The sequence below is a fragment of the Oncorhynchus keta genome, chromosome 25 (assembly GCF_023373465.1).
Source record: "Oncorhynchus keta strain PuntledgeMale-10-30-2019 chromosome 25, Oket_V2, whole genome shotgun sequence".
NCBI classification, from domain to species: Eukaryota; Metazoa; Chordata; class Actinopteri; order Salmoniformes; family Salmonidae; genus Oncorhynchus; species Oncorhynchus keta.
Window position 1 is genome coordinate 11157625 of NC_068445.1, and position 144179 is coordinate 11301803.

Genomic DNA, 144179 nt, shown 5'->3' on the forward strand with positions numbered 1-144179 from the left:
TACATTTATTAAACATAAGAATGAGTGTGAGTTTGTCACAACCCGGCTCGTGAGAAGTGACAAAGAGCTCTTATAAGACCAGGGCACAAATAATAATATAATAATAATCAATCATTTTGCTCTTTATTTAGCCATCTTACATAAAAAAAAATCTTAGTTGTTCATCGAAAATTGTGAATGACTCAGAGAAAGGTGTGCTTGAAAGGATGCGCATAACATAATGTTGGGTTGTATCGACAGAAAAGAGCTCCAATTTCTTAATCATAGCCTCAATTATGTTCCGCACATTGAATATAGTTGCGGAGAGTCCCTGTAATCCGAGATTCAGATCATTCAGGCGAGAAAAAACATCACCCAGTCGTGTGAGAAACTTATTATCATGCAAGCGGTCAGACAAGTGAACATGATGGTCAGCAAAGAAAACTTTAAGCTCGTCTCTCAATTAAAAACAACGTGTCAATACTTTGCCCCTTGATAACCAGTGCCCTTCTGTATGTTGTAAAAGCGTTACATGGTCGCTGCCCATACCATTGCATAATGCAGAAAATACACGAGTTCAGGGGCCTTGCTTTAGCAAAGTTAACCATTTTCACTGTAGTGTCCAAAACATTTTTCAAGCTGTCAGGCATTCCCTTGGCAGCAAGAGCCTCTCGGTGGATGCTGCAGTGTACCCAAGCGGGGTAGAGAGCAACTGCATTACCACTCCACTGTCATGGCTTTTGCGCCATCAGTACAGATACCAGCACATCTTGACCACCAAAGTCCATTTGATGTCACAAACCTGTCCAATACTTAAAAAATATCCTCTCCTGTTGTTCTGGTTTCTAATCGTTTGCAGAAGAGGTCTTCCTTAATAATTGACCCCCCATAAACGTAACGTCTGTTGACTCATCCAGCTGTAACGCATGTAATTCACTGGCTTGTATGCGAAGCAGTAATTGTTTCAAAACATCTCCTGCCATGTCACTGATGTGCCATGAAACAGTGTTGTTTGATGAAGGCATTGTCTGTATAGTTTTTTGGGCCTTTTCCCCCAGCATTGTCCCAGCCATATCCACGGCAGCAGGAAGAATGAAGTCCTCCACAATAGTATGGGACTTGCCTGTCCTAGCCATTCGGTAGCTCACCATATAAGACGCTTCTAGCCCCTTCTTATTAATAGTATCTGTTGCTTTTATACGTCTTACTACTCAAAAGTCGTATTTATTCTCGCTCAAAAATCTCCCGTGGCTTACTTTTCAAATTGTCATGTTTCGTTTCTACATTTCTGCGCAAGAGTGAAGCTTTCCCATGAGAGAGTAATGGTTAATGTGATTGGATGTTAATTCTTTGACTAGATTACCTGTATTTGACATTGTGTTGTTATTTCGCTGAACACTAGATGGTTTCATTTTATTTTTGGCAGTGAAACGAGGCTACTCTGGCGAGAAAAAAACCTCACCTAAATGCATAGCCTCATTTTTATTTTAGTTTATTTTTTAAAATGTGAATCACATTTTTATTTGGCGTACCCCCGATGGCATTGCGCTGCGCGTACCCCAGTTTGGCAATACCTGCTCTACACTATACTTGCTTGTTTTGTCACATAAACTGAAAATATGCACACTATTAGAATTTTTGCAACCAGGAAATGGCGGAGCGCTTTATGCATAGTGCATCCATCTTTAAATTTGTTACTATAGATGGGATGAAAATGTGACAGTTTGGATGTTCAATTCTTGTAGTTAAAATGTTGTCACATGAACATTGAAACAATACGAATGCTGTGCTGTGACCCTTTTGTTACATTCTGTCAGAGACCCCTCCGGAACTTTCATTACCCACACCTGTCCCTTATTCCCACTGATTAGTACTTGTATAAGTGTGCCCTTTTGTTTCCTGTGGGCTGTTGATTATTGTTCCAATGTCTGTTGGTGCGTGTGTGTCACGACTCCTACCGAAGGTGGCTCCCCTTCCCATTCGGGTGGCTTCGTCACCGGCCTACTAGCTGCCACTGATCTTTTCCTCCCCCTCATTGTCTGTTTATTAGTTACACCTGTTGTTAATTAGGTTTATTAGTTGGGCTTTATTAGCCAGCCGGCCCACCTGCTGGGTGTGCGGGATTGTTCTATGTGTACTCATTATACACGCCTGTAAGTCACGGTTGTTCGTGTACGTGAGTTGTTTTTGGGACTGTTTAGTTCCCCTGTGTTTTTGGGGCATTTGTTTTGTGTGGCATCTGTTTTCACCTGGTTGGTGAATAAAGAAGTAGCGCTACTCTGAATTCTCTGTCTCCTGCGTCTGACTCCTTCCTCCACTACACCCCGGGCATTACAGAATCCCGCACCAGTAAATATGGAGTCAGAAGGAGCAGCTGCCAAACCCCTCCCATCGATGGAGGAATGTGTCCTCCACCACACCACCATCCTCCATCGGATCGGGTCCACCATGGACCAAATGATGGAAAGAATGGACCGATGGGAGAGAAGTGGTCTCCTCTCTCCACCTTCGGCTTCCCCAGCTCAGGATTCCCCTTCTCCTCTCTCCCCATCCCCCGGCTCCAGCGCTCGCGCTCCCGAGGGATTATGATGGAGCGGTGGCGGGGTGTCAGGAGTTCTTACTCCAACTAGAACTGTACCTGGCGACCGTGAGACCCACTCCCTCGGGAGCGGAGAGGGTGAGTGTCCTCGTCTCCTGCCTGACGGGTCATGCTCTGGACTGGAATGGCCCAGACTCAGCGAAGGAGCACTACCCGGAATTCGGGTAGAGCGACTGTTCCACCTTAGGCAGCAGAAGAGGAGTGCCCAGGATTACGCGCTGGAGTTCCGGACCTTGGCCGCTGGGCCTGGGTGGAACGACAGGGCCCTTATAGACCACTACCGGTGTAGTCTCCGGGAGGACGTCCGCAGGGAGCTAGCGTGTCGGGACACCGCTCTCTCCCTAGATGAACTCATTGACATGTCTATCCGGCTGGACAATCTGCCTGTGGGCGTTCGGAGAGGGTCCCATGCGTTCCACCACCCAGCACCCCCGCTCCCATTCCAATGGAGTTGGGAGGGGCCGTGCCGAGGGGTACCGGAGGAGGAGGCTCCCCCTGCACCAGCTGTGGTCAGAGAGGACACACAGCCGATCGGTGCTGGGGGGGCCCGTCTGGGAGTCAAGATGGCATGGGAGTTTCTCGGTCACCCCAGGTGAGTCAGCACCAAACTCACCCAGAACCCCCTGTTGGTCACATGTTTGTCTTGATTTTTTTTCTTGATTTTTCCCCCTCTTCCCAGCATAAGGCGCTAGTCGATTCAGGTGCAGCTGGGAACTTTATGGATCGCGGACTCGCCATCAAGCTGGGGGTTCCGCTTGTGCCGATAGATTCTCCCTTCCCCGTGCACTCCCTAGATAGCCAGCCATTAGGGTCAGGGTTGGTCAGGGAGGCCACGTTCCACTGGACATGGTAACGCAGGGGAATCATAGGGAGCGTATAAGTCTCTTTATTATCGATTCGCCTGCTTTTCCAGTGGTGCTGGGGATTCCCTGGCTGGCTCGGCACAATCCTAAGATTTAGTGGAGAAGGGGATTCTCCAGGGGTGGTCAGAGAAGTGTTCTGGAATGTGTCTGGGAGTTTCCATCGGTGCCACGTCGGTGGAGAGTCCAAACCAAGGTTCCACGGTCAGCATCCCCCCAAATATGCCCATTTGGCAATCGCTTTCAGTAAAAAGAATGCGACTAAATTACCACCTCATTGACCGGGAGGGGATTGTGCGATAGATCTCCAGGTAAACGTGGCACTTCCCAAGAGTCACATGAACCCATTGTCCCAGGAGGAGACGTTGGCTTTGGAGACATATGTCACGGAGTCTCTGGGACAGGGGTACATTCGGCCCTCCATCTCACCCGTCTTCTCGAGTTTGTTTTTTTGTGAAAAAAAGGAGGGAGGTCTGCGTCCTTGCATTGATTATAGAGGTTTAAATGCCATCACAGTAGGGTTTAGTGACCCACTACCTCTCATCGCTACAGCGATGGAATCATTTCACGGAGCACAGTTCTTCACAAAACTGGATCTCAGGAGCGCGTATAGTCTGGTGCGTATTCGGGATGGAGATGAGTGGAAAACTGCATTTAGTAGCACATCGGGCCACTATAAGTACCTCGTCATGCCATATGGTTCAAAGAATGCTCCAGCCGTCTTTCAATCTTTTGTAGATGAGATTCTCAGGTACCTGCAAGGGCAGGGCGTGGTTGTTTATATCGATGACATTCTGATCTATTCCGCCACCCGCGCCACGCATGTGTCTCTGGTACGCAAGGTGCTTGGTAGACTGCTGATGGCACCGTGGCATCCGAGTCAGACCGAGGCTCCTGCGGTGGAGGAGTGGGTGCAGCGCTCCAAGGAGACCTGGAGGGCCGTCCAGGAATCCCTCCAACAAGCGAGTGGACGGCAGAAGAGGAGTGCTGACCACCACCGCAGTGAGGCTCCCGTGTTTTTACCAGGGGACAGGGTCTGGCTCACGATCCGAAACCTACTCCTCCGCTTGTCTTGCCAGAAACTGGGGCCGCAGTGTGTAGGGCCATTCAAAGTCCTGAGGAGAATAAGCAAGGTGTGTTATCGATTACAACTCCCTTCCTATTATCGTATTAACCCCTCGTTTCATGTGTCTCTCCTCAGGCCGGTGGTAGCTGGTCCCCTGCAGGACGATGAGGTGCCGGAGGTCCCTCCTCCCCCTCTGCACATCGAGGGGTCCCCGGTGTACACGATACGGGCCATTCTGGACTCGAGACGCCGGGTGAGGGGCCTGCAGTACCTCGTGGACTGGGAGGGGTACGGTCCGGAGGAGAGGTGCTGGGTACTGGGGGGGGGGCATTTTGGATCCGTCAACGTTGAGGGATTTCCATCGCCTCCACCCGGATCGCCCTGCGCCTCACCCTCCGGGTCGCCCTCAAGGCCGGTGTCGGCGCCCTGCGGGAGCCGCCCGTCAGGGTGGGGGTACTGTCACGACTCCTACCGAAGGTGGCTCCCCTTCCCATTCGGGTGGCGCTCGGCGGTCTTTTCCTCCCCATCCTTGTCTGTTTATTAGTTACACCTGTTGTTAATTAGGTTTATTAGTTGGGCTTTATTAGCCAGCCGGCCCTGCTGGGTGTGCGGGATTGTTTTATATTGTACTCATTATACACGCCTGTAAGTCACGGTTGTTCGTGTACGTGAGTTGTTTTTGGGACTGTTTAGTTCCCCTGTGTTTTTGGGGCATTTGTTTTGAGTGGTGTCTGTTTTCACCTGGTTGGTGAATAAAGAAGTAGCGCTACTATAAACTCTCTTGCTCCTGCATCTGGCTCCTTCCTCCACTACACCCCGGGCATTACAGTGTGAGTACCTGTGCTGTGTGTTTGGGCTTTCGTGCCCTTGTGGATTGCGCAGATGATTACGGGTCTCGTCCCGTGTGATAATCATTATTCTAGGTACTCCTCGCCCTTTTGTTTTGAGTTTCTAAGTTTAGTGTTTGTTTGGTCTTCGTCCCCATGCCTTTACACGGCACGCCGTAAGTTGGGCTGAATAAAAAAACTATTACGCATTCCTGTGCCTGTCTCCCAAATCATTCATACCAACATGACACATTCACCTTGTGCCCTGCAACCCCTTGCCCCTATGCTGATGTACTGTCCTAGTTGACCTGCTTGAGTCAGCCCTGATACAGTGCCTTCAGAAAGTATTCATACCCCTTGACTTATTTCACATTTTGTTGTGTTACAGCCTGAATTCAAAATGTTTTAAATATGATTATTTTTCACTCATCTACACACAATACCCCATAATGACAAAGTGAAAACATGGTTTTAGAATTTCTGCAAATCTATTGAAAATGAAATACAGAAATAGTATCTAATTTACAATACTTTGTAGAAGCACCCCTGGCATTGATTACAGTAGTGAGTCTTTCTGGGTAAGCCTCTAAGAGCTTTCCACACCTGGGTTGAACAATATTTGCCTATTATTCTTTTAAAAATTCTTCAAGCTCTGTCAAGTTGATCATTGCTAAACAGTCATTTTCCACTCTTGCCATAAATTTTCAAGTCGATTTAAGTCAAAACTGTAACTCGGCCACTCAGGAACATTCAATGTAGTCTTGGTAAGCATCCCCCGTGTGGATTTGGCCTTGTGTTTTAGGTTATTGTCCAGCTAAATTTAGCCTGTGCTTAGCTGTATTTCGTTTATTTTTATTCTAAAAAAACTCCCTAGTCCTTGCCAATGACAAGCATACCCATAACCTGATGCAGCCACCACCATGGCTGAAAATATGAAGAGTGGTACTCAGTGATGTGTTGTGTTAGATTAAGTGCCATGTTGCAAACAGGATGCATGTTTTGGAATATTTTTTATTCTGTGCAAGCTTCCTTCTTTTCACTCTGTCATTTAGGTTAGTATAGTGGAGTAATTGAATGTTGTTGATCCATCCTCAGTCTTCTCACATTACAACCACCCTCTACAGGATCGCCCTGTAGAGGGTGATTGGTGAAATCCCTGAGCATTTTCCTTCCTCTCCGGCAACTGAGTTAGGAAGGATGCCTGTATCTTTGTAGTGACTGGGTGTTTTTTGCTTCTGAATTTATTTAGGCTTGCCATAACAAAGGCAAATAATACGTACCTATATTCACTGAAGACATTTCCGCTTTTACATTTGTATTAATTTCTAAAATGTTCTTCAAACAAAATTCCACTTTGACATTATGGGGTATTGTATGTAAATCAGTGACACACAATCTCAATGTAATGCATGTTTTATTCAGGCTGTAAACATAACATAATGTGGAAAAAGGAGTTGTGTGAATATTTTCTGAAGGCAGTGTATGTGCTATTCTCTCCATTAGGGGGCAGTGGTGCTCTTAACGAGGATGCCTTTCCTACACTATTGACCAGGAGGCAGCACAATCAGAGGAGGCCAAACAGTGGTGGAAAGCTGCCCTTTGTCTCTCAGTCAGTGCCCTGTCCTCCAGCTATGCCTGGAGATCTCGCTTGCATGGCTTCGTGTGGGCGAGGGTGTGGTACCAAACCCAAACTAACAACAATGGTATCAGTTTGGTCGGTCTACTGGGAGATAACAGCTTGTTAATACTTTGACCTGTTGTGTTTTGTTTCAGAGTTATTTGTGTCCGTATTGTGTTATTATATTATGTGAATGGTGAGGGGGGTGGTTAGTTAGAGGAAGGATGTTCTCTCTCTCTCTCTCTCTCTCTCTCTCTCTCTCTCTCTCTCGTCAGGGATGTGTACTCCCCAAGGAGCCATAGGGATGGAAGTCCTGCTGTAGGGGGTAGGGTTTAATGTCTAGCCTCTAAATAGCAACAAAGAAAATACAGCTTTCTGGGAACACAATAGTTGAATTTTCAACACACACAGAGAATCCTCAGACTTTTGAAATGTCTCCTGACGAATTGGTTTTGTCTCAAGACACTTGTACAAATGATCTTGATGAGCTTACGAATTGGGTTATTTACAGCCAAGTGAGTGTATGTGCTACTGTAAGTGTCATAGTGTTAACAATGCAATCCACCTCCTCTCATGTGCTGTATCTGTCTATTTCACAGCTCATTGAGAAGACCAGTGGCGTGGAAAAAGAAAGACTTATCCAGCCTGATTGATCTACCTCATAGTTAGTCATTCATTCCCAATAGGTTTGTTGACCTCCCTCAGAGATACACATTAACCGAGATCCTAGTAGGCCGAACGAGGAGCAGTCTCCTCCAAGAAGAGGGGCCAATAGGTAAAACCTTACTCTTTCAATTTCAGGTGTCAAAACGTGATTCGGTGAATAAAGTTCAGAGTCAATTGGGCAAATGGTGAAGTTGTAATAATACACATTATATATCAATAGGCTGTGACCTGACCCTAAGGTCCGAAGTTTAGTCTGGTCAGATCACATGATCTGGAAAAACGCTGTCCCTTGTAGATATATATATCTAGATTTCTTCCCGATTACATTTAACCACGTGAAAAATATATTCTGAAGTGAGTTCAAGTGGATTCTCCAGACATTGGGAGATTCCTCACATCCTCTCTCCTCGCCTCCTAAAAACCCATTGGATGAGAAGGTCCAAGATCCCACCCTTCTGAACTTCTCATCCAATGGGTTTTAAGAAGAGGGTGAGGAGATGGGACGCGAGGAGTCAAGGAAATGCAGTTTAGATTCTCCCATTATTCTAGGCCTCTTAGGTAATTTCCTGTGCTGCTATTCCTGATCCTATTGTCATTGAATAATCCACGGTTGTTAATCATCCACAGGAAGTCCTTGCTTAAATTGTGTTGTTTTCCACACCTCCTTTTTTGTAATTCCCAAGGGAGAAACCAAGCGATCTACTTATCAGCGCTTTCAGATGTTTATTTACAAATCATCAGGGGCTTGAGAAGAAAGGATGCCTCAAAGACGGTCACCTGCGAATCTTCAAACCCTGTATGATTTCCCTGGCACAGCAGCCCGGCCCGGCTGCACCACTTGCCATATTTGATCGGTGTCGACAGCCACTCATGGGGCTTCAAAGGGAGATAATGAGGGCTGCAGATGTGTGACTGCTGGCAGTCCTAATCTATTTAAAGTAGGGATCCGCTCCGGATCTTCTTCATCCACCCTCACAGAGACAAGGCTTTTTCCAAGGACTCTATAATACAGTGCATTAGGAGATAAATGCCTCTCCTCACAGCTGTCTCATGCTGACAGCCTCCTGGAAAACTGGCTCTGTGAGGCTCTGGAAGGATCCTTCCTCCCCTGTATCTCTCTCTCCCTCTTTCCCTTCCATCCCTCAGCTCTGACTCCTGGCCTTTCCATTGAGCTCATTTTACTTCATAAGTTATCTTCATGGTGAGAGACTAGAGTTTTAAGCTACCTGAAATAGTATGATACATTAACAAACTGGATGACATCTTGACCTGGGATTTGTGGTGACCTCCTAGTAAAAAAAAAAAAACTCTCTGAGACAAGATGCCAAACTGTGATTGGACGAGCCCCGAGTGAGTGGTGTTCTATAAGATGCTGCTCTGGATATTCTGTTTATGTATTTATAGAGCAAGGTCTTCTGAGGGTGATGGATGACAGTCTCTTGTCATCCTCTGGTCTCAGCCCAGATTGCAGACTTCCATCCCCAGAGCAGGAGGCCTGAGCTGGACCCCAGACGACACATCTGCCATCACTACTCCCCTGGGGCCCCTGGGGCATGGGAACCTTGCTGCCTCCCCCACCCCCTTCCCTGTCCCCATCTCTCTCTCTCTCAATTCAATTCAATTCAAGGGCTTTATTGTGGGAAACATGTGTTAACATTGCCAAAGCAAGTGAGGTAGACAACATACAAAGTGAATATATAAAGTGAAAAACAACAAAAATTAACAGTAAACATTACACATAACAGTTTCAAAACAGTAAAGACATTACAAATGTCATATTATATATATATATATATATATATATATATACATATATACACAATGTACTCTCTCTCTCCTCTCTGTGGTCCATCTCACCCTCCTCTTGTCTTCTTACCCATTTCCCATCAACCTGATGACTTCTATGTAATCGCCATGTGAGGATATCATTGGAAAGTGATGTCGCGGAGGAGGACCCGACGCCTGATAGCGGCCTGTGAGAGGCTGAGAGGAGCATATGGGTCATTTCTCCTGATAGTCCCCAGTGGTCGTAGGTGATAATTGTCAAGTTATAGAGCCCTTTCATCTCCCATTGATCTCAGCAGAACACCTGGTGGGACAGATGGCTGTTTCCCACTGACTCATTCATTCCTCTAGGGATCAAGTACTGGGGGAGCTTTTAACACAGCCATGCTACCATTTACACTTGTCGGAATTGGCCTACGTGGATAGGGCTAAATGGAAATGTTTCTTACAGACGAAATTTGAAAAGCAGATGCATGATCATGGTAGCAATTGAAAGGGAACAGTTTGGATAGACCAAAGGTGAGGACACAACAGTTAGACTTTTATCAGTGACCAAATATGCAATTTTTAACCCATATACACTAGTTTATATTCTCCCCTTCTCTCTAGCTGTAAAATACACCATTCTGTCTGGATATGTTGCAGGAAAACATTCTTACATTTTACATTTACAAACAGTATTAGTCATTTAGCCGAGCACACAATCTTATCCAGAGCAACTTGCAAATTAATCTTAAGATATATATACCTTTTTTTAAAACCTTTATTTAACTAGGCAAGTCAGTTAAGAACAAATTCTTATTTACAAAGACGGCCTACACCGGCCAAACCCTGATGACGCTGGGCCAATTGTGCGCCGCCCTATGGTACTCCCAATCATGGCCAGTTGTGATACAGACTGGATTGAAACCAGGGTGCCTGTAGTGACACCTCAAGTACTGAGTTTGCAGTGCCTTAGACCGCTGTGCCACTCAGGAGCCCAAAGTAGCTGGGTGAGACAACCACATATCACAGTCATAGCAAGTATTCTTCATTGTACAATAATACTGCAAACATCACAACTATGAAATAACACATATGAAATCATGTAGTCACCAAAAAGGGTTAAACAAAAATATAAAAAATATAAAAATATATTTATTAAAAGTAGCAACCCTTTGCCTTGGCATTCTCTCAACCAGCTTCACGAGGTGGTCACCTGGAATGAATTTCAATCTACAGGTTTGGCTGGCTAAAACGCATTAAGAAGGAAAGAAATTCCACAAATGAACTTTTAACAAGGCACACCTGTTAATTGAAATGCATTCCAGGTGACTACCTCATGAAGATGGTTGAGAAAATGCCAAGAGTGTGCAAAGCTGTCATGAAGGCAAAGGGTGGCTACTTTGAATAATCTTTAACACTTTTTTTGTTTACTTTGTGATTCCATATGTGTTATTTCATAGTTTTGATGTCTTCACTATTATTCTACAATGTAGAAAATAGTACAAATAAATAAAAACCCTTGAATGTGTCCAAATGTTTGACTGGTACTGTACATGCACCACACACTGTTGGTTACTGTATCATTGACTGTCACACATTACTTCAATACATCACTTCAGCGTGTTGCAGCTGTTGGCAATGCTATTTACCACAAAAAGGCAGCAGAGATGTCAATGGCACAGATCTGTACGTGTGAGTTGCAGCTGTCTGCAGCATGTGTGTGTCTGCCAGCCACTGGGCTCCTAAAGTTCACAACTTGACAGCAGGCCTTCCTTCACACTCTCACAGTCAGGCAGCTACTCCATATTCCACTACTTCCAGTCCAGTTTCTGTCTTATTTACTGCGTTGCATTACATGCTGTTGGTTCCAGCACCTATGTGCGCCTGTCTTTTCAAAGAGGAATTATATGTATACAGCATGTTAGAAGAAAATGGTCAAATAAAGGCTATTCAAAAAAATACGACAGGAAAAAAAGTCATGTCTACGGGTCAAGATTTGGCTTTGTTTTTTTGTGAAAGGTCAGGATCATTTCAATGAAATAAATGTGTAGCCTAACTAAATCAGTTTGATTCTGGTCTGACTGAACTGCTGAAGTCCCAAACCCCATTGTGCTCATTGGGGTCAATTCTGAAAAGCAGGCTTTGTTTTTGAGGGGCATGAACAAGCGAAGGCCACTTTTGAAATTGATCCATATAATTTGTGTCTCTTAAACAAGTTATATGGTACAGTTGACACACTATAAGGGTATAAGATAACACAGTTGACACACTATAACAATATCAGAAAACATATCAGCCCAAATCCAATGAACAGACAGACACATGACGAAATACTCCACATAACTCAGATTTCACAAATACAGCATGCGCCCAAACAACAGAGAAGAGAATAATCAAGGAAATACCTGAGATACCTCAATATGGCCTGTCAGTGCTGTGAGGGAGGCACGTGGTCTCTGGACTGCACCAGTCAACCCCATGAACTGATTCTAAATCAGTGAAATGTATCCTCTGGAATGTACAGAGCAGTCACAGAGTGGAGAGGACAGTGGAGAGTGTAATCGGTGGAATGACATGACTGGTAACATGTGGCTACTTTTCTCCTGATTGGTTTACATGCCACTCGTTCATGTCATTCTGATGTGTTGGACAGATGGCGAGTGAGAGAGATTTGGGGTATGTATTTTGGACAGGTCTGGGTCTAAATATGTTGTTTGCACTGAATAATGACAACAGTGTGAAGTATAACAAGCACATCAAAGTTTACATAATGGGTTGAGCTGGACAAATACAATTTGATCATCTGAGATATCTAATACATTATAATGGACTAGGAAAGCGATCCATTTTTAATGGAACCTAGAATATCATTTCCTGCAAATAGCTATGATTGTAGTATTGGAGACGGCAATCTTGTTGACCTCGTACTGTATGTTTCCTTATTGTCCAACTACATGTAATGACATCAGCATGCGACTTCCACTTGGCAAGGCAAACTCAATCAGGGGAAAACATGAATATTTCCGTAGATTCTATCGTTCATGGCCAAGAGTCAATTGCACATTTACACTTGATCACACAGAGAACAATGTGTCCATTCAGATGCTACTCAAGGACAAGAATGCTCACGAGATCCACTGCTCAACTGATAGAGATTGATGGGAAAGTGTCCACGATGGGAATATAAAGATATAGTGAGATTCACTCCTGGAGGATGATACTTAGTATTTGGTATTTTGGTATTTTATTAGGATCCCCATTAGTTATTGCAAAAGCAGCAGCTACTCTTCCTGGGGTCCACACATGTAAACATGAAAACATGAAACATGACATAATAATAATAAATGCCATTTAGCAGACGCTTTTATCCAAAGCGACTTACAGTCATGTGTGCATACATTCTACGTATGGGTGGTCCCGGGAATCGAACCCACTACCCTGGCGTTACAAGCGCCATGCTCTACCAACTGAGCCAGAGAACATCAATAGACAAGAACAGCTCACGGACAGAACTACATACAGTATCAATGCATACACACAAACTATCTGGGTCAAATAGGGGAGAGGCGTTGTGCCGCGAGTTGTTGCTTTATCTGTTTTTTGAGACCAGGTTTGCTGTTTATTTGATCAATATGAGATGGAAGGAAGTTTCATGAAATAAGGGCTCTATATACTGTAATACTGTATGCTTTCTTGAATTTGTTCTGGATTTGGGGACTTTGAAAAGAACCCTGGTGGCATGTCTGTTGGGGTAAGTGTGCGTGTCAGAGCTGTGTGTAAATTGACTATGCAAACTATTTATTGGATGATTGACAAATTAAGTAAGAATGCTTTTGTCGCTTTCTCGTGGGGTCTTTTTTTTTCATATTGAGCTTTAATGTAGAATTTGATGAATCGTCAAGCATTATTGTACAGCTCAATTCTACACACATGGAAACCACAGGAAAGTACTAGAATTTAATAGCAGGCCATTCGATAAGCTCTGTGACAAATGAAGGGGTGTGTTACACAGAGTGTGGTGAGCTAAATTACACCACAGATCCCCAGAGCAGAAGCTTTGACAGACAGAGGGGGGCATTTGGGAGGGAGAAAGGCTGGGGAATCAGTAACCAGTTGTTACCCTCTCATGTATGAGGAGCAGGTGAACAAGGCTGATGGACTTGCTATTGTCACACACACACACTACCAGGGAGGCTAATTGACACAGATCTTAAACAGGGGGACTTACAGGAAGAGCACCAGAGGAAGGTGGGAGTCAGTATCTCTTTTGTAATCCTCCAGTTGAGCAAAGGCAGCTGGGAGATTGGCAGCCGTTCAGTCCCAAATGAGGGACCATCTCCCTGGCCTGTCTCTGCCTCTCTCTGCACCCCTGACCCTCCATCCATTCAAAGCACAAATCACAAATTAGGAGAGGAGCTGAATGTGGTGGCAATGAATGAAAGGACACAACCAAACAGGCCGGCAAAGGGTGGAGGTTGGCTTTGGAGGAGCATTGTGCTGGGGTAATGAGTAGTCCATGAGTCCAAAAGTACAAACGGGTCTTTGTTTCCCAGGGACTAGATAGGCAGACGCACGGGTGAGTTCTTCCCAGTGTTGCGGTCTCACTGTCGGGAGCGCTTGTCCAGCACATGTCCACATGGATGGCCGGTCAAACACTGGAGCACTGGTGCCTGTCTGGGGACACTGGGAGGGTGCCTGGGGGACAAACACATGGCGACCCTGACCTGCCCTGCCAGCCAGTACTGTATAACTCAGCGGCTCTGAATGGCCGGTTGGCAGGCCTAGCAGTATGGCTCCCTGAAACTGAAATTATTAGGAGCCGCAATGGAGGAGGTAAGGACGGTCTGATCATATGGTCAGCAAGTAAGTGTCTTCTAAAGGAAACACAGGTACACTACATGTATAGACCTATCTTTACTGTTAAACATAGTCAAGTAAGTGTCTTCTAAAGGAAAAGCAGGTACACTACATGTATAGGCCTATCTCTACTGTTAAACATAGTCATGTAACTGTTTTCTAAAGGAAAAGCAGGTACACTACATGTATAGGCCTATCTTTACTGTTAAACATAGTCAAGTAAGTGTCGAGGGAACTTTGAATTTGCAGACTTACTCCTCTCCCTGGGTGGACTTAATGAGTCAAAGAATAACTGACACTATTTTCTTGAATTTCTGTTATGCAAAATGTGCCCTAATTCGGTGTTTATAGTTTTCAGTATAGAAGATTCGAGGCAAAATGTTGAGACCTGAGGCAGTCTCACAGCGCAGGTTGACAAAACTAGCATGACTTATCTTTCTTCACCCAAACTAGAACATATGTTCACTCTCTTCTACCAATATACCAGCCAAATGAAAGTAACTCAAAACAGTGTGAAGGCTTCAATCTGGTCTACTGCAACATGGCACACCCAGCACTTAAACAAACAAACACACATTTTGGCAGAGCCTCATAAAAGAGAGTAAACCAAAAGTCTTTGTACGAGGTCACAGCGGACATTTGTGGGGAAATAAAACTGTAAATAGAAATGTAAATATTATTTTCTCCACTCTGGAACTGTTTCCCAGGCTTCTGACTGTATGTGGAATGTGGCGATGTTACAGAACCCGCAGAATTGTGCTGATCGAGAAAGAAGAAGAGATATCGGGTTAAATGGTAAACAAAGTCCTAATGCCCTCCAGCTCTTTCCCTTTGTGTTGGGGCTGTAAACTGTTTGCTGAGACGACACAGGATGGCAGATGTCAGGTAAGTGAAAATGGGAGTCCGGCTGAGATTTCTCAGAGATAGAAAGATCAAGGCAGCAGTTACCTGTCCTGGGTGAGAGGAGAACATCCAGATCTCAGGGACAGGTATATCTATCAACAAGGTCAGGTAACTGCCAAAATAATGGAAACACTTGAGTAAATGAGGGACACATACTGTAGTGTTTTGAAAGCAGGTGTGGTTCCCGAGTTAATTAAGCAATGAGCATTCCACCATGCTTAGGGTCATGTGTAAAAATGCTGGACAGGCCATAATTTTGGCTACCATGGCTATGCCCCCATAGGATGACAATGCACCGATCCACAGGGCACGAGTGGTTACAGAATGGTTTGATGAAAATGATGTAAACCATATGCCATGGATGTCTCACTCATCGGATCTCAACCCAATTGAACACATATGGGAGATTCTGTAATTCTCTTCACGAGTGAGAGTAGTGCACCTCTTTTCTGCTCAGCTTTAAGTACATACAGTATAGTCAGAGAGCGTGAGGTATAGTATTACGTTTTTATTGTAATTTAATTATGAACCAAATGAACACAGTGCTTTAGGAAAGACTAGTCATCCCTCTCCCCATTATAGCCCATTTCCACCCTCAGAACCAAAGCTTGCAAGTCTTACTGATATCCCTCTACTGAAAGGGGAAGGGGAAAGCCGCGACGAAAATACTATACAAGCCCATTTTCTCAGATATCACAGAAGTTGGAATGGCGTAGTGAAGTCAGCATGTTCATAACGCGGAGGATGACCTACCTGCAAAAAAAAAAACAGCCCAGTCCAGCCATGTTTCACAGTTGTTGTTTAATAAGGTTCCAAACATATGTAATTGTCTTATCCCATCTAGTGACTAAATGACAGCACAGGCTTCAAGTGTCATGCTAGCTCTGGGTTTTAGTCTGGGAGAAGTCACAGGAGAGACGGTTGGAGGGAAAGTAACACAAAGTAAACTGATGAGCTGGAATATAATGGAAATGAATGTTTCAGCACAGGCCGTTGTCTCCTCTAGTTCACATTGCTTTTATAATGCTAGCAAAATATCAACAAGTGACTGAATGTTTGAAAATTATATATGACATCATTCGAATTATGACTTAATCAATTCACTTGATGGATCAGCTTCTCACATGAACTTTCATCGGCAGTTAAGTGGTTAAAATACGTAATTATAAAATATCTTTATAATTCTTATTACCTTATGTCAAGCCATGGAAATGTGAGAGACATGATGAGTTTGTTGTTTGTGAAGTGAATAAAGATGTTTAATTCTATCAAAAAACCAAGAGTGCGCTTGACAAGGGCAGCTGAAGCGCACCTGATTGGTCGAATTAAGCATGAATAGTTAAAGAAAATGGTGAAAAACATCTCCTACTACATTCCCATTAAAGTGAGATGAGAAAATGATGGTTAATACAGCTATTATGTCATCCATTTTAGTCTGATTAATATTCATAAGGCTAAATATTGTGGTTGTGCAACATTGCGCTGTTGACTCATGGCTCATTTTCATACATTTATGTATGAACCAAAAGCATCAATTATTTAAGTCGATACAAACATGAAATGATGGCTGATAGTACATTTGTTGAAAGTAACGAGCATTACAAACCAGAAACAAGGAGATAAGACAGATATTGTGCGCTGCTCGCCAGCCGTTACTTCCGTCCCAAGGCTGTTACTCCTGTCCTGCTGACAAGTACAAAAGTAAGGTTGTGGTAGTTCTGTTCTCGGTCTATTTAATTTCAACTTATTTCCCCTGAAATGAAATCACAACTAATAAAATATGGTGTCTCTATCGCTATTGATCGCTGAGTAATTAGGGAAAAAACTAAAAGTGTTACGTTCATCCTGGTTCTCCCCTACTGTGTAACATCATCCTGTGGCAACGCTGATTCTCCGCCCCACGCCCGGCCTGGGAATAGGAGGGCATTTCCTGTTGCACAGAACGCTGGGAGAAGTGATTTCTACCTCTGACCTGATGGGACACTGGTATGAATGGAACACGACAGGAAGGAGACACTGTTTGTGTCTATGAACATGCCATGTTCTGACCAGAGGTATGTCAAGTTAGAATAAGTCAGTTAATTTGGGTCTAACAAACCAACACATTGTGAAACAATTCTAATTGTTTAAGTTCCATAAACAGTAGGGCTTTAAAATGGTCTATGTTGACAGAATAAAACAGCAGTTCTGTTGCCCAGAAATGACAGATACACAAAAGACTATAGAAGACACTGGACACAGATGCCATGATACAAAGCATCAATTGTGCATATGCAAAAGCTCTACTTTCCCAAAATAACATTTGTACAAATAGATATTTTCAATGTTATTCTAATAAACCTCTTGAGGACACATACACTACATTATTACTGTGACGATAATGTACAGTCAAAGATCATCTCCACCCCAGGGAGGCTGCTACATAGTGCACAAGTTAAATACTCACAGTACAGTACCATTGAACACACCAAAAGATCAGAAAGGGTGGAGCATCCTCAGAGCACTGCTGAAGTTGGCTAAAGAAAGCCATATATCCTTAGATTCTCACTGCCTTTTGGGTCGGGGTGCATCATGGAAGTTTTGGCCTTCCATGGTGACATCACGATGGGGTAAATTAGTTAAAGACCAATAAGAAAGAGAGTTCCAAACCTCTGCCAACAACAGCTAGTTTTCAGTTTCCCTCTCCCCAATCAGACCACTCCCAGACAGTTATAGCAAAATTCTTGCTTGAGAAATTGCTCTTTACTAAGAAGCTATTTTTGTTCATTTATCACAGTAAGGTACTTAATTGTTCCCCAGAAATGATTTGACATTGAGATAAAATAGCTGCATTGGACCTTTAAAATGGCAATGTGCCAGGTTTGAGTTTTGAGGAAGAGACGAAAGAACCCCCATACACCAGGGAGACATATTTGAGATCTTCGTCAGATATCGTTAAAAAAAAGTGTTCATCGCACATCAATCAAAATCCTTAGAATACTGCTTTTATTATGCATTCATAGGCAACATAAAGAACTAGTAAACTCATGCAAGGCTGTTGCGAATGCATGCAATAAATCCGAGATATTGTTGATCCCGGACGGTCTCTCTATGTGAGCTGCAGAATAGGACCTCATGATAACAGGGACTTTTTATCATCCCAAGTAAGTTGAAATAAAGTACTGAAGACCTGCACTGCACTTAAAGGGGAAATATATAGTAGCTACTATGTATATTTGGACTTTAAATTAATGACATGCACCCATTGATTCTGGAATACAATATAACATATAAATGCCCCGTGAGCTGAGTTCAACTGTCATAATAAACCCAAATATAAATATATAATATAAATATAAACATACCCTCAAAACATTACATAGCCTCAAAACATGGTTGAAACTGTAACTTTGATATCATGCATGGTCAGTCCTTAGCTCTGTCTATGATTTGAGAGTGGTTACATTTCTCCAGCCCCCATCCCTCAGCTTCTTTGCGTAACCAATGGCGGAGAGAAGCTTTGTTATCGTTTCAACTGCTGATGGCCTCTTTAGACTTCACTTGTCCGATGTGCACTTTATCAGGCCGTTGATTACATTTGACAATCGTCCCATTTGTGTGTGATCACGGTATAAAGCCCAAGGTGCAATCAACCTTTTGTTTCTCCTTCTTTCTCACAGATCGTCGTTGCGGACTTATTTCCTCCCTGTTACTCTGTGTGTTTCCCACTATGTAGAAGTAGTCATATCATGAATAGGACAATAGTTTGTGCCAGACACAAACAAAATAGGTCTGAAATGTGTTGACTCTTAAATGTGCCATTGTTTGGAGAGAGTAGGGGGTGGACATCTGAAAACCCTGTGAAAAGCATGAGGGGTTGAGCTGAAACTTTCCTTAAATAACTGTTTTTCACATGTTTCGGCATTCAGGACACATCGAAGAAATTCTGAAGTTAGTGAGAGGAGGAAGTTGGAGGTGATTTAGTGTTGATGGTACCATATTATATGGAACATTTTGCCTAACGGAAGTTTAGAGAGAGAGGACAGTAAGAAAAAACATTTGTAAGGTGAAATATGGATATTGTTGATCTGGGCGTGCTCTCTATGTGAGCTGCAGAATAAGGACCACATGATAACAGGGACTTTTAGCACAAGAAGTGAAGGAACCTGGCTATGGAAGAAAGGAAGATATGTACATGCTGTCTTCAATGTGTAGTAAAAACCCTCTGGTGGTCCATTGTCCAGCTAGCACAACACTGATCTACAAGTCTCTTTCTAAACCAGAGTGTCACAATCTACTACCATAGTACTCAGTGCTCACATACCGACATTACACAGCGCTCATAGGAGAGTACTAATCTTCCTCACCCTTCCTTCCCTCTCCCCAAACAAACATTAGATCACACACACACACACACACACACACACACACACACACACACACACACACACACACACACACACACACACACACACACACACACACACACACACACACACACACACACACACACACACACACACACACACACACACACACACACACACACACACACACACACACACACACACAAACACAAACACACACACACACACAATTGAGGCATACACGACTATTCAGTCTTGTAAAAAAAACACTTGATGTAACACTATATTTTGCTAAAACAACCAGAGTCCATCAGTCTTAAGTAGATTGTTTTGCTGCAAATATTGAGAGAGAAGGAAAAGGAAGAATGAAAGAAAGAGAGAAAGAAGGAAAGTCCCTCACTCACACACAGAGGCACAGTTGTGGCCTTGCTGTGTTGTTGCCAGTGCTACTGTCCCCACTCTGAGACTTGACATGTATTTCATTCCCATGACTGGTCCGCAGATATTTACCCAGAATTCCATGGGGCATGGAGCCAGTCTGTCCTGCTGATCAGTGATCCTTAGCCTCTCACAACACTCTTATCGTGACTACATCAGCATACCCTATGAAGGAATATCAAACTCAGGATCTCTCATCTTCTAGTATAAAAATTGCAGAAGTTGATGTTGAAAATATATGCCGGATTTTATCCTGAAGTAATGATAAGATAAATGTTTGATTGCGCTATGCACGGCCATATACCCATAAAGGGAGGATATTAGTAAGCCACTAAAGTGAAAAGAATGAAAAGAGGAGTGTTTCTAGGAAAAGGTGACTCTCCTAACTGGAATTCGGATTGGCCTGGAGGAGGTGATGCAATAAGTCAGAATATTGTCAATTTGGTGAATTACCTCATCATGAAACAGAATACTGAGCTGCATGGGCAGACAGATACTCCCATACCACTGGAAGCCTTTTGTTGAGCCGTTTCCTGGACCACCAGTTCTCTTGGCTCATTGGCTGGTAAACAACACCTCAGGGACCATAATGTGAAAATGGTGCACTCGTTTTCCAATTTGGGTAGCCTTATGGGAGATCTTTGGATAATCTTCAGGGAGATGAGTTATGTTTGAGAGAAAGTTCCTCTAGTGTCACCAGTGCAAAGTATCATTTAGTGTTGAGAAAGTACATATTTTGAGATGGATGTGAGCTCAATCTATTTTTACATTTTATGGGAAGTAAAAGTAGTAAAAAAAAAAAGATCTGTGAGGACCTCTTGACTCATGGCCCAAGAAATGGGTGTGGAACATAACATTTCTGCCTGATACTGTAGACCTACAGCAGAGGAGGACAGGCGATAATATACAGTGCCTTATGAAATTATTCAGACCCCTAGACTTTTTCCACATTCTGTTACGTTACAGCCTTATTCTAAAATGAATTAAATGCAAAAATGTCCTCAGCAATTTACACACAATACCCCATAATGACAAGGAGAAAACAGGTTTTTAGAAATATCTTATTTACATAAGTATTCAGACCCTTTGCTATGAGACTCAGGTGCATTCTGTTTCCATTTATCATCCTTGAGATGTTTCTACAACTGGATTGGAGTCCACCTGTGGTAAATTCAAATGATTGGACATGATTTAGAAAGGCACACACCTGTTTATATAAGGTCCCACAGTTGACAGTGCATGTCAGAGCAAAAACCAAGCCATGAGGTCGAAGGAATAATCCGTAGAGCTCCGAGAGAGGATCGTGTCGAGTCACAGATCGGGGAAGGGTACCAAAGCACTTCTGCAGCGTTGAAGGTCCCCAAGAACACAGTGGCCTCCATCCTTCTAAAATGGAAGAAGTTTGGAACCACCAAGACTCTTCCTATAGCTGGCTGCCCGGCCAAACTGAGCAATCGGGGGAGAAGGATATTGGTCAGGGAGGTGACCAAGAACCCAATGGTCACTCTGACAGAGCTCCAGAGTTCCTCTGTGGAGATGGGAGAACCTTTCAGAAGGACAACCATCTCTGCAGCACTCAACCAATCAAGCCTTTATGGTAGAGTGGACAGACGGAAGCCACTCCTCAGTAAAAGGGAGGACAGCACTTGGAGTTTGCCAAAAGGCACCTAAAGGACTCTCAGACCATGAAAAAACAAGATTCTCTTGTCTAATGAGACCAATATGGAACTCTTTGGCCTGAATGCCAAGGGTCGCGTCTAGAGGAAACCTGGCAGCATCCCTACGGTGAGGCATGGTGGTGGCAGCATCATGCCGTGGGGATGTTTTTCAGCGGCAGGGACTGGAAGGCTAGTCAGGATCGAGGGAAAGATGAATCAAGCCAAGTACCGCGAGATCCTTAATGAACACCTGCTTCAGAGCACTCAGGACCTCAGACTGGGGCGGAGGTTCCCCTTCCAACAGTAAAACGGCCCTAAGCAAACAGCCAAGACAACGCTTTTGGTGCATTTGGCCAAACATGATATCATGATCTGGATTTTTCCAAGCTTTTTAAAGGCACAGTCAACTTAGTGTGTGTAGTGTTATTAACAGACACATTATTTCACTTAAAATTCACTGTAATTTCAGTGGGTCAGAAGTTTACATACACTAAGTTGACTGTGCCTTTAAACAGCTTGAACATTCCAGAAAATTATGTCATGGCTTTAAAAGCTTCTGATAGGCTAACTGACATCATTTGAGTCAATTGGAGGTGTACCAGTGGATGTATTTCAAGGCCTACCTTCAAGTGCAGTGCCTCTTTGCTTGACATCATGGGGAAATCAGCCAAGACCTCAGAAAACAAATGTAGACCTCCACAAGTCTGGTTCATCCTTGGGAGCAACATCTCAAGACATCAGTCAGAAAGTTCAAGCTTGGTCGCAAATGGGTCTTCTAAATGGACAATGACCCCAAGCATACTTCCAAAGTTGTGGCAAAATGGCTTTAGGATAACAAAGTCAAGGTATTGGAGTGGCCATCACAAAGCCCTGACCTCAATCCTATATGAAATGTGTGGGCAGAACTGGAAAAGCATGTGCGAGCAAGGAGGCCTACAAACCTGACTCAGTTACATCAGCTCTGTTCGGAGGAATGGGCCAAAATTCACTCAACTTATTGTGGGAAGCTTGTCGACGGATTCCTGAAACGTTTGACCCAAGTTAAACAATTTAAATGCAATGCTAGCAAGTACTAATTGAGTGTATGTAACCTTCTGACCCACTGGGAATGTGATGAAAGAAATAAAAGCTGAAATAAATAATTCTCTCTACTATTATTCTGGCATTTCACATTCTTAAAATAAAGTGGTGATCCTAACTGACCTAAGACAGGGACTTTTTACTAGGATTCAATGTCAGGAATTGGCCAATGTGTATGTAAACTTCCGATTTCAACTGTATATATATATATACATGCTAGATAGAGACTGGGGGAGCAAGGCTCAGCAAGCAGGGAAGTAAAGGATAAGTGAGAGAAAGAGAGATGGTGAGAGAGGGAGTGAAAGAGAGAACTAGATAGAAAAGGAAAGATGGATAAAGTACTGGGGAGAAACCATGTCCTAGGGGATATCCTTGTGAAGAAAAGGCCACATGTTTCCCAAACTCAATAAATTCGCCAATTTTTCCTGGCTGCACCTCACACAGTGGCTTTAATAGGATGTTGGGAAGCCAACATTTACCCTATGAAATATATCTGTTATCTAGGGCTCAAGGGAGGGAATTTAGAGTCTTGGACAGAGTGCATCCGACCAACACAGGGAAAGTCAAAACCTTGAGAACACTTCTTCAGCAAATACAGAATCCTTCCTCAGCAGATTTATGTTATACAGTATGTGCAATGAAAATGAAATAAACCTGAATCTGAAAAACCTTTTATATAATCTGATTTCATAGAGACACTCGGCAAAATGACTTGAAAATATTTTTGTTGTTTTAACTTGTCATATTTTGATGCTGTAATTTACATTTTTTTTAAACCTTTATTTAACTAGGCAAGAACTAATTCTTATTTTCAATGATGGCCTAGGAGCAGTGGGTTAACTGCCTGTTCAGGGGCAGAATGACAAATTTGTACCTTGTCAGCTCAGGGATTTGAACTTGCAACCTTTTGGTTACTAGTCCTACACTCTAACCACTAGTTTGTGATGCTAACCACTAGGCTACCCTGCCACCCCAGCAGTTGAAAGAACACACAGGTAAAACGCTGGTATCGTGAGGTGAGAACTGTGAGAATAAAATCCCAGTAATTATTGACTGTTATACAACGGATGGTTCTAATCCTGAATGCTGATTGGTTAAATCTGCTTTCCAACCCGTGTCTATACCACAAGTTACCACCGGCTAAATATATGACTTTTTACTCTGTTCCATCTGACTGTGCAATCCACTCTCTCATCAGCCCAGCCAGGCAATTTATGAAGTTGATCTCCACAATAGAAAGTATCTGGACATTATCTCAGATTTCTTTTCGACTAACATTTAGTTTTCAACAGCGGAGATTTGTATAAACCCTGCTGTCTGTCTCTCCGACATTTGCAACATTGTTTCAATATTCAAATTCGATCTCCAGCTGTCCCATAGTAATGAACATGTCGGGAGTCGGGATGAAACAGACAGGCAGGTAGTGTTTATCAACTGGCATAATTTTTATGGATATATACAAAGAAATGTCAATTGAAAAAAGGTACAACTAAACGAAGTGCAGCTTGAATGCAGTCTTTCCTGCTTCAGTTTGAAGTGTTAGCCGTGTTGTTGGCTAGCTCCTCTGAACAACAGTGTCTTAATGTCTATGCAAGGCGAAATTGCGCCTCATTAGTTCATTGTTACGGATGTAACCAGATTTATGTCACTAGAAAACAGCTTAAACAAATGCAAATGCCACTACTGTTGTTATTCTGGCTGCACTGTTTGATGTGACTGTAAATTAGCCGTAGTTGGCTAACTAGCAACCAAGGGATAAAAACATTGCCAGCCAATAAGGAAATGGAACATTTAGAATGAACAACTGCGTCGTGTCCACAGATTCAGCACAAAAAGACTGAATGTCTGGGTCGCGTCTCTGGCAACCGAACGGATAGAACGACCAGCCGGCTTGGGAAGCAAACCTAGACTTGTGCCGGGACTATATCTTGTGGAAGGATGAAATAGTGTGAATAAATTAATCAAAATAACATTTTTAATGACAATTATTTGAATATGTTGGCAACCCATTATATTTTATTGGTTGTATAAAAGTGATAATATCCTCGAAGCCGGTGTTTGGATGATATATTGGCACAGTTTGCTGGCCTTCGACTTCGTCTCGGACCTAACAACACCCGTGCCAGTATATCCTCCAAACACCGGCTTCTCGAGCATTATCACTTAATTGAGGTAACAAAGGGAATGGTGCTCTCACTTCCTGGGAACCATGGTCAGTGGGAGAGGCACTCTTCTGCTTATTAGTGTCCTTACTCTGACACATTTCTCGGATGAAAGAGAAATCAGCTTTCTCACATAGCAGTGACTCCCTTTGATACCACACTCTACATGTTCATATTGTTCATGATGAAACAACCATATAGCAACATTAACCTCAACCTCAACCAAGCCTGTATTTCAGACATGAGCAACTGAAAATATACCTTCATTAGCGTTGACATGGAGAAGTGCTGGGACCAAGAATGCAGTGTGAAGGGAGAGGAGTCTTATGGGAGCTTAGGGAGAGGGACAGAGGGTGACGGGAGAGGGACAGAGGGTGACGATGGACAGAGAAATGCAGGGGCATAATATGGGGCAGCAGGCATGGTGTGACAGGACAGCATCCAGGAGCCACAAAGGTTGATACAATCTTCCAGTAAACAAAAGAAGGAAGCTGTCCCATGTGACTGGCTCCCACTAACTTCCTTTATGTGATTGCGCAGCCCAAAACAGAACCAGAGCAGCTATAGGAGTCTGAACTCCCACGGTTCCACAGCACTGAGGTAGGTACTACTATTAACCCTTGGTGAGCCTGTTCATACATTGTGTCCCCCCTACAGTAGCTGGAGCGGCAAGGACACAATACTGGGAAGTGGCTGCAGTGGCCAACATAAAAGTGATAAATGTGTGTTTACGCATCTCATGACATGTTAACCCGATATTAACCTAATTAGTTGTGATTAGGTGTTGGAGATTTTAGCCACCACTTTAACCACTTTAAATGTCTTGTTCAGTCCCTTACAGTAATGTGAGTGTTGGTGGGTGGCAGTCGATCCGGACTGGGTTGGCTGAATATAAATTGACTAGAAATACTGGCTAGTCACCATACAGCTCAAAAGGCTTTAGATGGATCATGGTGCCAAACACGTTTGTGAACCATTGCCTAATATCAGCTGTTTGTATACTCAATCAGTTGGTGTATTCAACCCAAAATCACACTTCTTATTGTCACCCCCTCCCAACGCAATCTCCTCAGGAGAGCAGCAGCCAAGGACCCAGGCCAGCATTTCCTCCCATTTGACAGTATAACCTGTAATCCAACAATACTGTTTGTAAACCATATCCTGCAGCCATTCATAAGAACAATACTAGAGGGGTAGGATACATTAATCTATGGTTTGGTTGATACACAAATAATGAGACTGCAATACAATGGTGTATTCTTTCCTGTTTTCAGGTAGGCTAAATATCCCCAGTTGAAGACTGCTTGTAGTATTGTCTCGGTGTGGGAGGTATTAGATGGAATGGACACTTTAAAAAAGATCTATATATTTTATTTCACCTTTATTTAACCAGGTAAGCTAGTTGAGAACAAGTTCTCATTTACAACTGCGACCTGGCCCAGATAAAGCAAAGCAGTGCGACACAAACAACAACACAGAGTTACACATGGAATAAACAATCGTACAGTCAATAACACAATAGAAAAAAATATAGAATTAGAAAAAAATTATAAAAAGAATGTCTCTGCTCTAACAATGAGTTGGGATAATGTCTACTGTGCTAATGGAGATATATATATTTTTTTTAAAAGGTAACAAAGAGCAATGTACAGTTAGATAACTTAGCAAACAAGGCATTTGTTTTATGCACATAGAGGACGCCCTTTTTATGTACCTTCGCTAATTGAAAAGACCTCCAGGGGACCATGACACACTTTCCTGTGTTTTAAACGTCATTCGACACATTCATGTTCTTGCAATGCCACATGAAACGTGTCTAGAACATTAATATGGGCTATTCTGAGAACATGGTAACCACGTTCTGGGTTCGTTCTGTTTGACATTGAAGGAATGTTCTCCTGACTCGAACGCCAAAACATGCTAAATAGGTTCTCAGGAGGTTTTTGCTGACATACATGTCATGTTCCTATAACTAAAGGAAAACTGGACACTCAAACATCAGGTGAACATTACAGGTAAAATTACAAAAACGTTTTCTCTCCCAAGAATTGTTTACTGGGAAGGTGCATTTTGGATTATCCCAGTGTTAGGGGTTGGGCATTTAACCTATTCAGGTTGTTCATTCCAGGAGAGCTTAGGCAGGAGTGACATATTGTCCCAGGGCTCTCTTAACCTCAGCTGTGTGATGAATTATTGACACTGTCAAAGTTATTGGCGCTCTGCCTAGCTTGAAGGCATTCTGCCTTAGAAGCAGCTAGGTTCAGTGAATTGGCCACTTAGATTATTGTTTATTATTTTGAATGTTCATGTTCGTGTTCGTCCACTTCTTATATTCGATAGTTCCACATTCCAAAGTTTCAGCTTACCTTCTGCACCTGTAAATACCACAATTTATCACCTAATTCCATATGACTTTTGATGTTTCACACCCCTTTACAAGACCACATAGGGTCCACTATCCTATATGTAACTCCCAAATAAATCAATGTGATAGTAATCATGTTGATTATCTCCCTTATTCCCATTTCACTGTCCATGGCCTGTAACTCCCTGTTTTATTCTGATTTCACTGTCCATAGCCTGTAACTCCCTGTTTTATTATAAGCAAGATGATCAGATTTTCTCAGGTTGGATGATTTAGAAGCTCTGGTCCCTGGAGGTGGTATAAAAGTCGTGTCATATGTTACATTGATTAGGATCCACAGATGACGCAATCTCAATCACAATCCACACTGCCCTAGGCAACAACACATCTGCCACACTGCTCCTTAACACTGGGGCCCCTCAGGGGTGTGAACTTACTCCCCTCCTGTATTCCCTGTTCACCCACGACTGCGTGGTCAAACACGACTCCAAAACCATCATTAAGTTTGCTGACGACACGACAGTGGTAGGCCTGATCACTGACAAAGATGAGGCGGCCTATAGGGAGGAGGTCAGAGAACTGGCAGTATGGTGCCAGGATAACACTCAACATGGTAATTGCCAGGCTTGTCCCCAAGACAAAAGCAGGGCAAAAAGTTGGTAGGGCTGTCATTAGGTGGGAACCGCCAAACCAAACAACTCCTGAAACAGCCTCATTGGATCCCTTGGAGCCCTTTGAGGTGTTCTGTGGGGAGTTGGGTGTTTGGGTTGGAAGGTTTTTCACTTTGTGTGGTGTAACCGAGGTGACAGAGTCTCCTGGCCCTCCCTGCCCCCACAGCCTAAACGTTTCCTCATGGTGTGACAGGGCAGCTCAGAGACAAACAGGTGAGAGAAGTTGACACAACACGACTGGTGTGGATATCAGCGCCCATGGTCCCAAGAGGAAACTGATCAGTTGATCGTTCAAAGGATTGCCTTCTAGAGTCATTTTTACTGTCAATGGGAAATGTGACACATCACATCAAATCAAACTGTATTGGTTGTATAAATATATTTAGAAGATGTTATTGCGGGTGTAGCGAAATGCTTGTGTTCCTTGCACAAGCATTGCTACACAGAAGGTGTTTCAACAATTAGTGTAAAATGAATACTCACACCTGTGTGTGTGTGTGTGTGTGTGTGTGTGTGTGTGTGTGTGTGTGTGTGTGTGTGTGTGTGTGTGTGTGTGTGTGTGTGTGTGTGTGTGTGTGTGTGTGTGTGTGTGTGTGTGTGTGTGTGTGTGTGTGTGTGTGTGTGTGTGTGTGTGTGATGGACGAAGATGAGGAGAGGAGAGTAGCAGGAGAGAAAGTTGTTTGTTTTTCACACTTCGGCAAACTTTGCTAGTTGCTCTGTTGTTCACACTTCACCACATTGCTATATAATCCAGTGGAGTGCCATGAGTCAACACTGGAACCAATGACATGTACTGTAAATCACACGGTTAAATGCATTTGATTTCAATCACGTTTTGACAGCAACCCTATTGATTTGAATAAAACCTTTGTTAATTGTAGAAATTCTCAGAAAGTTACTTTTTGGACCTGCATGCCAAAACATTCAAGAGATACAGGTTCTCAAAGTTGACCCATATTGCATACCCCACTATACAATAATATTTGTTTTTGTTTTGTTTATTGGTCATGTACACAGTTATATAGATGTTATCACAGGTGCAGCGAAATGCTTATGTTTCTAGCTCCAACGGTGCAGCAATATCTAGCAATACAACAACAATATACACATTAACCGACATTTTAAAAAATAACAAGAAATGAAGACATGAGACGTCCACGTCTTCATCACTGGAAAATATAATGGATTGAGATTTATCATTTAAAAGCTTACAAACAGGGTTGTCAAACTATTTGATCATTCGTGGGGATAAAGTTTTGAAAAAAAAGTTTTTGTCGTCAATTATCTTAAAACTCCAATTTGTTTCATATTCGTATGCTATAGCATAGATTCTATTTCACGTCCTCTAAGGTTTTAGTATTGTGCCCGTCGTCGGATAAGACACAACGCGTTCTTGAATACAGGGTGGGTTTCATGTTCTGGCTGATAAATGTTCGAAAATGGGAATGACATTTAAATAAGCTAGAAGTGTTATGAAAAATATTATTGAAACTTTCAGTGAAAGTTTTAGGGGACTCATTAAAAAACCTTCAAATAACCTACATTTTCCGTTCTCGGAATGTCAATATATAACCTCCCAGGAGAGCATTCAGGGAACCATATTAAAACGTTCTCAGAACCTCACTGCAACCAAAAATTGTACGTTCCTAAAACAGGCAAAATTTTCACTTCCAATCTCAGAAAGTCAGGAAAATCGCTTCATTCACAGAACCAAATTACAGGTACTTCCAAGGAACCAAATGTGCCAGCTGGGGTAGGTCCATTCTATGAATTCTATTTTTATGATTGAAATTCCAGAGAATGTTGTGTCTCAACAGATCGTGGGCACAATACAAAATGACGTGTGAAATTGACACAACATATGTGAATATGAAAAAATATTAGAGTTTACGAGTTTTTTCGATCATCGACGTTAAAGGTTCTTTTTAGATTTTAGATTTTTTTTCAATAAATAATCAAATAGTTTGAAAACACTTTGTAAGCTTTTAGGTCATATCAAACTCAACCGTTTATATTTCCCAGTGATGAAGACATGGGTGTCTCATGGTATGGTGGTGTATGCAAAATGGGTCAACTTTAAGCACCTTCATCTCCTGAATGTTTTGACATTCAGGGCCAAACACTCACTTCTGACCACTTCTTCCATGGGCATGTGGACGGGTGAGGAGAGATGGTTTGGGTTTTCAATAGGCAGAAACAATCACTGTATGTTTCTCTGCAGCTTCAAAGTGCTGTATGGTCTGGGTGGGTTGGCCTTACTGCACACTTCATCTCAACAACAGTAGATCTAGAGACATGGATCATATTGGACCAGTTTAGGATTGTTGAATTGGGATGGATGGCACTCTGGTTTTTAGGAAAAGACGCATTCATCTAAGTAACACGTAATGAGAGAGAAAGACTTGAAGCTTTTATAATGGAGGAATTCAAATAATCAAAAATACAAACATTTATTTGATCTTTTATAAAAAAGAAAGCATCTATTATCGAGTCATTATTAGTTTTACACTTAAGACAAGACTGCAATTGTGCTGTAGACTTTGTGAATTTTGTCTCTTGTATAATAAATTCTAAACATTAGTTTACAGTTTACTGGAGTAAGCGTACATTTGCTGAGATAAATGGGAAAATGGTGTATTCTTATTTATCAGGATCTGTTGTTACTACAGTAGATGGCAACATAGGTCTCTCCAAACCAGCTCCTCTTTAAACGTTCAATTTAAAAAATAAATGAATTAATGTGTTATTTCATAGTTTTGATGGCTTCACTATTATTCTACAATGTAGAATCTAGTAAAAATATAGAAAAACCCTTGAAGGAGTAGGTGTGTCCAAACATTTGACTGGTATTGTACATCGTACATACACTACATGTCTAAAAGTATGTGGACACCTGCTCGTCGAACATCTCATTCCAATGGCAGTGAGCTTTACACCACTCCAGCCGCCACTTGGCACTGCGTATGGTGATATTAGGCTTGTGTGCGGCTGCTCGGCCATGGAAACCCATTCCATGAAGCTCCCGACGAAGAGTTCTTGTGCTGATGTTGCTTCAAGTTGCAGTTTGGAACTCGATAGTGAGTGTTGCAACCTCAGACAGACCATTTTTACACGTTCCGTGCTTCAGCACTCGGTGGTCCCATTCCTTCATTCCATTGAAGGGAAATCTTAACACTACAGCATACAATGACATTCTAAACAATTCTGTGCTTTGTGGCAACAGTTTGGGGAATGACAATGCCCCTGTACACATTTATTTTTTATTTAACCAGGTAAGTCAGTATTGTCGGCCTACCCCGGCCAAACGTTGCCCCTAACGTCACTAGGCCTGTTGTGCATTGCCCTATGGGACTACCGACCCTGTTGGTTGTGATACAGCCCAGGATTGAACCTGAGTCTTTAGTGATGCCTCTAGCACTGCGATGCAGTGCTTTAGACCGCTGCACCACTCATGATCCCAAAGCACAAAGCGAGGTCCATACAGAAATGGTTTGTTGAGATCGGAGGCTGTTATAATAGCAGAGGGGGAACCAACCCCAAATTAATGCCCATGATTTTGGAATGAGATGTTCGACAAGATGGTGTCCACCTTTGGTCATGTAGTGTATTTCTCAGCACCTCCAGGATGTATGACACCTACTAATGATCTAGTTACTTTTGACAGAAACAAGAATAAAGAGATTGGTCGGTGAGGATGGGTGGGTGTAATCCATGATTGTCTGACAATCCAAAGTTTGCATGTTCGAGTCAGGTCGGGTGACAACTGTAACATTTTAGCTAACCCTTCCACTTATCCTAAACATAACCCAATTCACCTAACCTGCTACGTGAATTCACCTGCCCTTTGTCGTTTTACTTCTTCTAACTTTCTATGTAAATTCTCCGCCAACGTAAATTCTCCCCATAATTCTCCTTTGTTGTTATGGTGCAACAAGCAATCTGGTCTCAGAGAAATTTGTAGAATAATATACGTCCTCCAAGATGTTACCCAGCAGATCCGACACCTTAGGCTTGCTTAAAGCTGTACTCATGGGTCGGAGTCGGTTGCTTAAAGTGAGACACCACAGAGCCGCCGCGAGATAAGGCTCTGAAAACATACCTCAATCCAGGGATGAGAAGTGCTTTGTACTCCGAATTGTCCCATTTTCCCAACTCTTACACTGAGAATATTGAATGACTGCTAAGCAAGACACTAAGCCTAAAGTGTTGTTTCTGCTGGCTACCAAGACGTATGATACATTTCGTCGTCCAATTCATATGCTATTGTACGACCGGGTAAAACGTATGATACTATACATTCTATAGTTTGGATAATATTCTATGTATGACCGCTTCCATTCATAATGTAACCTAGTGCCACAGATTTAATTACAGAATAAACTATTTGCCCTGAGACCACATTGTTTAGATATGTTTAGATAAACCATGTCAATGTTTAGTCAAGCAGTGATTGCTCTGAGATTAACTCAGAAATAGTCCATCTCAACCTAAAACAAACTGAAACTAGTGCCTCTCCCAACAGTGATAAACTCAACTTGGAGTGCTAACAAAGCCAACTTTTATATATTTTTTAAAATTGAACCTTTATTTAACTAGGCAAGTCAAGACAGGACAGGCACAAACAGGTACAAAAACAATTCATTTCCAGGGAGTGATCAGTGGCTTGAGTTGATAGTTGGCAAGAGAGTGGCTCTAGAAAGCTCAAGGTAGTGGTTTCAATCCCTGTAGGGATCACATATACTTCAAGATGGAATCCATACTTGGTGTAAATGCCACGTCTGTTTGGGATGTTATAACAACAAAGAAGCTACTTCAAACAACAAACAGTGTTTCGTTCCCCCCTCGGACATCATTACACATGCGATAGAAAAGCAGAATATGTACTGCAATTTGTTTGTTTATTATACTGCCGGTCACTCCTCTCCTCGGTTTCATCAAGAAAACAAACCGTGGTACTGTTTCCCCAGTATTTCAACTTTAAATAAAAAATATGTGTACTCGCTGAACTGTAAATTGCTTTGGATAAAACCATTTTCTAAGTGGAATGTTATGGTCCTGCATCTGTAATAGCCACTGGACTGGAGGCCATTTCAATGGCCCAGGTCAACACAATGAGAAGGAAGGCAACACAAATTCTGTTAAAACTCAGCCGTGGAATGTGACACATTGGAGATAAAGCCATAACCGATTATATCATTTCCATTGCTTTTATCTATGTTTTCCTGTAAAAGTTAGAAAAACAGGTTGTTATTGCTGTTTTTTTGTCACCATCGCCACCTCCTCAACCACTTTACCTTCGTTCCATCATATTCTCCCACAACCCTTCACTCCTTTACCATTCTCTCCATTCTCTCCTCTTCCAACCCTTCTCTCCATTCTCAGGCCCCAGGGCCGCAAAGTTGTCTTCAGTCTTCCTCATGCCACACTCCAGGTTGATGTTCTACCTGGAGGTCCTGTTGCGTATGCAGCTCCTTTAAATGTCATACAGAAATATGGATTCACCACTGAACAAATTAAGCCCTGCAGGCATAAAAAAACACCAGTTGCAAATATTTCCCCTTCTTTTTGGTTATGATTAGTTCCAAATGAATTAATGCAACATTTTTAAATGAATGAATGTTGTTTGGGAATGGAAGTTGACATTTGTACTGACGATCTGCTTGTGATCCGACCCATTTAGGATACACATACAAGCCTATGAAACCAAAGTCGCCATAAAAAGACTAAAACATTCTCATTAAGGGCCTTCTTGATTTTTACCCATGATATTTAGGCATTGCAAAGCCCATATCCGTAACAAAGGATTAAAAAATATATATAAAATACTTTGCGTCAACGTGCCATTGGATGGAATACATTTGAAATCTGACCTGCTCTGTGTTTGCTGATTAAGCACAACCAGAATGTATTTATCTGTTTCAGGCCTACTGTCAGCGTTTACTTGCCAGCTATGGAGGATTAGATCTGTTATCATGGCTCACATGCTAGATAACATATTTTAATCATGCATACCTCTGTGAAAAACAAACACTTTTCCCACAACTTTGAGAGCAAAACAGAATGATTTTGTCTGTATGTTGAGTATGTGAAAATGATAGTAACCAGAGAACACCTTCACTTGGGCTGCTGAAAGATAAGATCGCTTCTACATTTGTATTTTAGTGATGTGAAAGCCACACTGTAAAATGAGCATACTATCAAAGTGTGGGCCACCAACAAAAATATAAACAATGTAGGAATATGTCCTTAATTTGGTTATAAATTGGTTATGACATAAGACATACATAACACAAACTACATATTCTTCCAAACTAAGGGTTAACTGTTTAACCTGGTTTAATTGAGGATTTATTCTGTTATATTTATGTTTTTATTAATAGAAATTAGCCTAGATTTACTGGAAATTCTACATACTGTCGCTTTAAAGTATCTGTTTTGTCAGTGATTGCTAAATCTACCAACAGGAAACGCCTGGGATATATATATATATTTATATGTATATATATATATTTTTAAAGGTGCTACTTTTATAGCTTTACAGGGTGTGCGTATTTTCCCACTGCTCCTCAGAACATTTATAGATTAAATAAAATAATGAATAGCTGTCGTGGGCGAAGTAGACCTAGTGGCGCGGAACCATAACGCCCCTATATGTGGTTACGGGAATTGAGTCATTTACAACTCCGAAGCTGGAGTGAAAACATCGCATGTGCGAAGTTTAGAGACACGCCGCAAACGTTTACTTTTTTGGATCTATGAAATGATGAATTGGACGTTTTTTTAAACTGTCGAAGAGGAAAATTAACAGGATCTATGATAACTCCAATTGGAATTATACATCAATTTTAAATCAGAAAAGAAGGAATGCATCATTTCTTTGTGAAACTAACTTTCCTGTTGTCGCTTATTGCTCTAACACGAGGTAAGTGCAATAACAATAGTCAACCGTGTTTTGTTCGATACACAGTGGATAAAAATTCATAAAATAAGTGAAATTGTACATTTATTACGTAGATGTTTTCCATGAATTCACTCATAAAATCGTATTAGTGCACAGTAAATACTGATGTGCAGGGAAGAACAAATGGGAAGAAGTGACATTGATTGTAGAACGATGTCAGAATGTTGCACTTGTTGCATTCGAACTTCAAAGGCATTTTATTTTTGAGGGCATTACTTAAAACTACGTTTTAAAATGTGACAGTTAAGAATATATTCCAGCATCAGTTTTCTTTCTTTGCAATATGCTCATGAGACCCGATTATTTATATATATATCAGCATTTACTGTGCACTAATTTATATACATATATATATTATATCACAGCTGAAGTCGGAAGTTTACATACACCTTAGCCAAAAACATTTAAACTCAGTTTTCACAATTCCTGACATTTAATCCTAGTAAAAATCCCTGTTTTAGGTCAGTTAGGATCACCACTTCATTTTTAGGAATGTGAAATGTCAGAATAATAGTAGAGAAAATTATTACATACACTCAATTCGTATTTGGTAGCATTGACTTTAAATTGTTTAACTTGTGTCAAACGTTTCGGGTAGCCTTCTGCCCACACATTTTCTATAGGATTGAGGACAGGGTTTTGTGATGGCCACTCCAATACCTTGACTTTGTTGTCCTTAAGCCATTTTGCCACAACTTTGGAAGTATGCTTGGGGTCATTGTCCATTTGGAAGACCCCTTTGTGACCAAGCTTTAACATCTTGAGATGTTGCTTCAATATATCCACATAATTTTCCTGCCTCATGAAGCCATCTATTTTGTGAAGTGCACCAGTCCCTCCTGCAGCAAAGCACCCCCACAACATGATGCTGCCACTCCCATGCTTCACAGTTGGGATGGTGTTCTTCGGTTTGCAAGCCTCCCCCTTTTTCCTACAAACATAACGATGATCATTATGGCCAAACAGTTCTATTTTTTTTCATCAGACCAGAGGACATTTTTCCAAAAAGTACGATCTTTGTCCCCATGTGCAGTTGCAAACCGTAGTCTGGCTTTTTTTATGGTGGTTTTGGAGTACTGGCTTCTTCCTTGCTGAGCAGCCTTTCAGGTTATGTCGATATAGGACTCGTTTTTACTGTGGATATAGATACTTTTCTACCTGTTTCCTCCAGCATCTTCACAAGGCCCTTTTTCTGTTGTTCTGAGATTGATCTGCACGTTTCGCACCAAATTAATTAATCTCTGCACCAAATACATTAATCTCTGCACCAAATACATTCATCTCTGCACCAAATACATTCATCTCTGTTTAAAAGCACAGTCAACTTAGTGTATGTAAACTTCTGATCCACTGGAATTGTGATACAGTGAATTACAAGTGAAATAATCTGTCTGTAAACAATTGTTGGAAAAGCAGATGTCCCAACCGACTTGCAAAATCTATAGTTTGTTTAACAAGAAATGTGTGGATTGGTTGAAAAACGAGTTTTAATGACTCCAACCTAAGTGTATGTAAACTTCCGACTTCAACTGTATGGTACTGATATATATATATATATATATCAGTACCAGTCAAAAGTTTGGACACAACTACTCATTCAAGGGTTTTTCTTCATATTTACTATTTTCTACATTGTAGAATAATAGTGAAGACATCAACACTAAACTATGAAATAACACATATGGAATCAAGTAGTAACCAAAAAAGTGTTAAACAAATGAAAATATATTTTATATTTGAGATTCTTCAAAGTAGCCACCCTTTGCCTTGATGACAGCTTTGCACACTCTTGACCTTCTCTCAACCAGCTTCATGAGGTAGTCACCTGGAATGCGTTTCAATTGACAATTGTGCCATGTTATAAGTTCATTTGTGGAATTTCTTTCCTTCGTAATGCGTTTGAGCCAATCAGTTGTGTTGTGACAAGGTAGGGGTGGTCATATTATGGCAAGAACAGCTCAAATAAGCAAAGAGAAATGACAGTCCGTCATTACTTTAAGACATGAAAGTCAGTCAATCCTGAAAATTTCGAGAACTTTGAAGTTTCTTCAAATGCATTCGTAAAAACCATCAAGTGCTATGATGAAACTGGCTCTCATGAGGACCGCCACAGGAAAGGAAGACCCAGAGTTACCTCTGCTGCAGAGAATACGTTTATTAGAGTTAACTGCACCTCAGATTGCAGCCCAAATAAATAACAGACACATCTCAACATCAGCGACTCAGACTGCATGAATCAGACCTTCATGGTTTAATTGGTTAAAAAAACACACTACTAAAGGACACCAATAATAAGAAGAGACTTTCTTGGGCTAAGAAACACGAGCAATGGACATTAGACCGGTGGAAATCTGTCCTTTGGTCTGATGAGTCCAAATGTAAGATTTTTGGTTCCAACCGCCGTGTCTTTGTGAACGCAGAGTAGGTGAACGGATGATCTCCGCATGTGTGGTTCCCACCGTGAAGCATGGAGGAGGAGGTGTGAGGGTGCTTTTGCTGGTGACACTGTCAGTGATTTATTTATAATTCAAGGCACACTTAACCAGCATGGCTACCACAGCATTTTGCATTGATTCGCCAACCCATCTGGTTTGTGCTTAGTGGGACTATAATTTGTTTTTCAACAGGACAATGACCCAACACACCTCCAGGTTGTGTAAGAGCTATTTGACCAAGAAGGAGAGTGATGGAGTGGTGCATCAGATGACCTGGCCTCCACAATCACCCGACTTCAACCCAATTGAGATGATTAGGGATGAGTTTGACCGCGGAGTGAAGGAAAAGCAGCCAAGAAGTGCTCAGCATATGTGGGAACTCATTCAAGACAGTTGGAAAAGCATTCCTCATGAAGCTGGTTGAGAGAATACCAAGAGCGTGCAAAGCTGTCATCAAGGCAATGGGCGGCAACTTTGAAGAATCTAAAATATATTTTGATTTGTTTAACACTTTTTTTTGGATACATCATGATTCGCTATGTGTTATTTCATGGTTTTAATAAAGAAAAACCCATGAATAAGTAGGTGTGTCCAAACATTTGTCTGGTACTGTATATACATGTAAATATTTTTTTTCCATAAAATAAGTGTTTGGGGTGAAGATCGAAAACATGTTACCAAGATTATTATTATTTTTAAATGTTGTTTATCAGTTATTTGAAGTGCAAAACTGTCCTCTTTAGTGGTCATTAGGACGTAAATATGATAACATTTACATTACGGTCAATGGGTAGAGTAGGTGAAAAACATAGTTGCGGTATCCAGGTGTCCACTACAGAGGACATGTCCTGCTCTTATTTGACTATTATTTAACGTGACACAGTCCTGACTACTCACTGAATTATTCCTGAGATGTTCACTTACTAGAAACAATTTAAATATCAAACTCACAGAAATTATAATTTATAATTACACACACTTTTTACATTTCCATAAAATATGAAGCAGACATTATTTTTAGAACCAGGAAGATAAAGTTGGCAAGGATGTCCTCTCAAGGGGACAACAGGACTCAATAAAGTGGCCTGTATGGCCTCAGGTACGGACCAAGATCTGATATCCACTGGAGGACAAAAATTATGGATCTCAGGAGGATATGTGACTTTGTGGGTGACCCCACCAAATTGACATAGAAATGTGAGTTATAGATCTGTCATTCTCATTGAAATCAAGTCTAAGAAGCAGTAGATCTATTCTATGCTTACAGTTCTTAAGTTCCGTTTTTGCGTTTTACTTTCGGTTTTGTACACCAGCTTCAAACAGCTGAAAATAAAATATTTTTGGTTATGGAAAATATATTTCACAGCGCTTTAGATTCTTGTCTTGTCACATAAACTGAAATTAGGCAAACAATTAGAATTTTTGCTACCATGAAATGGTGGAGCGATTTCTGCATATTGCACCTTCACATTTATTTAGTATTTACAGATAGCCAGGCAAGACATTGTATTGTCCTCATAGGATCCTGGATAACACTAACCGCTGTGCTCTCGGCTCACAGATGCAGCTTGCGCCATTCGCTCTGCGTTTGCAAGAAAGTTCACTGTTCAGCCTAGGAATATGACAATTCAAGCCTTAACCATTGAGGCAGGTTTGAGTCGAGTTACACAGAATAATTTTGCAGCGCTATGTTACTCCCCAAATATTGTACATTCTTTGGGACAGCTGCAAAAGGAAGAATGCGCCTACCAGTGTGTCAAGTCCCATTCTCCACAAACTGCACTTCAAGGTGGCAGTAGTCGCACCTAGTCCTTACAATCGTCATCATGAAGGATATTTCTGTTGTTTAATACTCAAGCATTTGGATGTTATTTTGTTCACGTCTTGTTGCTTTTCCAAAACCATCCGTTGATGACTGTATATCAAAATCTTCTCTTCAATTGTGAAAAGAATTAAGAGGTTGTGTGTGTGTTGTATTGACTCGTTCTGTTTGCAGGCCTAAGATGCTCTATGTCCACCGAGTCGTGTTTGAACCTGGGGAGGTGTGAGGCCACGGCTGACGGAAATGGAGAGTGCAAGTAAGTTTCAAATCCCTTTACATGAGGTAAATATGCACAGCAAACTCCTGCATAAAATACATATTATACATTCCAGAGAGCATTTAGTAAATGACATATCCAAGAACATGAAGTTGTTTCATTTGATCATGTTGAGTTGAGGCCTAGCTTGGGTCTCTGAAGGCATTTTCAGTCATCTAAGAGAGTAGCACAAGCCTATTCTTGGAAGACAATTACAACCTAGGCCTGGGCCAGCGAATGAATGAGATGTGTGGGTTTTGAAGAGGACTGCACGGGGGGGTTACTGTGTCTGTGTGTCTTGCAGCCTGCTCAGCCCAACCCACTGCTACTGAATGCAGGTTCCCTCTCCCCTCTCTCCAGCAGAAGTCTCTGTTGGAGACACTCACTCTTAGTCCTAAATCTTGTTTCTCTTTTCTTTCACGGAGCGACAGCTGGGCTTTGCCAGAAGCTCGGCGGCCATTGTTCTCCAGTCAGATGAATTCTGTGTGACTAATCTGGGTGATGCTTCCCAGTGAGTTCTGGCTGCAGCCCCTGTCCTTCCCCCCGCTCCCCCTGCTCAAGGGTTTTTGTCCCCCTGTTGATTGTTGAATGGGCTTTCTCTCGCTTGAGAGATTTTCATCTGAAGGACAGATGGAAGTAGAGGGTAATTAGACTGGATGGTTTCATAATTGTGAACAGATACATAAAGAGACTGTAAATGAGTAAACAAGTTGTAATGCATATCTGAGGCTGTTGTTGTTCTCCATTTTTAAAGTGAAATGAGCAGGTCAATACAAAGCGTTCAGTAGCTCTTCTACATCAACGACATGTAGAACTTCTATTGTCCCCTGACCCCTCTTATCCCTGTTGCACAAAGGCTACCTGAACATGGGCTCTGTTTCCAGCCTGTTATTTGAGTGCCAGTGTTGCCTTACTGAGCTGTCGTGGAGTGGGATGAAACTGGACTAGCGCAGAGGTTCAATCAGGGCAGGTCGGGCTCTTGGCTCCTGCAGGCCCAGGCAGCCATTTTGGCTCTGGGCCACATCTTAATTGTGTCTGGCAGTGTTTCGCCCCCCTTGTTGGGCCACAAAGCCATCATTGTGCCTGCCACTGTCCTCAGACTCTCCTAATTAAACATGGAGATTGTGATTAGTGGCCTGCTAGACTGGAGCACCACATTTTTTGGAGAGAGCTGACATTTTTTTTTGTTTTACTACGCCTTCCTTTTGTGTGTCTTTTACTATGCCTTCATTTTTTGTATTATCCCACGGTAACGAGAGTTAACAATCCCACAATGTGTCTGGAATGTACAGGCAGAGGTCAGAGGTTGTGTTGTGTCTTCTCTAGTGCTCAATGCTGGAAATGTTTGTTTATGGGTATACAGTATGTTTGGACAAACTTTAAACAGTGCTGTGATGTGAAAAATGATGACTAAAATGGGAATATTCAGCAGAGCAAGCTAAGTGCACCCTATCAGATGAATCCAATTCGAATACCGTGGCTTAATGTCAACAACGCTACTAGTTTCTTTCCACAATCTTCCACTGAATGTTCAAGCGTTTCTCACCATGTAGGCTAAACTGGCTTGCTTTGTCTTTTCAAAATCAAAGAATTGTGTGGCAGGTCCTACTGAATTGTTGACAACATAAGTTAATGCCTGGAGGACTAACCACATCTAGGTGGGTTAATTGGCATGATCCCTTCAGTCTTTTCAGGTTATAAGTTAGGTCTCATGAAGACCCATGAACCCATAAGATACAGTAGACCCAAGGCCTCATATTGGAGGTTTGATGAGAGAGATACAGACTCAGTGAGCATTGCTATTGAGAGAGGCAGACCTAACTCTCAAGAGAAGACAGGCTATGTGCACACCGCCACAAAATGAGGTGGAAACTAGATGTCGACCGATTATGATTTTTCAATGCCGATACCGATTAATCGGCTGATTTATTTAATTTATTTATTTGTAATAATTATTATTATTTGTAATAATGACAATTACAACAATACTGAATGAACACTTATTTTAACTTAATATAATGCATCAATAAAATGAATTTAGCCTCAAATAAATAATGAAACATGTTCAATTTGGTTTAAATATTGCAAAAACAAAGTGTTGGAGAAGTGTCGGAGAAGTGCAATGTGTGCCATGTAAGAAAGCTAACGTTTAAGTTCCTTGCTCAGAACATGAGAACTTATGAAAGCTGGTGGTTCCTTTTAACATGAGTCTTCAATATTCCCAGGTAAGAAGCTTTAGGTTGTAGTTAGGAATAGGAATAGGAATTATAAGACTATTTCTCTCTATACGATTTGTATTTCATATACCTTTGACTATTGGATGTTCTTATAGGCACCTTAGTATTGCCAGTGTAACAGTACAGCTTCCGTCCCTCTCCTCGCTCCTCCCTGGGCTCGAACCAGGAACACATCGACAACAGCCACCTTCGAAGCAGCGTTACCCATGCAGAGCAAGGGGAACAACTACTCCAAGTCTCAGAGTGAGTGACATTTGAAACGCTATTAGTGCGCATCCCGCTAACTAGCTAGCCATTTCAAATCGGTTACACCAGCCTAAACTTGAGAGTTGATAGGCTTGAAGTCATAAACAGCACAATGCTTAAAGCATTGCAAAGAGTTGCTGGCAAAACGCACGAAAGTGCTGTTTGAATGAATGCTTACAAGCCTGCTGGTGCCTACCATCACTCAGTCAGACTACTCTATCAAATATCAAATCATAGAGTTAATTAGAACATAATAACACACAGAAATATGAGCCGTAGGTCATTAATATGGTCGAATCCGGAAACTATCATCTTGAAAACAAAATGTTTATTCTTTCAGTGAAATACGGAACCGTTCCGTATTTTATCTAACGAGTGGCATCCCTAAGTCTAAATAATAATAATATAATAATATATGCCATTTAGCAGACGCTTTTATCCAAAGCGACTTACAGTCATGTGTGCATACATTCTACGTATGGGTGGTCCCGGGAATTGAACCCACTACCCTGGCGTTACAAGCGCCATGCTCTACCAACTGTGCTACAGAAGGACCACAAATATTCCTGTTACATTGTACAACCTTCAATGTTATGTCATAATTACGTAAAATTCTGGCAAATTAGTTCGCAACGAGCCAGGCGGCCCAAACTGTTGCATATACCCTGACTCTGCTTGCAATGAACGCAAGAGAAGTGACACAATTTCACCTGGTTAATATTGCCTGCTAACCTGGATTTCTTTTAGCTAAATTTGCAGGTTTTGTGTATTGATTTTAAGAAAGGCATTGATGTTTATGGTTAGGTACACGTTGGATCAACGACAGTCCTTTTTCGCGAATGCGCACCGCATCGATTATATGCAACCATGTGTAGTTAACTAGTGATTATGTTTGATTGATTTAGTTTTTTATAAGATAAGTTTAATGCTAGCTAGCAACTTACCTTGGCTTCTTACTGCCTTCGCGTAATAGGCAGGCTCCTCGTGGAGTGCAAATGTAAGGCAGGTGGTTAGAGTGTTGGACTAGTTAACCGTAAGGTTGCAAGATTGAATCCCCGAGCTGACAAGATAAAAATCTGTCGTTCTGCCCCTGAACAAGGCAGTTAACCCACTGTTCCTAGGCCGCCATTGAAAATAAGAATGTGTTATTAACTGACTTGCCTAGTTAAATAAAGGTGTAAAAAATATAGATATTTTTGGGGGGCCAAATCGGTGTCCAAAATACAGATTTCCGATTGTTATGAAAACTTGAAATTGGCCCTAATTAATCGGCCATTCCGATTAATCGGTCGACCTCTAGTGGAAACTGAGCTGCACTTCCTAACCTCCTACCAAGTGTATGACCATATTAGAGACACATATTTACTTTATATTACACAGACCCACAAAATATTCTAGAACACATCCAATTTTGATAAACTCCCATATCTATTGGGTGAAATAACACAGTCTGCAATCACAGCAGCAAGATTTGTGACCTGTTGCAACAAGAAAAGGGCAACAAGTGAAGAACAAACAACACTGTAAATACAGCCCATATTTATGTTTATTTTCCCTTTTGTACTTGAAGTATTTGCACATTGTTACAGCACTGTATATAGCCATATTAAGACATCTGAAATGTCTCTATTCCTTTGGAACTTTTGTGAGTGTAATGTTTACTGTTTAGTTTTGGATTGTTTATTTCACTTTTGTTTAATATCTATTTAACTTGCTTTGGCAATGTAAAAATATGTTTCCCTTGCCAATAAATCCCTTTAGATTGAGAGAGAGAGAGAGAGAGAGCGGAAGAGAGCAGGTTGGTGAGGTCTGGTGGCGTCGGTCTGTGTGGCAGCCTGTCTGAATAATATAGGCTACGTTATATGTTTTCATGGTCTCCATGAAATTCCTTCCCTGAGCATACAGGAAGTGTATTTCCACGGCCATGTTCCCATTCCTGACAGGATCACGGCCTTCCTTCACCTCAATTAAAACAATGCCGCTCTGAAGTCAAGACAAGTGGTATTCCCAGGTAAAGTGCCACCCAATGCTTCAGTTTTATTTCCACTGAACAAAACTATAAACACAACATGTGAAGTGTTGGTCCCATGTTTCATGAGCTGAAATAAAAACAAGCTTAACAAGCTTATTTCTCTGGAACTTTTGTGCACATATACAACTCTGTTAGTGAGCATTTCTCATTTGACAAGATCATCCATCTACCGGACAGTTGTGACATATCAAGAAGCTGATTGACCAACATGATCGTTACACAGGAGTGGGACAACATTCCAGATGGGCACAATCAACAGCCTGATCAACTCTATGTGAAGGACATGTGTCGTGCTGCATGAGGCAAATGGTGGTCACACCAGATACTGACTGGTTTTCTGATCCAAGCCCCTACTTTTTTTTTAAAGGTATCTGTGACCAACAGATTCATATCTGTCTTCCCAGTCATGTGAAATCCATAGATTAGGGCCTAATTCATTTATTTCAATTGACAGATTTTCTTATATGAACTGTAACTCAGTAAAATCGTTGAAATGGTTGCATGTTGCGGTTATATTTTTGTCCAGTGTAGTACTGTAGGTTGCCTACTTTACATTCCAAGCCATGAATACTGAGGTCCTCCCTCATATCTGGACTGGTGAATGAGAGCTACTGGGATCAGGGCAGGCCAGGGTAGTTTATCTGAAGGAGGCCTCTCATCTAGTAAGCTGACATGACAGTAACAGAAAGCAGTGCAGTGTAGGGCCAATAAGAACCCAAGAGAGAGAGATATGATCCACACTCTAGGATGGCTAGAATCAAGGGGCTTAGCTTCAGATCCTCAGCCAGGGAGATGAGAGATGCACTGTCTGGAGAGGGCTTCACATACTGTGCCTCAGTCGGCAGGAAAACAGAAGAGCCTCCTCAAAATATCTGTATTTTTTTGGACCGGCAATTGATACAGTGAGTCACGTGACCTCTTGTGCTTCAGAGGAGGGCTTTAGTCCCCCACTGGAGAAGGGAGATTTGGAAGTGATGTGGTATGGATGAGACTGAGCCAGGGTATTTTGAGCAATATTGCTGTCTGTCTGTCACTCATCAACCTGTCCTGTACTCAGGTTGTGTCCAAAATGGGGCCCTATTCCCTATGCAGTGCATACATTTTGCCTGATGAGAAGTCTTTGATGTGATGATGCATGCTGAGTTGAGGCCTCAGTATTTGGGGAGTCACACCTTAGCGTAGATGTCCCCTGTGCTGCCTGTCTGCGAGCCTGCTTGCCTGGAGAAATAAGTCTTCTGCAGTAACAGCCAGTCTCCCCTCCTTCAGAAAGACATAAATAGCCCAGTTAGCACCTGAGACGAAGGTTTCCATGACATGTTCTAATCTGCAGGCACTGTATTCAAAGAGCCGGAACTGATATCACCTCGGATAATCATTCTCTCAAGTGTTTGTCCAGGCTTTAACGAATTCCCCTTTGGATAGCTAGCTAGATGGCCTAGCTACGTGTGTGTTAAAACTCTCTGACTGAAGTGAAATAAGCCCCATTCATTCCCTGGCATGTGTGGTCCGGTAGTGACCGGTAGTCGGTAGTCCGGCTGGCCATTTGATTCATTGTTCAGCAGTCTTATGGCTTGGGGGTAGAAGCTGTTAAGGAGCCTTTTGGTCCTAGACTTGGCGCTACGATACCGCTTGCCGTGCAGTAACAGAGAGAACAGTCTGGAGTCTTTGACAGTTTTTTGGGCCTTCCTTCGACACCGTTTATTATAGAGGTCCTGGATGGCAGGAAGCTTGGCCCCAGTGGTGTACTGGGCCGCACACACTACTCTCTGTAGCGCCTTACGGTCAGATGCCGAGCAGTTTCTATACCAGGCGGTGATGAAACTGTTCAGAATGCTTTTGATGGGGGCAGCTGTAGAACTTTTTGGGGATCAGGGGATTCATGCAAAATCTTTTCAGTCTCCTGAGGGGGAAAAGGTGTTGTTGTGCCCTCTTCACAACTGTCTTGGTGTGTTTGGACCATGATAGTTTGTTGGTGATGTGGACACCAAAAGAACTTGAAACTCATGAATGAAAGCCAGCCCTTGTCCTGGCCAGTGATGCTTCAATGCAACCTCTGTTTGCTACGAGGCAGATGAATCCCTGCATTTTAGTCCACCACTCCGCCCCCCACTCCCATCCTTTCATTCAGACGCAGGAAACAGCCTCGAAGGACCGGGGGAAGAAAAGGTGCTGTATTGTATGTGATCATATCATCACACAGGGCCCTGGGCTTTCATGGGCCGCCGGGCCCGGGTCGGCTTCCCTTTGGCACAAACCTCAGTGGAGCAAAGGAGGGGCTGAACTGAGCCGCTGACTGTTCTGTTCTGACGGATTGAAGCGACTTGACGTTGGGGAACTTCAACGCTGTGGATTAGAGATATTTGAGTCTGAGGGGTGACACATAACAAAGAAAAATCACATACATTTTGATCACCGGCTAATATGACTGACAGTGAGGCCATCTGTGTGTGTGCAGCGAGGCAGGAGAGAAAACAACAATAGAGTAGCATTTCCTCATTTGATGAATTTGTGCCCGACCACCTGTCTGTCTGTGGATCATAACTGAACAACTTAAAGGGGCTTGCATTACCCACAAGGCAGCACACTCCATAATACCCATGATTACTTGTGGTTTTTGCATTCAACTCCAAACAGAAGACTGCCTCACAGCGGCAGGTGTTCTATGAACTTTCACACACACAAATTCACACAGGATACTCCTCACAAAGACAACACAAAACATAAGTTACTGGCTTTCTTCTGGATGGAGTGATAAGGAGGTCCTTTAAAAAAACGTTTTTAAATTGGTCTGAAATGAGGTCTAAACTAAAGCCAATATCATCTGTTTGAATCACCTAAATTTCATAAAATGTTCTCATAGGTAGACCTCAACCAAACACAACACTGAGCTCTGTACAGTAACTACTCCGTCAGGGTCTGCTTCCGTGTCACACACCTTCAGCCACATTTAATCACTTAAGAGGTTCCCAGTCTCGTAAAGCAGCAGGCTAGGCAGTAGCAACACCACCACCAGTCATTAGGAGAAGGCAGCATGAGTCAGAAATCCCCCAGGCAGCCTCCTTCCCTGTCCCTGTCCCTGTCCCTGTTCCTGTTCCTGTCTCGCCATATCTCCCCTGCACCTCCTATCTCCCTTCTGCCTCTGCCTGCATCCCCTGCCTCTCCTCCTGCCCCTTGTTCTGTGTTGTGTCCCTGGGGGAGCGGTTCCTTTCCCATGGGCTCTGTCAGTAATAGGGCCAAATAAACAGGCCTCTAATGAACACTACCAGATGTGGGCTGGGAAGCTACGATTAGAGAGAGAGAGGGGGGCTGAGGCACAGCACCACAGCCCCGGGGGAGTGCTTTCAGACAGATCAGACAGACTAAAGGATACTTAGCAGAGACACAGACACCAAACAGCCAGGAAATGAGAGTGGAGAAAAACAAGGCAGGGGAGAAAAGTGTTCCTAGAAGAGTTTGACTCCAGGCTGGAGGCAGTTTAGAGAGAGGTGGTCGGAGGCATGTGAAAGAGAGATGGACTGTGAAAAAAACTAAAACTGAATTAGCTCCAGGCCCAAAATTGTCAGGTTTGTCACTTTCTCGATTCTGTGTTGAGGTTCAATTCTCAAAATGTTCATGGTGTCGTGGTGAACGTTTCATTGGAATAGTCAAGTGTTCTTTTTGTCTTATAGCGCAGACAGACCAACCTAAACATCCCCCGTCTGCAGTTAATCATCTACTGAGTTTTGCGATTCAACATTCCCCGAATCGTCAGGAAATGAACAGAAAATGACGGCTGATGTTCAGTGGTCAGATGCGATAGGACGGCCACTGTGCTAATTGCAGTTAGTCAGCACTGTGTGTTTGACCCTTTTAGAGAAACTACACTACAATACTGTAGGTAAATGGTGAACATAGGTAGGCTGCATGGCTGTCGTAGGCTGGTATTGAAGAGTGGAGCCTGTACGTCTCTGTGCGTGTGTGTGTGTGTGTGTGTGTCTATATATGCGTGTGTGTGTTCATGTGTACGCCTGCGTGCCGGTGTGTCTTCAAAGCACAGTGCCTTTCTGTGCATAGTGACCTCCGAGAGTGACAGATGGCAGATTGGCCCAACAGTGGAGAAACCCCCCAGAGTGGTGTCTGCTCCCGAGGTCAGGTGTCATGACAACATCTGCTCTCCGCCTGGGCTGATCCTCAGCCGCCCGCTGCACACTGCAGCACAGACGCACACAAACACACACAGACCCTTTGCCACGGGCTACTGGTGGCCAGGAAGAAAAGCAATCTCAGCAGGACAGTGGAGGCTACTGGGGCAGGCAGGGAGGGACGACAGTCACAGGATAACAACAACAGTATCAGCCTGATTACAGAGGTTCCCCTGTTAGACAACATCACTCCGGGCCTGCTGCACACCTGGTATTTCAACAGCTTCTGATTCTTCTCCTCTTTTCAGCTGTTCTTTATTTAACTTTCTAGCAGATAGTTTACCTGCTGCCAAGATTAGCTTACTCTGGATGACGTGGCCAGGAGTCTGTTGTAGCAGCTGCCTTTCACTGTTTGTTTTGAACGGTTCAAATTACAAGAGTAGTTGTGTGTCTTTTTGGTTTTTCCCTTTTATAGTCTGTGTGAGCCATTGAAGACGGTTAGCCGTGTGTGTCCTGTAAAACGTATTTTGTGCTGACGGCCTATTCGTCGACCTCTCGCCAAGTTAAAGAGCAAACGGTTAGCATTCTTGGCTAGCGCGTGCTGAGGTTGACTCTGTTCAAACGCCAGGGCCAGAGTGTGTTTGAGCAGCGGGACCACGTGGACCGAGGCAGAGGAGTGGGTGCTTTATGTATTTGTCTTTGAGGCCCCAGTGTGAGATATTGGGCTGTTTGTGATGAACAGGCAGGTCTGGGCCTGGTTTAAAAAGCTGGTGTGAGTTTTTGCATAGCCCTGTAAAGTGAGGCTGCCAAGAGCCTCCATTGAGGACTGTGGTTCAGGAGACTAGGGGGGTAAACACCAACATTCCTTCCAAACCAACAACCTCCTCTGTTCACTGGCTTCCCACTAACTCTCCATCCCACCCCCTCCTCCAAAACCAGTTCAATTTCCTTGCTTTCAGACAGCTTTTGTTTGTCTCTCTCTGCATCGTTTAAGTATGCTTGGGTTGACCAGTGAAAAGTAACACCCAGGCCCAGACTTTGAGGTTTTTGGAGCCAAGGCCCAGTCGAGAGAGAGTCATAAATCCTAATATGGTAGCTTATAAAAGCAGACAACCCTATGGACGCCATGAAAAGAGAGAGTGGGGGAAAACAATTAGCGGAAACTAGAGCGAAAGAAGGTATATTGAGGAGGGTGGAGTAAAAGGACGGTCAGCCGTACGAAGGCTCCATAAGGAGGAAGTGAAAAGAAGACCGAATGAAGGACCAAAAAGAGAGAGAGAGAGGCCAGGGATGAGCCCGATGGAGAGAGAGAGAGAGACCAGGGATGAGTCTGATGGAGAGAGAGAGAGGCCAGGGATGAGCCCGATGGAGAGAGAGAGAGGTCAGGGATGAGCCCGATGGAGAGAGAGAGAGACCAGGGATGAGCCCGATGGATAGAGAGAGAGGCCAGGGATGAGCCCGATGGAGAGAGAGAGAGAGGCCAGGGATGAGCCCGATGGAGAGAGAGAGGGGCCAGGGATGAGCCCAATGGAGAGAGAGACAGGCCAGGGATGAGCCTGATGGAGAGAGAGAGAGAGGCCAGGGATGAGCCCGATGGAGAGAGAGAGAGAGGCCAGGGATGAGCCCGATGGAGAGAGAGAGGTCAGGGATGACCCCGATGGAGAGAGAGAGGCCAGGGATGAGCCCGATGGAGAGAGAGAGAGGCCAGGGATGAGCCTGATGGAGAGAGAGAGAGAGGCCAGGGATGAGCCCGATGGAGAGAGAGAGAGAGGCCAGGGATGAGCCCGATGGAGAGAGAGAGAGAGAGGCCAGGGATGAGCCCGATGGAGAGAGAGAGAGAGAGAGGCCAGGGATGAGCCCGATGGAGAGAGAGAGAGGCCAGGGATGAGCCCGATGGAGAGAGAGAAAGAGAGGCCAGGGATGAGCCCGATGGAGAGAAAGAGAGAGAGGCCAGGGATGAGCCCGATGGAGAGAAAGAGAGAGAGAGGCCAGGGATGAGCCCGATAGAGAGAGAGAGAGGCCAGGGATGAGCCCGATGGAGAGAGAGGAAAAACGTGTTTGTGGACAGAGAAGGAACAGAGAGGAGAAGGTTTACCAGCTGAATGCACACTCTCAGCTTGGAGGCTCCCGGCCTGGCCTGCCTGTGGTTAGATCTGAATGGGTAGGAGAAACAATGGAGCCACTCATCCTACCCCCTCCACTGCTGAAGGGTGGGGGGGAGCGCTGGCCAGGCAGCAGCTGCCGTCCCCTCATTTACATGCGCACCTGCTCCGTCGCTGAAGCCTTTTGGGAACGATGGCTCAGAGTGTGACGCATGCCCCGCCTCACGACTCCAGCACCAGGCTCCCGCTATGTCTGCTCTGTGTCCCTCTCTGGGAGACCTGGGTTGGCTTATCGACCCCCACTATTTCAGAACTGCATTGCTATGAATGCTAGCTGGCAGAATGCTTCTAAAAAAGATAGCGAATTATCTGAACAATTGAAGGGCTTGTAGTGAAACTCTGGAGAACAAGGATGAACTGAGCATGTGTTCTTCTCACCACAGGAAAATACATTTGATCCTGTTTAGATTTAGAATAGTCCTCAAATAGCATATGGCAATGTTGGGATTTTGGTAGATGGCCCTTTCTCCTCCTTCGCACTCTATATCTCTCTATAAAAAAACATCCTGACAAGCATGCTCCCTGTAACCCAAGATGGATGATTCTCTAGTATTTCCCAGTGATTGGAAACCAGAGGTAGCCTAGCCTAGCATTAAAGCAGCATGACATGCCATCAAGCCCTTCATGTTTGTGTAGCTAGTGCCCAGCCTAGCATGTGATGTTTTCTTTCCCTGGCCACCCTAATCCCGTGAGAGAGAGACCCTGTCTAAACACACGTCTGTCCCCACAGGGGGCCTCTGCTTGGCCCCGGGCCCCCAGCCCTGCTCACACAACCAACGGCCCCCTGGGAATGTTTGGGGAGGTGATTTAGTTAGCCCCCTTAAGGGCCAATAGTAATAGACTTATATGTGATAGTATTTTGGAGTGACAGAACTTTTAACGGTATTTAAAGGTTGCTGAGACATTGTTACATTATGGAATCCCCCAGAATGAGACTCAGTAGCTATAATCAACAACTATTAACGATGTAAATGAATACAATACTAGTTGCAACTGGAGAACAAAAAAAACAACAGCCTCCAATGGAAAGGAATCAGCTTTTTGGGGACTTTTTGGGGACTTTGTGGGGACTCTGTATTGTCTTTCATGTGAATTCCCTTCATTTTTCGGCTTCAGACCAATCCCTACTTCTCACTTAAAACATTGTTTCACGATAAGGATAACTGATACCAAAAGTGTCTGTGTGGCTCTAGAGTTTGCTATCTCTCTATATCCCTTGTCTCTGTCTGTCAGAGAGCGAGAGAGAGAAAGACTCTATACAGTAGAAGAATACAGGGCATTGAGGTGGAGGAACACTGCTTTGAACTCTCCATAATGTTAGCTCTGAGTTCAAAGACGGGCATAGACACGGCCTTGTCCTTTGAATGAATGAGCGCTGGAGAAAAAAAGGAGTGGAGTGGAGCATATTTCTTGCTAAGAGCTGTTGATGTGGGCCATGGGGCTACCTGAGACCGGATTATGTACAAGAATTCAGTCAGCTCATCAGAGTTTTAAAAAAATGTTTTATTTTTATCTTTATTTTACTAGGCAAGTCAGTTAAGAACAAATTCTTATTTTCAATGACAGCCTAGGAACAGTGGGTTAACTGCCTGTTCAGGGGCAGAACAACAGATTTGTACCTTGTCAGGGGATTAGAACTTGCTACCTTTCGGTTACGAGTCCAACGCTCTAACCACTAGGCTACCCTGCCGTTCAGCTCAATGTTGTTGTGCAGTGTTGATGAATGGAGTCAGTCTATCCACAATGCCCAACAACCCTCACCATCCAAACATGTGGAAAACAGTACAGAAACCCCCTGGATGACAAATGGGAGCATTTGGTAGCAGTGAGGTCCTAGACAGAGTGGTGGGTATCTCTTTCCACGGACCCTGACCACCTCTATCTCTCTCTGTGTGTGTGTGTGTGTGTGTGTGTGTGTGTGTGTGTGTGTGTGTGTGTGTGTGTGTGTGTGTGTGTGTGTGTGTGTGTGTGTGTGTGTGTGTGTGTGGCTCTTTGTTGGGAGTTGACCTTGTGTTGCCTCGGGGGACTCTCCAAGCCCTGTCATTGTAATAGTAAATGTGCGAATTCATCCCCGCCGACCCCCGCTCTCTTCCTCTCTCCTTCTCTCGTTCCCTCTCAATTCAGTTTCGATTCAAAGGGCTTCATTGGATAAGAAACAAAAGTGAAATAAACAATCAGAAAGGAACAGTAAACATTACACTCACAAAGGTTTGAAAATAATAGACATTTCAAATGTTATATTATGGTTATGTACAGTGTTGTAACCAGTGTGGAAATAGTACAAAAGGGGAAATAAATAAACATAAATATTGGTTGTGTTTACAATGGTGTTTGTTCTTCACTGGTTGCCCTTTTTCTTGTGGCAACAGGTCACAAATCTTGCTGCTGTGGTGGCACACTGTGGAATTTCACTTCTCTCATTATCTCTGGGAACCGTTTGCTGGGGGCCACTTTATGAGGACCTGTGAGAAACATCACAGGGGTGGATGATGCCCCCTGTCCCACCCCCTTTCCCCCCATATCCTGCAGTCAGGGTTTTATGGCCTTAAACACAGTTGTCTGAAAGGACAACAGTGACAAGGAAAATGTGCTGTTTAGCTGCATAGTTTCTCATGGCTGCGTTGCCGTGTAGTTAAAACAGTGAGCAGGACAGAGAGAACATCCTGACTGAGCCCTCAGAGCATCTTTCACCGAGAGCAGGGACTAGTTAGTTACTTAGTTAGTGTCAGGCTGAGCCTGTTTCCCAGGCTGCTGAAGGTCTATATTGATGAGCACACAATAGGAACATCTCAGTGGCTTCCTGTCCTTGTTTGCACTGACCTCTGAAAACATCAGAAATGAAAGTAAGAAAGTGGATGACACCTAGTGGGTGTTTGCTTTCACTCTTGCTGTGTTCCCATATCGTCCGTCTATTAAAACAAGACAAAGACAGGTTGCATTGTACTGGCCACACACATCCTTGACTCGTTAACTTAAAAAACAAACAAATGCAGTGCCGTGGCTTTTGTTGCCAGTCCACACCTGTTGAATACAACTTATCCTCAATCCTCAACCCTTAGTGCTTATTATTATCTTTCTGACTCAACCCGCCTCTCTCTCTCTCTGTGTGTCTCTCTTTCATCTCTCTCTCTCTCTCTCTCTCTCTCTCTCTCTCTCTCTCTCTCTCTCTCTCTCTCTCTCTCTCTCTCTCTCTCTCTCTCTCTCTCTCTCTCTCTCTCTCTCTCTCTCTCTCTCTCTCTCTCTCTCTCTCTCTCTCTCTCTCTCTCTCTCTCTCTCTCTCTCTCTCTCTCTCTCTCTCTCTTTCCAGATGTCGGGATGGACACGTGGGGAACAGGTGTCAGCATCAGGACCCCTGCACCTACTCTTCATGTAAAAATGGCGGCTCGTGTCGCATGGTGCCCCGTGGGAATTCAGTGGAATTCACGTGTTTCTGCCGGCCAGGCTTCACGGACCGCCTATGTCTGACGCCCATCGACAACGCCTGTCTCAGTTTACCCTGCCGGAACGGTGGCACTTGCGACCTGGTCAACCTCAAAGAGTACAAGTGCAGATGTCCTCCTGGCTGGTCTGGTAAACACGGTCATATTTACTACTCACACTGTCGTCAGAATACTGGAGGGGAAAGCTGCACAGTCTAGTAGTAATAAATAACATTACTAACCGGTCGTATGTTCTGACCCTGGTTACAACTAATTGTATTACATGAAAGAAACAAGGTGCTACGTATGTAAATAAAGATCAAAATCCTGATTTCATTTACAAGATGTGTGTCTGTCTCTTTCAGGTAAGCAGTGCCAGCAGGCAGACCCCTGTGCCTCTAACCCCTGTGCCAACGGCGGGCAGTGCACCCCCTTCGAGTCCCACTACATCTGCTCCTGCACCCCCTTCTTCTACGGCCAGACCTGCAAGCAGGACGTCAATGAGTGTGCCCAAAACCCCTCACCCTGCAAGAATGGAGGCGTGTGTGTGAACGAGGTGGGCACCTACCGCTGCCAGTGTCCCCAGGAGTATACGGGCAAGCACTGCGATACCCGCTACCTACCGTGCAACCCCTCCCCCTGCCACAACGGGGCCACCTGCGTCCAGAAGGGAGACACCACCTACGAATGCTCCTGTGTGCCAGGTACTGCTCTGTTAATGTTGTCCCATCTGATCCCCTATGGGCCCAAGCCTACATTTACTTCAGAAAGTATTTATACCCCTTTTCAAAATGTTATTTTACAGCCTGAATTTAAAATGGATTAAATTGAGATTTTTGGTCACTGGCCTAAACACAATACCCCATAATGTCAAAGTGGATTTACGTAGAATTAAAAATGAAAAGCTGACGTTTTTGTTTTGAGTCAATAAGTATTCAATCCCTTTGTTATGGCAAGCCTAAATACGTTCAAGTCACATAGTAAGTTGGATGGAGTCATTCTGTGTGCAATAATAGTGTTTAACATGATTTTTGAATGGCTACCTCATCTCTGTACCCCACACATACACAGATTGAACCACAAAGACCAGGGAGGTTTTCCAATGCCTCACAAAGAAGGGCACCTATTGGTAGATGGGTACAAATAAAAAAACAGACATTGAATATCACTTTGAGCATGGTGAAGTTATTAATTAAACTTTGGATGGTGTATCAATATACCCAGTCACTACAAAGATGCAGTTGTCCCTCCTAACACAGTTGCCGGAGAGGAAGGAAACCGCCTAGGGATTTCACCAATGGTGACTTTAAAACAGTTACAGAGTTGAATGGCTGTGATAGGAGAAAACTAAGGATGGATTGACAACATTGTAGTTACTCCACAGTACTAACCTAAATGACAAACACCCTGTTTGCAACAAGGCACTAAAGTAATGCTGCAAAACATGTGGCAAAACAATTTACTTTTTGTCCTGAATACAGTGTTATGTTTGGGGCAAATACAATACAACACATTACTGAGTAGCACTCTCCATATTTTGAAGCATAGTGGTGGCTGCATCATGTTATGTGTTTGCTTGTAATCGTTAAGGACTGGGGAGTTTTTCAGAATAAAAAAGAAACTGAATGGCCAGGCTGAGCTAGACTTCCACTGAGCTCCCACTAAGCACCACGCCACTTTCCTTGTGCCTCTAACACTGTTTTGGCCGTGAAACATGGCTCTCACCGAAACGGCACTGCCAAAGAGAAATAATTGTGAATCAAGAGAAGTACTAGAATTGTCAACAATCCAATGGTGCTCAGATTCTACCTACGTGAAATTGGCAGCATAACCTCCTAAATGTCCCTCTTCTTTTCTTATGCAGCCAGGGTGCCAGACAATACGGTGGTGGTGTGTTGTGTAATGCCAGAGCACGATGGTTTCTGTTATATGAAGGGAAGCTGTGGTCTGGCTGGCTGTATGTTCTGACTGACACAGACCAAAAGGAGGGCTGCCACCGCTGCCATTCATTCCCCTCTGAAAAAGGAGACCGTTGACTGCTGCAACTGTAAAAGAGTTTCCCCTTGTTTTGAAAGGAACCAACCAGGCGATTTTGAAACCAAGCAATTTTGGCGGGGCTGTGTGAGAGAGGGATGCAAAGGGACAAATATACTCAGATATACAATACGCTTCCTTGATATCAAATCAAATTGTATTTTTCACATGCGCCGAATGCAACAGGTGTAGGAGACCTTACCATGAAATACTTACTAACGAGCCCTTAACCAACAATGGGTACAGGTGTGCTAAACGAACTAAAGGAAAAATAATAATACAATATAATAGCAATAACGAGGCTATATACAATGGGTACAGGTAGCGAGTCAATGTGCAGGGGTACCGGTACCGAGTCAATGTGCAGGGGTACCGGTACCGAGTCAATGTGCAGGGGTACCGGTACCGAGTCAATGTGCAGGGGTACCGGTACCGAGTCAATGTGCAGGGGTACCGGTACCGAGTCAATGTGCAGGGGTATGGGTTAGTCGAGGTAATTGAGATACATTGGCAAGAGAAAGTATGTGAACCCTTTGGAATGACATGGATTTCTGCATAAATTGGTCATCACATTTGATCTGATCTTCATCTAGGTCACAACAATAGACAAACACAGCCTGCTTAAACTAATAACACACGGACAATTCTACATTTTCATGTCTTTATTGACACAATGTGTAAACATTCACAGTGCAGAGTGGAAAAAGTATGTGAACCCTTGGATTTACTAACTGGTTGACCCTCCTTTGGCAGCAATAACCTCAACCAAAAGTTTTCTGTAGTTGCGGATCAGACCTGCACAACGGTCAGGAAGAATTTTGAACTATTCCTCTTTACAAATCTGTTTCAGTTCAGCAATATTCTTGAGATGTCTGGTGTGAACTGCGGTCTTGACGTCATGCCTGGGCCACTCCAGAAGGCGTATTTTCGTCTGTTGAAGCCATTCTGTTGTTGATTTACTTCGGTGTTTTGGGTCGTTGTTCAGTTGCATCACCCAACTTCTGTTGAACTTCAACTGGCGGACAGATAGTCTAACATTCTCCTGCAAAATGTCTTGATAAACTTGGGAATTCATTTTCCCATCGATGATAACAGGCTGTCCAGGCCCTGAGGCAGCAAAACAGCCCCAAACCATGATGCTCCCTCCCTCCACCATACTTTACAGTGGGGATGAGGTTTTGATGTTGGTGTGCTGTGCCTTTTTTTTTCCACACATACTACTCTGTGTTCCTTCCAAACAACTCAACTGTAGTTTCATCGGTCTACAGAATATTTTGCCAGTAGCGCTGTGGAACATCCAGGTGCACTTTTGCAAACTTCAGATGTGCAGCAATGGTTTTTTTGGACAACAGTGGCTTGTTCCATGGTTCCTCCCATGAACACCATTCTGGTTTAGTGTTTTATGCATCGTAGACTCGTCAACAGAGATGTTAGCATATTCCAGAGGTTTTAGCTGACACTCTAGGATTCTTCTTAACCTCACTAGGCATTCTTTGCTGTGCTCTTGCAGTCATCTTTGCAGGACGGCCACTCCTAGGGAGAGTAGAAACAGCGCTGAATTTTCTCCATTTATAGACAGTTTGTCTTACCGTGGACTGATGAACATCAAGGCTTTTAGAGATACTTTTGTAACCCTTTCCAGCTTTATGCAAGTCAACAATTCTTAATCTTGGGTCCTCTGAGATCTCTTTTGTTCGAGGCATGGTTCACATCAGGCAAAGCTTCTTGTGAATAGCAAACTCATATTTTGTGAGTGTTTTTTATGGGGCAGGGCAGCTCTAACCAACATCTCCAATCTCATCTCATTGATTGAACTCCAGGTTAGCTGACTCCTGACTCCAATAAGGTTTTGGAGAATCCATTAGCCCAGGGGTTCACATACTTTTCCCAACCAACACTGTAAATGTTTAAATCATGTATTCAATATACAATAAATAAATAAATAATACAATCATTTGTGTGTCATTAGTTTAAGCACACTATGTTTGTCTACCAATGTATGCGGAAATCCAGGCAATTCCAAAGGAATGTGTGTGTGGCGTCAATATGCGTGTGTCCGCGCGTGTGTCCGCGCGTGTGTGTGTGTGTCTTTGTGTGTGTGTGTGGTAAGAGTCCAGTGAGTGTACATCGAGCAAAAAATAAGAATAAAATAAGGGGGTCAATTTAAATAGTCTGGGTAGCCATTTGATTAACTGTTCAGCAGTCTTATGGCTTGGGGGTCGAAGCTGTTAAAGAACCCTTTGGTCCCAGACTTGGTGCTCTGGTACCGCTTGCCGTGCGGTAGCAGAGAGAAAGGTCTATGACTTGGGTAGCTGGAGTCTTTGATAATTTTTAGGGCTTTCCTGGCCCCAGTGATGTTCTGGGCTGTACATACTACCCTCTGTAGTGCCTTGCGGTCTGATGCCGAGGAGTTTCCGTACCGAGCGGTGATGCAACCAGTCAAGATGCTCTCAATGGTGCACCTATAGAACTTTTTGATGATGCAACCAGTCAAGATGCTCTCAATGGTGCACCTATAGAACTTTTTGAGGATCTGAGGGCCCATGCCAAATCTTTTCACCCTCATGAGAGGAGTTGTTGTGTCCTCTTCGTGACTGTGTTGGTGTGTTTGGACCATGATAGGTGCTTAGTGATGAGGACACCAAGGAACTTGAAGCCAAGGAAATGTAACATGACCCCTCCTGTTGAGATGGGACTTATTTAAAAACTACAGTGTGTAATATGTGTGTATTTAACATAATGTCCTGTGCTCTCTAGGCTTCTCAGGTCAGAACTGTGACACCAACATTGATGACTGTCCAAGACACGAGTGTCAGAATGGAGGAACCTGTGTGGACGGAGTTAACACCTATAACTGCCAATGCAAACCTGAATTCACAGGTAACTACAGACCCCCCCCCCTCCCTAATTTCTACACTCACGGTAGGAGTTTGTCATAAATACAGATCTAGGATCAGATGACTAACCCTCAATCCTAACCAAGACCATTGGGCTAATAAAAACATATCTGACCTTGCATCAGTGATTATGGTGTAACTTTTACCCTACTCCGATCTCTATAATGGAAGCCTCCTTTCTTTTGACTCTTATGACTAGTACTCATCTTTGTCTCTCTTTGACTCTTTTGACTTGTGTGTGTGCACTGTGGCTTGTTGATAAGTGCACTTACCCCATGTTCTCTCCTGTAGGCCAGTTCTGTACAGAGGACGTTGACGAGTGCCAACTGATGCCCAACGCGTGCCAGAACGGTGGAACGTGCCACAACATCTACGGTGCCTACCAGTGTGTGTGTGTCAACGGGTGGACGGGGGATGACTGTGGAGAGAATATTGACGACTGCGCCAATGCGGCCTGCTATCAAGGGGCCGTCTGCCACGACCGTGTGGCGTCCTTCTTTTGCGAGTGTCCCCATGGTCGCACCGGTGAGCCGATGGACTTTGGTCTTCTTCATTTCTCATAGATTTTCCATTTATCTGACCCTGAGCTTTGCACACTTGTATATCTACTACTTAATGCAAAATCTCTTGTGGTCACTAGTGATACTAAATAGGTAGCGTTTCCTCGTCCAGTGCCGACAGCATAGATAGTTACTACGTGGTTGAAAAGCAGCAGCTACATAAATAACTTTTAACGAAGTAAATAACTGCAACGACTAAACCAATCAGCGTCTCCTGTTGTTCTTGTGCTGTGCCAGGTCTGCTGTGTCACCTGGATGACGCCTGTATCAGTAACCCCTGTCAGAAAGGCTCCAACTGTGACACCAACCCCGTCAACGGCAAGGCCATCTGCACCTGTCCCCTGGGCTACTTTGGCGCCGCCTGTGACCAGGATGTTGACGAGTGCTCGCTGGGTAAGTAGACTCAGGCCAGTGACGGATGCTTTTCATAAACAGCTTCTATCTCAAGGCCATCAGACTGTTAAACAGCCACCAGTAACGCAGAGAGGCTGCTGCCTACACACAGACTCAAATCATTGGCCATGTTAATACATGGATCTGTAGTCACTTTAAAAAAAAATGCTACTTTAATAATGTTTACGTATATCTTACATCACTCATCTCATATATATATATACTGTATCTTATACCATCTATTTACATTTGTGTGTATTAGGTAGTTGTTGTGAAACTGTTAGATTACTTGTTAGATATTGATGAACGGTCGGAACTAGAAGCACAAGCATTTCGCTACACTCGCATTAACATCTGCTAGCCATGTGTATGTGACCAATAAAATGTGATTTGATCTGAACAGACATTAGATCACTACAGGAATAGGTTTGGTTAGTTTGAACTGGAAATGTGAATCGCTCAACACCAGAGAGGGCAGAGACACAGACAGGTAGCAACCACCACAGAGCAGCACGAAGGAGCACGCCCTGCAATGTGTTTGTTAAAGGTACACTCCATGTCTCTCTCTCTCGCTCTGTGTCTAGGTGGTAACCCCTGTGAGCACGGAGGGAAGTGCCTGAACACCAAGGGATCGTTCCAGTGTAAGTGTCAGCCCGGCTTCTCTGGAGCTCGCTGTGAACACGACATCAACGAGTGCCTCTCCAACCCCTGCCAGAACGAAGCCACCTGCCTCGACCAGATAGGAGGCTTCCACTGCATCTGTATGCCAGGTAACACACACACACACACACACACACACACACACACACACACACACACACACACACACACACACACACACACACACACACACACACACACACACACACACACACACACACACACACAGACAGTTAATTACCAACATCAGTATAAGTTCTTCTTGCTAGCAAGTTTAAAGACACCTTTTTAATCAAAAGGGTGACCACACTCTAAAAATAATAGCTGTAAAGTCAGGAAATTTGGCAATGATACTGTACACTGACTAACTAACCAGGCCTTGTTTCCCTTGCTAATTGGTTAAAGGCTACGAGGGACTGTTCTGCCAGATCAATACGGACGAGTGCGCCAACAACCCCTGCCTAAACAATGGGAAGTGTATCGACAAGATCAACACCTTCCACTGCCAGTGCCCCACAGGTGAGCCCCAGTGCGTCGTAGCGGGAGGAGGGGGGTCGATCACCCCCCCCCCTCCCCCGGACAGGACGGGCGCGGGAGGCAGACTCTAATCCTTGCCTCAGGCAGGCTTTACCAGGCCAGCTCCCGACGAGGAGGAAAATCCATGAGGAAGTTGACACTTTGAACAAGTTTTTACTCTCAACTCTGATGAGTGTGCAGTTCAACTTGGTTTGGATGTAGCTAGCTACAAGAACGTTAATTGAGAACTAAGGAAAGAAGGACTAAGAATAGCAGCTGAAATAGTGTTGTGTTTCCACGTATTGAATTTCTGTATAGTTGGAGAAGCTGTTGTGAGCTTTCAGTTTTGTGTGTAGTAAAGTTTTGAATTTAGATCATTTTATGAGGTATTTCTCCAGGGATTCCAGTGGGGTTAGACTATGTGACAAGAGACATTGAGGGTTTTGTGAGTAGAGGAATGCTCTGATGGATAAACGCGAGGCCAACCGACACAGAGGAAGGTTTCTCACCCTCTAAAATGCGTTTTTGTTTTCATTCTTTCACCAGAGCTACTGGGCTGGAGGTATTTCTGGAACAAAATAGTGCAGTTCTCAGTCGGTTCGGATCAAAGACCGTTCAGAGATAAAGGCAGGAGGCTCCTTGTGTTGAGAAAATGCAGTTAGGAAGCTGAGGAATTAATTGTAGGGAGGTACAGCAGAGAACACAAGAGCTTAGCTTCTGAAAAGCCCCCCCATGTATATGGGACAGGGCAGGAGAGAGGCCTGAATGACACAGTGGTGAAAGTGGAAGGGGTAGGAGGCGGTGTTGGGGTACTGGAGGGGACTGAGACACATAGACGGTTATGTTCTAAGGGGGGGAGAGAGGGGAATTGCCTTCTTGAGATGTAAATTTGTTCCTGTGTAAGCCCAGGCTGGGGTAGGGTCCTCTCCTTTCATTTCTGTACACACCATCTCCATGGAAACCCCACTGGGGCGGTTTGAAATGTCTGATTCCAGGAGCCTGGGCTAAATCTCCTCTCTGGGATGTGTGTGAGGTAACGTTAGCATGGGCAGTCTAAAGCAAAAGGGACTCTGTGTTGTGAATGGGAAAATCCACTGGGAGCAGAGCAAACAGCTAGACATGTAGCCACTTCCTATCTGGGTTAGTGACCACTGGGATGTCTGGCTGGCTGCTTGGCTTAGACCCCCCAGTGTTCCAATAGGGGGTGGGGGGATCTCTTAATCTCTTTATCAAACAGAATCCATCTTCTTTCCGCTTAGAATGTAAATGTGCTCCAGCAACAGAAGTTGTAAGAAGAAACAAACTAAAACAGATTAGAATAACTAGAGAAAAATGGGAGCCTGCTGGTTGATTTTTTTGAATGACGATGGATTTGAATAGCTGAGTTCAGAGGTCAAGCTGGCCCTTTTGGGCGCGGCGGGCGGGGAGCTGGGCAAGACGGGAGAATGCACATTGTGATGGAAAAGTTTTGGAGGACAAAAGAGGCAACCGGCTCGGCTTCGCGTTGCATTGAGCAGACAGTCCCCCCTTTGTCTCTCACCCCTGGTCATGAGGCCTTGGAAGTTTTTCGCCCCTTCTTTTTATACCCCCCTTTCTCAGATGCAGTTTTTTGGGGGGAGAAGTGGTGAAAAGGAATAGAAATAAAAGAAAACAGAAAGCTTGTAGTACGGTGGAGATGTTGATTAATATGCAGCCACCTCTGTTGTTGCGGGCTCTCATAGGGCAAGAGTGGGAATAGTTTGGACTTGGTGAGATCACCCCCCCCACAAACTCACCCCCACCCCTTCTTGTTTTTCTAGGCTTTGCTGGGAATCTCTGCCAGATCGACATTGACGAGTGCGCCAGCACGCCTTGCAAGAATGGCGCCAAGTGCACGGACGGCCCCAACAAGTACACCTGTGATTGCACTGAAGGTATACAAAGCAGCAACAAAGCAACAATAAAGATTTTTAAAAAATCTACCAACTGATTGAATATTTTATGCATCCTGAATAAAATGGGGAGAAATGAGACAGTGACCAACTTCTTCTCTTTCCACCAGGTTACACAGGGCAACACTGTGAGACTGACATCAATGAGTGTTTCTCAGCCCCCTGTCACTATGGTACCTGTAAAGACGGCCTGGCCTCCTTCACCTGTTACTGTCGCCCTGGTTACACGGGCCGGTTGTGCGAGACCAACATTAATGAGTGTCTGAGTCAGCCCTGTCGGAACGGAGGCATCTGCCAGGACCGCGAGAACTCCTATATCTGCACCTGCCCCAAGGGCACCACAGGTCAGACACACACACACACACACACACACACACACACACACACACACACACACACACACACACACACACACACACACACACACACACACACACACTAAAATACTTCTCCTCTTAACTCAAAATTGGCCTTCACAATAAAATCATCCAAATGTACTTTCATCTGTGAAAATGTAATTATAGAAACTTTGATGCTAATTTCTTTGCCCCTTAGGTATAAACTGTGAAGTCAACCTGGATGACTGCAAGAGCAAGCCATGTGACTACGGGACATGCCTCGACAAGATCAACGGCTACGAGTGTGCCTGTGAGCCCGGCTACAGTGGTGAGTAGATACTGTAGGGGACCAGTTTGTCCGACTGTGGAAACCCAGGTGGAGACTTGAAGGGGGTACTCCTACCACCGTGCGTGTTTTCGTCTCCTATTCAGACCTCAGGGGAGGGGAGGACAACAAGGGCGTAGGGGGCAGCATGAAGGGATGGAAGAGAGGGAGGGGTAACAGATGGTGAGCGAACGCACTCCTTTTGAGGCCTTCCGTGGCGGTGTCACTTTCCAGCCCCTCCCTGTCCCCAACCTGCTGCCTAGACACACAAGCTGGCCTCTCTCGCCAGGCCCGAAAGGACCAACACCCACCGGGGATTTCACAGGAGAAAAGATCCCCTGAAAGATTCCTGAAAGTTGATCTTTTAAAAGGGGGAGAAGTTGGTCTATGCTGAATGGCTGCGGTGCTTCAATTGGCTGACAAAAGCAGACTTAAAAACCCCATGTTTCTCGATGGATGCATTTACTTTGGGGACATAGAGCCCATTGTGTGTGTCTGGTGTAGTATGGGTTGTGCCTTGTGTTTTACTTCAAAATGATATCTTCATAACAATCTAACCAAACTCCAAAGACTACAAATAATACTATGTTAGGTCTAACCATAAAGCATTATTCATTTGTATCATTTTTGTTAAACCAATTTCATGCACTTGTAAACCATAAACGTTCCTAGTGGTATAAAGTTGAGATGCTACCATACGAGGGGTCGGAGAAGTGAACATGTTCATGCGTTCTGCTTCACAGGGACCATGTGCAACATCAACATTGATGAGTGTGACCTCAACCCGTGTCACAATGGTGGCACCTGCATCGATGGCATCAACAGCTTCACCTGTTTGTGCCCGGAGGGTTACCATGACACCACCTGCTTCTACCAGGTCAACGAGTGCCTTAGCAACCCCTGTATCCATGGCCACTGTCAAGACAAGGTCAACGGGTGAGTCTGCCTCTTTCATCTGTCTCCATGGCTCCTCCTCCGAAGGAAATTACATAGTTGTGTTTAATTTACATCTAGAAATCTTCCCTACATGTATGGTATGGAAATATGAATATACAGTATCAAAGTGAAAGAATGTATGTTTCTCTAATACTGAGATTTTCCATCTTATCCTTAGTTACAACTGTCTGTGTGACAATGGCTGGAGTGGCAAGAACTGTGACATCAACAACAACGAGTGCGAGTCCAACCCCTGCATGAACGGAGGCACCTGCAAGGATATGACCAGCGGATACGTCTGCTCATGTAGAGTGGGCTTCACGGGTGAGTTAGTGTGTGTGTGTGTGTGTGTGTCTTTGTGTGTGTGGTCGTCTAGATCGCACTCCCACCATCAATACATTGTACTGTTTTTATCTATTTGACCCTGACTCAAACTCCAACTCATGTGCTACATATCTTCTTGACCTTTTGATTCCAGGTCCAAGTTGTCAGACGAACATCAACGAATGTGCCTCCAATCCCTGTCTGAACCAAGGGACCTGCATCGATGATGTCGCTGGCTACAAGTGCAACTGCCTACTCCCATATACCGGTATGAACATATTTGTCTATTGTGAAATATTTGTCTGAGTGTCTGTCTCTCTAAGTGTGCTGTTTTCTATTCCCTTGCTGTGGGGTGCTACGTTGTTGCTTCTCTACGGCATTGGACATACAGGAAAAACATGCTCTGGAAGACCAAGCTGTCGATGAAAGTTCAGCAGCAATCCTTCCTCTTGGCTAAAAGACACCAGCGTCTGGTGTGTTGACGTTGGCCCGCCATGACAACTTCGCAAGTGTCCCTGATAACAACACAATATTTTTCAGCAGTCCTCACATCCTTTCCTTTCCTCCCTTGTTGTATTATTTGAAAAAACAGATAATGACGGACTGCCTTTGGGCACATTTGTTATTTATTCTCCGTCTTTTTGGAAAAGTTCACACAGCGTTGGGACCTGAAATAATAGGGGTTGGGAACGAACGACCCGGCTGCTTGACACATTTCCTGTTTGCAGACTTCCTGTCTCACAGAACAGCAAATGCCTTGACAATAGCAGGAAACGTCAGCCTGCTTCCTGTCCGCGCCGGGTACCGTGAAAACAGAAAGGGAATTGTCTCCGCAGGCCCAAACAGCTCTGCTCTCGAACACTCACAGAGCTTTACACTGTGGGCAAGAAGCCTCCTGATATCCTCCTGAATGAAGTGTTTAAATGTCCAATGAAAGCATTATCTACGTAGGGCGGTCTATCCAGACACGCACTACTTCTTGTCATGATACTCTGGTTCCGACAAACAATAGTATTAGACATGATAATATGATTAAAAAAAAATTGAGCATAGTTAATGTCCATTATCTAAAAGTTTGTGTGTGTGTGTGTGTGTGTGTGTGTGTGTGTGTGTGTGTGTGTGTGTGTGTGTGTGTGTGTGTGTGTGTGTGTGTGTGTGTGTGTGTGTGTGTGTGTGTGTGTGTGTGTGTGTGTGTGTGTGTGTGTGTGTGTGTGTGTGATAGGTGAGAACTGTGAGACCCTGCTGGCACCCTGCAGCACCAAACCCTGCAAGAACGCAGGTGTGTGTCAGGAGTCTGAGGACTACGAGAACTTCTCCTGTGTGTGTCCAGAGGGCTGGCAAGGTGTGGGAGCAATATCTTAATAGTAGATTGTATCATTCTTATGCATTTATAAACACATATGAAAATAGACAAAATATCTTTAAAAAATGGGCAAACGATCTCAGTGATGTATGTGTAGTAAACCTCGCCCCTCCTGTTACCAACCCTCTATAGGCCAGACCTGTGAGGTGGACATTAACGAGTGTGTGAAGAACCCCTGTCTCAATGGGGCCACCTGCGAGAACACCAAAGGCAACTACCGCTGTGGCTGCAAGGCCGGCTATGCTGGCCGCAACTGCGAGACCAACATTGACGACTGCAAGCCCAGTAAGTCTCATTTCCTCTCATCTTCATGACTTCCTCATGAAAACAGGTGGATATGAGACAGTGGCCATGTCTCAATACTCAAAAAGTTGTTCCCTCTCCTTGGCTCTTTTATTTATGACTGATAAGTTAAAAAACTAGATAGGCCTCTAAAATATCTCTATAACATCTGCCTTGTGATCAGTGGGGGGGGAGAATAAAAAAATACAAGAAAGGAAGCTAATGGAGACTATTGAGCCGCAGCCAGTGTGCTAAGCTATCAGCTAACTTTTCTCCCTCCTTGCTCTCGTCCTTAGACCCCTGCAGCAATGGAGGTTTCTGCCGGGACGAAGTGGACAACTTTGTGTGCACCTGCCTGCCTGGTTTCCGTGGCACTAAGTGTGAGGAGGACATCAATGAGTGCGACAGTAACCCATGTAAGAATGGAGCCAACTGTACAGACTGTGTCAACAGCTACACCTGCACCTGTCCCTCTGGCTTCAGTGGGATACACTGTGAGAACAACACACCTGACTGCACTGAGAGGTGAAGAGAGCTCGGACTCCTATTTCTTTCTGTCTTATCTTCGTCACATGGCCTGTTGCGTCTCTGTCACAAACGATGAATATGGCTTTGACCTTCCTCTTGTTTTTCTCCTGTCCACTTCTGCCCCCTGTGGCGGAAAGTTTAATAACACTAAATGACTATCCTGTTATAGCCCAAGAAGTTCACACTTACTAAGGCACTTTACTAATTGCTTTCACATGATACGCCTGGTATTGCTTGATTGATGTTTTGACGGTCTTTTATCCCCAGCTCTTGTTTCAACGGTGGGACGTGTCTGGACGGCATCAACACCTACACCTGCCTGTGCCCACCTGGCTTCACTGGCAGCTACTGCCAACACGACATCAACGAGTGTGACTCCAGGCCCTGCCTGAACGGAGGCACCTGCCAGGACAGCTATGGCACCTACAAGTGTACATGTCCCCAGGGCTACACTGGACTCAACTGCCAGGTACAGTGTAGGCCCAGTAAAAATTTGACTTCATACTGGCTGTAGGCAATATACCATTTTGCTATTGTTAAATAAAATGTGCTTTTAGAAATCAAATACTTGGCTGAACAAAGGTGTTATGAAGACGTTTAAGTTAACGCGCACTACAAACGTCAGCTATAATGATGTTTGTAGCTGCGAAACAACCGTGTACATTTCCAGTCACTTCCACCTGCCTACTCACCTAGTGACTAACTGTGTCTATGGTGTGCCTGTTTCTCCACAGAATCTGGTACGCTGGTGTGACTCGTCTCCCTGTAAGAATGGGGGCACCTGTTGGCAGACTGGCACCACTTACAGCTGTGAGTGCCAGACCGGCTGGACAGGGCTCTACTGCGATGTGCCAAGCGTCTCCTGCGAGGTGGCTGCCAAACAAAGAGGTAACACTGGGAGTGTGTGTGTGTGTGTGTGTGTGTGTGTGTGTGTGTGTGTGTGTGTGTGTGTGTGTGTGTGTGTGTGTGTGTGTGTGTGTGTGTGTGTGTGTGTGTGTGTGTGTGTGTGTGTGTTGTCTGTGTTGTGTGAACGCCTGCATGTATGAGGTTGGATGTGTTTTTGTTGTTGTTGTGTTAGTATCAATCTCACACCTGTAACATAAACACTTGGCTACATGTTCTCCCTCTCTCTTGCCCTCCCGCCTCCAGGTGTGGAGGTAGTTGCTCTGTGTCGTAACTCAGGCCAGTGTCTGGACGCAGGGAACACCCACTACTGCCACTGCCAGGCGGGTTACACCGGCAGCTACTGTGAGGAGCAGGTGGATGAGTGCACCCCCAACCCCTGTCAGAACGGAGCCACCTGCACTGACTTCCTAGGAGGGTACTCCTGCAAGGTAGGCTGCTCACGAGGAACACAGCACTCTCCACTTATTTCTCAGGCCCTGGGTGAAACGCATAACAAATGTGACCTAATGGTGAAGCGATACCTAGGCTGAACAGGGATTCTACGCCTCCAGAAATGTTTATTTTAAAGTGTTTCCCGGTCTGAAACATTGTCAGACATTCTCACTTTTTGAAATGATCGTCACGTTTTTGGCTCGTGTAAATAAGTGTGTTGGTGTCCTTTCTACGTGATTCTCCCTATTAAACCTAGACGGGTGAAGGCTGTTTATTAACAGACCAACACACTGCTCATTTGTGGAGATCTCTGAGGAAGGAGAATTTGCTGACCTGTGTGGAAAACTGGCAAAAAAATGCCAGGTAAACAGAAACGGCCTTGTTTCATGTCAGTCGTTTGGTTTGGCTTTTTCTCTCCTCTCTCAGTGCGTTGCAGGATACGTCGGGACGAATTGCTCCAACGAGATCAATGAGTGTTTCTCCCAGCCGTGCCAGAACGGGGGCACCTGCATTGACCTGATCAATACCTACAAATGCTCCTGTCCCAGGGGAACCCAAGGTCAGAGCCCCGCTACCCACCTCCACACACACCATCTCCCTCCTTCCCTCCATCCTCTCCTCTGGTCTCTTCTCCCTCTTTCTCTATCCCTCTCCTCTCCTCTGCTTTTCTCCACCCTCCCACTCTCTCTTACTCTCTATCCCTCACTCCTCTGGCCTCCTCTGTTCCTCTCCGTACTCCCACTCTTTGTCTCTCTCTCTCTCTCTACCTACCTCTCTCAATCCACCACACTTCATTAATTAGGGCTTAACAGTGTCCAGCACATGTCTGAAACTCTCCTCCCAGTCAAATGCAGGATTGATTTATCTCCTGGACATAAAGGGTGTGTTTCTTGCTGGTCGGTTGAAGTACTGTTGAAATGAATGTTGCCCCCCAAAAAGTGTGGTTACATAGGGAGCAAACAAGAGAAAACACCACAAAACTGTACATTAAAATGTGTATTGCACCATTGCAGGTCGTAGGATTTAGGTTGTGTTTAGGCTGACTGTTCCTCCCCTCTTCCTCCCTCCTGACCTCTACCTCTCAGGCGTTCACTGTGAGATCAACATAGACGACTGCAACCCCTTCACAGACCAAGTCACCAACGAGCCCAAGTGCTTCAACAAGGGGAAGTGTGTTGACAGGGTGGGAGGTTACCACTGTATCTGTCCCGCCGGCTACGTAGGGGAGCGCTGTGAGGGGGACGTCAACGAGTGCCTGTCCAACCCATGTGACCCCCGCGGGACACACAACTGCGTCCAGCTCACCAACAACTACCGCTGTGATTGCCGTACTGGATACACAGGTATTTAACATTTAACGTGCAGGAGGGTGATGTGATGGACCAGGCTGGAGAGTGACTGCAGCGCAGGGTTGGGTTTAGTGTCATGTTAATTACAGTTATTTCATGGGGTTGAGTATGGGAAAGCAAAGACTAGTCTTTTTCGAGACGAATCACCTTGGACTTGCATGAGAAATGTCAACAACAAAAAAATGACCGTATCATTTTTTTCTGTGGTATATAGTCCCAAATGATAAGTATTTACCCCATATGGCAGGACTCTCTAACGCTGTTCCTGGAGAGCTACCTTCCTGTAGGTTTTCGCTCCAACCCTACTCTAGCAGACCTGATTCCAATAATTAACTGGTTGATAAGCTGAATTGCCTTAGTTACACCTGGGGTTGGAGTGAAAACCTACAGGAGGGTAACTCTCCAGGAACAGGGTTGGAGTGAAAACCTTACAGGAGGGTAACTCTCCAGGAACAGGGTTGGAGTGAAAACCTACAGGAGGGTAACTCTCCAGGAACAGGGTTGGAGTGAAAACCTACAGGAGGGTAACTCTCCAGGAACAGGGTTGGAGTGAAAACCTTACAGGAGGGTAACTCTCCAGGAACAGGGTTGGAGTGAAAACCTACAGGAGGGTAACTCTCCAGGAACAGGGTTGGAGTGAAAACCTTACAGGAGGGTAACTCTCCAGGAACAGGGTTGGATACTCCTGCTCCATGGCATTAAACGTTAACCTGTGATTGGCTTATTGATAAAGCAACGTTTCATGTCCTTGATGTAACCATCTCTCTCTGTGACCCTACAGGAGAGCATTGTGACACGGTGTTTGACGGCTGTAAGGGCAAACCCTGTCGTAACGGAGGGACATGTGCCGTAGCCAGCAACACTCCTCACGGCTTCATCTGCAAGTGTCCACCTGTAAGTTCCCGCACAACCACGGCTGCTGCCATAGTTCTGCCAAAGACACCGTATAAGAGACATCCAGCAGATGTGTTGCACCGTTTTCATTCATTCAACATGCTGTAATGCATTTAATAAATAGTATTACTACATTGACACGTTTCCTCTCCTTCCCCTCTACAGGGCTACACTGGCTCCACCTGTGAGTACGATGCCCACTCCTGTGGCAATCTTCACTGTCGTAACGGTGGCACCTGCGTCTCCGGACACAAGAACCCAAAGTGTCTCTGTACCTCCTCGTTCACGGGGCCAGAGTGTGAATACCCCACAGACAACCCTTGTAACACCAACCTTTGCTACAACGGGGGAACCTGTGAGTACAGCCCAGAGGCTCCGTACTACCACTGCGTCTGCCCCACCAACTTCAACGGCCTGCTATGTCACATCCTGGACTACAGCTTCCTGGGCGGGTTCGGCCGTGACATCACCCCCCCGCCGGAGGTGGAGGTGAGCTGTGAGATCCCCCAGTGTGAGGAAACGAAGGGGAACAAGTTCTGTGATATGTTGTGTAACAACCACGCGTGTGGCTGGGACGGGGGCGACTGCTCGCTCAACTTCAACGACCCGTGGAAGAACTGCACGTCGTCCCTGCAGTGCTGGCGCTACTTCAACGACGGGAAGTGTGACGAGCAGTGCAACAACGCCGGGTGTCTCTACGACGGCTTTGACTGTCAGAACCTGGAGGGCCAGTGCAAGTGAGTGAGACGCTTGCCACCCGGGGCTGAATACAATACTCGATAAGGGGAGGCCAATCCACCTTGAGACCTGCTGGCTATGCAGGGTGCCGCTCCAGACCTACTATAACTCACCTGATTCAGCTAATGCTGTAGATAATGCATCAAGTCTGAGTAGCAGTTCAAGGCCTGAACAACAGTCTGAGCTTTCTTTTGAAATAATATGCATCCCATTAAAAGCCATACTGAATAATACTATTTCCTCTTGTCCCTCCAGTCCTCTGTACGACCAGTACTGTAAAGACCACTATGCGGACGGCCACTGTGACCAGGGCTGCAACAATGCAGAGTGTGAGTGGGACGGTCTGGACTGTGCCAACAACATGCCAGAGAAGCTGGCGGTGGGCCGCCTGGTCATCGTGGTTCACATCATGCCCGACCAGCTCCGGAACAACTCGCTTGGCTTCCTGCGCGAGCTGAGCCGCGTGATCCACACCAATGTGGTGTTCCAGCAGGACGCTAAGGGACAGACGATGATCTACCCGTACTACGGCAGTGAGCAGGAGCTGAAGAAACACAACACGAAGCGCTCAGTGGGCTGGACAGAGATCCCTGACACTGTTCTCAGCTCCATGAAGAACAGCATGTATACTATAGCCAATGGAAGCAGGCGCAGACGCAGGGAGCTGGACCCCATGCAGATCAAAGGGTGAGACAAACGTTCGGGAACAATCGTCATTTGGAACCTGGATTTCAATGGAATTTTCATACGAACCTCCCATTTACGTGGAAGTCGAGCTAGTTTCTGTGTGAACTGCCCTTCTACGTATTTGGTAGCGATGTGTTGTATAATCCTCCATTGGAAAACTGGTGTCTGTCTTTTGAAGAACTGCTGCTAGTTCCCTGAACAGGAACCACTGAGCTGTCCTTTCGTATCTCTGAGGTTTTTAGATCAGGTCTAACGTGTGTCACATGACTCTGTCCTCCACAGCTCCATAGTGTACCTGGAGATTGACAACCGCCAGTGCGTCCAGCAGTCCACGGAGTGCTTCCAGAGTGCCACTGACGTAGCAGCCTTCCTAGGGGCCCTGGCCTCCAGTGGGAACCTCAACGTTCCCTACATCATAGAGGCGGTTCACAGTGAGTTTCTATCTCCTTCCATTCTAACAGTCACCAGGCCAAGAGTACTGCTGAAACAGCCGGGGACTGTACCCCTAACGCCACCTTACTCATACACCCCCCCCCCACCACCACACACACACACAGACAGACAGACAGACACCACACACACACGGTGAAGGTTTTCTCCCCTAGGTCTTAACCCTCCAACACCACACTGTGATGATGGGGTGTTCTTTGATTGTGTATTTGATATTCAACAATGAAACAAATGTACTTTTGAATCACATGTACTAAACAATCAATGCAGCAGTCTGTGTTTAAATCCAATGGCTTCAGGCTCCAAAATGGTTAATTGCCGTAAATCAACTCATCCACCCCCTACCCCATCCACATACCATTCTAGCGCACACACACACACACACACACACACACACACACACACACACACACACACACACACACACACACACACACACACACACACACACACACACACACACACTTCATCCCACAGTGTGAGGCTGCTGCAACCTTCACCTCGCTGAATGTAATACCAGGACTTAATGCATCTCTAAGGGTTTGGGTTGGGAGAGTTTATCATTTCAAAATCGTTAGTGGAAAAAAGCGAAGGGGAAAAATTGATCGGGAGTGTGCTAGAAGTTGGGAGTCTTTGTTATCTTGAAAATCCTAATAAATCCTTCGTCTTTACAGCTTAAAGCGCGTGCAGTAATTTGAAGTTCATTAATCCCTCCCTTTTTTTCCCCTTAAAGAAGAAATGGTAGAGTTGTCTCCTGGCACCCTGGGCTGAGAGGGGAGAGGAGGTGTTTTTTTTGTATATTTTATTTTATCTCTAGCTCTATTTGATGAGAAGTGGTTAGCAATTCTGATGATTACAGAATAGGACCAACCTTGTTTTACAAACGGCGCTCCTCCTTCCAGTTATAGCTCTGGCCATGGACAACTAGGACCAGGCTCCAGGAGGGGGTTTCACTAGACTAGAGGAGCTGGACTAGCAGTCCTGCGACCAACCCAACGCGTGCCTGCCTGCCTGCTTGCCTATCTGGGTTCTCAGGCTCCGCTGCTGTCCGCCTTACCATGTTGTCCCTTTCCCCTCCAGGTGAGGTTGACCCCCAGCTTCCGTCGGAGCTCTATCCCATCTACGTGGTCCTAGCCGGACTGGCTCTCCTGGCCTTCGCAGGCGTGGGGATGGTCGCCTCACGGAAGCGTCGTCGCGAGCACGGCCAATTGTGGTTGCCGGAGGGCTTCAAGACCAGTGAGCCCAACAAGAAGAAGAGGAGGGAGCCCGTCGGGGAGGATTCGGTGGGATTGAAGTAAGTTTCCCGGGTTTCCATGCGGCACCACATTGTTTTCCCACCATGGGTCACAGTTTGTTTTTTCGTGGATTTGGTCGTAGCAGGGTGTGGAGCGGTAACGAGAGTTTTTGGGGCTGAGGGGTGTAGTTGGCGATTAGAAAGAGGGGGGAACGGTTCGGATCATTAATGATAATGTTGCAGCAAGTTTAGGTAACGGGTGCATTAATTGACTTGTCTGGGCGATAGTGGTGGGACGAGACAGGATGGGGGGGCTCAATCAATGCTTTTGTTTCGGTGTTGGTGCACTGCCACTGAGGAAGAGGGCTCAGCTGGGATAGTTGGCTAGCTCACGTGCTGCATCCGGATTTTCAATGGGATTTCTGTCTGACCACAGGCCACTGAAAAATTCCTTGGACATATCACTGATGGACAACAACCAGAATGAATGGGGAGAAGAGGAGCCTTCAGACGCCAAGCGCTTTAGGGTAAGGAGTCGAAGGACACCACATACTGGCATTGGGACCTACTGTTGGAGGGAAAGACAGGAATAAGAGTAGAACATGGACTTCATAAGAAATACCTAAAGAAAATATCTTCAGTCAGGGATTTTCTCTTCTTCATCACTGATAATAGCCTTCAAATATCACTTGATTCCAGTTTAGTTTCAAGATGTATACATTTACATAGGCTATTGAATTGAATTTGCTTTAATTTAATATTAAGATATTGAAAATGTAGAGTCTCCTTTGTGTTGGTTTTTGGTTTTATTGTCCAGAATATCAGCATTTGAATAATATAAAAGTCGGTTAATTAAACCAACTAGGTTTGTGATGAAAGGCTTTGGATGCCGTGTGAGCTAATTGATTGTCCGTCCACCCCTCGGTCTGGTTCCAGCAGTTTGAGGAGCAGGCGATGCTGGACCTGGACGACCAGACGGACCACCGCCAGTGGACCCAGCAGCACCTGGACGCGGCTGATCTCCGAATCCCCTCCATCGCCCCCACACCACCTCAGGGGGAGATCGAGAACGACTGCATGGACGTCAACGTACGGGGACCAGGTGTGTTTACAGCCACTCGTTTCATCGTTAGGGAAATTAAGACAGATTTTAGCTGTGAATTTGACTGATTTTGGGGAGATTGTAAAAAATAAAAAATGTACCTCAATGTCTACTGACAAGGATTGAGTTGATTATTCCATTTCATGAAATTGTATTTTTGGGGAATATAGAATGTATGTATTTAATTCGGTGTGTATCCGGTGTGTAGGACTTCAGTAATACTGTTGTATGGAATTGTTGTATTTTGCCCCAGCTACTTTTATATTTACGGTGCAGAGGTCATATATCAAGTATTTTTTTGGGGGTCACATTTCAGTTGTCAGTACTGGTGTAGAGTTAGAAAAGGAGAGATGAGTGGTCTTCATAATTATGTCATCAGAAGTGTCAGGAAAAATGTGGATACAAATATTGAAAAAAAAAGTTTAAAGTATTTAAATATGATCATTCTAATAATTTGTATTACACACAAAATATGTATTCCTATTCAATTGAATTATATTACCTTAAAATCTTGCTTTGTATAGACGTCAAACTAAACTTATGGTCATATTTTAAGATATTTTTCTGCCTCGGTTATTAGTTGATTGATTTACACCTCTGACTGAGTGAGCAATGGCAAGATTGTGTGTGTGTGTGTGTGTGTGTGTGTGTGTGTGTGTGTGTGTGTGTGTGTGTGTGTGTGTGTGTGTGTGTGTGTGTGTGTGTGTGTGTGTGTGTGTGTGTGTGTGTGTAGGAGTAGCTAAATCCCTGTGTCCTCAGGAGTAAGGGGATCCAGATCAAAGCATGCGGCTAGAAGCCCTGAGCCCAGGGGAAAACTCCCTTCCTGCTTACATTCATCATCGGACCACTAATAGGCCTATTTCTTCATATGCTTTATTAATAAAACCAATAACGGGCCAAAATACAAGAACACCCTTTTATTAAGTGTCAAGCCCCCTGAAGAGTATTTTAAGAAAATCAACAGTAACATGCTCCTCGAACTAAAGCACAGCACACACACGTTTTCTCTCCCTAACCGATCAATGAGCCCGAATTGAATCTATGAGATCTGGGGCTCGCTATTCTTTTGAAGAGGAGAAACCCATCCAGGTCGACTGGCTGAGCCTCCCCTCAGAGATGATAATGCTCAGTTTTCCAGCTGCCTGGGTTTCACATAGCCTGGCCCGTTTCCCCAAGCTCCCCAACGTCGGGCTCGATCAGAATCCGTTATCGAAAAGAGAGGTGATGATACACACAGGCAAACGCATCAAATCCACATTCGATTTGTTTGTTGCTTTGTTTTGATCTTCCTTGTGCTTTGAAGTACTGACTCTTACCGTTTGTACCAGGAACTGGGCTCCGTCTCATGCTGACCCTGCACTAGTGCACTGACTGCCAATGCTGAGGTATAGTCAACTCCCCTGGTCCTAAAGTATGGTCTCTCCCTCCCTCTGCCCAGATGGCTTCACCCCCCTGATGATCGCCTCCTGCAGTGGTGGAGGTCTGGAAACCGGCAACAGCGAGGAGGAGGAAGACACCTCTGCCAACGTGATCAATGATTTCATCTACCAGGGTGCCAAACTCCACAGTCAGACGGACCGCACGGGGGAGACCGCCCTCCATCTCGCTGCCCGCTACGCCCGCTCCGACGCTGCCAAGCGTCTGCTGGAGGCCAGTGCAGATGCCAACATCCAGGACAACATGGGCAAGACCCCGCTACATGCTGCCGTGGCTGCCGACGCTCAGGGAGTCTTCCAGGTTAGGGTCAAATGCAGACTCTTTTGTGGTTTTGAATAGCAAAGAGATCTACTGTATTGGATTGGCAATGTGACCTTTCTTCCTTAGTATCTCTATAGATAATCTCATGCAAGGTTAACCAGCTCGTGTCTTCCTGTAGATTTTGATCAGGAATCGTGCCACAGACCTGGATGCCCGCATGCACGATGGCACCACCCCTCTGATCCTGGCAGCCCGCCTGGCAGTGGAGGGCATGGTGGAGGAGCTCATTAACTGCCACGCTGACGTCAACGCTATCGATGACTTCGGTAGGGCTCTTATGTCACTGTCGTGTCCATATCGGCTCCTTGGCCTCATCGTACTCTTTCAACCAGAGCTATAGTGGAGCACTTTCGATCCATCAAACGTTACATTTGTCATTAGAAATGGGCAGAATAAAATGTAAAAAAAGGTTATTTTACAAAATGTTGAAATAATGTGGGGTTTGGAAAGAAATGATAGTCAGGTTTCTGTAGGTCAGTTTAGACAGGCATGGCTTGATGTGAACTGAACGTTTGTCTCTCCCGCTCTCTTTCACAAAGGCAAATCTGCTCTGCACTGGGCAGCAGCAGTGAACAACGTGGAAGCAGCTATCGTACTACTGAAGAACGGCGCCAACAAGGACATGCAGAACAACAAGGTAAGGCATCTCTTCCGCCTCATAAGACACCATAGAAGAAGCTGCCTCCATAAGCTACGTTGCTTTTTTTTATTGAACCTTTATTCGTGCAGGTTCATCTCAGTAGCTAGGTTCCCATCCAATTGCGTGATGACGTAGTGCACACAAATGTACAGTACTTTTTCATCGACCGAATAAACATCGGAAGTTCAGTGTGTTTCCAGGATAGTTCTGTCACAAAAACTGTTGCGTTAAATAGCAAGTGTGCCTCATCTGGTTTTGACACATGCGCTCTTAGCCAACAGCTCACAGATACAGTGTGGGAAGGCTAGTCTACATGACAACATTTTTATGGATTAGAGCGAGAATATTTGTACTTGTCAAACGGCAGTCAAGCATCAATAATCATGTCACTAAAATAAGATCCTCGATATTTATCGGAAAAGGAGCATCAAGCTCATCACCGTGCACGTTCACCACCCTGTGATGTTCATCAGAACTTATTTCATCTGTAGCCTAATAAACTGCAGGCTTTCCCGGGTCGTAGTGGGAGGACCATAAACCATATCATCCCGTGACTCCGAGTTTACTTCTATATGATGTATATTATGGCGTTACCACCGCCATTTCTCGCATACTTACTTTTAACGACACAAAAACATCCCACCATGTCGAACAAATAAATGATCTGTCAGCGTTTATCAAATTGTACCGAAACTTCCATCACAGCTGTCGTGATTTCTTAAAAATATGGTGACTTTACTCGCATAAAAACTAAGGCTATAAACATGGTTACTGAGATACAATAAATTTTGCAAGAGAGAGCTGTCTGTCTGTGGCCCACTGTAAACATGTTTCTCACTGTGTGTCTTCCTCAGGAGGAGACCCCGCTGTTCCTTGCTGCCAGGGAAGGAAGCTACGAGACCGCCAAGGTTCTGCTGGAGCACTTTGCTAACCGCGAGATAACTGATCACATGGACCGGCTGCCCCGAGACATTGCGCAAGAGAGGATGCACCACGACATTGTCCGTCTCATGGATGAGTACAACCTGGTCCGCAGTGCACCCGTGCACAGCCATGGCCATGGAGGCTCCATGGGCACGACCTTGTCCCCCCCCCTCTGCTCCCCCAATGGCTACCTGGGCAGCATGAAGGTCCAGGGCAAGAAGGCCCGCAAGCCCAGCGCCAAGGGCATCGGCTGCAAGGACGGCAAGGACATGAAGAACAAGAAGAAAGCCTCCCAGGATGGGAAGGGAGGGAGTGTGCTGGATAGCTCAGCTGTTCTGTCCCCGGTGGACTCCCTGGAGTCTCCACACGGTTATATCTCTGACGTGGCGTCTCCTCCCATGATGACGTCCCCCTTCCAGCAGTCACCGTCCATGTCGCTCAACCACCTCCAGGGGATGTCCGACCCCCACATGGGGGTCAACCACATGGGCATACCCAACAAGCAGGAGCTGGCACACATGCAGTTCGACCCACTCCCGCCCCGTCTCACCCACCTTCCTGTGTCAGGCTCCAACGGCTCGGGGGGCATGAATGGCCAGTGTGATTGGCTCTCCAGGATGCACGCCAGCATGGGTCAGCCCAGCCAGTTCAATCCCATGAGGGTTGGTCCTGTCGGTGGGCAGGGCGGTCTGCACCAGGGGGGCGGGCAGCAAGGCATGATGACCTCTCTCCACAACGGGCTCCCCACCACCAGCCTGTCCCAGATGATGAGCTACCAGGGCCTGCAGAACACCCGGCTGGCCTCGCAGCCCCACCTTCTGCAGCAGGCCCAGCAGCAGATGCAGCAGCAGATGCAGCACCAACAGAACCTGCAGCAGCAGCTCCAGCAGCAGCAGCAACAGAGCATCCAGCTGCAGCACCAGAACTCTAACACTGGCACTAGTGGCCATTCCATCAGCCAGAACTTCATCAGCAGCGAGCTGAGTGGCTCAGAGCTCCAGCAGGGCACAGGAAACCAGGGCTCCATGCCTATCCACACCATCCTACCCCAGGAGACCCAGATCATGAGCCAGAACCTGCCCAGCACCCAGTACCTCACCCCTCCCTCCCAGCACAGCTACTCCGGCCCCATGGACAACACCCCGAACCACCAGCTACAGGTCCCGGACCACCCCTTTCTAACCCCCTCCCCCGGGTCTCCCGACCAATGGTCTAGCTCCTCCCCGCATTCTAACATGTCCGACTGGTCAGAGGGCATCTCGAGTCCTCCAACCAGCAGCATGCAGTCTCAGATCGGACATATCCCTGACCAGTTCAAGTAGAGAGTTATGACAAGATGGACTGATTTTGATATTTTTGTATGAAAAGGCACTCTTGAGAAAACAGAACAAAAAGACAGAGCTATGAACTGATTTGACCGAAGGATCTTTTTAAATGCTTTTATACTAACAGTAAGAATTGCCTATGTTTTATTCCTTCTGTTTTTATTTATTGTCTTATTTATACGTTTGTTTTCATGTGCTTACAGGAATGTTGGATCCAAGGTGTCAGGCCATAGTCAGGGGAAAGTGAAACTTATAGGCATACTGTAGCTTTGCTTATTTTCTTTATGTAGTGCTTATGTCTGCAGTATACCAAGTTATTCCGACGTACACTGGGTATTTATTTTTGTAGAAATGTTGCCTTTTTCATTTTCATATTCTCTTTCGTCAAAATCTTGTTTATAGTTGAATTTAAAAAAAAGAATATGGTATAATCTTGTAAAAACAAACCGTGATTTAAGTCATTCTATAGAGCACATTCTTAAATCCAGTGTTATTTCAATGTGTTTGAGTTTTGTTAAATACTCTAGCGAATTCAAGAACTGCATTTATTTGTCGACATTCATAAAAGTCAGGCTTATTTTTCACATCTGTGGTCATTAGCTGGTTTCCATGTTAACATTTCAAACAGGTCATCTGACCAAAACCAAGAATCTGCTAAATTAGGTGCTAAGCCTTCTGATTTGATTGTTTGTATGTGTGTGGAGCGTGTATGTGTTGGGGTTAGGGAGTAGGGTGGGGTAATGTACAGCACAACCCAAGCTTTGAGATGGGCAGTTAATAGACTGGGCTCCAGTCTCTGTAAGTCTATGTCTCTTGTTACTTTAAGTTGTTCAACAAATGGCCGGGTTGTCAAAATGTTTCAGATGTTATTCTGAGGGATCATTTGCAAATTAACTTACCTATCGCCTTCCAACTGTTTGAGCCTGTGGCCGGGTGTTTCAATGTAAATATGAATATGCATTTCCCTTATAAGCAGGATTTTGTTTCAAAAATCTTAAGCATGCCATTCGGATAAGAGGTTTCACAATGATCCACAGTAATTAAAATATATATATAAATACAGAGCATATATTTTACTCAGTATCACTGAGGAAAAGAGGTCTGAAAGATGTATGCAAACAACATAAATATAGATATTCTAAGCCCTTACAGATAAAGAATAACAGAAATATTGAGGACTTATGAAATTATTATTTATTGACTGTTTCTGTGATACAAAATAATTCACAGATGACTATTTGGACGAATGTTGGATGAATTTTTACTCTATGTAAAAAGGAAGACTGAGGTGTCCTGTTTCTATTGTGTGTCCTTCCCTGATAATTTGTGAGACACTCTGAATGGTATACGTTCTCAATTTTATTCATTCAAATCCTAGGCTGTACTATCTGCAATAAAATGTTACCTTCCTGCAAAGTTGTAATTTGCATAAAAAGTATTTTTCTTCCTCTGACTGACTTTAAAAAATCAAATAAAATAAATACAAAATCATCATTTCGTCTTTGATCTTTGCGTTCGGAAAATCAATTGACTGGAGGTAATAAATCCTCCTTGTAAAGTATACCAAGTCTTTCAGTTCATCTCAATATAGAAACGTTGGTCTCCTGCTGTAGTTTACCGATATGGACTCGGCAACCATGCAAGCACAATCAAACTCGATTGATAATACTGATACAGAGAAAGTGACAGTGACAGTGAGCGAGAGTGCGTGTGCCTCTCCAAATTGATACTTAATGTTATTAGTAGAGTTTTCACACTCAACAGTAATCTCTTAATGAATTACGCTTTTTATTCATTGACAGAGATGTTCACATTGTCTTCAGAAACTATACTTTTTTCCCCACCAACATTCACATCTCATTGATATCTATTGACAGTGTCTGGACAAATTAGTCAGGTATTGAAAAGTAATTTATTCCCGCATGAGGCGGATGCTGTAGCTGCCATAATGGGATACCTTAGTGGGGCAATATTTAGTAGTGTCTCTCTTGTGATAGTGCCTTTTAGGACTTCACACCTGAGTCGATTGAAAGAACTACAACTCCCACTATGCATAGGGTCCAATATGTTGCCTGGGTTCAGGTTTGTTAATTGACCTCTATGTTGTATGATTCAGACAATGAACATTTCATAAAAACAGTTATTTGCTGAGGCTTTCACCAACAGGCCTTTCAAGATGCTAACTCTGTTAAATTAGCATTATTGTTTTGCTCTCCCTCTACTCCAAGACGCAAGGGGCGTTTTCAGGAACAGGCCTTTTCAGGTACAGGCATTTTCAGGTAAGACATCGGGTTTGTTCCCTCGAACATCTCATGCTTATTAGGTCAAGAATCCTGAGCACAGCACTGACCCAAAACCCCAATTTAAAGATAAATACTTTCCCCAAATACTGGACCACTACAACAGCATGGGCAATGGCACCTATGAGCAGCGGTACCTACTCACAGGTGAGCAATCAGCATCCATCAATTGACATTTCGCACACTTTGTACTGGCCTATCTTATTCTGTCCAACCTGCATGCCCACTTTTGACTATTGTCATGCTCTATGTCCTTCTAGATGAGTACCGGAAGAGAAGCTATGGACACATCTTCCTCTACACTGGCAACGAGAGAGACATTTGGGACCATTCTGCACTAACCATAATTTTTATTCAGACATTTCGAACCACGAAAATAAATAAACTATATAAATATAAAAAATATATACAAAAATAAGACTCATCAATATAAAAATAAGTAACAAAAACAAATAGAAACAAATTAATGTTGATTTGGCACTCGAGCATCAATACATTACCCATCCCCGAACACTGTCAACCAAGAGTCAAGACTACATTACCCATCCCCCAACACTGTCAACCAAGAGTCAAGACTACATTACCCATCCCCGAACACTGTCAACCAAGAGTCAAGACTACATTACCCATCCCCGAACACTGTCAACCAAGAGTCAAGACTACATTACCCATCCCCGAACACTGTCAACCAAGAGTCAAGACTACATTACCCATCCCCGAACAGTCCCCGAACACTGTCATTACCCATCCCCGAACAGAGTCAAGACTACATTACCCATCCCCGAACACTGTCAACCAAGAGTCAAGACTACATTACCCATCCCCGAACACTGTCAACCAAGAGTCAAGATTACATTACCCATCCCCGAACACTGTCAACCAAGAGTCAAGACTACATTACCCATCCCCGAACACTGTCAACCAAGAGTCAAGACTACATTACCCATCCCCGAACACTGTCAACCAAGAGTCAAGACTACATTACCCATCCCCCAACACTGTCAACCAAGAGTCAAGACAATATTACTATATTACCCATCCCCCAACACTGTCAACCAAGAGTCAAGACTACATTACCCATCCCCGAACACATGTCAACCAAGAGTCAAGACTACATTACCCATCCCCCAACACTGTCAACCAAGAGTCAAGACAATATTACTATATTACCCATCCCCCAACACTGTCAACCAAGAGTCAAGACTACATTACCCATCCCCGAACACTGTCAACCAAGAGTCAAGACTATATTACCCATCCCCCAACACTGTCAACCAAGAGTCAAGACAATATTACTATATTACCCATCCCCCAACGCTGTCAACCAAGAGTCAAGACTATATTACCCATCCCCCAACACTGTCAACCAAGAGTCAGGACTATATTACCCATCCCCCAACACTGTCAACCAAGAGTCAAGACAATATTACTATATGACCCATCCCCCAACACTGTCAACCAAGAGTCAAGACTACATTACCCATCACACTGACCAAGAGTCAAGACATTACCCATCCCCCAACACTGTCAACCAAGAGAGTCAAGACTACATTACCCATCCCCCAACACTGTCAACCAAGAGTCAAGACTACATTACCCATCCCCCAACACTGTCAACCAAGAGTCAAGACTACATTACCCATCCCCCAACACTGTCAACCAAGAGTCAAGACTACATTACCCATCCCCCAACACTTTCAACCAAGAGTCAAGACTACATTACCCATCCCCCAACACTGTCAACCAAGAGTCAAGACTACATTACCCATCCCCCAACACTGTCAACCAAGAGTCAAGACTACATTACCCATCCCCAACACTGTCAACCAAGAGTCAAGACTACATTGCCCATCCCCCAACACTGTCAACCAAGAGTCAAGACTACATTACCCATCCCCAACACTGTCAACCAAGAGTCAAGACTACATTACCCATCCCCCAACACTGTCAACCAAGAGTCAAGACTAAACCGATTCACCGTGGTGGTGTGCAGACTGGTTTTATATTATTCATAACAATTTTGCACAAACCAGAATAAAATGCAACTATATGTCTGTGACACTTACGTTGGAGTCATTAAAACTTGTTTTTCAACCACTCCATACATTTCTTGTTAACAAACTATAGTTTTGGCAAGTCGGTTAGGACATCTACTTTGTGCATGACACAAGTAATTTTTCCAACAATTGTTTACAGACAGATTATTTCACTTAATATTCACTGTATCACAATTCCAGTGGGTCAGAAGTTTACATACACTAAGTTGTATGTAAGACTGTGCCTTTAAACAGCTTGAAAAATTCCTGAAAATTATATCATGGCTTTAGAACCTTCTGGTGGGCTAATTTACATAATTTAAGCCAAATGGAGGTGCACCTGGAGATGTATTTCAAGGCCTACCTTCAAACTCAGTGCCTCTTTGCTTGACATCATGGGAAAATCAAAAGAAATCAGCCAAGACCTCAGAAAAACAATTGTAGACCTCCACAAGTCTGGTTCATACTTGGGAGCAATTTCCAAATGCCTGACGTACCACATTCATCTGTACAAACAATAGTACGCAAGTATAAACACCATGGGACCACGGAGCCGTCATAAAGCTCAGGGAGGAGAAGCGTTCTGTCTCCTAGAGATGAACGTACTTGGGTGCGAAAAGTGCAAATCAATCCCAGAACAACAGCAATGGACCTTGTGAAGATGCTGGAGGAAACAGGTACAAAAGTATCTATATCTACAATAAAACGAGTCCTATATCGACATAACCTGAAAGGCCGCTCAGCAAGGAAGATGCCACTGCTTCAAAACCGCCATAAAAAGGCAGACTACGGTTTGCAACTGCATATGGGGACAAAGATAGTACTTTTAGGAGAAATGTCCTCTGGTCTGATGAAACAACAATAGAACTGTTTGGCCATAATGACCATCGTTATGTTTGGAAGAAAAAGGGGGAGGCTTGCAAGCCGAAGAACACCATCCCAACTGTGAAGCATGGGGGTGGCAGCATCATGTTGTGGGGGTGCTTTGCTGCAGGAGGGAATGGTGCACTTCACAAAATAGATGGCATCATGAGGAGGAAAATTATGTGGATATATTGAAGCAACATCTCAAGACATCAGTCAGGAAGTTATAGCTTGGTCGCAAATGGGTCTTCCAAATGGACAATTACCCCAAGCATACTTCCAAAGTTGTGGCAAAATGGCTTAAGGACAACAAAGTCAAGGTATTGGAGTGGCCATCACAAAGCCCTGACCTCAATCCTATAGAAAAGTTGTGGACAGAACTGAAAAAGCGTGTGCGAGCAAGGAGGCCTACAAACCTGACTCAGTTACAGCAGCTCTGTCAGGAGGAATGGGCCAAAATTCACCCAACTTATTTTTGTAGCTTGTGGAAGGCTACCCGAAACGTTTGACCCAAGTTAAACCATTTAAAGGTAATGCTACCAAATACTAATTGAGTCTATGTAAAGCTGAAATAAATCATTCTCTCTACTATTATTCTGACATTTCACCCTTCTTAAAATAACGTGGTGATCCTAACTGACCTAAGACAGGGGATTTTTTACTAGCATTAAGTGTCAAAACTGAGTTTAAATTTAGTTGTCTAAGGTGTATGTAAACTTCCGATTTCAACTGTATTCACAGTATTATGAATGAATTGTGGTTTATTTGGTAGTATTTCGTAGTGTGACTGATTTTACTAATTGCATTAGTACTGTACAAATTTAGAGGTGTTCTATTTGATAGATTCCCCCGCTCGCCCTCCCTCGGGCTTCCAGTGGGGAGACCTGAGGTCAACCTACCCCCGCCCCATCTTGTACTTCTGAGTCCATATTATGGTCCATAGACCAAGTCCATATTATGGCGAGAACAGCTCAAATAAGCAAAGAGAAATGACAGTCCATCATTAGAGTAAGACATGAAGGTCAGTCAATCTGGAACATTTCAAGAACTTTGAAAGCGCAGTTGCAAAAACCATCAAGCGCTATGAGGAAACTGGCTCTCATGAGGACCGCCACAGGAAAGGAAGACCCAGAGTTACCTCTGCTGCAGAGGATAAGTTCATTAGAGTTAACTGCACCTCAGATTGCAGCCCAAATACGTGGAAATGATCTTATCTCTATGCCAAGTCTCGACCTGACGTGAGTGATTTTCCTGCTGGTTATGTATGGCTATTCTTTTTTTCCCTTGCAGTTTAAGGTCAGACCATTTCTTTTTCACATCAGCTACAGTTCTGTCTTGCTGCCCCACCTGGTTCACTGCAGCGGCGACACACTCCCAAGCTACCTGTTTTGGCTTTCTTTGTCAACCCACTATTTAGTTCACTGAATAATACATGTTGCCTGTCTTCAATTTCCTCTACCATCGCCGTGGTCTCGTCTTCCAAAACGTTTGTTCTCTTTTGGTCCATGGCTATTCCTGACTAAATCCTCATTTGTGCTAGCATTCTGTAAGGGGAAATCGCTGACTGTAAGGCACATTCAGGTGCCGTCACTTTTAAGTTAATTTGAGATGTATAGATCACAGGTGCGTAACCTACAAATGGGCTTCTTAGAACCTGCGCAAGCAAGGTTTTTTATGCTCAGTGTCATTTATAAATCGAACGTAAGTACACCGTCGGAAATGATCTCACAACTAAGTTCAAGTATAAATCTAAGAACATTTTTATAAATGAGGCCCCTGGCCTCGACAATCACCCAACCTCAGCCCAATTGAGATGGTTTGGGATGAGTTCAACCGCAGAGTGAAGGAAAAGGAGCCAACAAGCATTCAAGCATATGTGGGAACTCCTTCAAGACTGTTGGAAAAGCATTCCAGGTGAAGCTGGTTGAGAGAATGCCAAGAGTGTGCAAAGCTGTTATCATGGCAACGGGTGGCTACTTTGAAGAATCTCAAATATTAGATATATTTTAATTTGTTTAACACTTTTAAGATTCAATGTGTTATTGCATAGTTGTGATGTGTTCACTATTATTCTACATTGTGGACAATAGTAAAAATAAAGAAAAATCCAGGAATGAGTAGGTGTGTCCAAACTTTTGATTGGTACTGTATTATTTAGTTGCTTTGACAAGGTAATTTCTGAAGAACATTATTTATTTGATGAGATTAGTAATCAATTTAAGGTCCAAAAACCCCTGTCCCTCGTTTTAAATGGGCAGTGCAGTTATCAATGTGATGCTAGTTCTTTAAAAAAAATATGTATTTCCACACTATGAGGTTGAATTAACACTCTGAAATTGTGAAAATTATAACACCCTTTTTGAAGAACAAAAACCCACCTGGAATTTCAGCCTGTTCAGGTGGGATGGAGTTTTTGGCCCACAGCATGACATCACAATCGGATTATTCTGACCAATGACCACATCTTTTATTTGCATATGTAACCTCCTACATTAAATGGGTAAGTTGGGTAAGCTATAGAGTTTAGACGATCCTATCCGCTAACCAGGGCTGTGTATGTAAATCTATTTACATTTTTATCAGCACCCCCACAAGATCAGACTGAGCATTTTAATGGCAAAAGTACTCTAATTTAAGTCATCAACCCTGTTGCTTTATTTGGCACTTTATAGGCACTTACTATAGTATTTTTTAAATTCTTGAGATGGCAACTGTTTGGCGGAATGACCCTGCTGCCTTGCTCATTTCGACATCATTTGAAATTCCCATGCAGTACACATGGCTTGCTTCTAGAACACTTGGCTGTAATGTCACCCTAGTCTGCTTGATTTTTCCATAGTATAGTTTTCTCAGTGCTGTTTTGTTCTTTATGTTTCGGTTCTTTGTTGCCTTATCAGCCCTCTCCACAGCCAGCAACATTTTCTCCAATGAAGACCTGGACCCATGGGCAAATGGAAGAGTAAGATATGAATAAAATGTGTATGACTTTTGTTCTGTAGGTGAGAAAGTCCTTAAGCTCATCACTGATTGCAACTCAGAGGGGGCTCACCATTTGGATTTGAGGTGAGAGGACTTACGTCATTCAAAAATCGCACTTGACTTTCTTCCACTCCACAATCAACTACTGTAAATTCAAACAGTATACAATTATTTACTCTAGAATATTATTTAGTATCTTTTACGGTACCACCACAGGCATGGTTTCAATTCAATGCTAATATTATACCATGCAATCTTACTTCCCAGAGAGGCCAATGACGCTGTTATAAAGGCCTGTAAGATGGAGTCAGATTCCATCGCCCAGTGGGTGAAAATGGAGAGGGAGAGATACTGATGAAATGCCTTCGACATGGATTGTAATGATCGAGTGACAGAGTTGTAAAATGTTCAATAAAAGTATTTTAATGTTGACATTTATACAAAATTAAAGCAGGTCCATGGTTTAATAAAACTAAGTGACATGATTCATAACACATTTTGAAAGGCCATGACTTAAAAACAGTTCACAGACCCAGAAACACTAGTCTCATTAGCTCCCAGCCTTTGGTTTAGCATGTTCATGTCCAAGTTTGAAAGAGATTTAAATCAAGACATGGGTGTACTACTTTCCATCTGAGTCAGTGGTGTTGCAGTCTCATCAAACGGGCTGTTCCAAAATACAGTGTTGCAAATGTCATAGGCGCATATTTGAATTGAAATGGAGAGATTCTGACAAATGTGTAACATTGACTGCAAATGTTTACAATATGCAAGAAAAATACAATAACTTATATTTCTTATTTTGCCTTGAGGTCCCAGGTGGGTATATGGCAATAGCAGTTTGAAATAAAAATGGTCCTCCACAGCTTGAGGGAATCAGAACAACAGCAGACGTGATTAACCAAGACAGTATTAACACGCTGTTGACCTTGGTTAGCTAACAGCTGTCAGCAGGCTGCAGCTGACTTCAGATGCTGTATCAAAAACTCCAATAGTCCTTAGTTACATTGTTATAAAACATGGCTTAGGGAAATGGCTTATTTTGTCATTCCTCACAGAATGAAGTGTAGATTCATTCCAGATATTGTAATAACCAGGATATCTTTGGTTTAAAACCGTTTAGAATCCATTTTGAGAAACATCAGAGTTCTAAAAAAGGAATCTGAAATCCAACCAGCAGTATAATAACTGATCAGAAATGTGAAAGAGGGATAGCAAGCAGAGAGCCCTTATTTCGTGATATGTGCTATAAGTGCATGCACATTTTGAAAGTTACGGATGTACATCCAGCAAATGGTTGAAAGACTGTTGGAAAATGACATTCCTTATTCCACACCATGAATATGTAAAACAAAAATCTGTGCACAACTATCCACATTTCCATAACAAAACAGCAATTTATGAATGATGTCAAAATAGTTTCATAAGGTTATCCAGGGCAACGTTGAAGGCACAAGTGAAGCAACACTGAATGAGGAGAGCGCTGAACATTCCAATTGGGAAGAAAATCTCACACTATATACCTAGGATGTTGAATTGAGTCTCAAAAACGTTTAAATAAAATACTACTACAAATAGAACCATGAGAGTGAAAAATATACATATTGCATTCCCAATAGATATTTACAGGAATGATACAGCCTATCCAGATATACAGTGCCTTCAGAAAGTAGTCACACAGTGACTTTTTTTCCACATTTTGTTGTGTTGCAGTTTACAATTGAATCAAGTATTCAACCCCTTTGTTATGGCAAGCCTGAATAAGTTCAGGAGTAAATATTTGCTTAACAAGTCACATAAGTTGCATGGACTCACTTTGTGTTCAATAATTGTTTAACATGATTACCTCATCTCTGTACCCCACGCATGCAATTATCTGTAAGGTCCCTCAGTTGAACAGGGAATTTCATACAGATTCAACCACAAAGACTAGAGGTTTTCCAATGCTGCGCAAAGAAGGGCACCTATTGATAGATGGGTAAAAAATAAATAAAAAAGCAGACATTGATTATCCCTTTGAGCATGGTGAAGTGATTACACTATAAATGGTGTACCAAAACACCCAGTCAATACAAATATAGACTTCATATTTTCAAGCATGGTGGTGGTTGCATCATGTTATGGGTATGCTTGTCATTGGCAAGAACGAGGGAGTTAATGATAAAAATAAAAAATGGAATAGAGCTAACACAGGCAAAATCCTAGTGGAAAATCTGGTTCAGTCTGCTTTCCAACAGACACTGGGAGACAAATTCACCTTTAAGCAGGACAATAACCTAAAACAAGGCCAAATAAATCAAATTAAATGTTATTGGTCACATACATGTGTTTAGCAGATGTTATTGCGAGTGTAGCTAAATATACACTGGAGTTGCTTAGCAAGATTACATTGAAATGTTCCTGAGTGGCCAAGTCATAGTTTTGACTTAAAATCAGCTTGAAGGTCTATGGCAAGACTTGAAAATGGATGTCTAGCAATGTTCAACAACCAACTTGACAGAGCTTGAAGAATTTTGAAAATAATAATGTGCAAATATTGTACAACCCAGGTGTGCAAGGCTCTTAGAGACTCACAGCTGTAATCTCTGCCAAAGGTGATTCTAACATGTATTGACTCAGGGGTGTGAATACTTATGCATTACATTTCTTTATACATTTGCTAAAAACAGGGTTTTCACTTTGTCATTATGAGGGATTGTGTGTAGATGGGTGAGAGAATACATTTATGTAATAAATTATGAATTCAGACTACAACAACAAATTGTGGAATAAGTCAAGTGGTATGAATACTTTCTGAAGGCCCTGTAGTATACCACAATACACTAAATTAATTCAAATGATACTAACTAAATTCAGCTTAAATCTCAAACATCTGTATAACTAAAATTACCCAAATGTCCACTCCAACTTACACTAGTTTGACCCCACAACAAAGGAAAGCATGACAAATAAGGAAAACGTAACATTCATTAAATATAATAGCAGCTGAGTCAGTCAAATTCAAAACACAAGGAAATTAAACAATAAGTGCTTGCAGTCCCCATACACAAAAAGGTTCACAGTATGCAATTAAAATCAGACTGATTTTCTTTTCAAAATCTGTATAAACCATTTCTTAAGAATGCGATCAAGAGACCGGAGAGTGAGAGGATCCAGGGACACAGAATGTTTTATCACAATACTTGGTCATTTACTGTAAACCCACATACATAAAACAAATGAATACTACAGTACATACTATAGAATTCCATAGTAAGCTGTAGTATGTTATACTACACACTGTAGTATCCCTCAATTATGTGTAGAACCTACTATAGAATGTTGTAGTAAATACTACAGTAATGTCCACAAAAACACTACACTTTTATAACTATAGTAAATACTACAGTATTTAATTAGCATATACCCTGCCCATCCCCTCTCCCATATCCCAATTTGCACCACCCATAAGTGAGAAACCTATATGCCAAGTATAGACTATATATTGTGTTCCCTACAGGTTATAGAAAAGAACAGAAGCTCTGAACTCTCCATTCAGACCCCAGTCCTACCTACCTACAGGTTATGGAAAATGTGCTTCATTAGTGATTCTCCAGTAGGTTTTTGGAAGGAGAAAGCCTCCCCTTCTATGTCAAAGATAATAAAACAAAAACACTATAATAAATACTACAGTATACTACTGTTTTCCTTTACTGCAGTATTTATAATATAGTTAACTGTAAATACTACAGTATACACTACAGTGATTTATACCATAGTATACTATAGAATTTCTTCATGTGGGAAGTCCATGATAGGGAGTGTCACTGGTCACTCAGTGCTGTATTCTGTCAAACTAGCACTTCCTCTCAGGCTGCTGCTGCCTCCAATCTAGGCACATCTTGGAGTCCAGTCACGCTCATATCTTTCTCTAGTGTTGGTGTACAAAATAACCATGATGATCCAAGGACATAGCTTGGCTGCCTGTCATGTTTTCCACTCTTCCTTCTGAGTAAACAACTGTCATCAGAGGATAGACAGGCCCTCTCAGCAGCAATGTGGCGAGAACAGACAAAGATAACCAAATATACAGTGGGGCAAAAAAGTATTTAGTCAGCCACTAATTGTGCAAGTTCTCCCACTTAAAAAGATGAGAGGCCTGTAATTTTCATCATAGGTACATTTCAACTATGACAGACAAAATGAGAAAAAAAAATCCAGAAAATCACATTGTAGGATTTTTAATTAATTAATTTGCAAATTATGGTGGAAAATAAGGACCCTAATAAGGAAATAATATACTCTTTGTTGGCAATGACAGAGGTCAAACGTTTTCTGTAAGTCTTCACAAGGTTTCACACACTGTTGCTGGTATTTTGGCCCATTCCTCCATGCAGATCTCCTCTAGAGCAGTGATGTTTTGGGGCTGTTGCTGGGCAACACGGACTTTCAACTCCCTCCAAAGATTTTCTATGGCGTTGAGATCTGGAGACTGGCTAGGCCACTCCAGGACCTTGAAATGCTTCTTACGAAGCCACTCCTTCATTGCCCGGGCGGTGTGTTTGGGATCATTGTCATGCTGAAAGACCCAGCCACGTTTCATCTTCAATGCCCTTGCTGATGGTCGGCTTTGTTACTTTGGTCCCAGCTCTCTGCAGGTGATTCACTAGGTCCCCCCGTGTGGTTCTGGGATTTTTGCTCACCGTTCTTGTGATCATTTTGACCCCACAGGGTGAGATCTTGCGTGGAGCCCCACTGTATATCAAAGCTACTACGCTTCAATCTCACCCCAGCACTGCTGCAACCCCTCCCCATCATGGCTATAACAATCACTTTTTAAACAAATAATGGCTTTTAAAAATAGGCATTTTTTTCCCCAGAGTTTTCGATTTAGGAGAGGGTAAACCAACCCAAATTTGAGTCACTGAGATATGCAATAAGGAATAACTAGATATATTGGTGTTAGCCAAGCCCTGAGCTGTGATGTATTACTGTATATGTGCTTCATGTTGACTTGCCCTGTGTATCTCTCACTGTGCAGTGGGCCAGATGGGCAGGGGGTGAGCCTCTGTGTTGAACACATACTTGTCCAGACTGAGCAGCTCCGGGTCATCGGAGAACAGCAGGTAGAAGTATTTGAGAGTCTCCCCCAGGAAGAAACTCTCCATCTTGTCCCGGGGGCTGGGGTACTCTGGGTCCCGGACGTTGTTGATGGACGTGTAGCCACCAGTAGAAACCTGGTGAGACACGCATGTTATTACGTTATCACATGTTGTTATCACACGTTATTATAAGAAGGATGCGTAACGTCTGTGGAATACTAACTCAATTAACACATAAGGATTCATCACTCACTTTAACAATGCATTTCTCAGTAGCCTGGTTCCAGATGACTCCTATCGTCATGCCAAACAGATCTGGGACCAGGCGGGTTCATTTACTTACAGTATTTACAGTAGTCTAGGCTGGTTAGTGACTGTGCTCGCTCACCTTGGTATACTTGTTGAAGTTCTGGAGGATCTCCCAGCCCCAGTCCCTGTACTTCCTGTCTTTAGTGAACCTGTACAGATAGAACAAACTCTCCACCGTCTCAGGGCGCAGGAGGTTGTGTCTGTCTGCAAGCTGAAGTAATGACACACACACGAGAAACAATAATATTAATTGCATCAACAAAAATAGACACTTCACAACAGTGAAAGAAATTGTCAGGAACCAAATAGCACTTCAGTTGGGTGTTGATCATAACCATATCTCTGCTGTGAGTGTTGTTCAGAGCACACCCCTACCTTCACATCTACATCTCCGATGCTGCCCTCGTGCATGTTAAAGTGGACAATCTCAGGGCTCAGGCCAGTCTCCATCTGGGCATACATCTGGTAGCAGGTCTCCATCAGCTGCTTGGCCAGCTCCATGTGTTCTGCTGGCAGGCCGTGGTGGGCCCCTAGAGCCAGGGTCCCAGGGAGGAAACACACCAGGTGGTCCTGACATGGGGGAGGGGGGTTCAGTGGAGAAAGTCCATGTCCATGTTACACAATCTAGAGAAAACAGCAGCTTTTTCAACACACACTCATCTAGTGTGCATAGTCAGTATCCTAACCATTTTGGGGCTGAACCTGCCATGGGAAAGCTCCCCAACGAAGGTCAGCCTGTTCGGAGAGGACTTCTTCAGCAGGTTCTTCTTCACTCCCTCCAGGGCCTGCAGGTAATCCTCCAGCAACCTGAGGAACACAGTCACAGCTTTATAGCCAAGCACTCTGGAGCACAACCCGAGGAACACCCAAAACAGCCACAGCTTTACAGCCAAGCACATCTGTTTATTTGTACTGCTCTGTATAAGCACAACACTGCTTTGACTTAAAGGAATATTACATTACATTTACATTTAAGTCATTTAGCAGACGCTCTTATCCAGAGCGACTTACAAATTGGTGCATACACCGAATATAGTCTATAACTACACAAATACTGAGAAGCAGTCAGCTTAATGGTACTTGCGTAATTTTCTGTTATTTTAAATGTGTCCCATAGAATCCACAACACCAACTGATATAGCACTGAGCCAAGAAAAAAATAAAATACAAGGAACTACTTTTAAAGCATAGTACAATAACTCAAATCTGTCCTCAAGCTGTGCTGGGTCTGAGAGAGCTGTTCCAACTTAGGGTAAATGTTTTATAAAGGCAGCTCTGAAGACCTAGTTGTGCATGAAGTTGAGCAAATATCACCAGACAGAGTCATGAAATGTTCAGTCTTATGCACAGCCTGATACGACATACAGCTGTTCCTTCACATCCACACAGCTTGTCCAGCACTACAGGTAACAGAGAGACTTGGGCTGTTTAAGTCATCTCAGTTACATTAGGGGAGGGACAGCTCTGAGGAGATCAAGCTATGAGACTGTCAAACATGACAGCAAGCTAGAGCAGGGAAAACTCCGCTGCCTGCCCCCAGTACTTATCAGGGAGCCTAGACAAGATCAGCAGGACCTGAGTGGCTAGACCTGACTTAGCGTCAGCCTAAACCTCATATACAGGCTTGAGAAAAGTAGACCGGAAAGTGTTTAGAAAAGAGTTTTACTCACGCCGTCTCCTTCTTGCCTCCCTGGATCCACTGTTTGAGGAGGTATTCATAGTAGCTGTCTGCCCGTGCACCCAGCGTGAACATCCCCAAATGGGTGAACTGGCCACTGTTGGTGTTGATGAACATGGGGACGAGGCCATCCTGCTTCCCCTCCAGCTTGTGGACTTTCTGCATGACCTCATCCACTGCAGCCTGTAGAAGAAGGGGATGGAGAAAGTCAGTTAAATGTCGTCAGAGATGATTGATAGAGTGCTGTATAAATCAAACCTGACGTCAAATCGAGTCCTGTCATTGGAACATTGCTTTTGAGTGTTGGTATGAACATTACCAACAGATCCTGATACTCTGTTGTGGCTTGGTTTACCTGGTAGCGTGTGTCCTGAGTGAGGCGACTCAGCTCCCTAAATTCCAGCTGGATGCTGGTGACCTCCGCAACAGTGCTGTCCGACGTCCATCGAGGGGGGTGGGCCGTACCCTTCCCAATGTTCACATCTGAGTAGGGGATCTTGGATGGGGTGTTGAAGGCAGGCATTAACCTCGTTCCTATATCTTTCTGCAAAGTCATAAAAATAAAATAAAAAAACAGAAATGCCCATCAATTTGGTTTCCTTAACCAGACCCCCATCTCCCAAAGAGAATTTCAGGACTTAATTCATATGACCAACAGCAAAATTAGCAGCAGCCCATGAAAGGGTCTTTGAGAGGCAGAGGGACTGGAGGAAGAAGTGCCAGAGGCCCAGCAGCAGAAACACTAAGTGCCAGCTCTCTATAGGTCTCCCTGTACGTGACTCACAGCCTTGTCCAGGAACAGAGTGTCTCCAGTCAAATGGTAAGTGCTTAGCAAGCCGCCCAGGATACGGATGGTGCTCTCAAACAGGTTCACGTCCACGTCTTTATCAAAGAACAGCTCTGTGGACACCCAGGTCTTAGCCTCCTCAAACTCTGTCAAAAGAGGGCAAGAAACTTTAATGGTCTAACTCCATGAAAACTCTGATACAGAAGGTATATAGAAAAGCAGGATCATGAATGTACTGTAGGTACCTTTTTTGAGGTTGAGGATCCACATTGTATCCAGTGCATCAATTAGGGTCAAGCCTAGGCCAAACCACTCTCCATAGGACTTAGACATGGGCCTCAGCTCATCTTTCCCCCAGGCAAACTCTTTGTAGCCCTTCCATGCATGTCTGAAAGCATCACGTACTGCCTCAAGCCTATCGACTTCTGAAACACACACGTGCCAAGATAATAGGCCACCATCCAAGTCCGTTCCAGAATGATGAACTCACAACTTCTATTTAAGTCTCTTTCAGGCCATGCACACATCAAACTCAACGTGTGGTTAATAAACTCAGCTGTTGTTCATGGTCATGAAGGGGTGCTATGGAGGGTTTGAGCAGAGAGAGACAGAGAGAGACAGTAGAGGCATAAACATGGCAAAGACCTGGCTCCTTGTGTGAATGGCCCTCTTGCTCAACCTCTGGGACATCCACCTTGTTCGCTTCTTCCTTGGCAGTTCTTCTTTCAGTGGCTTGGTCAATCATGGCCACACGCCAGCTAAACACACATAGGGGCCAGTCAAGATGAGAAGACAAGAAAACATGTTTATATTTGCTTGGAATCGAGTTGTATATTTTATTCAGATTATGCATCACAATCCACTTCTCTAACCCATGCAATAAAGGTGTATCAGTATGTTGTTATCAATCAGTCCATCAGTTCTCTCCACTGATTAGAGGCTAGTCTTACTTAACAAGTGGCTTCATTCCCTCCTCTTTCTCCACCTGGGTATTTGACAAGTTCCCTTTCTTTTGCAGTCGGTTCTGCAGGCCGGGTGGCCCCCGCTTGTGGGCTGCCCTCTTCTGCTTCTGAAGGAAGAGACATGGTAAAGGGAGGGAAAAGCTTTACTTCAGAAACCCAGTTTACTGGATGTGTCAATCCACATATTTTGTCATAGTCAAAGGTTGGCTTTAGTAGTAAAGCAGAGGAGTGGAATGTACCAACCTCTGAAGGTGACTCTGGTACTAACTGTCGGTTCAGTTTGTCCAACTCAGGTTGGACCTCATGGATGACAGGTTTCAGAGCATGGTCACCTTCCTCCTTCGCAACAACAGCCAAGCCTGGGGAGGAAGCAGAGGGGAGAATGCTCAGTCTCTGGTGCCTCTGGAACAGTCACCACCATACATTATAACAATTCCATTGTTTTGCTGGACTTACCTCGGAAATGTTCTGTGACACTGGGGTTAGTAGCAATCCCACAAACTAACATGAGAGCCACGGTGAAGAGGATTAGGTTGCGCTGCAATCTGGATAACAGTTTCCATTTCTGTGGATATATGGGTGCAATTTGGGTGAGAGAGAAAATGACAAAGCCATAAGCACAGGGTGAATTAGATAAAAACTCATTTGTAAATTGACTGCGCTGGCTTGTCCGTCAGGAGAGACAAGATCACTGAATGTCACACACTGTGCTACATGTCTGATCAACTGCGTCACTATAGTAACATGCTGCTACTATACAGAAGCACTGCAGCGTCGTATTCTTCTGATAAACAACGGTCATACCTCTACTGACTAACAGTGACAGGTCTGAGCACCAGTCATGTCCTTTCTGAGTGGCTATCACAAGATATTATGGTTATGATCACAATTATGACTTTGAGACATTTTTTTATTCAAGTCAGTAAACCATTAAAATGTCATGCTACATTTGATGTACAAAACATTCAGAGCGATATGCCTTACAGCATATAAATAAACTGTAAATAGCACATAATAAGTCATCGGATCAGTGTGTGAGATAAGTAAGTTGGTTGACTTCTTTCAGCCATCACTCACCCTCCAGCAGGACTGTCTTCTCCACTGATTACTGTTATTATAGATGCCACTTCCTTGTCCAGTGAGGGTTAAAGACACAAAGTCCGTCCTTGATGGTGGGTTCATGTCTCCAGCCCACCCCACGGTGAAGTCATAGGCACAGTGCTAGAGGGAGAAAGTGGGCTGCCAATTAGAAATGACAGCAGATGCAATATATAGGTGACACATTATCTTCTCTGATACAAACTCAACTGTAGAGAGATGTGGTTTATTAAATCAAAACAGATTAAGCTACTTTTAATATTGAGGACACATGCATACATACACACATATATATATATATATATATATATATATATATATATATATATATATATATATATACACACGGATCACTTTGTTTCAATAGAGAAATCAAATCTGAAAACAAGGCAATGCAGTTTCGTTTACATTTTGCTGCTGTCACTAAAGTCATTTTACTTTACACACCTACTGCAGCCTGTCAGCCACTTGTCCTCACTATTAAAAATATTTCTTACATTTTTTCCTAAACAAGTAAAATGAGTTTAGAAAGGAAATACATGACTTTAGTTGTGTAATACTGTATGCCATCTGACGAGGAAGCCTGGAGGCTATTCACCTCAGGAGTCCTGGCGCAACAGCTGTTAATTACGATGTGAAACAGCAGCGCCAAACCTACATAATAATTTACTGTCTGCCAATAAAACCCAGGCTAAAACTACAGACGTTGAATTTAGAAATACCTTTACATTTTAAACTACAATGTATCGTCTCTTGTGCTCTTCGGAGCTCCCAATTCCAATGTCCTGGGTCTTGAGCGAGGCTTGACCGATTCACAGGGCGACTAGAGACCGAGGCATTTACGAGGCCTACAGACTAAAACCAAGCCGTTACACGAGTACAGTCAATTCGCTATAAACGAGGAGCATGTCTTACAGGATAAACGCAAGTGTTTGTTTAAAATGATTGCCTACCTTGAAGAGAATGGTCCTCTACTCAACAGCAGCAGAAATGTCTATGCTCAGTGTCAGGAAAAAGTCATCTGAGCGATCAGAGCAGGGGCAACAATGTCTGAGGGCTATACACTGTAGTTATCGCCTTTCTCTCATGTCAACACTTCGCCCGATTATTTTCATGAAACATCATAGCTTCTTCATCGGTAGTTAATGTTCATTAATCTAATGTAGTCAAATCACATCGCTTTTTAAGTGCTTTGAGTTTTAATTAAAATGGCTTATATTTTCCACTTGTTTGGGTGCTTTTTGTGGAGGGGCAATACCAATGAATTATGAATAAATTAGTACAATACTTTAATTTATTCATATATTTCAGTTGAACCCCAAACAATTACTGGTATCTCGTGTGCATATTACAAAACACGAGAGCATATGGATTTTATATATATATTCGAATCAGAACTGTTTTTCACAGAACTGGGGAGTCATTTTTCCCTTGTCAGAGCTTCTCAGGTTGGGGTTCATGGTAGAATAAAGCCAGGTCAGGGTGTAACATCATGTGGTAAATTGAGGAGGGACAAAGATAAACCTCTAGCAGGGACATCACAATAAGGTGCAGTGAGGTAAAAACACAGGAGACACAACGGATCTACAGAAAACGTCAACGTTGGTCTTATTGAATGACCTATATACATCACCTTTGACAACATGTTTTATAGTACCGCATTGTTCCTCTGTATCAACAGACATCAGAACATTACAATTTCACCAATGGTAGTTAGGCTACTGCATCTATCAGGTGCTGCAATAATGCATAAAATGTTATCACCAAATACAATTAATTAATTGTCATAGCTCCTAATAGTCCTCATTGTATTAGTCTTCCTACTTTTTGACCAAGGGATCAATATTGATATGTTCCTTAGTTTCTAACTTGGGATGTAAGGGTAGAGTGAGCACAGATTTGGGACACATTGTTAAGTTGCGGCAGTGAAGGTTGTGTAAACCAGTGCTCTTGGTCAATAACATACCTGAATTAAGTATGGGAATGTTTGTAAAAAAAAAAACAGAATTATAGCACCAAAAACATTTAAGGAAACCACCATCATTTAAACCAATTACATGAATAAGCATGTTTCAATATCACAAATGAAATCAGTGTACACAAAATACAAAGATACCTTCTCTCAAGAATATCCCTGGCCACAGACCAACCAGTTCATGTTTGTTAACTGGTTAACCTTTGGAGAGAGAAAACAGACACTTTGTCCTGTTGGTTGGTACTTCTACTTTGTCAATAAACAATTCTGTCATGAGAAGTGGAGAAATGCTGATGCCTTTCTCTGTCTCTTTCCAGTATCTCTGAGTCATTTCCCCACTAGCTGGAGGTTGTCTGGTGATTGTCTCATTGTTGTCTCTGCTCTTATCAGTCCTTAGAGAGAGTGTCTCTCTTTCCTTTAGCTGAAGAACACAGACCCGACAGTGAATCCAAACTCCTGTGTGAGGTCACTGCTTCCTAACACTGCCAGATCTCTCAGTGGAAGCAAATCGAGGTCCTCGCTCTCAAACTGGAACCCTGACTCACGACGGTCTCCGGAATCCAGCTCCTCAGAGGACTGCCAAGAAGGAAACACAAAGTAAATTACAAGCACTGAAGTGACTCTCTCTTCACCATCCCTCAACAGCCCCCTCCTCTTCATCATCATTTTGCTACACCCGCAATAACATCTGCTAATTATGTGTATGTGACCAATACAATTTGATTGATTGATCACCATCATCATCATCTAATACAGTACATGGTCATCATTATAGTCTGAAAACATACCACACACTCTCGTAATGTCCCCAGGTAACTTTGTCTTCGTGTGTCTGCCAGGAACTTCAACTCTCTTTCCCCTGATCACTGTCTGTCCCAGGCTGGCAGGAGTAGGTAATGTTCTGACTGGTGAGCCTGCTGTTTAACCTAAGGAACCTCATCTGCACTACATCCGGTCCTGAATACTCAAACTGGGAGAGGAAATGGAAGGTGTGGTTTCAAAGCATCAAATCAAACTAAGGACACGAGAGCAAGACAGAATCAAGGTTGGATTTGAGCCTCACTTGAAGGCCTCTTTCCATTGAACTCAACCAATGAAATGAGATATTTGTCCTAGAATCCTTCAGCCAAGCCTTCATTGGCACCTGAGGTTTGAACGAATTTCAAACACACATAGCATATGTTATTACCACATGAAAAACAGATCTATAGTTCAGAGGGTCCCAGAGCCAGAGGTGTATGTGGAAGTACCTGAGGCTGGAGAGGAGACAGACAGCTCTTTGGTGCTGCAGTGAAGTCACAGTAGACCAGAATGGCATCAGCTGGGCTGCCCTGGTTAGGATCAATGTAACACATCCCTGGAACATGGAACAACCTTCACGTCAAAAACTGATCAGGGTTCAATCTCTCTGCTGCTGTAGAGTACAACTGCTCCCACACAAATCTAATAAACATATTGTACATTTAAAATGCTGTTAGAATATAATGGAGAAGGTGTCACATTGTGATGAAAATAATTACATTTACATTTTACATTTAAGTCATTTAGCATCAATATAGTTCCTGTCAATGTTACCTCTGGTTTTTTTTTTCGACACCAAGCACATTTCAGGTCTGCTGAGCACACGCAAACTTGAACGTTGTGAAAATGTTGTGCAACTTTCAGGGCGCATTTACTGTGAACACTGAGGCTGGCTGTAGCTGCTTTATGTTACAGTTTGAACAGTGGCCAAGTAGGCTAATGTGGCTATTTGATCATAATGTAGGCCTACCATTAAAAACAATGGATAAAATGCATTCCATAACATACAGTTGAAGTTGGAAGTGTACATACACTTATGTTGGAGTAAGTAAAACTCGTTTTTAAACCACTCCATAAATGTCTTGTTAACAAACTATAGTTTTAGCAAGTCGGTTAGGACATCTACTTTGTGTATGACACAAGTAATTTTTCCAACAATTGTTTACAGACAGATTACTTCACTTCACTGCCTCTTTGCTTGACATCATGGGAAAATCAAAAGAAATCAGCTCAAAGAAATTATAAACCTCCACAAGTCTGGTTCATCATTGGGAGCAATTTCCAAATGCCTGAAGGTACCACGTTCATCTGTACAAACAATAGTATGCAAGTATAAACACCATGGGACCACGCAGCCATCATACCGGTCAGGAAGGAGACGTGTTCATCTCAAGACATCAGTCAGGAAGTTAAAGCTTGGTCGCAAATGGGTCTTCCAAATGGACAATGCAAAGCATACTTCCAAATTTGTGGCAAAATGGTTTAACCTGTTGAGTGTAGGGGGCAGTATTTTGATGTTTGGATGAAAAACGTACCCAAATTAAACTGCCTATTTCTCAGGCACAGATGCTAGAATATGCATATGATTGTCAGATTAGGATAGAAAACACTCTAAAGTTTACAAAACTGTCAAAATATTGTCTGTGAGTATACCAGAACTGATATTGCAAGCGAAAACCTGAGGAAAATCCAACTCGGAAGTGCCTCTTATTTTGAAAGCTCCCTGTTCCATTGCATGCCTTCCCTCCATTTAAAGGGATATCAACCAGATTCCTTTCCCAATGGCTTCCACATGGTGTGAACAGTCTTTAGACATAGTTTCAGCCTTTTATTCTGAAAAATGAGCAAGGACGATCACGTCAGTGGATGGCTGGGTGCCAGCAGAGTTGTGCATGCGCAACAGCTTGGAGCAGACATTTTCTCTCTTTCTCTTCTATTGAAAAAATGTATTTTCGTCTGCCCCGTCGTGACCGCTTGAGCCTGTGGATTTCTGAACAAAACGCACCAACCAAATGGAGGTATTTTGGATATAAAAATAATCTTTCTGGAACAAAAGGAACATTTATTGTGTAACTGGGAGTCTCGTGATTGCAAACATCCGAAGATCATCAAAGGTAAGCGATTCATTTTATTGCTTTTCTGACTTTCGTGACCAATCTACTTTGCTGCTAGCAGTTTGTAATGTTTTGTCTGCTGAGAGAGATGTCCTTACATAAACGCTTGGTTTGCTTTAGCTGTAAAGCTTTTTTGAAATCTTACACGCCAGGTGGATTAACAACTAGCTACGCTGTGTTTTACTATATTGCACTTGTGATTTCATAAAAATGAAATATTTTTAGTAATTTAATTTGAAATTGGCGCTCTGCAATTCAGCGGATGTTGATGAAAATGATCCCGCTAACGGGATGGGTGCGCCAAGAAGTTTTAAGGACAACAAAGTCAAGGTATTGGAGTGGCCATCACAAAGCCCTGACCTCAATCATATAGAACATATGTGGGCAGAACTGAAAAAGTGTGTGTGAGCAAGGAGGTCTACAAACCTGACTCAGTTACACCAGCTCTGCCAGGAGGAATGGGACAAAATTCACCCAACCTATTGTGGGAAGCTTGTGGAAGGCTAAACATTTGACCCAAGTTAAACCATTTAAAGGCAATGCTACCAAATACTATTTGAGTGTATGTAAACTAAATAAAAGGTTTAATAAATAATTCTCTAATATTATTCTGACATTTCCCCTTCTTAAAATAAAGTGGTGATCCTAACTGACCTAAAACAGGAAAGGATTAAATGTCAAGAATTGTGAAAAACAGAGTTTAAATGTATTTGGTTAAGGTGTATGTAAACTTCCGACTTCAACTGTAGCTGTTCTATCATTCAGGCTACAGTAGCAACCAATGTGTGGTGTTCAATGTACAGTAGGCCTATATTCCATGAGACTTTTGAAAAAACATGCAGGGCCTGACATTAACCTGTTTATCCACTTGACCTTCAGACACGGAAGTGACTGAACTTGTTGTTGTGTTGTTTGATGCAAGAAACCACTTTACAAAATAAAATGCATTGTTATTCCCATACCATTATTACAGAGAATCAGACAAATGATGCGCCCTCTGCCTATTGGCTACTTTCGCTTATTCAAGCGTGTCTCAAAATACAACACTGCCCCTTTAAGACAAAATAAAATATCTTTACCTGACTTGCTTTTAAATGTACATGTTTTGTGCTCTTGTAGGAAGCAATCACTCCCCTATTACTGACTACAAATGATCTATAACTGGGACTAATTATTTACTAACTAGCAAAGGATATGAATAAAATGTGGACATGTTGCTACATGTCAAAACAAGCTCATCTACTCACGACCACAGCTGAAAACACAGTCCAGTTCAAAGTAAATGTCACATATCCATATATGGCAATGGTCAATTTGCTATAGGCCTACTGCAGCTCTGACTGTTAATGCCGCACGAGTCTGTGTAGAGTACGGGCGGATTCCTGCGCAATAGAATTCTACTCCAATGTATTGTGCCTACAACAACATCTCTTGTATGGTTAGTTTTTTTCGGTATGTTGCATTGAAAGTGGCTAATATTGCATTGATTTGATCACAATTCTCACAGTAAAGAGAAACGTTGATAGTGTTAACTAAGGGGTAAAACTCTAGAAAGTCGGGCTACTGCGAGCCCCCGCACGCATGCAGCTGAGAGGGAACATTGCTTCCTGTGGAAGAAGCCCATACCGTTCGTGAAGTTCGGCTGGGACAGCCACAGCGCCAAGCAGGTGGTAGCCGGGTGTTCTTTAGTGCCATCTGGTGGATCTATGAACAAGCACAGGTCCTGGTGCAAAGGGTCCAGGAGAGTCTGGATCAGGAGGTAGTTGGGGTCCTGGTCAGGGGGGTTTGCTTTGACAGATTACCAACAACTTGCCTTGATCTGTGCCAGAGTAAGGTAAGGTTCAGAGTAAGGTTCAGAGTAAGGTTCAGAGTAAGGTTCAGAGTAAGGTTCAGAGTAAGGTTCAGAGTAAGGTAGGGTTCAGAGTAAGGTTCAGAGTAAGGTTCAGAGTAAGGTTCAGAGTAAGGTTCAGAGTAAGGTAAGGTTCAGAGTAAGGTTCAGAGTAAGGTTCAGAGAGGTTCCAGGAGGTCCTGATATATAAAAGGAAAAACAAGCACAATATGAAAGTTAAACTCACTGCCCGGGATGCTTCCTACCTTCAGGCTATGCTCAAACCCTACATCCCAACACACCCGAGCACTTCGTTCTGCCACAAGAGGTCAGCTCCCGGTCAGCCCAGTCAGTGTTCTTCTCTGTCCTGGCACCCCAATGGCGGAGCCAGCTTACCCTGATGCCTAGGACAGCAGAGTCCCTGCAGAGTCCCTGCCCCTCTCTGAACCTTACTATGACTGAGATATGTCCCACCTACATGTAGCTATCTCAAGATGAATGCACTAATTGTACGTCGCTCTGGATATGCATGTTTACTAAATGACTAAAATGTAGATTGGGTCAGGAATCCTTTTTATTTCATTAAATAGAGGTAACGCAGCTGGTAATGTGGGGTGACGCGAGGAAGGTCATACTCACAGGCAGGCCTCTCACTCCAACAGGACCTGATTTTCCGGCAAATCCTTTTAGACCCTGATATTCTGGTGAATAGTCCATTTAGTCTGTGCCCTCAGTCAATCCACCAATCTCCACATAATAAATGTACAGAACACATCAAGGTATGCATTAAAAAAGACGGAACACATGCAGGTATTTGTATTTAGAGTAATATACCATTTCTCCAAACAAACCCTATAGACAGAGAAAAGGAATCACGTTAGAATTGAATTATTCTCTGTAATAAAAATCCTACTTTATTTTCAGAAAAGTCAAGGAAATAGCAATAGCATATCACTGAAAGTCACAGGAAGTCCAGTTAGACCTGGGGTCCCCCACCCCCCATGAGGACCAATGTCTCCCTACAAAGACAGAAGACAAATCACAGTCAATACAACTCAATAGCAATGCCACGAATAATGTTGCGTACTTAACAGAAAACACTGAGTCAAGCTTTCAGAGTAAGACCAAATAGACAGATACTAGATAGTACATCTCACCTGTTCTCCTTTAATGTCATCGCTCCCTGGCTCTCCCAAAGGGCCTTGTGTCCCCTGAAACAGACACACAGACACATCATGGAGCTGTGTCCATCATTAAATACAGGAAATGTATAGGGATATGAACATGGGAATGATGGAGGCAAAATGTATCTGTAGTGACTCTAAATAAATAAATTCATGCACAGTACATCGGACTCATGTGTAATACGCTTCTTGGGATAAATGAGAGTACCTACAGCCCCTGAACAGCAGGAGGGTCTGTCCGTCCCATCTCTTCCTTCTCTCCCTGCAAGTTCAGGGGAAAGACATCAGTATGACATAGAATGAGCTTCTAGGAACGTATAGTTCAAAGTGCTGTACTTCTTGAATCATATGGTCACCCTGTTGATGCTTCATATTTACCTCGACTCCTGGTTCACCCATTTCACCCTTCTCTCCTTGTATGCCACGTGTCCCCTTAGAGAAACAGAGAAAGACATATATATATAGAAACAAGGGTAGTTATGTCCTGTGTTTCGGGGACACAGTGATTGAGTTGTACAGCTAACCACCTGGCATTTACAAAACAGATCAAATGATATGGTTACTAAAAAGAACTTACGTAAGGCCCTTGTCTTCCTGGAGGTCTGGTTGAACTAAAATCTCCCCTCTTTCCCTGTAATTCAAAGAAAAGGTTCAATCTATAGAAAAATGTTATACCCTGTTGACCTTTACACAAGATCTCACCGCTGCAAACCATTAGCAGTGTTTTAAAGGTTAAAGACACATGATACTGTATGGTATGGCTAGTGCATAATCAGGCCCGAATGTCTCTCAGTCAATAGTGATGACCTTTTCTCCTCTCCCTCCTCTTCAGCCTCTGCTTCCAGATTTCCCTATTTTCCCCTTACATGGTAACATAAACAGATTTTAGAATCAAGAATCAAGACCCATATACATTGAAATGAGAAATTGTAATATGTGAAAAAGGCATGGCTTCATTCTGACCCTCCTCACGATGTGTCCCGTCTTTCCTGGATTCCCACTTCGACCATCATTGCCCTGAAAAAAGAAAAGCGAGCAATCCACCATCACATAGCTACAGTAAATGTAGATGAGGTGGATGTGATACAGGTAGGATGTCAGAGTAGGATAAATAGTGTTACAGAAGTAGATGTAAAAACAGATGAATGGTGAAGCTTGACCTGACCTTTTGACCTTTCTGGCCTTGTCTCCCCTCAGGGCCTGGTCGACCTTTTGGTCCCTGAAGAGAAAGAAAAAGGTCATGCTGACATGTCCAAAAACGCGGTAGACATTTATTTCTGGTGACCATATCTGAAAATTAATGTGTGTATTTTGTATCTGACGTGAGATTATTGTAGCACTAACCAGAGGTCCTGGTAGGCCAACTGCTCCCTGAAGCCCAGCCTCACCAGACACACCCTGAAAGTAGAGATGAGTACAAAAGACATCAACCAACATCTACCAACAGCTAAAGAAGTATTGTTTATTTCAGATACAGTACTCTTGTCTCTGTGTTCTTACCTCCAATCCAGGGGACGCCTGGGGCCCTCTGTTGCCCAGCAGACCCTCTGGCCCCTGGACACAACATAGACATTCAGACAGTCTTACTGACAGACTTACTACTGAGCAACATGTAACAGCTGTTCTCCTGAACAACTCAATACATTGTTATGTCTACTTCATTATCACAGAAAATGTACATACATGTATATGTGCAATTAAGGATGCTGTGCATGAGGTTTAGATTTGTAATGTTATCAAGATGAATTGCAATAGGATTTTGGATATACTACCTTTGGTCCAGATTTTCCCATGTCACCCTTCAATCCTCTTCTTCCTGACACGCCCTGTCATTAGAAAACAATAACTCAATCAAATCTACAGTATGTGTGTTAAATAGCTTTCTGTAATTCATACATGAATACAGCATCATTTTACAATTTTAAACCTGTACTGGCAATACGTACCTTAAGGCCTGCGTTTCCAGAATCCCCTACCACACCATAAGGGCCTTTGTCCCCCTAGACAAATTGGAAACTTCATGTTACTGTCCAGCTCCAGCATGATATCATCACCATGATAACGACGTGGTTACATCATACCTATATCATACCTTCTACCCTTGTGGTCCATCAGCCCCAGCCCATCCAAAAGGACCTGGAACACCCTGTAACAATAACAGGTTGATAGAGTATTCTACAAAGCCATTATAGACATTGTGAGTACTGAGCAATAACAGTTTTCCAAACCAATATGGGGTTTGTCTTTAATGCCTCCCAGTCTACTTCAAACCTACTTCCAATCCAGACAAGCCTGGCGGTCCAGCTTCCCCCATCAACCCCGCCTGGCGCCCCTTGGGTGGTGCCGTGGCGGAGATCTTTGTGGGCTATACTCTGCCTTGTCTCAGGATGGTAAGTTGGTGGTTGAAGATATCCCTCTAGTGGTGTGGGGCTGTGCTTTGGTAAAATGGGCGGGGTTATATCCTGCCTGTTTGGCCCTGTCTGGGAGTGTCATCGGATGGGGCCATAGTGTCTCCTGACCCCTCCTATCTCAGCCTCCAGTATTTATGCTGCAGTAGTTTATGTGTCGGGGGGCTAGGGTCAGTCTGTTATATCTGGAGTATTTCTCCTGTCTTATCCGGTGTCCTGTGTGAATTTAAGTATGCTCTCTCTAATTCTCTCTTTCTCTCTCTCGGAGGACCTGAACCCTAGGACCATGCCTCAGGACTACCTGGCATGATGACTCCTTGCTGTCCCCAGTCCACCTGGCCGTGCTGCTGCTCCAGTTTTAACTGTTCTGCCTGCGGCTATGGAACCCTGACCTGTTCACCGGATGTGCTACCTGTCCCAGACCTCCTGTTTTCAACTTTCTAGAGACAGCAGGAGTCGTAGAGATACTCTTAATGATCGGCTATGAAAAGCCAACTGACATTTACTCCTGAGGTGCTGACTTGTTCCACCCTCAATAACTACTGTGATTATTATTATTTGACCATGCTGGTAATTTATGATCATTTTAAGATGTTGGCCATGTTCTCTTATAATCTCCACCCGGCACAGCCAGAAGAGGACTGGCCACCTCTCATAGCCTGGTTCCTCTCTAGGTTTTTCCTAGGTTTTGGCCTTTCTTGGGAGTTTTTCCTAGCCACCGTGCTTCTACACCTGCATTGCTTGCTGTTTGGGGTTTTAGAATGACCAAATTGACAGTTCTCAAGGTGCCATCCAAGAGCACCTACACCGTATCTGTGCAGTGAGATGTGCTGTTTTACAGGGTCAGCCATAGTGGTATGGCGCCCCTGGAGGAAATTAGGGTTAAGTGCCTTGCTCAAGGGCAAATCGAAAGATTATTCACCTTATTAGCTCAGGTTTTCGAACCAGTGACTTTTCAGTTACTGGCCCAACGCTCTAACCGCCAGGCTACCTGCCGAGGACAATGACTTGATTTAAAAGTGCTACTCACGGATGATCCCTGTATGCCATTGGGTCCAGTCTCTCCTTGACAGCCCTGAGGAAGACAAAACTAGAGCAATCACAATTGACTCACAATTAAGGCAGGTGGTGTACACAGAAGAACAACTCAGCCAGTATGTCTGAAACATCAAATGAGTGAAGAGCTTTGAAGGACTAACGTTTCCTCACCTGAGGTCCACTTGGCCCTCTCTCGCCATGAGGTGCCTTCAATCCCTGTAAGACAGCTCAAATTCATCCCCTATGTATCAATTTACACCAGTATCAGTTTAGACTATTCTCTCCACAATGTGAATGTCAGTATAGTGTACTTTCCGGCGTTCCACTCTTCCCAGGGATACCGGCGGTCCACTCTCCCCAGGGATACCGGCGGTCCACTCTTCCCAGGGATACCGGCGGTCCACTCTTCCCAGGGATGCCGGCGTTCCACTCTTCCCAGGGATGCCGGCGTTCCACTCTTCCCAGGGATACCGGTGGTCCACTCTTCCCAGGGATACCGGCGGTCCACTCTTCCCAGGGATACCGGCGGTCCACTCTTCCCAGGGATACCGGCGGTCCACTCTTCCCAGGGATGCCGGCGTTCCACTCTTCCCAGGGATACCGGCGGTCCACTCTTCCCAGGGATACCGGCGGTCCACTCTTCCCAGGGATACCGGCGGTCCACTCTTCCCAGGGATACCGGCGGTCCACTCTTCCCAGGGATACCGGCGGTCCACTCTTCCCAGGGATACCGGCAGTCCACTCTTCCGAGGGATACCGGCAGTCCACTCTTCCCAGGGATACCGGCGGTCCACTCTTCCCAGGGATACCGGCGGTCCACTCTTCCCAGGGATACCGGCAGTCCACTCTTCCGAGGGATACCGGCAGTCCACTCTTCCCAGGGATACCGGCGGTCCACTCTTCCCAGGGATACCGGCGGTCCACTCTTCCCAGGGATACCGGCAGTCCACTCTTCCCAGGGATACCGGTGGTCCACTCTTCCCAGGGATACCGGCGGTGCCTCTCACACTAGGTTCTCCCTTGGGGTAGACAGACAGACAGACAGGTGGCATTCATGCAAACGAACAGCCATTATTACATACCAATGCAAGCATTCTGTAGAACTGTCGGCGTTCTTACCCTCTCTCCAAAATGACCAGTTAAACCCTTGGCTCCTGAGTAGCCCTGTACACGGAATGGGTTTCCACAGTTACAATCGGTCCACCCAAAGTTGTTTTTTTGGCAGCAGTAGGTACCCCTACACTAAGATTATAATAATTGATTTAAACATCTCTTTGACACGTTGTTTTGAAAAATAAAAGGTGACAGTAACACGTACAGAGCATGAACTCTCACAGCGGTATTATGGAAATACATTTCTAAAGACTTTAAACATAGGCTGTTAATCCCACTCGAACACCTTTTGGGGGTGGACAAGTAACACTTACATGCATGCCCACTGGCCCTTGGGGACCCTGCATGCCAACTTTCCCTGTGAAGCCCTAGAGAACAGAGAGAGACTGGAGAGAGACTAATTTACGTTGAGAAATGTAGGTCATATTTATTTCTGAGGTAGAGGCTTTTGGCCTACAGTACTCACCTTATCACTAGGTGTCCCAGGACTGCCGTCTTGTCCGGACTTTCCTGCAGGACCCTGTTAAAATCACGAAATAGATAGAAGTAGAAGGTAAGAATGAGTAAGAGTTGAGGGTGGTGACAGAATGTGCAGATTCAACAATGATCCTGTAGGTGGGTGATATTTTTTGTTGGACATAAAGGAGTGCCTGGGGGACCTGCTTGTCCTGGCTCTCCCCCCAGGCCTGAGAATCCCTGGATTTATGACAGAGACAAGGGAGGTAAAGACACATTGACTGTTGAATGAATATACATCCCTGTAGCAACATATCAACACCCTAATACAATGTGCCCTAGCAGCATCACATATTAATACTTTACAAAGCAGTGTTGATGACCCCCAGCGCATCCTTGGTTCTGCAATGCTGAATGTGTCTTGCAAGGACACTGACTGGCTCCACCTACGAACCCCCTTGTCTGACATTTACGTGCTCCTATAAAGAAGAGAGCTGTAACAGCACCAGCCACCACAAGCCCACAGGCGGGCGATTACATCTGTGTCTAGGATCATCTGATACCTTTTCTAACCAACCAGCAACTCACACTTCCTCTCTTTATTGCGCAGGTTTATGAGAGTTCAGTGATGATTGAGCCTTTTGTGTTTTTATCCTTTTCACTGTTGACCTCTTCTTGTTTGGAGCTGGTTGGTTACCGGAATATGACTCACTCTGTCCCCTTTAGTTGCAGGAATGCCAGCAGAGCCAGGAGCACCCTGTCAATCACACATTACACATATTCTCTTTTATCATGTCATACATTCATTTGTATACACAGAACGTATAAAAAAAACAGAAACTTTTACACACATTTATTTTAGTTTTTAGGCTATTTATCAATAATGGTTGGTTGAACTAGCTGAGCTAGTACCTATTCAATGAACTATATTGGAAATGTCCACTAGACAATTAAGGAGTCAGTTGAAAATCAAAGTAAGTGACATTAAAATATTAAAAGTTATAAAATGGGAACCTGTGTACCAGGCTTTCCTTCTGCTCCCTCAGTCCCAACGTGGCCTCTAAAACCCTGCAACATAACACACAGACAGACACAAACACGTCTGGCATACATACCGTACAACACACCGTACAACACACAGACAGACACAAACACGTCTGGCATACACACCGTACAACACACAGACACGTCTGGCATACACACCGTACAACACACAGACACGTCTGGCATACACACCGTACAACACACAGACATAGACACAAACACGTCTGGCATACACACCGTACAACACACAGACATAGACACAAACACGTCTGGCATACACACCGTACAACACACAGACATAGACACAAACACGTCTGGCATACACACCGTACAACACACAGACATAGACACAAACACGTCTGGCATACACACCGTACAACACACAGACATACACACAAACACGTCTGGCATACACACCGTACAACACACAGACATAGACACAAACACGTCTGGCATACACACCGTACAACACACAGACATAGACACAAACACGTCTGGCATACACACCGTACAACACACAGACATAGACACAAACACGTCTGGCATACACACCGTACAACACACAGACATAGACACAAACACGTCTGGCATACACACCGTACAACACACAGACATAGACACAAACACGTCTGGCATACACACCGTACAACACACAGACATAGACACAAACACGTCTGGCATACACACCGTACAACACACAGACATACACACAAACACGTCTGGCATACACACCGTACAACACACAGACATAGACACAAACACGTCTGGCATACATACCGTACAACACACAGACATAGACACAAACACGTCTGGCATACATACCGTACAACACACAGACATAGACACAAACACGTCTGGCATACACACCGTACAACACACAGACATAGACACAAACACGTCTGGCATACATACCGTACAACACACAGACATAGACACAAACACGTCTGGCATACACACCGTACAACACACAGACATAGACACAAACACGTCTGGCATACATACCGTACAACACACAGACATAGACACAAACACGTCTGGCATACATACCGTACAACACACAGACATAGACACAAACACGTCTGGCATACACACCGTACAACACACAGACATAGACACAAACACGTCTGGCATACATACCGTACAACACACAGACATAGACACAAACACGTCTGGCATACATACCGTACAACACACAGACATAGACACAAACACGTCTGGCATACACACCGTACAACACACAGACACGTCTGGCATACACACCGTACAACACACAGACATAGACACAAACACGTCTGGCATACACACCGTATAACACACAGACATAGACACAAACACGTCTGGCATACATACCGTACAACACACAAACACGTCTGGCATACACACCGTACAACACACAGACATAGACACAAACACGTCTGGCATACATACCGTACAACACACAGACACGTCTGGCATACATACCGTACAACACACAGACAGACACAAACACGTCTGGCATACATACCGTACAACACACAGACACGTCTGGCATACATACCGTACAACACACAGACAGACACAAACACGTCTGGCATACATACCGTACAACACACAAACACGTCTGGCATACACACCGTACAACACAGAGACACGTCTGGCATACACACCGTACAACACACAGACACGTCTGGCATACATACCGTACAACACACAGACATAGACACAAACACGTCTGGCATACACACCGTACAACACACAAACACGTCTGGCATACATACCGTACAACACACAGACATAGACACAAACACGTCTGGCATACATACCGTATAACACACAGACATAGACACAAACACGTCTGGCATACACACCGTACAACACACAGACATAGACACAAACACGTCTGGCATACATACCGTACAACACACAGACATAGACACAAACACGTCTGGCATACACACCGTATAACACACAGACATAGACACAAACACGTCTGGCATACACACCGTACAACACACAGACATAGACACAAACACGTCTGGCATACACACCGTACAACACACAAACACGTCTGGCATACATACCGTACAACACACAGACATAGACACAGACACGTCTGGCATACACACCGTACAACACACAGACATAGACACAAACACGTCTGGCATACACACCGTACAACACACAGACACGTCTGGCATACACACCGTACAACACACAGACATAGACACAAACACGTCTGGCATACATACCGTACAACACACAGACATAGACACAAACACGTCTGGCATACATACCGTACAACACACAGACATAGACACAAACACGTCTGGCATACACACCGTACAACACACAGACATAGACACAAACACGTCTGGCATACATACCGTACAACACACAGACATAGACACAAACACGTCTGGCATACACACCGTACAACACACAGACATAGACACAAACACGTCTGGCATACATACCGTACAACACACAGCGAGGAGAGATGATTGTTAACTATAGCTACAGTACAGCTATTGTCTGTCAGGTAATATTCACATGAGAATGACTAGTCTTCTCTTACCGGGATTCCAGGTATACCAAAAAGACCAGGCTGTCCACCACGGCCCTGGAAAGAAAAGACATCAGAGAGAAAATGTGATGAATCTCCCCAACAACCTCCTTCAGAAGAGGGCATAGTCCTTTATCTACAAAGTTGTTTTGTTTGGAACACAGCCCTGCCATCACACAATTACTGTTGTTGTTTACGCAATCCAAAAACCTTTCATTATAAATCATATTCTTTGTCGGGTGGGCGTCATTTGAAAGGTCGTTCTATGGCCAACATCACTAGCTAAATTATCAAGTACGATCTTACAGTGTTAGACTTTCACAAGGCAGTTCAGAGAAGCAGATAGTAATTTTGGTGATCATAGAATGGAGTCATGAGTGCATTCAGATGAGTGGTCCACAGCTCATTTTCTACACAATAGAGAAACATAGAAACACATTCTGTTCTGAACAACTCAGGGTATGACGCCATGTCATCTTGTAACTGTACATCAAACATAGTGATCATAAACAACACTCTATATGACGTGAGTTTTATGATGTGAAATGCACATTTGGACTCACAGGGGTTTGGCTTGCTTGTGTAACAGCAAAGTGATATTTATTATAATTCTCAACGTCTTTCAAAATATATCTAGTCCTTTTCATTTACAGCATTTTCCTCACTCAGACAACCAAACACGGGCAAAGGTTTCTCCGTTAGAATGGAGGGATGGAGGCAACTACTTGTTGCGTGTTCAGAACAGCTGTCAGTCAAAACCCATACAGCAATGTGATGCATAGAGAGTGACGTCTGACATCATTTATAGCATACTTCTGTACAGCTACTGCGTTCTAATTTAGGTACTTCTCAGGGCCCATTTCTGCCATTTTCAACCCATATGGGCAGGAGTGCAAAGGGCTAGAAAGCATGCAGAAAAGATAGTGAACTACATATTTTATTAGTTTAGTTTTTTATTCCTAAAACCAGGCATTCAAGGCACATGGACATTGGTTTCTCAGCCCCATAGCAAACTGTGTAGAATTGCTGGAAATTAGCTTCAAAACCTTGTCTTACCACCAAGATATCTTTCTAGTCAATGGACTGTGGGGAGGTCAAAATAATGAAACTGTCAAAACTATTCATTTGAAAAATGTTGATTACTTCTACTTACCATTATAATTCACCTGATTATAAGAGAACACTTGATTTAACATTTTTGAAAACCCCTGTATTAGATGACACAGGAGACAGTTACCCTGGGTCATTTAGGTCCCGACTTCCCATTGCTGCCTGGAGCTCCCCTGTGGCCCTTAGGGGCAAACAAAGAGACATTCAAAAACAAGACTTTCAGTCTGTAAGATATGACGTGATGCCAATATATATGAACATGGCATGACATAGCTTGGTTATGCATCAAAATCTCAGTCAGTATTGTACTGTATTCAAACTCTATGAGACTAAATACAATCTTTGGGAAGCTCTAGTGGCTCCCTCGGGAAAGGAAGTTCCCTGAGGAAAAGCCATTCTAAGTCTAATCACTCCACTAGACTGCAATAAACTCTCCTGACCTTTGACCCTTCCTTATCAGTATATAACAGCAAATGAGGTACAGTAGGAGGATAGGCAGAGTGGTATTATGTTAATAAAGGCTGTGAATTGCAGCTGTGATCCTGATGTTTACCTGGATGCCTTGGGGACCAGCTTGACCTCTGAGACCAGGAAGCCCTGAGAGGCCAATCTGAACCCTCTCACCCTGATGGCCTTGGATCCCTGACACACCAACAGAACTCTGAGGAAAGAAACACTAATGGTATCAAAACACCATATGATATGCAAATTCATGTTTTCAGAAAAACACGTTACAAGGGCTTCATGAACATGACCTTGTGACAGTCCTGATTCATTTACTACTGCTTCCAAGCGAAGGCTTTCCAAACCCATAATCAAGTCCTTACCCTGTCTCCTTTGGTTCCAGCATCTCCTTTGTCTCCATCTAGTCCTCTGAAGCCCTACAGGAAAAGTCAGATCTGATAGGAATCATAAAATAGAACATCACTCCTCTCTAATGATGCCACTTCTGTTTAATAAACAAGATAATAAATCTATACATCTTACTGTGCCACCTGGAATTGCAGCAGTAGACAGACAGACAGACAGACAGACAGACAGACAGACAGACAGACAGACAGACAGACAGACAGACAGACAGACAGACAGACAGACAGACAGACAGAGAAAGGAGAGGTGGTAGAGCTAGAGAATGTTATGTGGATTTGTTTCCCTCATAAGGTCACACAGGTGCTTTAGATTCATAACCATGTATCCCGGTGTTTCTAGCTACATCTGATGGCAGGCCCATGATTTTTACTGAGATAAAATGATGACCCTTTTACCATATCATTTGTTTAGAGTAAATATTGGCATGACCTCATTCCAATAGGGAAACCCCTGTAGAATAGATTGGCATTTCCAAAAGAGGTTTTCCATTTCTGTTGTTGTGGCGCTTGAACTAAAACCCGGAGTGAGTGAAACACCAGCTGGCAGAGTTGTAAGATGGGTGAGAAGTCAACTCATATGTTTCTTTATAAAATCCAGAGTGGGCCTTCAGATGCAAGCAACATGGAGATTTGTGATTTTCAAGAACTCCGTCAAGAACTCTTTATTGCTGCCGTGTGGCCATAAGTCAAACAACAAAGCTGGATAAACCTTTTTATTCTGATGACCCAGTTTGAAAACAACTCTTAGAATCCGCTTTCAATAAAGTTTGTTATGTGCATTCACTTTTCCTTGGTAAATCGATCATCTGTCCAGGCACAACACCATTCTAAAGGTAATGTAGCTCTCTGTGCCACTGTGGCAGCCAAACCTGTCTGCACACAAAACACAGCGCACCGTCCTCAAGACACCGTCAGTCACTTTACGGAAGACATATTTGGAACTTCGTAATTTCTCTTCCTCAGACCTCACCCTCACCTAGTCAAGTCTCAACCCTGCACAAGCCTCACCTCTCCTCCTCTACACTCAGCCCTCCACTTGTCAAGTCTCAACCCTGCACTAGCCTCACCTCTCCTCCTCTACACTCAGCCCTCCACTTGTCAAGTCTCAACCCTGCACAAGCCTCACCTCTCCTCCTCTACACTCAGCCCTCCACTTGTCAAGTCTCAACCCTGCACTAGCCTCACCTCTCCTCCTCTACACTCAGCCCTCCACTTGTCAAGTCTCAACCCTGCACTAGCCTCACCTCTCCTCCTCTACACTCAGCCCTCCACTTGTCAAGTCTCAACCCTGCACTAGCCTCACCTCTCCTCTACACTCAGCCTTCCACTTGTCAAGTCTCAACCCTGCACTAGCCTCACCTCTCCTCCTCTACACTCAGCCCTCCACTTGTCAAGTCTCAACCCTGCACTAGCCTCACCTCTCCTCCTCTACACTCAGCCCTCCACTTGTCAAGTATCAACCCTGCACTAGCCTCACCTCTCGTCCTCTACACTCAGCCCTCCACTTGTCAAGTCTCAACCCTGCACTAGCCTCACCTCTCCTCCTCTACACTCAGCCCTCCACTTGTCAAGTCTCAACCCTGCACTAGCCTCACCTCTCCTCCTCTACACTCAGCCCTCCACTTGTCAAGTCTCAACCCTGCACTAGCCTCACCTCTCCTCCTCTACACTCAGCCCTCCACTTGTCAAGTCTCAACCCTGCGCGAGCCTCACCTCTCCTCCTCTACACTCAGCCCTCCACTTGTCAAGTCTCAACCCTGCACTAGCCTCACCTCTCCTCCTCTACACTCAGCCCTCCACTTGTCAAGTCTCAACCAGTGGCGTGGGGCAGTTTTGTGAGGACCCCTCACAGGGTCTGTGCAAGGCCCCCCCCAAAATATATAATGTTTCATAGTCCAGTTTCATAGCTGATCTCACGCTATTCTAGACTATTTGCCTAGAGGCTGAGACAAATTGTTGCTGTTTTAAAGCACATTTCCTGCTATTTTACACATTTTCTATCTAAAGATGTATATCTAAAGACACTGAAGCAGCAAACGTGTGGAAAATTAATATTTGTGTAATTCTCAAAACTTTTGGCCACGACTGTACAGTACTACACATAGGCTACAGATGATCATGAAAAGTGAATCAATATAATCAATATGATTTAGAAAATTATTCTAAGTATGTCTTTGAAAGTTAAAGCACATAACATATAAGCATGCTCCTAACAGGCTATACACTCTGATGACGAGCAAAGCATCCATCCACTAGAGGGCAGTGCAATAACATTTGTATGTACATGTGCAGTACAACATAAGCCTGCTTCCACTTTGAGTATAACAAACTTGGATACTGGATATGTTAAATGTTACCTTCTCTCCAGTCTTTCCTCTGTCTCCCCATGGACCTGTCTCACCAGTGAAACCCTGTAGTTCAGTGAGGAGAGACACAGGAGATGCCAGTGATTTTACTATAAACTAGTGGTTCCCAAACTGTGGGGCGAGGGGTCGGCAGGGGAGGAACGGAGAGGTAGGGAGAGATGAACAATTACAGAACAAGATTCATGACGATAAACCCTAACCTGCTGTTTGGAAAGCAGGTCGTGTTTGCGTGGAATTGATCATTATCATGATAGGGGAATAGAATACAGTAGCAAACAAAATGTTATAGACTCTAGAATCTAGATGATGACAGCTTATTACTAGGGCCTGATGGTTCTCCAGGTCATCTGGTCAGGAACAACTCCTGACACTAAAGTCATACTGGTTGTTTCCACTGACTGGGTATACTCCATGACATATGAAATCTGACAGTAGGCACATTTTGTGTGCTTGTTCGACAGCCACTTTGCTCATAGGACCCTCTAGGACCCTGAAATAAAAACCACAACCATCACAGCAATACACTTTGTTTTTTTTCTCTCCTTTCAATCCAATCAAATCTGGTCTTATAGGAGTTATCAACACAGTAATGCCTTTGATTTTACTGTATGTTAGGGTAAATTTGTAACATACTGTGCATTCAGAAAGTATTCAGACCCCTTAACTTTTTCCACATTTTGTTACATTACAGCCTTATTCTAAAAATGTATTGTTTTTTCCCCCCTAATCAATCTACTCACAATATCCCATAATGACAAAGTAAAAAGAGGTTTTTAGAAATGTTTGGCAAAAAAAATGAAACATAACATTTGCATAAGTATTCAGACCTTTTACTCAGTACTTTGTTGAAGCACCTTTGGCAGCGATTACAGCCTTGAATCTTCTTGCGATTAACGCTATAAGCTTGGCACACCTGTATTTAGGGAGTTTCTCCCATTCCTCTCTGCAGATCCTCTCAAGCTCCGTCAGGTTGGATGGGGAGAATTGCTGCACAACTAATTTCGGGTCTCTCATAGATATTCGATCAGGTTCAAGCCGGGCTCTGGCTGGGCCAGAAATTCAGACTTGTCTCGAAACCACTCCTGCGTTGTCTTGGCTGTGTTTTTAGAGTCGTGGTCCTGTTGGAAGGTGAACCATCGCCCCAGTCTGAGGTCCTGAGTGCTCTGGGGCAGGTTTTCATCAAGGATCTTTCTATACTTTACGCCGTTCATCGTTTCCTCGATCCTGACTAGTCTACCAGTCCCTGCCACTGAAAAACATCCCCATAGCATGATGCTGCCACCACCATGCTTCACCGTAGGGATGATGCCAGGTTTCCTCCAGACGTGACGCTTGGCATTCAGGCCAAAGAGTTAAATCTTGGTTTCGTCAGACACGAGAATGGCAAACTCCAGGATGGCTGTCATGTGCCTTTTACTGAGGAGTGGCTTCCGTCTGGCCACTCTACTATAAAGGCCTGATTGGTGGAGTGCTGCAGAGATGGTTGTCCTTCTGGAAGATTCTCCCATCTCCACAGAGGAACTATAGAGCTCTGTCAGAGTGACCATTGGGTTCTTGGTCAAGGCCCTTTCCCCCGATTGCTTTGCTTGGCCAGGCGGCCAGCTCTAGGAAGTGTCTTGGTGGTTCCAAACTTCATCCATTTAAGAATGAACACCCTTCGGCCCGGGTAACCCTGGCACATAGAAACAACACCAGGCATGATTCATGTATTTAACTTCTTTTAGAACAAGGCCACAAAGTCTAGCAGATTTCAGACGGTAGAGAATACTGTGTCTTGAAAACGCAACTAGAATTAGAACTAGATCTTCCACTAGAAGAACATCTGTATAACAAGTTGCTAATTGCATTGTTAATATTACCATGTGTCCTGTCTTTTCCTCTGTGGCCAGGATCTCCAGGCATTCCGTGCACAAAGACAGCATCTATCAGTAATTTACACTTACAGTACATCAAAGGCTTTGCATGAATAAGTCCATGCAAGGGCACATGACCATAGTTCATTAGTTATTAGTGTACTGTAAATGGATATACCACTCACTGGTAGGCCAGGTTCGCCCATTTCCCCTATCGATCCAGTAGGACCTTGTTCTGTCTGAGGATTTAACAGGAAGAGGTCCATCAGTAACACACTCAGACACACACAGCATCTCTGACTCACTGTAGTACAGTGCACATAGCTAAGCTGTGATACTTACAGGCCAGCCGGCCGCAGCAAAGGATATGAGGATGATCGCTGGAAAAAACAAGCAGACGTCATTGGAATGATATGGGACAGAGAGGTTACATCATGAGAACGATAACTGCATTAAGACAACAACACTAACAACAGAGTGTTAAAACTACACTGTAATGCACATGCTGCTGTATGAAACATTAATAAGACACTAACGCTGTTTAGATGTTATAAGAGGTCCCAGGTACAGTAGATTTGGGCTCATACAGGCTCAACTACTACACTGACACAGTATATGGAATATCAGTCAGCAACTTCACCAATACTGCTGAGAGGGAAACACGCAAGTGTTGAGAATGGTAGTAGACTGTATTTCCGTCCCTATTTGATATATCTTTAACCAAATCAGATGTATTACAGTGAAATGCTTACTTACAAACCCTTAAATAACAAGAAAAATAAGTGTTAAGAAAGTATTTACTAAATAAACTGAAGTGACCAATAAAAAAATAAAAAATAAATAATAATAATAATAATTGAAGAGCAACAATAAAATAACAGTAACGAGGCTATACACAGTACAGGGAGTACCGGTACAGAGTCAATGTGCGGTGGCACAGGTTAGTCGAGGTAATTGAGTTAATATGTACATGTAGGTCGAGGGGGGTCAATGCAAATAGTCCGGGAAGCCATTTGGTTAGCTGTTCAGGAGTCATATGGCTTAGGGGTAGAAGCTGTGAAGAAACCTTTTGAACCTAGACTTGGCGCTCTGGTACCGTCGGAGCCAGTGTAGTAGGATTCAATCTTAGTCCTGTATTGACGCTTTGCCTGTTTGATGGTTCATCGGAGGGCATAGCAGGATTTCTTATAAGCGTCTGGGTTAGAGTCCCGTTCCATGAAAGCGGCAGCTCTACCCTTTAGTTCAGTGCGGATGTTGCCTGTAATCCATGGCTTCTGGTTGGGGTATGTACGTACGGTCACTGTGGGGACGACGTCATCGATGTACGTACTGATGAAGCCAGTGACTGATGTGGTGTACTTCTCAATTCCATCGGAAGAATCTCGGAACATATTCTAGTCTGTTATAGCAAAACAGTCCTGTAGCTTAGCATCTGTGTCATCTGAACACTTCGTATTGAGCGAGTCACTTCACTGGTACTTCCTGCTTGAGTTTTAGCTTGTAAGCAGGAATCAGGAGGATAGAGCTATGGTCAGATTTGCCAAATGGAGGGCGAGGGAGAGCTTTGTATGCATCTCTATGTGTGGAGTAAAGTTGTTCCAGAGTTTTTCCCCCATCTGGTTGCACATGTAACATTCTGCTAGAAATAAGGTAAAACGGATTTAAGTTTCCCTGCATTAAAGTCCGTGGCCACTAGGAGCGCCACCTCTGTATGTCTGTTATAAAAGATGTACACATAAATCAACTAGTTGTTCAGGGAGCTGGCTCAAAACAGCACGTGTTGCCCTCACTGCACATTCGGAACTAACATCAACAACATACATGCAAGTATTTTCTGGTTGACAGTTGACAAGAGACCAGTTGCTTCTCTCCTAGTTTTTACGAGATCTATTACTGTGATAACAATTCTGGATGATCTGCATAATTAAATAACATTCAGCTCAGACACCCATACGTACCCCACAAGACATGCCACCAGGGGTCTCTTCACAGACCCAAGTCCAAAACAAATTCACAGCAACACACAGTATTTTACAGAGCACAGGAGCTTGGTGGCACCTTAATTGGGGCGGGCAGGCTTGTGGTAATGGCCGGAGCAGAATAAGTGGAGTGGTATCAAGTACATGCCATTCCATTGGCTTCGTTCCAGCCATTATTATGAGCCATCCTCCCCTCAGCAGCCTCCACTGATACAGAGGCACGATTGCATTGGAACTCCTTTCCATCTCCAATAACTCAAACAGTAAAATGACCTTAAAAATAATAATAAACAATAAACAACATCTCATGGAACAGACGGGACTGTGAGGGGACACACACTGATACACAATTTGTATTTATTTTGTATTGTTTGTATATTGTACTATTTTAAATGTGTGTATCAGTGTCTTGTTACTTGTCAAGTTTTGTGATTTTTTTTGTGGACCCCAGGAAGAGTAGCTGCTGCTTCTGCAAAAGCTAATGGGTATCCAAATGAACAAATAAACTGTTTGCTAAAGTTAAAATCTAAATCTTTCACAGGCCCCAGTGTGCTCCCAGCTGCCAGCAACACTGTGGAACATTCACACAGCTCTGGGCCTGTAGAGGGGGAAACCAAAGCACAGGGGATAGACTGTGGCGTCATACTGGCGGTTACAATGCACTATCCACTGACACATCAGGTCTCATCACTGTAGCTTGCTACATCAGTGTTGCTGACGGAGCTGGGACATGCTTTAGTCTCATTCACATTTGCCTATCTAATCACCTTGCAATGTATTTCTATCGCGATGAGGTTGGGGAAACATTCCAGCATTATTAAGACGTGGGAAATAAACACGACTCGAGAAAGTGCCGTGTGAATACAACGTATCCATTTCAAAATGAGATACAGGCGGCTCCTGTGTATGAAATCTATATCAGTCTTGTGTCTGACTATAAGATCTTTTTTTTTGTGTGTGTCACAAATGTATTTTCCCGTTGATCGCTGAAATATACTTTCAGTAACTTATATCTGCCACGTCGACGGACTTGCAAAATTTCAGCAATCAACTTTAATCAACATAAGATAATGTATACAACTGCCTTCAAGTACAGCAACCTGGGTGGAGTTGAGGACTGTGGTATTAAGGCAGGCTTTCCAGTCCAAAATAGCCTGACTGGGGAGTCTAGTGAGAACACTGCCATGGCTGGGTTGGTGTCAGGGCCAGGGCTGCTGCTCTGCTGTGACAGCACATCCAACACCATGTCCTGGTGAACTGGGAGATCAACCTATTCTTTGACAGCACATGCGCCAAAACCGCATGGTTACATTAAGTTTCATAACACTCCCAGGCAGGATGCTGTGAGATGGGTGGACAGTGGACACTGGAAAGACAGAAAGAATCTTACCCTGAAGAAAGTCCTGTCCTCCTGGGAGTTCCTCCACAGGTAGAGGGGTGGGGAGTCCTGGAGGACCTGGGAGGCCTGTATCACCTCTCCTGCCCTCCTGCCCTCTGACACCCTGAGATCCCCATAGAATCACAGATAACATAGCAGTCTATGACAATGAGTGACGATGCTCAACCAACTGTGATTCACAACGCAGATTAAAAACACGTTCATATACATACCATAAAATCCATAAGTCATTTGGGTTTTACTCATCATTCATCATCCTTATTCATCATTACTCAAAAATGTTCCAAACAATTATTTCACCAGAGATCTATTCACTTACCTTGTCTCCTTTAAACCCACGATGACCTTTTCTGCCTGCACATCCCTGCAGGAACGACAATGTGGTGAACACAGGGACAGATATTTACAGGAAGTTATAATAATACTGGAACAACTTGAAAAGATCACAGTTTGACAGTAGAACTAGAAGATTATGCAACAGAGTGGCAAAGTGTACATTTTGGTCTGCAGTACCATATTAATGCCACATCTTTTGAAATGCTTATTCCCTCTCCTGTCATTTTGTAGAGTGCATGAATCAGTCTATGTCCATGTCCTATGGGTAGATACAACCACAGCATTTGTACAATATTTCCATGACCTTACTTAGTTTTTCTTTTTTTGGCATTACATGAGCTGCAGTGGGACATTTTTTAATTAAAATTAGAGGCCGTTAGAAACCACTGATGTGTTAATTTTCCGATAGAGACAAAGATATCAGTGTCTTACAAGAAAACCATAGCTGAATAAAACCCCTGAAGACATACAGTTCTTCTCATGAGGTAGAAATGGATGACTGCTCCATATTCTAAGATCCCCACTCAAATGTCAGTTTCTTCTGCTTCTTGTCTCCATAAAATCATATGTTCTGGTAACATAACTGCTTGTGTGAAATCATTAACTTTGATTCTATGTGGAGTGTAAGTCCTGATGATATTTAAAGGATCTGAGTTTTGAAAACAGATATCTATATGAGCATTTCTGACTCTTAAATCTGTGTGTTTCACTGAGCGATTCTTACTCTTTTTCCTGGAGGGCCACTCAGGAGCCTGTAAATCTTGTTGTCAGATCCAATTATGGCATCACCCTCACTGGGTGCCACTGTCAGCAAGCCTGTATGGTCAAAGCCAGTCTGTCTCTTCCCCTGGGCCCTCTGTGTGAGAGAGCCACTGTTAGTCCTTCCCTGCTCCACTGCTGACCCTGCAGGAGGCAACATGTTCTCCTCCATGAGAACACTGGGGTCAGGGTGGCCAGACTGGGATGGGCTCTTCCGATCAGGGCGTTTCCTCTGGAGACCTGGCAAGGGGTCGGGGGAGTCCAGGTTGATGATTCCATGTTCTGGCCAGTCATCTGTGTCTGCGGTGATGTTCTCATCAAGGCTGTGACTGTAAACGAGTACTTGCTGTCATGGCCACCTATACCAGTGGGGTGTACGGTAAGGATAGAGAGATTCGCATCATCAACTACCACAACCCCTTTCCCTTGTTGTAGAGTGGTTGAGTTCTGGGAGATAGGAGAATTGCCTTCTGGGAGGGAGGAATCCTTCGAAGAGAGAGAGATAACTATGGTTAATGGTTGCAGCCACATAACCTGATCCCACTGATACACAGTATCTAGAATGGTCCCTCACCCACAACAGATCTCTATCAAACAGTTCCATCAAATGAAAAACAACAAATGACTGAGACAGCATTAAATAGATCAAATTTCCAAATGCCTGAAGGTACCATGTTCATCTGTACAAACAATAGCACGCAAGTATGAACACCATGGGACCATGCAGCCCTCATACCGCTCAGGAAGGAGACTCCTAGAGATGAACGTACCTTGGTGCGAAAAGTGCAAATCAATCCCAGAACAACAGCAAAGGACCTTGTCATGATGCTGAAGGAAACGGGTACGAAAAGATTCTACATCCACAGTAAAATGAGTCTTATATCGACATAACCTGAAAGGCCGCTCAGCAAGGAAGAAGCCACTGCTCCAAAACTGCCATAAAAAAGCTAGACTACGTTTTGCAACTGCACATGGGGCCAACGATCTTACTTTTTGGAGAAATGTCCTCCGGTCTGATGAAACAACAATAGAACTGTTTGGCCGTAATGACCATGGTTAGATTTGGAGGGAAAATGGGGAGGTTTGCAAGCCGAAGAACACCATCCCAACCGTGAAGCACGGGGGTGGCAGAATCATGTTGTGGGGGTGCTTTACTGCAGGAGAGACTGGTGCACTTCACAAAATAGATGGCATCATGAGGCGGGAAAATAATTTGTATATATTGAAGCAACATCTCAAGACATCAGTCAGGAAGTTAAAGCTTGGTCACAAATGGGTCTTCCAAATGGACAATGACCCCAAGCATACTTCCAAAGTTGTGGCAAAATGGCTTAAAGACAATAAAGTCAAGGTATTGGAGTGACCATCACAAAGCCCTGACCTCAATACTGTAGACAATTTGTGGGCAGAACTGAAAAAGTGTGTGCGAGCAAGGAGGCCTACAAACCTGACTCAGTTACACCAGCTCTGTCAGGAGGAATGGGACAAAATTCACCCAACTTATTATGGGAAGCTTGTAGAAGGCTACCCCAAACGTTTGACCCAAGTTAAACAATTTAAAGGCAATGCTACCAAATACTAATTGAGTGTATGTAAACTTCTGACCCACTGGGAATGTGATGAAAGAAATAAAAGCTGAAATAAATCATTCTCTCTGCTATTATTCTGGCATTTCACATTCTTAAAATAAAGTGGTGATCCTAACTGACCTCAGACAGGGGATTTTTACTCTGATTAAATGTCAGGAATTGTGAAAAACTGACTTTAAATGTATTTGGCTAAGGTGTACGTACGTAAGCTTCCGACTTCAACTGTACACAATCCATGTCTCAACTGCCTTAGGGCTTAAACATCCTTCCTTAACCTGTCTCCTCCCCTTCATCTACACTGATTGAAGTGGATTTAACAAGAGACATCAATAAGGGATCATAGCTTTCACCTGGATTTACCTGGTCAGTCTATGTCATGGAAAGAGCAGGTGTCCTTAATGTTTGTATACTCAGTGTAGGTGCATAACATAGAAACGGTACTAGCCGTTTTTGACTGTAGACAATGCTCAGCATCACTTACATGAGTTTAAAAATGGGTTAACAAGTCTGGGCCTGATGACCAGCTTCAAAGAGAAGCTGGGATTACATTCGAGAGATAGCTGTGTCTAGGTGAGTGGCAGAGCTTCAGTCCACCTCACACTGGTCTCTTCTAGAGCAGACAATGGGCCTTTATCTGTGATAAGATAGTATTAAATGTGCTCTCTCTCTCAGCGACCTCTCTCAGATGAGCGGATACTTGATCTCCCTGGGCCTGAAACTATTTGTCCAACTAAGCTCCTTAACCTCCCTATAGCTTTGCCTCTCATCCCCAGGCTGAGCCCCGGAGTGGAAGCACTGGATTAGAGGAAAAGGCAGAGCAGTATGATAGCGCAAGGGAGAGAGCATTGTGCGATACATGTTATGCACAAACCTACTATAGGAGGTTTGATGTCGTATGGAAACACTAAGGGAAATTACACTGTTAGCATCTGTAACAGAGAGGCTCCATACTCGGCCAACTGCTAGTGGCTGCAGCAGAACAGAACAAACAGACTAGTGCAGTGAGGGAGTGAGTGAGTGGTTTGTGGGAACAATTGATCCGGGGATCTGGGTCTGGGGGTTTGAGCTAGAACTCTGCTCGACAGTGTGTACTGGAGATGAGCATGTGGCCAAGGAATACAGTACTCCAGACTCTTTGATCTCTGCAGTGGATCAATAATGACTCTGTCGTGTTCATTTCAGCATAGTACAGGACATACAGTACAAACTCAAATTGATTATGAAGTAATAAATCATGCATCTATTTCTAACCATGCCTTGCCAGATAGACACACAAAGCATTATAAAAATATAAAGGATCATTTGCTTTTAGTGCAAACAAACACAAAACCCTGGTGAGAGATCCTTCCTGACTGATGTCTTGAGATGTTGCTTCAAAATATCCACCTAATTGTCATTCCTCATGATGCCATTTATTTTGTGAAGTACACCAGTCCCTCCTGCAGCAAAGCACTCCCACAACATGATGCTGCCACCCCTGTGCGTGGGATGGTGTTCTTCAGCTTGCAAGCCTCCCCCTTTTTCCTCCAAACATAACCATGGTCATTACGGCCAAACAGTTCTATTTTTGTTTCATCAGACCAGTTCTATTTTTGTTTCATCAGACATTTCTCCAAAAAGTACAATCTTTGTCCCGATATGCAGTTGCAAACCGTAGTCTGGCTTTTTTTATGGCGGTTTTGGAGCAGAGGCATCTTCCTTGCTGAGCGGCCTTTCAGGTTATGTTGATATAGGACTCGTTTTACTGTGGATATAGATACTTGTGTACATGTTTCCTTCAGTATCATCACAATGTCCTTTTCTGTTGTTCTGGGATTGATTTGCACTTTTTGCACCAAGGTACAATCCCCTCTAGGAGACAGAACGCGTCTCCTTCCTGAGTGGCATGATGGCTGCATGGTCCCATTGTGTTTATACTTGCGTACTATTGTTTGTGCAGATGAATGTGGTACCTTCAGGCGCTTGGAAATTGCTCCCAAGGATGAACCAGACTTGTGGAGGTCTACAATTTTTTTTCTGTCAAGCGAAGAGGCACTGAGTTTGAAGGTAGGCCTTGAAATACATCCACAGGTACACCTCCAATTGACTCAAATGATGTCAATTAGCCTATTAGAAGCTTCTAAAGCCATGACATAATTTTCTGAAATTTTCCAAGATGTTTAAGTCACAGTCAACTTAGTGTATGTAATCTTCTGACCCACTGGAATTGTGATACAGTGAATTACAAGTGAAATAATCTGTCTGTAAACAATTGTTGGGAAAATTACACAAAGTAGATGTCCTAACCGACTTGCCAAAACTATAGTTTGTTAACAAGACATTTGTGGAGTGGTTGAAAACGAGTTTTAATGACTCCAACCTAAGTGTATGTACACTTCCCACTTCAACGGTATGTGTATAACCAGGTACAGTCTAAGGCCTGTCTAAGCCTGTAGAGGGAGGGTGTTCTACTAAGCTATATGGAAATCTTTTCCCAAGGATCATTTTTCTATTTGATTTTGCAATGTAAAACCCATTGAAGAGTCCACTAAAATATAGTGTGGGGAGGGGGGATTTAACAGTCTCCGTATACAGTATTTTGTAAAAAGTTTTACATTTAACCTGTATTTAACCAGGCAAGAAGAAATTCTTATTTATAATGACGGCTTACACTGGCCAAACCTGGAGGACGCTGGGCCAATTGAGCACCGCCCTATGGGACTCCCAATCACGTCCGGTTGTGATACAGCCTGGATAGTATACTTAATTCATTTTTTCAACTGGTACTAAGGGACCTTCAGACGAGTCTTGTGAGGCCTGTGTATGTCCTGGAGCAAAACGACATGTCCGTGTTCCTGAATCTTTTCATAGAGGGATCATAATAGTTTTTAGGCCAAACCGTTCGGACGCTATGGACAATTTTGTGAGAAGACCGCTTTTCAGGATGTCTCATGGTCTGTCAAACAGCGCTCTAGCTCTGTCACCTTTCACCGCAGATGCAGCAGTGCGACATGGGGGATGTGGTGGATGGAGACGCATCCAATGAAACAACACAAATATATCTCTAGCTTAAACTGACAGGTATTTATGTTGGGATTTTGTTTATTATGCTAACTAGATTTCCAAGGGGGCATGGACATCGACTTTAGGGGGATAAACAAGCTCTACTATTCTCACCCATTCGGAACAGTGCTTGACTGATGAGACGAGTGCATTGTGCCTGTATCATGTAGCAGTGAGGTTTGAATGGGGACTGGTGCATTCTGCAGCCAGGAAATCTTTTCATTAGAGGGAAGACACTTAGCTAACAAGGTTATCTCCGCTGGTCGGACTAGAAGATATATGTCAACAAAAACCATTTCACCCAGAGACTCTGGTGTGGTGGCGCACCATGTGAGAGATTCCTGAAGAAAAGGCAGGGGATACATCTGTATGGGCTGAGCTAACAATAAATGATGAGGAGGACCATTTATCAAAGGCTTAGACACAGGTATGAGGATGCTCTTCACCGGCCATGTGTCTGAAAATGCAGCTGGGCAAATACACTCCATCATCCCGAGCTATATACTGTATAATAATCAGAGATGTTATGAGGAAGTGTATTGATATTTGGATGTTTGTAGAAGAGTTAAAAGGGGATGAATCATGATGTGATACAGAGATGAAGCACAAACAGTCGGTTCAAAATATTTCACAGGCCCCTAGAATAATGTGTATTAGTTATAATATATTTGACATTTCCCTTTGTTCTGTAAGTATCATTTCCATACCACATCTTGCGTTGGAGTCACATTCTATTTTAGGATAGATCACAAAAGATGGCAGAATTTCAGATTTTCTACAACAAGGCCATAAGAAAACCTTTATTTGACAATGACGTACCCGCATGTGCTGGCAAAGAAACAATTGCGTCATATGAATCTGTTTAGTGGAGTCTCTGTTTAGTGGGGTCTCTGTCTTCAGGCTAAAGTATTATACCCCAACAGCCAACTAAACAACAGCAAAGAAAATGTTAACAAGGCAAAATCATCGCAATGTCTGTGAGACGTAGGGGAAGCAAAACATGTCCCAATAACCATGATGAAAATGCACTGCACTACATCAACACAATCACAACCGTGGGTGTCACATCTGGGATATCTAAGCCGTTCTGAGTACAATGGTGTCACTGTCTCCCAGTGCTCTCCTTGTGAGCAGGAACACACAGACACACGCTGGGCTGAGGTCCCCCTCACTCTATCACAGCTGCCCAGGGCACAGGTGGATCTTAGGACGTCCAAGTACTACGTGATATGAACGTGCTAATGTTTGTAATGAAACCCTTTGCATGATTTAACATACCCAAGGGGTGAATGAGAGAACTTTGTGGGAAAATAGAAAGGATCACACAAAATACTGTAACTGGAGTCCAATTACTAATCGCAAAGGGACTTCAGAGCCGTTGAAATGGCACAGTGAGGCCACAGAGACAGAGATGTCATATGAAACATGGTAGAAAACCGGAGCTGTGGTCGGCTGATGATCTGACAGAGGCTAATTTGATTGAAATAAAAGGATTACGCTGGAGACCTAAAGCATTCAGAATCAAATCAGCAGTGACCACAAGGTCATTAAAACAGGAGGGATTATGGGGATTAATGAGAAACCATGGAAACAGAATCAACTAAGGGGAAGCCACTGCAGAATATGCTTTACTTGCGAGTGGGAAAAATCCCTTGAGGTTTTCCCCATTTTCACTAGACTGGAAACTTAAGAGGAAAAGCCCTTAGCAAATAAACTTCCATCAGTCCCATCACATAATCTACAGAGGCCAGATAACTGCTTCCAGAACCTCTGTCCGTGGAATAAGTTGCTCTCTACACTTACAACATTGAGGCCAGGCCACAGTACTGTATTAGAAATGTGGTTTCCATTATGGAGACTTTAGCAAGGCTGTGAATAGTGATGGGAGACAATGGGCTAGTAAAAAGGCAACACTTTTTTCAGCACCTTCTCATATACTGTTTGAATTTGGCTGTAGTTGGTTGAATTAAGTTAAGTTGAACTGAGTGGTTCAAATCCTGAATGCTGATTGGCTGACAGCTGTGGTATATCAGACCGTATACCACAGGTATGACAAAACATTTATTTTTTACTGCTCTACTTACATTGGTAACCAATTCATAATAGCATTAAGGCACTGCAGGGTTTTTGGTTGTGGCCATATATCACACCCCCTCAGACCTTATTGCTTAATTATAGCCCAGTGAATATGGTCTGAGGTGAAAGTCGCAGATGATAGACAAGGACTGCCAATATGTACGAGAACAAAGAGAGCTGTGTGGTACAGAAGCGCAGAGCAGAACTACCACAAGCAAGGTCCATATTTACTCTGCTTTCTAGTGAGGTACAGAAGCTTGGTAACCATGAGCCATGACGGTTTATTTCTTGTTCCTTCCCTTTGCCATTTCAATGATGTCACTTATAAGCTACCAAAGGAGGATGCACACGAGGGATACTGTAGAATAATTTGCCCTGCTCCAATTAAAATCTAGGTTGCAGCCAATAAGTGGCAGAACAGTTAATACGTGTTATTTTGAACCTGCTGCTTGGGATATAATATAATAAAACACCACATATGGTTGTGAGTCACGAGGTTGTGGTTTGAGTGAAGTAGGTGGCAAGTGTCAAACAGTTCTAAGGCTGATCTAGATTTGCATTGACTTGCAGGAAATGACCCCTGACCTGCAAGCTCACTTTTTATGCTATTGCCCTTTGTAAAGTCATCCTCTAAAAATCAAATCAAAACAAATTGTATTGGTCACATACACATGGTTAGCAGATGTTAATGCGAGTGTTGCAAAATGCTTGTGGTTCTAGTTCCAATAGTGCAGTAATATCTAACAAGTAACAATTCCCCATGGAGGAGGCCATAGGAGGGCAACAACCCAGCAGCAGGAGCGCTACCTCCGTCTTTGTGCAAGGAGGAGCAGGAGGAGCACTGCCAGAGCCCTACAAAATGACCTCCAGCAGGCCACAAATGTGCATGTGTCTGCTCAAACGGTCAGAAACAGACTCCATGAGGGTGGTATGAGGGCCCGACGTCCACAGGTGGGGGTTGTGCTTACAGCCCAACACCGTGCAGGACGTTTGGCATTTGGCAGAGAACACCAAGATTGGCAAATTCGCCACTGGCGCACTGTGCTCTTCACAGATGAAAGCAGGTTCACACTGAGCACATGTGACAGACGTGACAGAATCTGGAGACGCCGTGGAGAACGTTCTGCTGCCTGCAACATCCTCCAGCATGACCGCTTTGGCGGTGGGTCAGTCGTGGTGTGGGGTGGCATTTCTTTGGGGGGCCACACACTCCATGTGCTCCCCAGAGGTAGCCTGACTGCCATTAGGTACCGAGATGAGATCCTCAGACCCCTTGTGAGACCATATGCTGGTGCGGTTGGCCCTGGGTTCCTCCTAATGCAGGACAATGCTAGACCTCATGTGGCTGGAGTGTGTCAGCAGTTCCTGCAAGAGGAAGGCATTGATGCTATGAATCCAATTGAGCACATCTGGGACATATCTGTAGCAAATTGAGTTACAAAACCATGATGCATCTGTAAAAATCAACTATCATTCTGAGGATTAAGATGTCTAGGTTTTGGCAGTGACCTACATGTAACATTTTCACCAGAATTCTTTCAGCCGAAATTCTCATTACCGAAATGTGCCCAGATTAAAGTAATTAATTAAATGAATTAAAGTAGGTAATTTTGGACTGACCAATGTAGATAGTTTCAAATGCATGCAACTTAAAAGTTACATAACAAGACTTTTCGATTTTAAATCTTTTGGGCATCAGATCAGGGCAATCTTGAGGGAATCTTATTTGAGTCAGAAAAGGATGTTCATATGATGGGGAAGACACACAAAACCTTGCAAAGAGCATATACAACTGCCCATCTCTTAGAAAAAAGATAAACTGTTGGAACCAAAACTTTAAAAGAATTGATGGTGGCACAACATGGAGGGAAAGTTGGAGCATAACTAATAAAATTACAGTCAACAAAAATGTACACTTAATCCAGTAAATAACTAATGTATAGAATTTATTATACAATTCTACAGCACAACGGCCGAGTCCTAAGAGTACAACGAATTAAGTCTTGGGTGGAGCTAGAAAGCTGTCAGAAGTATTACAATGTAAATTTACTTTTAATCTGTCTGTCTGGACATTTCAAGACATGGCATATGGGGGTATAGTGAGATACCCAATGGGCTGGACGATTCTCTTCTCATCACTCATCTTGAAAAAACGTATACTAAAAACGAAATCAATCAATCCACCATCATTATCCCAAAGGAAAACTCTAATGGTTTATTATTGAAATAGCATGGGTTCGGTCGTGAAAAACAAATGTGTAAAATTTAACCCCCCAAAAATAATCTCTGGTAATTTTTGACAATTTTACTTTAGAAAAACCTAACATATTCTAATAAAACACATACTTTTGCTGTAGCTTGTCCATAAATCATAACAATGGTATACTAGCTGAAGTTAACATTAAACCATAATATTTATTACGAACCAACAGTGTCTGTGGACATGTGTGTCATTAACCAAACACTTTTTCAAGTTGCTGCAAAAACTCCAATCGATTTTTAAGAAAAGTTTTATTCACCCATGATGCATCTAGAGGAATAATAGAAGTTATGTTCATTTATTTGCTTATAAGCCTTCAGAATGAGGTTCTTATTTTCAAACACCCCCTTTACTTCGCATTCTCATTAACAAAATGTCAAAAAAGCTTTAATTGGGAAAAAGTCAGATTTTATTCTATAATAATTAACTTTTTATATTTTTATTTTCAGTGTTATGTTTAACTCGGGCATTTCTTGTTTGTAACTTTTCTGGATTGTTGAGGTAATGAGAATTTTGTGGAAATTGTGGTAAAATGCATAATATCTGATCAAAAAACAGTACAGATCCTAATATCAGTGATCCAACAGGACATTTAATGAAAAATGACATTTGAGAACCCAATTGTGGTTCATTAGTAGGTCAGATGAGCAGTCGCCTCACTTTCTCTTTCACTGCAAGACTCAGCAGTTCTGGGTAAATGGATTAGAGATGTAGTCCTTATCTGATCCTGAGTTGAAGTTCTTCTGTGTAACAATCCAAAGGCTCTTCGACACCTTCTGTGACCCATATCTCTCATCTAAACAGGAGAGAGTGAGTGTATCTGGACGGTCACACAAGATTAATGTTATGTCAGAGTTTGACCTTTCAACAAGTGAAGTGGAGCCCATAAAGCCATCTGCAAGTCTCAACACCTTGAGTTCAAGATACAAATCAGCACTTACCCTCATTTAGTGGTCGACTGATGATCTATACAGCAAGACAGGCTAGACAGGTATGGACTGGTGAAACTATCATTGTTGTACTGAAGGTCTGATGTTCTGGGTCATTCGAGGACTCTCAGCAAGCAAGGCCAGTTCAAGAAAACAGTGAAAACCCTTAACGCGATTCTCAAACATTCTATGTATGTAACACAGATCAACGAAGGCAGTACATCTTTTTTTATGTATAGTACAGCCACAGACTGTTTCAACAGAATTTCACCAAGTCCATTACAGCCATGGACAATCATATTGCAATTAGGAAGGGATCCCCAATTACATTCAGCAGTGGGACAATTTTTCCTTCAGCGGCTGGTCGGAACATATTTCCTAAATTAAATCACTTTGACCTGAATTCCTGGTGATTTTACGGTCTTTTATGTCCAACAATGAAATGTTTTTTTATTTAAAGATTCATTTATTTTTGCTCAGAAAACTTGGGGAACGCTGCAATAAAGCCACAAAATGGCAACTTCAACACTCCTACTCAATTGTTCAAAATAACAAGTATACACAGCTAATACTGAAGTATGCACTTGGTATTTTTAAGCCTATAGTAGATCCTGCGAGGTGGGTAATGAGTTTTCAGGCCAGCTGGAAACAGTACTGATGATGTATCTGGAAGCTGCAGGGCAGTGTGTGAGACCCAGGGCAAGGGCAGTCCCATATCCCTCCCTAATGGGGCGTTTGTCAAAGCCTGTGCTGTTTTCAGCACACACACTGCTCTGAAGTGGCCGGCTCTGAACCCGGCCTGTTCCCAGGACTCTAATGAATCACAGCCTTCCCCATTAGGAAAATAAAACTAGGGCTTTATGGGGACAAATGAGAAATCTGTGGAATTCCCTAACCTCACTTCCATCAATGATACACTTTCCAGATTGTTTAGGCAATACATCTAAACACCCATTCCATCTGTCACTTATTTGCCTTTCATTGTGTTCCATAAAAGCGTAGATTACTATAACTGTTACCACTGGTACACTGGAATTCTGTACGAAGCACATGTGAGGGAACCATTATCCTGTAATGCATTCAAAAGAGATTAAAGAATTCAAACCCAGACAAATCAGTGGCTTTTGTCTAAATTGAGCTGACTCCCATGGCTTTACATCAACCACATGACAGAACGTACAGTAAAGTCTCCTTGTCATAGATACTCACCATGACAGGATCAGCTTCATCTGTTGAACTCTCTCTGAAACTCCCTGTACTGTTTTTCAAGTCATCTAGCAGGTCACCAGAGAACAACTCGACATCCTGAAATATCTTGAGAGGAAAATAAAAAGGCAGTAGATGTAAAACAGTTTTTAATCCAGTATAAAATGAATACATATTTTTTTCTTCATTTTTTGTTAAATATTATCATAAAAGAAAATATCCCAGAGAGGACTGCAAAGTGCTGTAGTTAGTTAGTACCTGGTGTGTGTGGGGTGTCCTGGGGGAGCATGGAGGTTTGGGGGCCGGTTGGTCACACACACACCCATCACAAATGTAATCTGTCTCAGAGACAGGCAGGCAGGCAGGCAGGCAGGCAGGCAGGCAGGCAGGCAGGCAGGCAGGCGGACAGACAGACAGGCAGGCAGGCAGGCAGGCGGACAGACAAACAGACAGACAGAAACCTGAAACACTGCTGCTGAAAGATGAGGAGATCCCTCAGACACACAGGAAGGAAACCTTCACATTCCACCTTATAGAGAGATATATTTATTTGATCATTTAAAACACAACACAACCCCACGTGGATAACACATTTATAATCATTGAGGATGACACAAAAAGTTTGAAAACGTTTTTCCATTGTGCTCCTCTTAAATAAATGGCTTTTTATTTTATTTTTTTACAAACATAACATAGTAGACTTAGCCTACTAGACATACATGGGTTACAGAGCTAATAATAATAATAATAACTCATACGTTTTGGAACTTTTACAAAGAGTCTCAACGAAAGTAAAACGACAAATAAAACGTTGAAATGATGGAGATTGAAAGTCAGTGGGCTTGGGATGAAGCTGAGGCAGTTTGGGCGGGAAAGGCAGTGGAGGTTTAATGTAGGTTCGGCGTGGGGGCATCGATTGGACAGCCGAGGAGAAACAAAAACAGTCCAGAAAAAAAACAGGCCCAGAGCTCTTCAACAGCAGACCACGCTTCTCTGAATGGTCACTCACTCCATTGGAGCCGCTCCTCTGCTACTGGTCCTCCATTGCCGGGAATGTAGCACCCACCCGGGTGATGCCACGACTACCTAAATCACCACGTCTTGGCAGTGGTTAAGAGCATTCCCTGAACAGTCCCTGAACTTCCTCTGCTACCTCTGGACACGGCGTGCCGTCCTTGGTGGAATACTTCCAAACTGATTCAAAAAAAAGCTTCACCAGTCACCTAGCTACCTATCAAGTCAAAAGGCAGACATCACGATCTTGCAACTCAGAGTCAAGACCACAGGATATAGTAATCAAACACTAGATTAGTCAAAACCCCCCATAAAAAACACTTAGGGTGTGTTCGTAAATTCAATCTAGTAGTTCCAGAGTGAGCTCAGAGTGCGCTCTGGCCGTTCGTAAATTCATCAGTTATTCTGCGCTCTGGCACACTCAGACGAGAGTGCTCTGAAATCGGAGTAGACAGCCAGAGGAAATTTACGAACGCACCCTTAGAAACAATAAATACGTGTACAGTATTTACAGAGTTCTCTGCCTAGGCTACCTCACCGTGCCATGACAACCAAGGAACCTTCCTCCCAGCCTCATTACTTACCATAGTCAGAGTCTAAAATACTGGAATATCTCACTGATCAATGTGAGGTTTCTTTAGGACAGAGCCATTGGAGAGGCAGTCAGGTATAAGTAGTAAATACACTTGGAAATGCCTACTCTGACCATGACATTCCCATGCCTTCCAACCAGCCCAGCTGTTCTGACCCTAACCTTGAGTCTTTGCAATATAGTAAGTAGGCTGAGATCATCCAGATACTTACTTGGGCAGTACAGTGATAGTTCCTATATTACTGACTAGAGCAAATATGATATGGCAACCAGGCCCTGCTGTGTCCGTCCTGTGATGAATTGGCACCAAGAGCAACAGCTCTGGATTGAATTACAGTGAAGAGGAGCTGGTTTTTAGAATAATCAGTTAACCCTCTGGGTCGATCAATGAGCAGGCAGAGAGAATGACCAGATTCCCATAACTATGTAGTCTGTTTCATTTTGTGTCATCGCTCAAGATAAAGTAATTGCATGATTGAATTTTAAAGCTAAATCCAGAATGTAGACATATACTGTAGTATTACAACTGCAGAAAAACATCAAACAAACAAGGTGAAATCCTTCTCAATACGTAAATCAAGCTGACAACAGCCTAGAAATTGGTCAAATGGGATATTAACTGCTCTCTACTGCCATCGAGTGGCAGACAACTTCTCTCAAATCCTAATGAGGAACAGATAAACGTTTAGATGATTTGATATACTGTGACTGTACTAGGAAACACTGTAGATAAAAGTGAGAGTAACATTTGAGCATCCGATAAGGCCTCACTTTGAATGGTGTCTCAAAGCCCTCAATGAAGCCTCCCAGTTTTTCAGCAGACCATCAGTGGTAATGTCCTGTCCAGGGAAAGTCCAGTTCACCCTCTCCACCAGCTCATAGTTCACATAAAGAGCCAGCCAGCTGGAGGACACACTTACAGAGACATGGTGCCGCTGGCCATGAGGCAGCATACCTACAGTACGGGGAACCTAGAGAGACACGAGGGGGAGGGGTGGTTACTGGACTCACAAACGTCTATTAGTTGACTTATATTGCGTGACTTACTATTTTTTTTTAGCTCTCCGAGCAAAGGATCTTAGCTTCATTTACAAGATATACTCTACAAAAAAAAATGAGCTAGGACCTGGACCAAACAACATACTCATAGTGTCTGTGGTGAGTGGAGACGAAGGGGAGAGCATGTGGGCCGAGACAGAATGGAGCTGGATGTGACTGTAAGGACTGAGCACGGTGTCCAGGCTACTCTCCTCCTACTGAAAACTATGCAGCTCCATCAGCACACTGAACTCATTGGAAAACCTGGGAGGGAACACAATATACAGTAACGGTCAATATGATTGGCTCCCTTGATAAAGATTGTGGAAAATAATATAAATACTGAGATATATTGTATGCTATTTAATTGAATTTTTATGATATTATTTTACACTAATACAATTGCTCAAAAAATAAATATTGTTTAACAAGTAATCTTTGGCCGCAAGTGGATCTTCCAGCAAGACAATAACCCCAAGCACACATTAAATTCCACAAAGAAATGGTTAATTGAGTAGAAAATAAAGATTTTTCCATGGCCATCTCAGTCTCCGGACTTGAACCCCTTTGAAAACTTTTGGTTTGAATTGAAGAGGGCCGTCCATAAGCGCAGACAAAGGATATTAAGGATCTTGAAAGATTCTGTACGGAGATATGGTCAAAGATCCCTCCCAATGTGTTCTCCAATCTCATAAAACATTTTAGAAAAAGTTTCAGTGCCATTATCCTTGCAAGGGGAGGGTACCGGAGTATTAAAAACAGGGGTGCGAATAATTTTGACTTCTATCTTTTTGAGAGAAAAAACGTTTTATTGTTCAACAAATTATATTCTCTGAGAAATTGGATTAGTATAAAATGACATTATATATATATTTTTTGCATTCAATATACAGTAGCTTCAGAAAGTATTCAGACCCCTTCACCTTTTCCCCATTTTGTTAATTTACAGCCTTTAAAAGAATCCTCAGCAATCTACACACAATACCACCACAACGACAAAGCAAAAGCTGTTTTTTGTTTAATGCAAATTTCTTAAAAATAAATAACAGAAATACCTTATTTACATACGTATTCAGACCCTTTGCTATGTGACTCAAAATTGAGCTCAGGTGCATCCTTTTTCCATTGATCCTTGAGATGTTTCTACAACTTCACTAGAGTCCACCTGTGGTAAATTCAATTGATTTGGCATGATTTAGAAAGGCACACACCTGTCTACATAAGGTCCCCCAGTTGACAGTGCATGTCAGAGCAAAAACCAAGCCATGACGTTGAAGGAATTGTCCGTAGAACTCTGAGACAGGATTGTGTCGAGGCACAGATCTGAGGAAGGGTACCCAAACATTTCTGCAGCACTGAAGGTCCCCAAGAACACAGCGGCCTCCATGGAATGGGAGAAGTTTGAAACCACCAAGACTCTTCCTAGAGTAATCGGCAGAGAAGGACCTTGCTCAGGGAGGTGACCAAGAACCCGATGTTCACTCTGACAGAGCTCTAGAGTTCCTCTGTGGAGATGGGAGAACCTTCCAGAAGGACAACCATCTCTGCAGCACTCCACCAATCAGGCCTTTATGGTAGAGTGGCCAGGCGGAAGCCACTCCTCAGTAAAATGCACACGACAGCACGCTTGGAGTTGACCAAAAGTCACCTAAAGACACTCAGACCATGAGAAACAACATTCTCTGGTAAGATTTAACTCTTTGGCCTGAAAGCCAAGCATCATGTCTGGAGGAAACTTGGCACCATCCCTACGGTGAAGCATGGTGGTGGCAGCATGTTGCTGTGGGGATGTTTTTCAGCGGCAGGGACTGGGAGACTAGTCAGGGTCAAGGCAAAGATGAACAGAGAAAAGTACAGAGAGATCCTTGATAAAAACCTGCTCCAGTGCTCAGGAACTCAGACTAGGGCAAAGTTTCACCTTCCAACAGGACAATGACTCTAAGCACACAGCAAAGACAATGCAGGAGTGGAGTCAGGACAAGTCTCTGAATGTCCTTGAGTGGCCCAGCCAGAGCTCGGACTTGAACCCGATCGAACATCTCTGGAGAGAGGTGGAAATAGCTGTTCAGCAAAGCTCCCCATCCAATCTGACAGAGTTTGAAAGCATCTGCAGAGAAGATTGGGGGAACTCCCCAAATTCAGGTGTGCCAAGCTTATAGGGTCATACCCAAGAAGACTCCAGGCTGTAATCGCTGCCAAAGATGCTTCAAAGTACTGAGTAAAGGGTCTGAATACTTATGTAAATATGATATCATTTTTTATTTTTTATGAATTAGCCTACATTTAAAAAAATTATGGAGTATTGTGTGTAGATTGGTGAGGGGGAAAAACGATTTATTCAATTCTAGAGGAAGGCTATAACCTAACAAAATGTGGAAAAGTCAAGGGGTCTGAGTTCTCCGAAGGCACTGTAGCTCCGTATTTGTATTATTTTATCCAATCTTTTTTGCTCATCTTTATCAAGGCTGCCAATCATTTCGGTCATGACTGTATGTGAAGTAACACAACACGAATAACTCAAACAAAAATGATCAATTATGTCAATATAAGATGACATATAAGTATGTTATATAAAATAGTACCTTGGTCCAAATGCCTGGTGTGTGGGCATTGTCAGTGTGGCGTACAGGCCAATGTGAAGAGTTGGACACCTCTGGGTCCCCACAGATAGGGATATATTAGTGGCGTTGACGGCCTGCTGGGACAGGTACTGTACTGTAACACGTTCACCTTCTCTGTAGGAAGGACACGGCAGTAGCCATTCATGATCAGAATGCCATAAACCAAGAAGTTGTGAGTTCAAATCCCAGGTGAGGACATGTTAAATAAAAATCACTATATAAATAAACATACGCAGTGTGTCAAATACACTACATATACAGAAGTATGTGGACACCCCTGAAAATGATTGGATTTGGCTATTTAAGCCACACATGTTACTGACAGGTGTATATAATAGAGAAAACAGCAATCTCCATAGACAAACATTGGCAGTAGAATGGCCTTACTGAAGTGCTCAGTGACTTTTGACGTGGTACTGTCATAGGATGCCACCTTTCCAACAAGCCAATTTGTACAAATTTGGCCCTGCTAGAGCTGCCTCAGTCAAGGGTAAGTGCTGTTATTGTGAAGTGGAAACGTCTAGGAACAGCAACGGCTCAGCTGTGAAGTGGCAGGCCACATAAGCTCACAGAACGGGATTGCTGAAGCGCGTAGAGCGTAAAAATCATCTGTCCTTGGTTCTAGATCTCACTACTGAGTTCCAAACGGACTCTAGAAGCAACGTCAGCACAATAGCTGTTCGTTGGGAGCTTCATGAAATGGGTTTCAATGGCCAAGCAGCAGCACACAGGCCTAAGATCCCCATGCTCAATGCCAAGCGTCGGCAGGAGTAGTGTAAAGCTTGCCACCATTGGACTCTGGAGCAGTGGAAACGCATTCTTTGGAGTGATGAATTACGCTTCACCATCTGGCAGTTTGACTGACTAATCGGTGTTTGCCGGATGCCAGGAGAACGCTCCCTGCCCCAATGCATAGTGCCAGCTGTACATTTTGGCGGAGGAGGAATAATGGTCTGGGGCTGTTTTTCATGGTTTAAGCTAGGCCTCTTAGTTCCAGTGAAGAGAAATCTTGATGCTACAGCATACAATGACATTCTAGACGATTCTGTGCTTCCAACTTTTTAGGCAACAGTTTGGGGAAGGCCCTTTCCTGTTTCAACATGACAATGCCCCCGTGCACAAAGCGAGGTCCATACAGAAATTGTTTGTCGAGATTGGTGTGGAAAAATTTGACTGGCCTGCACAGAGCCAATTGGAATGCCAACTGAGAGCCAGGTCTAATCTGCCAACATCAGTGCCTTGACATCACTAATGGTCTTGTAGCTGAATGGAAGCAAGTCCCTGCAGCAATATTCCAACATCTAGTGGAAAGCCTTCCCCGAAGAGTGGAGTCTGTTATAGCATCAAAGGGCAGAAAACTCCATATTAATTGCCATGATTTTGAAATGAGGTGTTCGATGAGCTGGTATCCACATACTTTTGGTCATGTAGTGCATGTGTGTTGAAAACACCATGTTAAAAGCAATGTGTGTGGGCGTCCCTAGCATTGCCAAATGACAAAGTGCTGTGACTGGATCAGTGGTTCACCAATCATGGGCTTGGTGATGTATAAATGTCCTGGGGACATTTCACTGGTCCCCACAAGGTGAATGGCTATTTTAGGTTTAGGGTTACAATTAGGGTTTGGGTTTGGGTTTGAATTAGGGTTAGGGGGTTAGGGTTAGATTTAGGTTACATTAAGGGTTGGGGTTAGGTAAAACAGGATTTTGAATGAAAATCAATTGTTTGGTCCCCACAAGGATAGTGAAACAAGCACGCGTGTGTATGTGTGCGCACGCGCACGTGTTTGTGTGTGTGTGTGTGTCTGTGTATGTGTGGTGAAAACAATCCCATGAAATTTTCCGATCATATTCATCTTTCAGTCCCATGTCTCTCACACTGCCAGCCCACAGCATAGCAATCTCCCTCCAGACCTGGGGGACTCCAGTCACACATGACTACTATCTGTGATCCACTTTCAGCATTCCATAACTCACCAGTGCGTAAAGTCTATGGAACAGAGCAAGGTGCTGAAAACAAGGTGCTCATGACTGAACATTCCTGCATGCCTGTATTAAGCCTAATCCACAGATTACTATATTGTTATGTTCCATTACTGTTCTGATGTGGCCTATGTATTTTTGTAATAGATAAGTATTATACTATACAAATCATCTAATGAATGTATGAAGGTAAATCCTGAATCTGAGATGACAAGAAAATGCAATATACCTGAAAACATGTCCCTCCCACTAGAAGGTTCAAATGAAAGCTATTTGATACACAGTTGAAGTCAGAGGTTTACAAACACTTAGGTTGGAGTCATTAAAACTCGTTTTTCAACCAGTCCACAAATTTCTTGTTATCAAACTATATTTTTGGCAAGTCGGTTCGGACATCTACTTTGTGCATGACACGTAATTTTTCCAACAATTTTTTACAGACATTTTTCACTTAAAATTCACTGTATCACAATTCCAGTGGCTCAGATGTTTACATATACTAAGTTGACTGTGCCTGGATTTCAAGGCCTACTGTCAAACTCAGTGTCTCTTTGCTTTTCATAGGAAAATCAAAAGAAATCAGCCAAGACCTCAGAAACAAAAATTCCGGTTGATCCTTGGGAGCAATTTCTAAATGCCTGAAGGTACCACGTTCATCTGTACCAACAATAGTACGCAAGTATAAACACCATGGGACCACGCAGCCATCATACCTCTCAGGAAGGAGACGCGTTCTGTCTCCTTGTGTATAGATTTTTTTTTTACCCCCTTTTCTCTCCAATTTCATGGTATCCAATTGTTTAGTAGTTACTATCTTGTCTCATCGCTACAACTCCCGTACGGGAAGGTCGAAAGCCATGTGTCCTCCAAAACACAACCCAACCAAGCCGCACTGCTTCTTAACACAGGAAGCCAGCTGCACCAATGTGTCAGAGGAAACACCGTGGACTTGGCTACCTTGGTTAGCGTGCACTGTGCCCGGCCCGCCACAGGATATCCTTACTGGCCAAACCCTCCCTAACTCGGACGACGCTAGGCCAATTGTGCATTGCCCCACGTCCCTCCCGGTCGCGGCAGGCTGCGACAGAGCATCCAAAACATCCGGTGATTTTGCAGAGAGCCACATCAATTTACACAAACACTCATCATAAACGTTGATGAAAGATATGTAATTCTACGTATCATAGAATTAAAGATAAACTTTTCCTTAATGCAAACACTGTCAGATTTCAAATAACTTTACGGCAAAAGCACACCATGCGATTATCTGAGGACAGCGCTCAGCCACCAAAACAAGCCATACAGATACCCGCCATGTTGTGGAGTCAACAAGAGTCAGAGGTAGCATTATAAATATTCACTTAGCTTTGACGATCTTCATCGGAATGCACTCCCAGGAATCCCAGTTCCACAATAAATGTTAGTTTTGTTCAATAAAGTCCATATTCATGTCCAAATACCTCCTTTTTGTTTGCGTGTT

The 144179-nt window shown here is 43.6% G+C and overlaps 3 protein-coding genes and 2 long non-coding RNA genes across 14 annotated transcripts; 1 reads left to right on the top strand and 4 right to left on the bottom strand.

Moving 5' to 3' along the window:
- Positions 1–34527: 34527 nt before the first annotated feature.
- LOC118358163 (neurogenic locus notch homolog protein 1-like) lies at positions 34528–80573 on the top strand. Of its 2 annotated transcripts, none has more exons than XM_035735668.2 (34): positions 34528–34787; positions 39258–39339; positions 53445–53707; positions 53922–54260; positions 58348–58470; positions 58779–59012; positions 59285–59440; positions 60025–60210; positions 60506–60619; positions 62416–62529; positions 62658–62891; positions 63103–63213; positions 63954–64146; positions 64325–64470; positions 64625–64738; positions 65693–65812; positions 65966–66118; positions 66412–66640; positions 66911–67112; positions 67378–67531; positions 67793–67977; positions 68408–68540; positions 69067–69324; positions 70112–70224; positions 70390–70961; positions 71218–71649; positions 71932–72080; positions 73180–73393; positions 73770–73860; positions 74270–74435; positions 75874–76172; positions 76312–76459; positions 76733–76830; positions 77688–80573. In XM_035735668.2, exons 1-34 carry the CDS (start codon positions 34730–34732, stop codon positions 79077–79079), a joined length of 7575 nt encoding a protein of 2524 aa, XP_035591561.1. In that variant the 5' UTR covers positions 34528–34729; the 3' UTR covers positions 79080–80573. The 2 variants fall into 2 exon arrangements, with proteins under 2 accessions (XP_035591561.1, XP_035591562.1); XM_035735669.2 differs by having other exon boundaries at positions 74273–74435.
- A 7085-nt stretch (positions 80574–87658) lies between these two features.
- Positions 87659–103844, bottom strand: LOC118358168 (endoplasmic reticulum mannosyl-oligosaccharide 1,2-alpha-mannosidase-like). 6 transcript variants are annotated; one of them, XM_035735690.2, is made up of 18 exons: positions 103693–103844; positions 100402–100508; positions 100215–100295; positions 99940–100121; positions 98130–99727; positions 97156–97299; positions 96535–96643; positions 96322–96437; positions 96067–96185; positions 95762–95874; positions 95362–95541; positions 95114–95262; positions 94685–94873; positions 94322–94512; positions 93338–93458; positions 93027–93221; positions 92731–92862; positions 87659–92477 (listed from the first exon to the last, which is right to left on the bottom strand). In XM_035735690.2, the coding sequence occupies exons 6-18, from the start codon at positions 97258–97260 to the stop codon at positions 92271–92273; spliced, it is 1926 nt and encodes a 641-aa protein (XP_035591583.1). In that variant the 5' UTR covers positions 97261–97299; positions 98130–99727; positions 99940–100121; positions 100215–100295; positions 100402–100508; positions 103693–103844; the 3' UTR covers positions 87659–92270. The 6 variants fall into 6 exon arrangements, with proteins under 6 accessions (XP_035591583.1, XP_035591584.1, XP_052334587.1 ...); XM_035735691.2 differs by lacking the exon at positions 100215–100295; XM_052478627.1 differs by adding an exon at positions 97905–98031 and having other exon boundaries at positions 99940–100508.
- A 7-nt stretch (positions 103845–103851) lies between these two features.
- On the bottom strand, positions 103852–108233 carry LOC127911670 (uncharacterized). 4 transcript variants are annotated; one of them, XR_008078849.1, is made up of 12 exons: positions 107354–108233; positions 107171–107224; positions 107025–107078; positions 106851–106904; positions 106579–106632; positions 106423–106476; positions 106244–106297; positions 105656–106095; positions 105457–105510; positions 105291–105340; positions 105052–105105; positions 103852–104913 (listed from the first exon to the last, which is right to left on the bottom strand). It is a non-coding gene; the product is annotated as an uncharacterized LOC127911670 (long non-coding RNA). The 4 variants fall into 4 exon arrangements; XR_008078848.1 differs by having other exon boundaries at positions 107160–107224; XR_008078846.1 differs by having other exon boundaries at positions 107171–108233.
- A 194-nt stretch (positions 108234–108427) lies between these two features.
- LOC118358180 (collagen alpha-1(I) chain-like) lies at positions 108428–110838 on the bottom strand. The gene is made up of 6 exons (XM_052478630.1): positions 110682–110838; positions 110104–110157; positions 109952–110023; positions 109644–109688; positions 108696–109543; positions 108428–108561 (listed from the first exon to the last, which is right to left on the bottom strand). Exons 3-5 carry the CDS (start codon positions 109982–109984, stop codon positions 108794–108796), a joined length of 828 nt encoding a protein of 275 aa, XP_052334590.1. The 5' UTR covers positions 109985–110023; positions 110104–110157; positions 110682–110838; the 3' UTR covers positions 108428–108561; positions 108696–108793.
- A 4515-nt stretch (positions 110839–115353) lies between these two features.
- Positions 115354–118033, bottom strand: LOC127911671 (uncharacterized). Its single transcript, XR_008078850.1, has 3 exons — positions 118016–118033; positions 115617–115670; positions 115354–115450 (listed from the first exon to the last, which is right to left on the bottom strand). It is a non-coding gene; the product is annotated as an uncharacterized LOC127911671 (long non-coding RNA).
- Between the last annotated feature and the right edge of the window lie 26146 nt (positions 118034–144179).

Bases quoted from the DNA above. Each gene is read 5' to 3' on its own strand.
- LOC118358163 (XM_035735668.2), top strand. From the start codon at position 34,730: ATGCATCATTTCTTTGTGAAACTAACTTTCCTGTTGTCGCTTATTGCT. The intron at 58,471-58,778 runs GTAACTACAGAC...TCTCTCCTGTAG, and splicing joins ATGCAAACCTGAATTCACAG to GCCAGTTCTGTACAGAGGAC. The intron at 62,530-62,657 runs GTATACAAAGCA...TCTTTCCACCAG, and splicing joins CACCTGTGATTGCACTGAAG to GTTACACAGGGCAACACTGT.
- LOC118358168 (XM_035735691.2), bottom strand. From the start codon at position 97,260: ATGAACCCACCATCAAGGACGGACTTTGTGTCTTTAACCCTCACTGGA. The intron at 95,875-96,066 runs GTAAGACTAGCC...ATGTGTGTTTAG, and splicing joins GGAATGAAGCCACTTGTTAA to CTGGCGTGTGGCCATGATTG. The intron at 92,863-93,026 runs GTAGGGGTGTGC...TCATTACTTCAG, and splicing joins TCGGAGATGTAGATGTGAAG to CTTGCAGACAGACACAACCT.
- LOC118358180 (XM_052478630.1), bottom strand. From the start codon at position 109,984: ATGCAGGGTCCCCAAGGGCCAGTGGGCATGCAT. The intron at 109,689-109,951 runs GTAAGTGTTACT...TTCCGTGTACAG, and splicing joins AAGGGCCAGTGGGCATGCAT to GGCTACTCAGGAGCCAAGGG. The intron at 109,544-109,643 runs GTAAGAACGCCG...GTCTACCCCAAG, and splicing joins CTGGTCATTTTGGAGAGAGG to GGAGAACCTAGTGTGAGAGG.